The following is a 140,528-nucleotide window of genomic DNA, read 5'->3' as shown; positions in this document are numbered from 1 at the left end:
TTCTCTGCCTGATTTACCCAGTTTGTGTGATTCCGTGCTATTGTATAGTGAATACTGAATAGCATGTCATGTTCTGCCATTTAGGTGAGAATTGTAAAACTAATTATGCCCAAGATATCAAAACAGCTGTACATATATTCAGGTCATATGTGAAATAGTCATTTATCTAAAGCATAACTAGTACATCTGCTCTATGTCATTGATGTCATTTATGAAGTATGGCAGCATAAAGATGAACATTGAACATGTACAAGCACTTCTTTTTCTGTCCTCTTCATGTGCATTATATATCTTGTACCATATTTGCAATTTAACTAGATGATTTTATTGTTCTTTTGTACCCACGCGAGTCAGTATCAATGGTCCAGTAAGGACATACTAAACAGAATTTTGAATTGGTTTTCAAATTGTTATAAGTAAATGTTTGTAGTTGTATTTGATTGGCGCTTTAAATCTAATCTCACAAAAACGTGAAAGTGTTTTTGAGCCATCTATATTAGCTAAACCATCAACTCATCTGTCTGTTGAATAGTGTGACATTTAGATCAGACCAGGGTCTTTAATTGTTGTCTGGCAAAGTCTAGTACATGACAGCTAGTAAAATAAAAAAAATTAATTTAAACTTCTATCATAATTCAATTCAAAAAAATTAAGCTGGCACTGAGGTACTATGGCTATGGTGGACCATTGTTGTAGTAATCAAATAATGGGATAGAAACTTCTCGACATTAATCTTAACATATATATAAAGTTGTTAAAAACTAGTTGAACCTTTTTTTTTAGTAGTACTTTGTTTGGGTTTCATATTTGAAAACGAGGCTACTTCGAATGTTGCAAAAAGTGCATAAAACAATGTGTGCCTAAGTTATACATTGATAGTAGCAAATAAGAAAGAAGAAGAGGAGCTTTGGTTGTTGGGTCACGAGTGAGTTTAGGGTAAAGGGTCAACTGCACGTACCCGTTACGCTGTTTCTGCACAAAGATTCCAATTACTAAAAAATTCTCTCTGTTGTCTACTTTAGACTTTGTACACACCTCACAACGAAGAATGATTAATATGAGTATTTTATCATACTATTTATATTAGTTGATGTGTAGCGTTAAATCTTAGAAATGCTTTGGAGTATACGTGATTAATATTGAGAGTAAAGAAAAAAAAAACTATTTTTTGAAATATTGAACTGTGGTCTTTTACTACTACATATGAGTACTACATTTCCACAAACCCCAATAACAATTAACGCAAAAGTACATATATATTATATTCTGTTAATATATCGGACAATGTTTTGGTATCTTCATGTCGAGGAGTTGCATTATATTCCAAATTTATCGCTTCAAAGTATAGTGAGAATCAAAGACTAGTCGATATTAGTGAACTGTAAATCATAACGATTAATTAACATATTTCTTTTTTTTTTTTAATTTCAAATTCATGATCATTTATTTTATATATCCAATAATTCAAAGTATGAGTTTTGTTTCTTATATATCGAAGTATTCTTTAATCTTATAGTCTTAAACATGTTATATTGAAAATTATAAGTAAAAAGGTTGTCAAAAAAAGAAAAAGAGATTTTTTTTTTCTTGAAAAAATTGTAACGGAGAAAGTAACTAAACATTTTCATTCAATAGTTATTTCAAGTCCATTAACTATCTCTACTTGTGCAGTATAATTATATATTTGAAGCATTCACAATAGGGTAGCTCAAGGCTTGAGACACAATATTTTAAATTCGACAAATTTTTAATAATTCTTTCCTTTTAAATGAAAATTTGCTGGAAATAGAAGTTTCTGTATTGATTTTTTTCCTTCTTTAATATTTTAAAAGTTGATTATCTTTGTTAGTTCTTACTAATAAAGAAAACAAAATTGTCAAACAAATACAGTAGAGAAACTTTTATGGACCAACAAGAAAAAAATTTAGAAATATAGTATATAGTCAAAGAAAAGATGGAAGATTAATGAAGATAAAAAGGAAAATAAGATGTGTAATGTAAGTGTAAAGCGATGCATAAATACTATAGCACACATCCAATCTATCATAAATGGTTTCCCTTGATACGATTGATGTCTTTCACTTTTCTTTTCCTTTTCTATCTATCCATCTGTCAACTTATTAAATATTTTTATTTTAAAAATAATATATATTCCAATTCACATTCACAAAAGAAAAAGAATGGAAAAGAAATTAGTTGTTGGACAGTGGTAGAATTGTTTTATTCTTAATTTAAGGTTTCAAGTTTGAACCGTGGATATGCGGAAAAAATTCAATTAGAAACGCCACCCCAAAATAAGTTCTATCGTGCATAATTTGAATTTAATCGAGACTCTAATGTGGACTCTGAAGATCGAATAAAAAAAAGAAAGGAAAAGTCAGTGAATCACGTGAATCAATGCACTATCATCATCCATTTATATACCAAATATGAATTTAATATCTATATGAATCAAACTTAAACAGTAGTTTCTTTAATTGATACTATCGTATATTTAATCTGTTATGTTGTAATAGTAGCTAGGTTACCTATCTTATTTATTCCATCTTTAATGAACAAATGGAGTAATATTTTTCTGTTTTTTAGATGGTTATAAATGTATGGTTATTAATGTAGACTATCTTTTGCTTTGAACAACTCTTTTTTTGGTATATGAATAAAAGTTGAACCCTATGCACACTCGAGTATCTTAGTAATCAACAAAATTATTAAGTTAGTACTCTAACCTTAATAAGAAATTTCTAATTTGAATTTGTGAAAATGATTTTTTATTATTAATTAAAAACACTAGCCCCAAAAATGAACCCTACCTTACGCAAATCTAAATTCTATAGGATTTTAATACAAATATGGACTAACACTAATTAGCGAGAAAAAAAATAGAGTACCATGAATTCTCAGCTTCAAAATCCATCGAGGTAAAATAATAAAAAATAAAAATTCCAGGCACAACATTATCCAGCTGTATCGTGTTGATAACATTAACAAATATATTCAGTTTATTTCATAAGTAAAATTTCGAAAATGATGGGCAAATAAACGGTACGCCTAATAAATATATCAAATAAAATTAATCGAGGTATACATAAATCAACTCATAGATATACTTACACTTGTATGTAAAGTTATATATATATAATCGCCCGTGTTTGTCGCGTGCACTGCAGAAACATCTTTTGGTGTGTGTGTGTCTGACCATAAAACAATGCACTACTACTAATATAGTGCAGAGTTTAGGGTTTTCTTGTCAGTAGTCAACAAACTTGAGTTCATTACTTTATTGTTTTTAATAATATATCAAAAAAATTAAATTTTATTTTCAACAATAATTACTTATTTGATTATTTCCTGAATTATTTTTCCTCAATTAATATGAATTTGAAATAAAAGTAAATGAAATAAGTGAGTACAATATTCAGAAGTGAATCTAAAATTTCGAATAGTGTAGTATGAAAAAGTAGGTTTATTTGAACCCAAAATTATAAACCTAAACCCACTAAAATTGCTTAGGGGATCTCCAATCCTACACTCTACTTTACTCTCCAAATATAATTTTTTTTATTTTTTTCGACAATCAACTCCAACTCAATTCTTTATTTTACTCTCTAAAATACAATCTTCTTCTCTCTCCTTAATATTATATTATTATTTCTATTTCATTTTTGTTTTCTTATTCCATAATCTTTTTTTTCGAATAATCATCCTATATAATTTCATGTAATATAAAATATTAATTTTTTGAAAATATTAAATTATATTTTATTCTAAATTTCTAAAGAACAACTATGAATAATTGAAAAAATAAATCAACTAGCACAACCACAACTTCTCTAAATCATACACTAATTCCTTTTTGGAATATCGTTAAATCTAGAAACGACCTACCGGATTACTAAATTATTGTTGTGAATTTTAAAATTATTATGTTATGCATTGTATTGTATTGTTATCTTGTATTTAAATTATTATGTTATGTATTACATTTGTAGATTAAAATTTTTATCTTATCATTTAAATTTTGTGCATTCTTCATAGTGAAAATTAATAATAACATCAAATTGTATCACAAAGTGACGAAAAAAAATATATATTATTAATTCGAGATGAAAGTAGTATATATAAAATAAAATATTTTTTAAAAAAAGTTATATTACATTTAAAAAGAATGGCAAATATTAGAGATTTAATTAATAGCCTTATATGAAAAATAATATGTTAATTAGAAAATAGTAGAAATAATAATATAATATTCAAAAAGTGAAATAGAGAGTATGAATTTGGAGAATTACTATTCAACTCTCTATAATTGGAGAGTAAAGGGTAAAATAGAGAGTGGCTGGAGATGACATTCTCTATTTTACTCTCAAATTATAGAGAATAAAGAATAAAATAAAGTAGGGTTGGAGATGGTCTAAGAATATAGCACTATGAGCCCAAAACTCAAAGAAAGGTGATGGGTTTAGTGATTAGAATTTGATTCTTGAAATCATTAAATTCAATGTTTTGAAAAATGCAATAGAGAAATGACTATAATAAATAATAAGAATATATTAGAAATTAAGTGTAAAATTATACATTAATTTTATAAAGTAGACAAGTATTATCAGACGTCCAAAATAATATAGTGAACAACACTGTTGCTAAACGGCGAAAGTAATTGCTCTATCTTCAAGACCCTAAAAAGTTTGCATATATTGTTTTAATTTAACTCTTTTTAGTTTCCATCCATTAATTAAAAGGAGTATTCCAGTTCTACAGTGCAGCTATATATATATATATATATATAGCCATTCAGCATCTTTTCAAAATGAAGGATTGGTATTTATAATTAGCTAAAGTTTAAAACACCTCTTAAAATAGAATAAACACATCTTACATTTGTACTTACGATTGTATACTCCCTCCGTCCCAAATTAAATGTCATGCCTTTTTTAAGGAAAAAAAAGTTAAATTGATTCGAAAGTTTTACAGTTAAGTTGTGACTTTTCATGTTATTTTAATTCCCTATAAAAGAATATTATTCAAATTTCATACAATTTAACTTGCAAAAAATAAAATATGATAATTAATATAGAACGAAGAAAGTACCTTATTTCTCTGTAAAAGTGTTTTCTTCATTATAATGCAAACTAACAAAACCAGTTATTACTACACACACCAAACGATGAATATTAGTACTCCCTCTGTCCCATTTTATGTGGCAACATTTGACCGGGCACGGAGTTTAAGAAATAAATGAAGACTTTGAAATGTTTACCAAATTGCCCTTTTAAAAAGTAGACTCAATTTCTCTCTCCTCATAAATGTATTGGAGTATTATTTTAAGATTAAGTGAGACCAACAAGGATAAAAAAGGAATTATACCTTTAAATACTTTCCTTATAAGGAAATGTGACATTCTTTTTGGGACTGACCAAAAAGGAAATGTTGCCACATAAAATGGGACGGAGGGAATACTTCTTTTGTTTTAATTTATTGTGATAGATGTATAGTTTAATTAAGCATGTAGTTTTTAAAAATTGGAGACTTCAGAAAGTTGTAAATTTATAGTTTATTTTTAAGTTCACTTTTACAAATAAAATTATAGTCCTAGTTAATATTTTAATGTCTAAATCAAATTAAGTACTCCACTTAACTAGGATGGTTCACTAATTTCAACTTGATAAGACAATCTCAAGACAATAGCCTAATCATCATCAATTATATTTCAAATCCCTCTTTTTGATAAGACAATCTCAGAGACACTTGGCATTTTACAAAAAACAGCTTAATCAATGTATGGTTAATTATACACTTAAGGGGTTGTTTGGTTGCAGATCAATTTCATTCTCAAACTTTTTTAAAATTTTGAACTGAAAAAGATGTCACTTAACTTTGGATACAGGAAGTAGTAGGCATCTAGATAGACCTATATATTCAACGTCATGTAGACAAATATTTTTTTATCACTTATTTAGAAGGGCTATCAAGTTGTTAAATCGTACTATAAAAGTTCGAGAAAGAATGAAAATGAAGGTGATGAAGAGTTACGGCGTTCAACTACGAAAATCATTCATTTTATAAGCAAATTATAGTATAAGAAAAGGAAAATAGACTTATATGTGATGTTCATCAACCAAACAAACATATGATAAAATTTTGTGAGTTCTATAAAGATGTTCGGAGGTTAGAGGTGTACAATGTACCATATAGTACACTAGGACAGTTAAGGATATATATGGAGACTCGAGTAAATACAATGTGTGGAGACTCGGAGCATTTTTCAAATTATCATGAGGTTGCAATTTCAAGGATTAATTTTCAATGCACTTTTATTTATCTTGATGATAAATATATTAACACGATAAATTTAATGTAAAATGCCATATAATTAGTGTGTTATCTCCAAATGACATAGTTCAATTGAGTAAGATCAAAACTAAATATTTAGAGCGCAAATTCAATAACAAAATGCTTGAGGTTGGCGTGAAGATTTCAAGTAATTCCACAATGAGAATCTCTTTGTCATAAAGTAAAAAGGAATTAATCTTATTCTTTTAAAATTATTTTTATTGCAATAAATGAAGTTTTATATCATTAAAAATCACTTATTCCTTCAAGATATTTAATTAAAAAAAATTACTTATTTTAAAAAGAATCTAAAAAAGTTAGTACTGGAATAAAGAGAAGTGTAAAAGATGTAAAAATAGAGAAAAAAATTGCAAACTTTAGGGGGAGGGAAAGAGCACCCTTCCCATTTCCCAAAACAAAAGAAAGAATTAGTAGTGTACTTATTAAGAGCACAAAGTCCAAAGTTTGCCAAAACACCTTGAGAATTGAGTTTACATCAAAAACTTGGCAACCATCAATCCCAAGATTATCTTCTTCACCAACAAACAAAAATGAAACATATCCTCACAATATTAAAAATAATTTTTAACGACAATTAATTCATTATATCACCACTAAATATATAATTTTACCGATAATTATCATCCTTAGTAAATGTCTTGACTCTTGAATTCTATAGTGATATTAACTAATACTCCCTATGTCCCTAATTACTTGTCCATTTTTCTTTTTTTAATTGTTCCTAATTACTTGTCCATTTTAACAAATCAAGAAAGGACAATTTTTTTTATCTATTATACCCTCAATTAATTACTTTGAAAAAGTTAAAACTTCTTGAAAATTTTAAGTTTTTAATTCATCAAATTCATAATTAATAGGGGTAAAATAGTAAACTCACTATGTTAATTATTGTTTTCTTAATAAGTATGTCAATTTAAAAGAAAATAAGTAATTAGAAACAGAGAAATTTAAAACTATTTTTATTACACACATAATAAAGAATCATATTATCAATTGGAAAAATCTTTTTGGCCAGAATGATTCATTCATCTCTCAATATAATATAGGCCCCAAAAACTCCATCATTTAGAGTTAGACAAGTGAAAAAGTAAAGAGAGCACAAGTACACAATATAAGCAATAGAGATGGAAAACAACAAACAGAAAGATTCATTCATCTCTCAATAAAAAATAATATAGGTAGCTAGTAGGTGTAAATAGTAAAAAAATGAGTAATTTTCTTTACTGATTATTAATACTAATAATAAATATTCTTTTCAATTCACTCACTCACTCACTCACTCTCACCCCCTGTTGTTGTTGGTGTCACAGTGATTTGGACGTGAAAGCGCCCATCTTTTCATGTCTATTTGACATTGATAGTTGATATGTCACTTGCCTTGTTCATGTCCTCTTTGACCCTTAATTACTTCTACTAGTACTACTACTACCTCACCCCCCCACTCCCACCCCCACCCCCCCTTTTTTTCTTTTAAATCTTTTTTCTTTCATCAACATTTTTAAGTTCTTCAACTTTATTAATTTAAGAAGACAGAGCAAAAAAATAAAATAAAAATGGGATCTTTAGGTGGTGAAGTATCAGTATCAGTATCATTACAGATGAAGAAGCCAATGTGGTTATATCCAAAGGTGATGGGTGTTCATCCTTCTGAGAGATGGGGTCATTCTTCTTGTAACTCTAACGGATTTGTCTATGTTTTTGGGGTAAGTTTAAACTATTCAGAAATATTGTTGTATATTTATTTTTTCCTATTCAAGAAATGGGAGTTTCATGTTACTGTGTAGTTATATTTTTGGTTATTAGAAACTACTCTTTCTGAAGTTGTACTTTTGTTTTCCTAATGTATCTATTTGTTTCTTCTTGTTTATATATATAAATAAGCAACTATATATGTGTGAATGCTGAGTGATGCATTAAAAGGAAGAAAAAAAATGAAGTGAAGGAGAAATGAATATTTTGCTTTAGGTTATGTCTGTTCTGCTTTTTTTTTTTTTTTATATTTAGAGAAAATGATTTGTTGATGTTCCTGACAATTCAAGGACAAATAAGCTTTTGCATCTCAGTTTAGTTTTTCATGACCAAACATGTACTAAGGCCATTTTTATGAAGTTATTTTAAAGATGTAAAAATTCAAGCAAAAATTTCATTGTTTGGTGGGGATCATGCTGTTTGTTCTTCTTTTTTTTCCACTGTTCTTGAATAGTTTTTTGGGACTTAAATGTTGCCTAAAACAAAACAATTTATGTTAAGGCGAAACTTAATCTGTTAATATTCATCAAAAAGACTGCTTTCCATTAGTAGTCTGAGAGCTCTTGGTGCAGTGTTAATATGTTTAGACAAATTTATGTGTGAAATGGTTGATATATTCTACTCCAGTTAAATATACCTTAATTAAATTGCATTTCTCTGTTTCAGGGATGTCGCGGGGGCTTACATTTTAGTGATGTACTTGTACTAAATCTTGAGGCAATGGCTTGGAGCATTCTTGTGACAACAGGGCAAGGACCGGGGCCACGAGATAGCCACAGTGCTGTTCTTGTTGGTCACAGGATGGTGGTATTTGGGGGTACAAATGGCTCAAGGAAGGTCAATGATATTCATGTATTGGATGTCAGGAGCCAAGAATGGACTCAACTCGAATGTCAAGGCAATCCACCTTCACCTCGTGAAAGTCACACGGCTACTCTCGTTGGTGGTGATAAATTAGTGATCTTTGGTGGTAGTGGTGAAGGCGAGGCAAACTATTTGAATGATTTACATGTTTTGGACCTCAAAACTATGAGGTGGTCGTCTCCTGAAGTGAGGGGTGAAATGCCTGTTCCTAGGGATAGTCACAGTGCTGTTGCGATTGGTAATAGGCTTTTTATATATGGCGGAGATTGTGGTGACCGATATCAAGGTGATGTTGATGTGCTTGATATGGATACACTAATGTGGTCAAAGGTACTAGCTTCAGTTTTCTTATTGATTCACAGTCTAGATGTAGAGTAAATATTGTTGTCTAAAAATTATGTTAGATGACAATTGGTTCTCTTTCTTACCAGCTGGATGTTCTTGGACCATCACCTGGTGCTCGAGCCGGTCATGCCTCAGTGTATTTTGGGTCAAAGGCAAGTAACTGATGCTTTAGCCTTTGAGTAATTAGGCTCTTTATTTTTAGCATATGTAATGCAAATGGAGTAAAGCGTTATTTTTCATTGAGCAATCCTCTGGAGAATGATGTTGAAATTCGATGTTCTACAGGTATATGTGATTGGTGGAGTTGGAGACAAGAAATACTACAATGATGTTTGGGTTCTTGATGTGATAAATTCTTCATGGACTCAGCTTGATGTAATGGGCCAAAAAACCCAGGGGCGATTTTCTCATACTGCTGCTTCCCGGAACACGGATATTGTAATCTATGGAGGGTGAGTTTTTTTATATCAGTTGTGGTCCATTTTTTCCTGCCTAATCCCAGTAGCTTTAAATTTTGTTTCTTCAACCTTGCAGGTGCGGCGAGGATGAGCGACCACTCAATGAGTTACTTATTTTGCAGTTTGGAGTAGAATATCCTAATGGGACTAGCAGCTTATCTGGTGGCAGGGTTTCTGGAAATACAAGTCATTATGATAAGAAAAGATTTCTGAGAGAAAGAGACAATAGCTCGGTATAATAGACCGAAACCTTGATTCCTTTCTCATAAATTTAAACAATTTAAGATTACTTTTCTGATTCGTATAAATTGATTTGGCAGGAGGCTATATGTAGGGGAAAGAAGGAAGATATACAAATGACGGGATCTCAAGAACATGAGTTCGTATCAAAAGCAGCTTTTCGATTTAGTTCTGGTAGGTTATGAAATGATTTTGTCATGTTAGCAGCCAGTAGTTTCAATAAATGAAGTAAGCATGACTAACTTATAACTCTCATGTATTTTGGAAGACACATTGCATCCAAAGAGGAGAAGAATGAGTCACAATTCACACATATTTAATCTGGAGTCAGATCAAGAAGAAGATCAGTCTCCTTCTCTATCTCAACGTTGTTCTCCTCAGTCCCAATCCGATGTAGAAATGAGTACTATTAAGCCAGTCTCTGGTTCTGGAACTGCATCAGATCGGTTTCCTTTCGCAAGGCAGCAACATTTGATCCCAAACAACTGCCAACCAAACCCGAGGAATGTCATAGCAAGGAATCCTCATGATTTGCAATTATTTCGAGAACAACCAAATCCGTCAAACTCATCAGGACATGTACCTGCCGTTCTTATGGATAAGCAGGAAGTGCAATGCCAATCCTTAGAGCCTGGACGATTCCACAACTTGGTACGCCATTCAAGTTAGCAAAATTTTGTTAAGTCATTTACTGTTCATTGTATCATTTTCCAACTTTTATGTTGAATAAGAACCTAATGTACTCTATATATATAATGTACTACTCAGATTGGAGCTGAGATCCGGGGAAAAGTCGATGGAGCATTTGACTCTGGTTATCTAATGACTGCCATTGTTAATGGAAAGATCTTTCGAGGTGTTCTGTTTGCTCCGGTAAGCTCATATACCATTCAATTTAACCAAATTGTCAATTTGTACCTCAAACTCATCATCCATTCGATTCTTCTTATAAAAAAGGCACCTGATCTAGTACCACGAGGACCCGTCCTTGGTCAGAATCCTTCACCCTCTCCGGGACATATTGGTGTCAACTATGCAAACATACACACGAATCATATAAATCTGGGTTGTCGAAGGCAGCCTCAGCAGTTGGTGCAAATGCAAACTCCAGAACTCGGACGACAGAGCATAGGGAAAGTACCAATTAGAAGATCAACATCATCAGTGATGAGATCATCTCATCAACTAGAGAAGGATACACAGAAAAGAAGTGAACTTGAAGGAGTGGTGCTCACACTAGGAGGTCCAGGATGTGGCAATGCAAAAACTTAAAATAATGATATAATAATAGACAATTAGAAAAGTTTCATGAGTGTGTATTTTTGTACATGCTAATTAAGGTAGATATAATATTGGATCCATTTTCTATGTTATTAGTTTAGTCTAGTAGTACTTCCTTTCATCTAAAGCAGACATGTATCCTCTCTTTCTGTAATTTCAAGCAAAGTTATGCAAGGTGAATATTTCTTTTTTACCAAGAACATGCATGTGAAAATACAAAAATATTTTAATATAGCAATTATTAGACAAGTTTTTTTCTTATCTTACATAAATTATGGTCACAGACGTGTATCCAGGAGGGGGTCACCCAGTTCATCTGAACGCATGCTTCCCTTTCGAAATCATATATAGTAGTATCATATTCTTTTAAAAAATATTTAAATATAGATGTGTGAACCCACAGTCGAAGTATCATAAAATATCGTGCGATGATGATTGGTTGCACCTATCTAAGTGAGGTTAGAAATATGAATCTTTTATCTATCTTGTTTTATTTTTTTTAAAAAAAATTGGGTGACACCTATCTGAGTGGTTTTAATAGATACAAAATAATTTTGGACCTATAATTTTAGAATTTTAATGATTTCAGTGAAAGAACCTAAATGTCAAATCAATCAAAATTTATATTTTAAATCCACATTTTTGTAATAGTGCGTTCATCATCTCATAATCCTAGATACGTCTCTGCTTATGGACTCTCATACTACAATTTATAACTAATGTAAGATATAAATAATAATAGTAGTATATTTTGAGGTGATATTTGAAAAAAATAAATTTTGAGAATCAATAAGTAATGTAAGATTTAAAAAAAAAGAAAACCTAGGGATGGAGGTGATATTTTATATAAGTATTCAAGTACAACTTTGCCTAGACGCAAACATTTACAATTAAAAGCCAAATGATTCGAACTCATCACTTATAGGTCATATGGAGATGACCGATGAGTGTCTACTCAATATCAAAGCCAAGTGAAAGGAAAAAACGAATAGTAATTCAACGTAAAACTGTGAAGAAGTCAAAAGACCTCTCAAATCTTAACCGTACTACTTGCATGTGGCATGTAAAAACATGAAAAAACAAAAAATATATTTATTTTTTTAAAAATAGAATACTTTAAAATATTTATTTTATCAAATAATTTAAATCCATATAAATATTCATGACTCATTTTAAAATATAAATTATACTAATTTTTTTTAAAAATTGATGATATCAGATAAATTGAAACGAAGAGAATACGGAAACACTGCTTTTTTAACTCACTCTCACAGAGACATGTCCCATCTCTCTCTCTCTCTTACTAATAAAGCTCCCGTGCCTCCCGCGGGATTTTGCTAAAATATCAGTCATTCTCAGCCGTCTGATCCTTTTTCCAACGTCATCTTACCACCGCCAGATTTTACTCTTTGATTTCAAGTACATTAACTCAAATGTCTTTTCAACATGACATGGTACTTGACTGATTTTTTTATTTTTTAAATTACGTCATTTTAGGTACTTTTTTCCCCTTTGTGACTCATTTAATACCAAATAAAGGAAAAGGAGAAAAGATTCTTTTGCTTTATGGGCCCCATGAATTATCTTATGATTGGGCCGGTTACCCATCCCCCCGGATGAAAAGGGATCTGTATCCATTAGAAGCAAACAAAGGCCCTTTGGTATTAAATGGGCCCACTCTCATCATTGATGTGGGCCTTATGATACATGATGGGCCATTTTAGTTAAAGCCCAAATTATTTGGTGCTTGGCCCGTAATTCGTTAATGCTTTAAATATGTTCCCCCGAGCCTGTAAATGAGTTGGTTATCTATTCTTTTTCAACCAAAAAATGTTTATAAAAAATTGGGGGTAAATTCTTAATCAAGTTTTTGCATAAAATGTATAATAGAAAAGGAAATAAAAAGAAAAGAAAAGAAAGAATTGCATCCTTTGATGTTGAAGGTAGAAATGCCACCAGGTATCAAACACCACAATTTAAAAAGTTATATAAAAAAATAATTCTACTGATATAAGTTCATTTAAATTATACCAATCTGTAAGAATATTTTAAAATCTAATCAAACCTTCAGATTGAATGTATTAATGTTGCAACAACTTTTTCTTTATGAAGGTTCGTTTTGTCTACATTTAACTTCATACAGGAAGATCTGATGGTTGGTTTTAAAAAATATTCTTCATGTGTTTACTTTACTAAATCAAAAAAACATTAATTAAATTATTTCTATATTATTCTTACAATTTATTCTTTTTTAAAGTGCTTACATTTATTTGTAAAATTTCTATAAGATTTTTAAAGCGTGAATTGATAAAATTATCTACTTATTTATAAATTTCTTTAATACGTATGATGAAAACAAAATAAGAAAGTGATTAAAAGGAAAGATCCGAGAAAAAACAAATGTAGTACAAACATTGAACATTTTGTACTACTCTAAATTAACGTCCATCTTCTTCCATGGCAGCCGGTTCTACTGAGTCGAGTCAACTCTTGATTTATCCAAAACCCCACTAACACACACACAAAATCTTCCATTTCCACCAAAATGGAGCAACCCCTGTTCCTAACACTCTTCTTATTATTCTCAATTGGGATCCAATTTGTCTCTTCCCATCAAGAATCCGGCAACTGGCATTGCGAAACCGACGAAGAATCCCGTATTTCTGCGGAGTTCATGCCTGGAGTCGTAACCCTTGATGGACACGCGGATGACTGGGACAATATTGAAGGATTTGAGTTTTCTCTCCTTCCTGCTCTTGACCCAGATCATGACCATGAATATAAAGGGGGAAAGATGACCGTTAAGGTAATGGGTTTGTTTTCTTTTGTTTTGTTTTCTTGGTTTGCTTACTTGATTTTAGTGGGTTTCTTGATTAGGCTTTGCACGATGGCAAAGATGTCTACTTTTTGTTGAAAGTAGATGGAGAATATGTGTACAAGAAAGGGTGAGTAACTGCTATCAATAATTACTTATCATTATGTTACTTGTGGGATTTAATTAGTGACCACTGTATGATTCTTGTGCTGGAACTATTCCTGTTTTTAGACTGTTGCTTATTGGAAAATTGATTATTAACTACGTGCATACCTTATTCCTGTTTTTCGTTTCTTTCTTTAAGATGCTAAATCCTAAAGGGATTTCATGCTTCTTTAGAAACTTGAAGTCACCTTTCTTTTGATGTCGGTGGATCTATGCAATGCTACTCCTTAGGTTGAGAGACTTCCCGATATAGATTTTTTTGCTGAGAGACACTTGAAAAACAAATTTGTGTAATTTATTCTAATGGATTTCTTCTAAAGAAAGGGTACTAAGAAGAATATAAATATCCTATATCTGATATCTTACATTTATTCTGGGGGCAAGTGTAATAGAGATCTTTTACTGCAAATAGAGGCATTTGCAATGCATATTATGAATTTTATGCAACTTTCATTTCAAAGATTCCAGCTTTAGCAGTGTGATAACCTATCATTGCAAATATGAGACAGATGAAGGAACAATTTCCAAGGTGCAAATGATTGGTGGTTCAGTTGAAAGTGAATTCTCATGTATCCTCTCATACTTTAGGAAATTTAAGTAGGAGTGCGGGAGGAAGACATCTACTTCAATTCATCTCAAAGACTAGTATATCATGGGAAGACCAAGAAAAATCTAGAGTGTTGTGTTAATAAAGCAAACATAAAAATAAAAATAGCTCGACTTTAAAACTCGATAGCGAACGGGTAAACTCCATAATTAGAAGTTTAATGATTTTAATATATCTTGTAGCTTGCTCTATTTTTAGGAAAAAAGATGTACTATGATTTCTTTTTGTTCAACGAACTCCTTAAAAATAAATTAAACTCAATGAAATTGTAAATCAATTAGGAAACAGATAAACGAAAATTGTCAAAGTCAAACTAATTAGGAATAAGAGCAAAACATATTTGCATCTGTACGGCTGTAGAAATGATATTGCATGAACAGGGTGCCTCCCTCCTCCTTTCCCTATTCATGCATCATAAAGATGTCATATGATCGTTCCCTTACTTCCTCCTTCACCTCTATTACATTGTCCCACACTGATTGAGGGAATAAGTTCTTGTCTCCTTATACAGTCTTGGGCAATCCTCACCTCATGAGCTATATCCTTTGTTTTGTCTCTGAAAAAAATGCAGGATCTTCCAGGTTTACGTTGTTTTCTACCTAAATTTTGAGGGTTATTCAATATTGACATGTAAGGCTTTGTTTGCAAGGATGTGCACTATTCCCTAGTTATGGTTGGGAAGAAGGGAAGCCGGATTTGGGAGTTAGAGATGAACTTTTAAAATAATAAAAAAAGAAAAGGAGGTCACACTGGATTAAGCTTAAGTGCCTCAATACTTTAGTGGGGAAGATTTTCTTAGGTCTAGTAAAGTTTGAAATGAACTAAAACGAATGGAAAAAGACTAGTGTATTAGCATGAGGGAATGTTTAGGATAAAGACAAGAGAACAAGATGAGAGAGACAAAGAGTTGACAGTGCTTGACATTTTCCCAAATAAATTCAAGGTAGCATTCAAGTGGTATTAGTAAGTAGACATAAGGAGCATCATTCTCAGTAATATTTGTACCATGTAACAAAATAAGATTCCCTGAAAACTGTGGTCCAAAGTGGAAGGTTGTAAGATGAGGTGATGCATGGAAAATGTGCTTTATTTACTTCTAAAAACGATTTGACTAATATTAACTTACATAGGCTAAAAATCTAGGTATACTATACTACCTTTCAAGGTTGGGGTGGGGGAAACATTATGATTTCTGTAACATTGTCGGAAGAGCCTTCCATCACGGTCAGTCGACAATTACTGCAAGCATGTGCCCTAGCAGATCATTTCTATCTGCGCTAGTATACTTTTATCACATAATCGTTGTCTCAAATAATGTTATGGATATTGCTATATAGAGTTGGAGGACTGTAGAATAAAGACTATTGGTATGTTTTGTACAAAAAGGAAAAGTGTGCATGATCTTTTTCTCCTTTTTTGGTATAAAGACTCATGCATTTTCTCAATAAGTCATTATGTGCTCATACCTAATCATCCTGAAGTCATTACTCATGGCTACTATCTTCTGTAACTGTTGTTATGAAATATGATGGTGAATTATTCAATCTTTTGATTTGTCACAAATGCAAGAGATGGCTTTTGTATCAGAATTCTCACTCACTGGATTACTTCATTATCCAAAAAAGAACTACTGGAAAATTGATGTCTGAGGGCATGTTGGGATTTTTTCTTTTTTTTACATCCGACATTTATGGTTTTCATTGATGTTAGGAAGTTGAATCACTATTTTTTGTTTTCAGTCCTTAAAGAATTTTTCATGTTACGTTGCTCCCTTTTTTTAGGACCTTTTACGAAACTTTTGGGGCATAAAAAAGATATAAATAGCCCTCCCTCTTTATAGGAATTCTATAGATATAAATATAAAATTAATGACAAACTTCTTCCCTATTTCACATGGATCATTGAACTTGCCCAACCACCCGTTCCAATCTTACTTGACTTGGGTGTGGGTGTAGGTGTAGGTGTTGGTATGGTATGCATACCGGATTCGTCTAGTTCACATGGGATGTATGGACTACAAATATGGCCGACAACAATAGTTTGACTAGGTTTTAAGTTTCGATTTTGAAGTTTGTACACACACCAAAAATATTATACATCTATTAACCACATATTGACACCTGTGCCCATACTACTTACCATATTCCTGAATCATGAGATCTATGTGACAATGAATCCTACTTATCTAAAAGAAAAGTGATGATGAATCCAACTGCTAAATCCATACATAGACCTCTTCTAGGTCTCATAAACTCAAATACTCGAATCTTCTCCTCTTTTTGGCGGTTGTTTTTAGTTCATGCTTATAGCCTATAATTAGTGACACATTAAATATGTACAATACGTCATTCTAAGTATGTAAATATGGGCAGTTACCTGATCAGTTTAAGCTCGGCTTCTTCTTTCCTTGCTCAAGTCCTCCTAATTTTCATGTTAACCTAATCTTCCTTACACCTTTTAACAATCGTTTTAATAATACTTTCAGCCAACTCAAATATTGCAGAACCTTCATGAGTACTTTCTTTCCTTATCTTTCGTCAAGCCTGGTCAATCACATCTTAAAACTATGTGCACACGGTATATACTTTTTGATTCTTAAGGGGAAGGTTTTGTTTTTTATTGAATAACTTTCTTCTTTGTGGGATGAAGTGCATGTAGTTAGGCCAAGGTAATTGAAACTTGTAAAACTGCTTAAAGAGGTGTCTACATAGAAATAATAGATATTCTATCTTATTTGTGTGTACAACATACAATAGAAGTTTTGAAATGTAATGCATGGAAAATATCATCCTACATAAATTATTCGACCAAAAAGCATGCACCTTTAATTTCTTCCTCTCTATTAAACTGAGGTCTCAGATATGCACATCCTGGGGATTGAAACTGCTCTGACTTGTTTCATACTTTCATCACAAGTTCCGCTGTGTTACATGAGTGGGTAACTCTCTATATTTTATGTCTGAGTTACTGACTTACTTCATATTTTTTATATGGTACTTGTACAACAGATGTAACATGTTATTAACTTAATTATGGTATATTGTTTATTTCATGCCACCATACTTAGGATTTCTTTTTAATGATGCAGAAATGACAAGAATTGCCCATCTGTAGCACTGATGTTTCAAGTTGGTGAGAGTGCCACATATCATAGTGTAAGTTGTACTCGTTTATTTACGGGTTATGCTAACTGCAGTAAATGTCTATCCAGAAAAGGAAAATACAGCTTTAATTTCTTGTGTCTGTTTGGTATCTTTTATTGCCTAAAATGTGGATTATATTTGTCGGAATAGATGGGTGGGTGTAAGCAATCACCTGATGCATGCAACAAAAAAACTTGTCGTGGGCACGAAGTTGATATCATGCACTTCTCAATTGGAAATGCTATCCCTGGCAGATTGTATGGTGGAAACCCAGTCGACAACAGAGATGGTAATGGGGGAGACAGGTAAATTTGGATACACTATTATCTTGTTTCATAAACACTTACAGAATTCTCCAACTTATCTTTACTATGTTCACATTGTCAACAGATTTGGTCATCTAGTCGATTTATATGCTTGGAGCCCACACTGTATGAATTTGGATGGGGTTAGTTCTACAGGTAAGAATGCCATTCGAGTTATTGGCACTCAAACTCTGGAACGTGTAATAGAGTATTATACTGATCACTTATCAATTAATACTTGGATCTTGATTGTCCTTCGTAAATGGGGATAGAAGCAAATGGAAAAAAGGAATAGAAAGAAAAATTTGACTGATGCAAGTAACAAAATTTACAGCTGACCTTAATTCATGTGGTTCATTTTTGCGGATCTATAACAGTAACCATTTAGGTTGTTTCTTGGCTGTTGTTTTGTTCTCTTTTATTTCATTGACACTTACCATGCACCTTAAGACTTGGTGTCTGTTCTGTGAGATGCAACTAAAAAAGAAATTATATTTTAATGAATTACATATATAGCATATAATTTGAACGATAGAAACAATTATCAGATCGTATTTCTAAATTTGGTTGCTACCCTGGTGGAAATGTAATATCACGGTCTACCTTGTTGTTACCATGGTGGAAATGTAATATCAGATGGATGATCAAATAGACATATTAGGTCTAAGCGAGGTTGAAGGAAGAGAACCTTGAATTCATCCTAGCCCCTGCTTGTTGACTCAGAAGTGGTCTCTTAAGAAAGAGGACTTTAACACACACATGTTTGGCATCATGTCTTCTTCGACTATGATATGTATGCACTTCATTCTTGTGATTTTGGTGATCTTGTTTCTGCTATATTCTATAAGCAGGACACAACATTCTTGACATGCGACTTTTGACTCGAGTCTGTTTGTACTTACCCTTATTTTTTTGTTCTTAGGAAATGATACATCTGCCCAGAATGACTGGAGGGGTGCATGGTGGCATAGCAGTTTCAGTACCCATTCAGGTAACATCTTCACCCTTGTCAAATCAGCTTGGGTTTCTTCAGTGCTCCTTCTTGATGATGCTGTAAAGTTGGTTCTTCTTCCGGCCTCTTCATTTCTCAAATGAACTTGTGTTGACAGGTTATTCTGAGGAAGACAGTCCTTATTCAACAAAGGGTCAGAAGGGAACATTCTATTTTGAATTTTCTAGGGCTTTGAGAACCATGGATCGTCTTCAGCAGGTAGTCTATCATCCTGATGTCTTTCGTCTCTTTGAGGCTTATGTTATTGATTGTCTTAATGCAATTTTGTCATACATTAGAAACCTCAGCATTGAATATAAACACCAAAAAAGTCCCACGTGTATGTAAACATCGTCAATAAGACACAAGGATATAAAAATTTCAATTCCACATTGTCAATAGTCACTTATTAAAAACATCCGTTGGCATGCTGTTTCATGCTTTACCCCCCTTTATTAGCAGCTGAAAAGGAAATACTATACGTGTTTAAAAGGGCTGCATTAATTAAGTTTGCTGGCGGGATGTAGGATGTGCAATTCACTATCGGTCAGCCAAGCAAGTTTTCAGCTGCATTTTGGTATCCGGAGGATGGAAATCCATGGCACGGATCAGGACATTACACGATTGGTTGTGACTGGGTACCTCTAGATGTTCCTCCTGGTTCATCTGCAGGCATCAAAGTGGTATCAAGAAGCTCTTGGGATGCTGCCAATGGTTTTGCTTTTCTGTTATCTGTTGTTTCATTTGGTGTATCCTTTTTTGTTGCTTATTGGGTTCACAAGAAAAATGCCATCTCTTTTCAACCCATTGATCTTTAGTCTTCTCTTTACCTTTTTATTATATTTTTATAGAGAGGGATGGCCATGGAATATTCTTTTGTAATAAGTGCATATCTTATACTCATTGAGTGACAGAATTAGTGAATTTGCAATTTCAATAGGAGATAAATCAATTTTGTTTTACTCTTAGAAGTTGGCATACTGAAAAAATTTGAACTTTTATAGATGAGAAGATTAACACACTTCGACATGTGATTTCATAATCAGCCTCATCCTAATTCTTGATTTACCTGATGTTGGCCCCTTATATTATGTTGTACTCGAATTCTCCTACATCAATAAGATGTGGAAGATTGATCTTATATAATCATAGACAATTTTTATCTCATGAGCTAAATTTTTAATTAAGTTGCACAATCTTTTAATAAGAAATTCATTACCGATGTACTTATTGTTTTCCTTCATCAATATGTGAAGGGTCAAACTATTACCCATTTTCTCCCTTCAAAAGCATATTACAGACTCTGTTCCCTTTCCATCAAAATTAGTTTTATCTTTACAACTTGGATGTTACAACTGGACTACATATTCTACATGCTTACTTTTTTGTTTCTGAAATAACTTTCATCAACTAGCACCAGTTTGATGTAGACCTTTAGAAGTAATTTGTCAAATCTATATAATTCAGGGGAATAAAAGAGCGACATGATATATTAATCGGAAGGAACACTTCTTTTCACATAGATATCATCAGCCCAAATTTTGATGGGCTGAAATAAGTAGGTCAGAGCCAATAAATGGATGGATCAATACTCAAAAAAATTTGAACAAGTTATAATTTCATGTGCTAGTTTTGTCCCATCTAGTACCACATATTTCCAACTCAAGCATATAGAATAGTGTGTCAAGAAAATGTGCATGTTCATTAATTCATCAAACATTGCAAGCTATAGGTTATAGTGTATATATTCTCCTTTTGTTTCAATTTATTAGAGCATGTTAGGTATGCAGTTTTATCTGCACTGAAAATGGGCGAGAAATATTAGTGAGCTGACATAACTCTCTTGGTAAATCAGTATAGTTCTTCAATAATGTAAAGTACGAAGAGCATTAAAAATAGCAACATGGAAGTGTAGAGCGAGATCGACAGATTCCATACCACTTGAACTGGGTTGAGAAACTTTGAGCAATGAGCCTCTCATGTTTTCCTCAAGACCATGAAGGTGTTCATAGTTCCACTTCAGAGGCTGCAGAGTTTGGGCGTAGAAGAGAGTCATAAACACTGGAATCGAGGCGATTAATCTTCTTCATAATCTCGCAGAACTTCTCAACTCTAACAGGGTCATTATTGTCCTCAAAATAAGCTAGAAACATCTTGATGGATTCATCCTTAGGAAACCAAACTTTTTTCTTAGGATTTGCCTTGCTGGCACCCATCTCCAAATACTTCAGAGCAAAGTCTATCTGCGAATTTTTTATATAGAAATTTGTGAATGCATCGTAAGTCCTTAAGTTGGGTTCAACGCCTTGTTTCAACACATTCTGATAAAGCAAATTTGCTTCTTCGATCATATTTCTGTCAAGATAGGACTCCATCATCACATTTGAAACTCTGATGTCATAGAATTTACAACCTGACTCCCATTCTCTAAAACGTTTCTCAAGGGTTTCCGAGTCCCCCAGTTTGGATAGAGCCAAAAGCACGATGAGATAGCTAAACTTGCTGGGAGTTGGGAAAACTGACTTTAGTAATTCCCATGAGCGATTGACTCCTGATGGATTAGATGTTTTCTGATATAATGTGATTAAGGTATGGAAAGCTTCACGGTCATGCATATCTTTCATTTTCTCCATCTTTTGGAGAATATCATTCGCCTTATCAAGGTAGCCAGTATTGATATATATCCCAGCTAGGTTTCCATATGTGAGCCAGTCAAACTTTACCTGATGCTTTTCCATCTTTTCAAGAACAGCCTCAACTGATACTATATCCTTCACTAAAGCATAACTGTTCATCAACTGATTATAGGTGAACATATCAACTGCAATATTTCTCTGCTCCATTTCTTGAACCAGTGCAGAGACTTTTTCAGGCTGGCCATTTCTTAAATGAAGAGATATCACATTGTTATAATTTAAAGTAGATGTAAAATTAAGCTCCTTCATCTTCTCAAAAAGCTTTGACACTTTATCAAACATTTTCTGCCTGCAATAAGAGCTGAGAAGTGCTCCATAGGTCTTACTAGTTTTTTCAGATTCTTGCAGGCTGTCAAAATACATTTTGGCTGAATCTGTTCCCTTTGTGTTGGCAAGAAGGTGTATCCGTATTGCCCGATCACCATTGCTGATCATAATTTTGCTGCTTTCCATCCATTCAGACAGCTGCATTAGGAAGTTCATTGATTAAGACAATATGTCCAAAACAAAAACAGCAGCTAATGTAATTGAAGGGGAAAAGAAAAGGAGATCAACTTCGATAAGACTATTATATGATTCATGAAACAAGAATAGTTTGAATAGCAGCAGTCACTGTAATATAGCCAATTCAAACAAGGGTCATTGAATTGAATTGGCTAGAGTCATTGAATACAGCAGACAGTCTAAAAAATTGGACTAAAGCCAATACAAACAAATCTTCTGTTGTGATTATGAAACAACTATTTGCCCAATCATAGCATATTCATTCATTATTAACTTGTCAAGACCAAGACACTAAATAAAAAACACGATAATACGAGCAAAAAATTTGTATGTCAACTCAAGTTCAGATTATGACACATAAACGATATAGCTTAAACTATCAGTATTCTTAATTGCCCCTGAACTTGGCTATTTGATAGTCTTTACCCCTAGATGTTGATGTGGCAAAGAGAACGACTATTCTCTTTTAGGTGAGTCGGGATTGAAACACTCAAGCTCTTCAAAGTCTACTTGTGGGATTACACTAAGTGTGTTGTTGTTCTTTGTCAATGACTTTCCTTTTCCATTCTGATCAAATCGAGGTTCAATTCCACAATAGTTCTCACAAATGCATTGACACTATGCAAGTCATAGAATATTCCCCAATTTCCACTTTTAGTTGGAGTACAAGTTTGTACTCCTAGTTGACTAGGCACAATAGTTTATGAGCGAAATTAACTTGATTTATATCTTGCTAATGAGAGATTTATAGCAGGTTAAGGAATTACTATCTGAAGCAAAAATGTTATATTGGAGACAATAAGTCAACAAGCATATTTATTTGAGACTCCAACTATTGTTAGTGTAATGAATGTTTGACAAAACCACTCTGAATCGCAAACAAAGAGAAAAGCAATGAAGAACTAGAAAAAACTTACAAATTTGTAACACTAAATGTTTCAAGGAAAACTCAATTGGAAAACACTAAATGACTTGTGGAAGTCATTTTTTCTTTGTATTCTTAGTATGCTTCACCAATCCGATCAACACTTCGACATTACAATCCATCTTAAATAATCATAATAAACATTTTTCAGAAAATATTTTCCATTCAACAAACAAACAGTGGAAATGAAAAAAGAAATTGCAGGAAAAACATCTCCATGGAAAATGTAAACTTTATCATGGTAAATACTTAATTGAGTTACTTAGAGAGAAAAAAAAAACATGCTCAGAGATGAAAGATAGATACCTGAAGGGCAAGATCAAACCTATCGGTTCTACGGAGATTGTTGATACAGCCAATAATGTCTAGCTTTTGTATGGATTCCCCTTCGTTATCCAATTTGTTTAAAGCATCTTTGAAGTTAGATTCAGAGTCTGCTCTATTGATAAGGTCCGACAATTTCCGGCGACCGTCGCTTATTCGTTTTCTTTGGCTGATGGACGGCGTTGATACGGTCTCCGCCACCGCCGTTTCTGTTGAGAAACATCGGCGATAAGTTGTTGATCGGAGAAGCTTCAAACAGATAGCTTTGCTCACCATTTCTTTTGTGGTGAAGTAAGATGGATGAAGAAGAAAGGGTTTAACTAGGGTTTATAACTAAGAAGAAATGTTTCACTTTCACGGCTACAAAAATTGAAAAAGAATAATACAAAAATTAACCAATACATTTGTGGAAAATAAGAGACCAATATGAATTTTAAAAACTTTCAATTAGGTTGAAGATTATTTGACTTTTTCAAAAGATACGAGAGAGATTTGATAAGAATTTCAAAGAAAAATTCAGTGTTAAAATATATTACTACTATTTTTCGAAAGTTAATTTGAATAATTTTTAAAGTTAAAGTATATTACATTATATAATATTTTAAACAAGAAATTTATATATTAAAAAACTATACGAAAAGTTTTTAAGCATCTCAATACATCCTCAATCTTAAATTTAAGGAGACATTGTAAATTTTAATCACATGAAAAAAAAATATATCTCAATAAATATTCAATCTTTTGAAATTCATTCAAAAATGGTAAAAATATAGGATAGTAAAAAAAAACATTTATGCAATACCCATTGATTCAAATTCAACCACATTCGTACTTTTACTTCAAAACTTACATTTTCTAAAATCTTATAATCCTAATTCCTATGGCAGAATCCTATACAAGATTTATGTGTCAATACAAATTTTTGAAAACTCCTAATGCATTGTTATTGTGTTATTATTGTCATCTCTATCATAGCATGTGGCCATTGTCTATTTATCATTGTAATTTGAAATTATTATTGTATTCTATGAGCGTATAATATGCTCAAATGAAATGATACAAATCAATAATTATATAAAAAAATTCATTAAATATTGAGAAAATACATAAAAATCCTCCTAAACTTGGCAGCACAACTTACTTTAGCACTTAAATTATACGGGCATTTAAATACCTCCCTTAACATCTTTCAAGTAATTAAAACACCCCCTAAGGGATGATGTGGCAGAGAGAGTGAGTGTACTCTCCTAAAAGTGCGTGAAAAAAAAGCTGAATTTTTAAATCCCTACATGTGACCTTTTTTTATTGGCCATTATATAACAAATTATTTAAATAGTTTTTTTTATATATTAAATCTTTAAAATATGCAAATTTTCTTATTAAGAGGTAAATGAAATTAGTGGGTCCCCTTTTTAATTTCTTTAAAAAAAAAAAACTTTTCATTTTGTTGTCTTCCTCAATACACATCTTTCTCCATTGAAACATCTCCTCCTCCATCTTCATCCCCATCTCTATCCACTATTTTGATTTCACTAGTCTTTTACTAATCCATAAAATTCAATACCAATGTCATTTTATTGACATCAATTTCACTCTATAATTGGTGTCGATTTGGCAAATGTAAATTTTCTTAAATTTTGAGTGACCCATTTTGATTTCTAGATCATTCAAACATTTCTCATAAAATTTATATTTTTTTGGATCAACTTTTTTATGCAATCTTCATTTCTTATTTGAGTTGTCAAGAAAAAACTGACTTTCAAAAAAATCCATTCTCCAAGAGGGTAAATTCGTTGGGAGGGTTCGAAGAAGATAATGTGAATTTTCTTCTTTAAAGTCACTTAAAAAAATTATTGAATAGTGAAGAAGAAAAGAAAGTATTGAAGATTGGACTAATGGTAAACAACAAGGAAGAAGAAAGAAGGGGAGCGGGGGGGGGGGGGGAGTATGCATTTATAAATTAATCAATTGATATAATTAATTTTAAAAAGTGTTTAAGAAAAAATAGTGAATAAGTAAAAAAGATATACAAATTAATGACATGGTGTCTACGTGGTTATGATGTGGCGCTTACATGGCTATTATGTGACGGGTGATAGTGGTGTTATAGTCTCAGGGTGAAAAAAAAATCACTTCAAAGATGTTAATCAATTGATATAATTAATTTTAAAAAGTGTTTAAGAAAAAATAGTGAATAAGTAAAAAAGAAATAAAAATTAATGACATGGTGCCTACGTGGTTATGATATGGCGCTTACGTGGCTATGATGTGGCGGGTGATAATGGTGTTATAGTCTCAGAGTGGAAAAAAATCACTTCAAAGATGTTAAGGGGGGTATTTAAACGCCCGTGTAGTTTAAGTACTAAAGTAAGTTATCCGACCAAGTTCAGGGTTTTTTTTTATGTATTTTTCTCTTAAATATTTTATAAAATATGTGATTGTTAGTTTATTTATTATTATATGTAAAACTGTCAAAAAGGGTCGGCACAGCTCCACCCGCCCCAAGCCTTGCGGGCCAAGGAATTTGAAGGGCTAGGGCGGGCTAGCCCTTTTTTTTATTTTTATTTTTATTTTTTTTCTTTTCAAACTTGTAATTCTATAACATAAAAAAAATGAGAAGATTTTCAAATCAATTATGACAAACAATGGTGTTGTTTCAATAACATTAGCAAAAAATTTGTGTAATTAACATGTATCTCGCATACCAGATATGCGAGTGAGATAAGAGAGTGACAAGCAAGATGGGAGGGAGGCGAGGGTGCGAGATTTGTCTATGTATCCTAGATACATGCGAATCTACTTTGATAGATTGTATCTAGAACAAATTAACCTAATTTTGAGTCCATATATTTTGAGATACATGCATCTGGGTACGAAGATTCATAATATTACAACATAACGTGTATTCAAATTATTAGATTATATACTAGTGAAATTATTGTAAATTACTCTTGAATAAAAAGTTTTGGCCCATGGGCTGACCCCGGTTCAACCCCAATCAAGCCTCAAGAGACAAGGGCTTATAAGCCTTAATTTTAAATGGGCTTGAAAAATCCTATCCCAACCGTACCCCAATAATGTGTAGGATTGGGCCGTCCCCATGGGCTAAGCCCATTTTGACGGGTCTAATTATATGTTAACTTGATATCACAAGTCTTGCTCTACTAGTAATAGATTATAATTATATAGTTCGCCCATATATCCCTAGTAATTGGGGTTGTTTATGGTATAGTTTGATTGGTTATTTTATAGAAATAATTATATTGATTTTTGATTATTTTATTTCGTTCAATCAAATTAGACATTACAAAATCGTCTTATCATATTGATTTATTTTTATATTGGTACAATCTGATTATTTTTCAATATGTTTTTTATAAATATCATGTAAGAGTCACAAGTAGAAGTTAGAACACAAAACCTTGCATACTTTCACAAGACTTTGACAAAACTCTCTAAATATTTTTATTGTTTAAAAATTGACGAATAAAGAAAACATGAATTATAACATTAATAGAGATTCATCTCACTATTTTACAGGTATATATATATATATATATATATATATATATATAAATCAAATTTAAATAAAGACAAAAAATCTAGATCATATGAGTGAAAATAAATTAATCAAAATATGATTACTAAGCTTAAGTGTTTAATACTAGAAATTAATTCATAAAGGATAAATATTTAACACTTTATAACTTGTTATTCATGAATAGTGCAATGCATCGTAACTTACTAGTCAACACTAATAATTGATAAATGAATCCCGATTCTAAGGACATGTTAAGAGTCGTTTGGTAGAGTATATTAGCAAAAAATGATGCATGTGTTAACTTTATGTACTAGTATGTCCTTTGTTTGGTATGTTTTTTTCATTCTATGTATGTAGCATTAATTATATACTTTATTGTATAAAGACTCAATTACCCTTCAAAAGTACTTTTACATCTGTTCCACCATAATCCTGGAGGACATTTTAGTAAATAAATATTTGTATATAGTGCATATTATTTTTAATACACCAAGCCAAACAATGCATAAAAAATAATGGCATAATACATATATTGGACCCTAAACTTGGCTTCAAATTTTAACTTTGACCTCCAACTTTCATAGTGCACAAATAGGCACTTTAGGTATCCCACCTTTAAATAAATAAAAACACAATTTTCGAAGCCAAAGAGCGGGAAATGCAAACGCTCCCACGCGTATTAGTGAGCCACTCAATGGCTGCCAACTAATTAAATATTTTACACGTCCATTTTAGAACTAAAAAATAATTAAAATTAATTTCAATTAATATACAAAGGTTAAAACATTTCATCAGTTCATTTCACCCGATTGTGAATCAAAATCATCTCAAACCTAGGTTATCAGGGGAATCAAAATCTGGAATCAAAGGGGAAAATCGTTCAAGATTTTTGTTGAAGCTGATGTTCAACTGTTCATCTTCCTCGGTTTAGTTCAGGTATGCCTCGATTTTTCCCTTTTGAAAGTTTATCTTTGATACAAAGTAGAATCTTTTTGTCACAATGAGTGTAAAATCGTTATTTTCTTACAGCTTTATACAAATAGGTCATATTATAGCTATTTTTCACCATGGAGGTCATTTTTATAAAGGTCAATATATGTCGAAATTAGGAAACATCGTATTTAGCATAGATAAGGACCACTTCTCTTTGACCGAACTGAAATCGTATGCAAAAGACATTGGGTATGATGAAGTTGATGTTTTTTTTACAGAAGACCCTATTACCCATAATTTTGTCAAGTTAGAAAGTGACAACCAACTATATAACTTTGTTAAATATTTGTGGAGTGGGTCATCTTTTAAGTTGTTTTTGAAGCATATGACTGTTAAAGATGGGGGGTCCACTGCTACAACTACTTTAAGACCATTTTTTGTTGAAAAAAATAATCAACAATTGGAAAATTGCTCTAGGGTTTCACACACTGAGCATGATATAAATGGGGTAGGTGAAGTTGAACAACCATTAGAGGAAAAAAATGGTGATTCTTTTGACTTTGAAGAGAATGACTTAGATGATGTTCCAGATAAGGATGATAGTGAAGTTGATGAAGAACTGAGAGCTTTTAGAGAAAAACTTAGGGAAGACAAAAAAATGAAGCTGCAAAGCAAAAAAAAAAAACTAAAAAACCCTCAAAGGATCAAGGTGTTGAGCTTGGAGAAGTTGACATAGATAAGGGATTTGAGAATATCTTCACTAATAAGACAGCCAAATATAATGGGAAATTGGGAGGTGATGAAGTGTTTATTGATTCATCAGATGAACCAAGTGAAGATAGTGATGAGAAGCTAGATGTTTTAGCACAACCAGGTGTTAATTTACCTTCAAGAAGAAAAAGCAACAAATTGAGGTATGATTCTTCTTCTTCTAATTCTTTCTTTGAGTTGGGTATGATATTTGAGAGTGCAACTCAATTTAGAAAGGTTGTTACTGATTATACTATTCAAAACAAGATTCAGTTAAGGCCTAAACCCAATGAACCTCATAGAATTAGGGTAAAATGTGAAGGAAAATGTAAATGGGAAATCTTTGCAAGCTTAGATAAAGATTTTGGAATTTTTTTGTAAAGAAATACTATCTTGCTCATAGATGTATTTCAAAGAATAGGAACAGGTTGTGCACAACCAAATATTTGGAAATAAAGATAAGGGATATAATAATATCTCAGCCTGATATGAGACTTCATAAGCTTCAAGAGACACTAAGAAAAGAATGGGGTTAAAAGTGGGAAGATCAATATGTTACAGGGCAAAAATGAATGTTATTGCCAAGTTCTTGGGTGATTGGAAGCTTGAGTTTTCAAGGTTGTTAGACTATGCTGATATGATTAAGAGTACAAATCCTAGGAGTTCTTGTTGGATTAGAACTGATAATGAAACAGTCCCTAACTTACACTTGTTCAAATATTTCTATGTTTACTTTGCTGCATTGAAAAATGGATGGCTGGAAGGTTGTAGGAAGATTATAGGATTGGATGAATGCTTTCTGAAGGGTGCTTATAGATGAGAATTATTAGTGGTTGTTGGAAAAAATGGAAATAATCAAATGTATCCAATAGCTTGGGCAATAGTTGATCAAGAAACTAAACACTCTTGAAGTTGGTTCTTAAGCTATCTCATTGAAGACTTGCAACTTGGTGATGGAAGTAGCATAACAGTCATGTCTGACATGCAAAAGGTATTTATTTTGCTTTTGTTTATTTATGTTAGTTACTGCGATGTGTTACTGTCTTTTGGGTATTTACTGTTGTTGAAATTTGTGGATATTGTTAGTGTGTGAAGTAACAACAAGATCCTAAGAAATATTAGATCATTTATACTTATGTTAAAGATTTCTTTGTTTATTTCTGTTAGTTATTGTCACTGCCTGTTGTTAGTGTGTGAAGTAACTGTCAAGTTTCATTTAGTGTGTGAAGTAATTGTCAAGTTTCATTTAGTGTGTGAAGTAAGTGAAGGGTGCTAATAAATGCCTTAAATTTTTTATTTTTGTTAGTTATTGCCACTGTTTGTTGATGTTGTTAGTATGTAAAGTAAGTGATATTGTTAGTGTGTGAAGTAAGTGAAGTTAGTTACTGTCTTTGTTTATTTCTCTTAGTTACTGACAATGCCTGTGGGTGTTGTTAGTGTGTGAAGTAAGTGTTGTTAGTGTGTCTTAAAGTTATTGATTTAATATTTCTTAGGATCTTGAGGTAGCAGTTGAAGTCTTACTTTTTAATGCTAAAAGAAGAATGTGTGCAAGACATATTTGGGCAAACTGATAAAAAAGATGGAGAGGTGAGGAAATGAGAAAAGCATTTTGGAGGTGTGTCAAAGCTAGTTTTAAGGTTAAATTGAGAGATGAATTTGAATATATGGGAAAATTGGGTGATAGAATAAGTGAGGCATTGCTTGGATAGAACAAAATATACTGGTGTAGAGCTTTATTTAGTGAAAGATCAAAGTGTGATGTAGTGAAAAATAATGTGTAAAACATTTAATTCATGGATTGTTGGTCTTAGACATAAATCTGTGATTAGTATGCTTGAATATATTAGACATAAAATGATGGATAGGCATGAAGATATGATTAAGTTTGCAGATACTTGGATCAGTGATATTTCACTTATGGCAAAACTGATTTTCGAAGAAAACAAAGAGATTGGCAGGACACTAAGGGTGAATTGGAATTATGACATTGGATTTGAAATTCAAGAAGAAGAGTATATACACATAATTGATATGACTAGAAAGACATGTAGCTGTAGGCTGTGGCAGTTGAGGGGAATACCTTGCCAACATGTAGTTTGTGCCTTATATCACATTGGGTAAGAACCAGAAGATTATGTGGAATATTGGTACAGAAGAGATACATTCCTAAGTGCTTATAAGTATTTTTTACAACTCATCTCCAATATGGTAATGTGGCCTGACACCAATAACCCACCAGTTGAGCCTCCTGAAGTAAAGCCAATGCCTGGAAGACCAAGTAGATGTAGAAGAAAAGATAAAAATGAACCAAGAAAAAAGAAATGAGGGAAAATATCAAAGAATGGAGTGAAGATGTCATGTTCCAAATGCCATCAAGTTAGGCATAACAAAATAACTTGTATATCAGTGGTAAGCATTTTTGTCTTTCTTTTAAGTTTTACTCAGTTTTATACTTCTAATTTTGTGTCTTTACAACCCTCTCAACAGCCTACACAACAGCCTGCAAGGCCCTTTCAGCAACCACTAGTGAGGCAGCCTTCACAACCACCAGTGAGGCAACCTAGCACTGAAAATGCCTCATCTATATGTGCAGATACTTCAAAGGTTAAAGGAAGGAAAAAGAAGCAACCAACTGCATGGGCAACATCTTCTTCAACTGCATGGACATTATCTTTTTCAGTTGGAATGTCACCACCTTCTTCAATTGGAATGCCACCAACTTCTTCAGTTGGAAGAAAAAAAACAAGAGATATGGGATTTGGTGTTTACACATATATACAAACTGGAAGGCAAGTGATTAACCTATATATATTGCCTTCTTTAATTGATTTTCTTACATCTTTTCTTTATTTAGGTATACTAAATAATTCCCTATGGATTATGCAGCTAGGAAGATCAAGTGAAAGGGTTATCTCAAGTGGGTCTGGGGTAGCATTTAAAAATGCATCACAGACAAATGTTGATCTTGGATTCAAGCAACCTGATTTGAAATGGAAAGAAAAATATGCAATGACTGGAAATCAACTTCAACAATTGTTAAAGAAAAAGGTGCAAAGCAAATCCAAGGGCAAGTGAGTTCCATAAGAGTTTAAATTGTTAGTGATGTGGATAAGTGCTGATCAAGGAGGTCTTTGTTTTTGTTTATTTTGATAACTGTTTGCAAAGGCATACTCCAATTACTGATCATTTTGATGTATGTTGCATAGACAAATCTTTAGAGGTTATTTAGTTGTCCTAGTTTAATGGATGTTAAGTTGTGTTTTGTGAAGTCTTTTGGTGTTTGTTATGATTGATGTTAGGTGTTTATTATGTATGAAAGTGTGTGAATCATGCTAGTATATTGAAGTAATGTCCTTGTAAGTTGTAAAAGTGATGAATATTGAAGCCAATGTTGAGAGACAAATTGTTGCCAACTTTAAAATAGTGCATTTCAATCCATTACTTTGATTGCTTACAATAGATATTGGCAGCCACTAACCCATAAAGAAAACTATATTACGAACAAAATGATGTAGGCATAACTTTGTCAACCAATCTACATAACATTTACTACATAAAGAACTCTCTATAAATCCAAGATAGTATCACAATGATCAGCAAAACTCGATATTTCCTCCTAATCTTTTCCTTTTCTCCATCATGTAATCTCGAAATAACTATTCTAGCGTGTTCAGTATAATCAAGTTCACACCACCTAAAAAACTTGCATCCAACCTGTTTAAGAAGAACAAATTCACTATCAAAATTGAATCTTGAGAACTAAAATTTAAACAAAAAAAAGATGTTTTAAATGGAACCATATCCGACCATTTTCACATCCAAGAAACCAACGACCTGAATTGTTTGCAGACCAAAAAAACTTCATTATAACTCTTTTTCCACAATGACAAAAAAAATTAGAAGCCATTTGCACTAAATATGAGCACAAATCTTTTTAAAGAGAGGAAAAAATCTTGGTTTGAAAGAGGAGGAAAGAGAAATGAGATTTTGATTTGGAAATATAAAGATAGATATAAAAGAGATTCATTAAGGGTAAAATTGTCATTTCGGTATTTTTTTACCGTTGTGTGCTTCGAAAATTACTCCTAACTCGGGCAAAATACGTGCACATCACGCGTTTTGTCAGGTAGGACTCCCGTGTTTATTTATTAAAATGTTGGATAATTAAAGTGCATGTTTGTGCACTATGAAAGTTGGAGGTCAAAGTTAAAATTTGAAGCCAAGTTTAGGGTCCAATATATGTATTATGCCAAAAATAATCTATGCATAACTAATGCAAACATTACTAATGCAACTATTACTAATACACTCTATTGAACATTATTTTTATACATTCTACCAAACAACCCCTTAAAGGCTTACTAATAATGGATATATGAATTCCTCTAGTACTCGAAGTTTCTAAATAAAGAATTTTAAAATTACTCCCTCTATCCATTTTAATTGTCATAATTTTCTTTTTTAGAGTCAAACTATAAGAACTTTGCCTACAATTTATGATGAATTTTTTCAACATATTGATATGCAAAAAATTGCAATTTATAGTACTTTTCATATAACTTTTGAATATAATTTTTTTTTTGCTTAAAATATCGATATAATTTAATTTAATTTAACTTTAAAAAGTAGTCAAATTGACTTTCGAAAAACACAACATGACAATTAAAAATGGACGGAGAGAGTATATATCAACCTTCTCAAATATGACTAAGTCTTTCTATGAATAGTAGATTTAACTAGTTTTAAAGGTATCCCACCTTTTATATAAGATGAATCATGTACACACTTCTTTATATATTGACTTAAAAGTTGGCCAGACCTATTTTCAAATTATTTTTAACTTTTGAAAGTGTTTGACAAGGTTAAAAATAGGTATAATACATCAACTTAACTTGACTTCAGTGGACAACTATGCCCTCCAACTTTGAACGTGCACAAGTAAATACTTAAACTTGTATAACATTGAATAAGTAGACACACATGTTCTACATGACATATTATATGTAGGATGCCACGTAGGACACAAAATTGCCATGTAGGACGAATGTGTTCATTTGTTCAATTTTATACAAGTTTAAGTGTCTACTTGTGCAAACCCAAAGTTAAAGGTCATAGTTGCCAGCTGATGTCAAGTTAAGGGTCATGCTTATGTATTGTGCCTTAAAAATAACTTAAAATGACTTAAAAAAAATTAAAAACTAAAAGTAGGTCTTCCCCTACTTTTTATTTTTAAAGTAAAAGTTATTTTTTTTTTTTTTTTTAAGTCATTCCAAACGGACTCTAATAAATTTGTCCCTTTCTAAAGCACATTTACCTCATTTTCATAAAACACTCTCAAAGTCCTTGTATTGAATTATATTTATTTTAGCAAGAATTACAGAAATCCCACATTTTAGTTTACTTATTACCATTATCCCTTATAAGTTTTATAAATTTTCAAAATCCGTCATTTTCGCACATTAGATTAGTGTATCTCGCGCATCAGATTAATGTATTAATGCTTATATTATTGTATTTCGCGCATCAGATTAGTGTATCATGTATAAAATGTAGAAGATTAGTGTATCATGTATAAAATGTAATGTATCTTACTTAACGATTAATGTATCAACGCTTATATTATTGTATCCGTTTGAGGAATTTCTGTAATTATAAACTTTTAAGGGATAAATTGTAATTTTAACTTAAAAGTATGTGATTTCTGTAATTTGTCCTTTATTTTATGTTAATAATAATAATAAAAGATCAGGTAAATCCACATATGAATACTACATATACTGTTAATTGAGCCCAGCCCACATAATCTCGAATAGCCCAAAAGATGGGCCTACTCAATGTAGCCCAAACTCTATTTCTTTCAACAGCCCAAGCCTTATTTCCCTTTCCCTTTTTTTTTTTTCTACTTAAAACCACTATAAACCTCTTATAAACCCTAACCCTAGTCGTGTTCTCTTCCGCTACACTAGAGCAAACATCGGGAGAGATTGAGAAGTGAAATTCCATGGCACTGTATCTATTGTATGAGTCGGCGTCTGGGTACGGTTTGTTTTTGGCTCACGGGATTGATGAGATAGGGCAGAACACGGAGGCGGTTCGGAACTCAATCACTGACCTCAATCGCTTTGGGAAAGTCGTAAAGCTTGAAGCTTTTAACCCTTTTGAGTCTGCCCTTGATGCCCTAAATCAATGCAATGCTGTTTCTGAAGGTCAGCTAGTGTAAATTTTGCTGATGGAATTTGTTTACTTTATTCTTTTTTGGTGTGTATAAGTTATTATGGATATGAGGTCTGCATGCGCGGTTTTAGCGATTTCATTTTAATGCACTCAGTTTGTTATAGTTTTGGCTGAGTTAGTGACATATGAGGTCTGCATGTGCGGTCTGTGGTTTCTTTCAAGTAATTTTTTCCCCTTGTTCCAAGATTTCCTAGATTTTCAGGCTGTCAAACAATTTTACTTTTGATTGAAGATTATTTCAATTGGTTGTCTTTTTGTAAGTATTTATGCTAATAAACCTATTTAAAAAATTTAGAAGATTAAATATATATGATTTACTTTTTATACATCGACAATGTATTTTTGGTGCTCGAAGTATTAATCATACTTTATTCTCCAGGTAACCAGTCCACATTTACTGTTGGTTCTTGTTTTTAAGTAACTTGATAAGTGTTAAAATGCTGAGAAATGTGGTTGCAGCAATGATCTGTCAGGGCGAACTATTTTTCATTTTTTGTGTTGTTTTAGTTTGTTGTTCTGAATGGATTTTTGGAATTGGGGTTACAGGTCAAATGACTGAGGAGCTACAGAACTTCTTGGAGCGTAGTCTCCCAAAAGTTAAGGAGGGTAAGAAAGCTAAGTTCAGCTTAGGATTGGCAGAGCCTAAGCTTGGGTCACATATCCATGAAGTAACTAAGATTCCTTGCCAAAGTAACGAGTTTGTTCTTGAGATTTTGCGTGGAGTACGATTGCATTTTGAGAAGTTCATTGAAAACCTAAAGGTTTGTTCCTTCATTCACTTATCTAACAGTTTATCTTTGCGATATTCCGCATTTTGTATTTTCTTTCATATGTTTGTGTCTGTGGGCCCTTCAATCGATGTTGGCATTTGTTTGGGATAAATGAAGGAACAAATTTTTTCTTTTCACTGATCAACTGCATAAAATGTAAAGACAGGGAATGCACTTCAGCCTGATAAAATTTGGGAATCAGTTACTATTCTTTGTTGCATGATTATTTTACATGTGGCAGTCAGATTTATGTATCTGAAAAGTTTGAAAACATTTTCAGATAGTTGAATTTTTACTCGATTCTTTTGAACTTCTTGTAGCATGGTGATTTGGAGAAAGCCCAACTTGGTCTGAGTCACAGTTACAGCAGAGCAAAGGTCAAGTTCAATGTCAATCGTGTTGACAATATGGTTACTCAGGCAATTGTCCTACTTGATACTCTTGATAAAGATATAAATACCTTTGCCATGAGAGTCAGGTATGTTTACTCTTTGCCTTATCTAGATCCATGTGTTGTTAGTTTTAACATGACACAGTCATAGTGCCATACCATAATCAGTTTGGTATTATATGAAGTTACATTTTTGATGTTTGGTTTGTAGTTTTCAAGTCACATGAATATATGTTTATTCACCTTAGAAGAGAATATGACACATGCTTGTAATTGCATGGACAGTCTGATGCATGATTCTAACGTCCTGGCCATTTCTCTATCAGTTCAATTTATCTCTGTAACTGATATAGTCATGTATCCGATCCAATGTCCTTACATCTGGATGTCTTTCTGCAATATAGATGAAGTATATGTTTGTTTTGAATGCTGCCCTCCATTTCAGTCCATTGATTCCTGTATTGAATGCTTATTGATGCAGAGAGTGGTACTCTTGGCATTTCCCAGAGTTGGTCAAGATTGTCAATGACAATTATCTATATGCCAAGGTTGCAAAATTCGTTGATGACAAATCCCAATTGTCTGAAGACAAAATTTCAGCATTAACTGAAATAGTCGGAGATGAAGATAAAGCAAAAGAAATCGTAGAAGCTGCAAAAGCTTCCATGGGTATGATATTATCCTTTCTCAAGTCATTGAAAGGGTGCTCATTCCTTTTGCTAACGTTTTTGGTTATAATTCCCAGGCCAGGATTTGTCACCAGTTGACCTGATTAATGTCAAGCTATTTGCACAGAGGGTAATGGACCTTGTTGAATACAGGAAGAATCTTTATGATTATCTTGTCGCCAAAATGCACGACATAGCACCAAATTTGGCTGCTCTGATTGGTGAAGTCGTGGGTGCTCGTTTAATTTCTCATGCTGGTAGTCTCACAAATTTGGCAAAGTGCCCTTCTTCTACCCTTCAGATCCTGGGTGCTGAGAAGGCACTCTTCAGGTGATCTGCACTTATTTAATTTAGTTTGCACTTGCTCTCATTGTCTCATGTTAAGTTTTTCTGGTATATAGATTATTTCATTCAGCTAATGATCCCAACATTTTGTCTGATCCCATTCTGAGTGTCACTTTCTATAAATTTGTTTCAGGGCCTTGAAAACCAAAGGAAATACACCAAAATATGGACTCATATTCCATTCTTCTTTCATTGGCCGTGCCTCTGCTCGTAATAAAGGTCGAATGGCTCGTTATCTTGCAAACAAGTGTTCTATTGCTTCTCGTCTCGACTGTTTCTTAGGTTAGTCTCTGCAAGACTGGAGGCAAACATTTAATCATTTCATTACCCAGTGGTTTTGTGCAATATCTTATTTTTTCTTTTTCACTTTACTTCCCATATTTTATCCACAGATAAGAGTACTACTACTTTTGGAGAGAAACTCCGTGAACAAGTTGAGGAGCGTCTAGACTTCTATGACAAGGGGGTTGCACCACGAAAAAACCTAGATGTGATGAAAGCTGCTATTGAAACCGTCGAAGATAAAGGTGAGTTTTGGGATCATGAAGCTAGGTATCATATTGAGTTACAATCTAAACAAAACATAATGAAATGCTTATTTCGCAAAGTGTACTTGCATGGTGCACATTCTTGATAACTTGTTGCCAATATGATAAATGTTTTGAATGTTGTGCCATGCTGCTGTTGTACTTGTTCAGTAAGTGCTATGAATGACTGCAGATAGACTATAGGTGTGCTTATTGGCTGAACATAAATTGAAATTCATTCCTGACTTTTTTTTTGGTGGTTGTCCTTGTTTTGGTTTCTGCATTGAGGATGTATTATTTGTGTGCACTGCAGACATAGAAATGGACGTAGATGAACCTTCCACAAAGAAAAGCAAGAAAAAGAAATCCAAAGTTGATGTGGTGGAATATGCTCAACCCATGATCGAGGATAAATCACTTGAAACAAATGGTGATGCCTCTGAAGAACCCAAGTCTGAAAAGAAAAAGAAGAAGAAGGAGAAGCGGAAATCAGAACAGGAGGCAGAGCATGAAGAGGATCAGACTGTTGATAATGGTAATGGTGTGCATGAGGATGGAACAGCAAAGAAGAAGAAGAAAAAGAAGAACAAGGAGGACAATGGAGAGGAACTCCAAGCTGCTGTTGAAATTAAAAAGAAGAAAAAGAAGTCCAAAGTCCAAGATGATGAATAAATGTACAATTTTTTCTAATCTTGGTCTCTTGTTATTTTGACGGTTATTGGTCACCACCTCTTATAGTGCCTGTATGCTGCTGGGGTAGATTTTTGGCTGTCTTTCAATTTTGCGTGTATCAAACACTCATCTTATTTATTATTATCAGGATGGTCTTATCATGATTCCCTTCCTTAGGTGTGCCTTTTTTTCAGGTAGATTTTTTTAGTGTATGTCCTCTTATGTATTCCTAAAGTGTTCAGCACCAGCAGAACTATACCAGTATCTTTTGTTGCAGGGGAATCTGTTGAGATCATCTGGATTTCTGATTTTAAAAAGGTTACTTTTATGCACATTATAGTTGAAGCTCCCTTACCACGAAATCAACTTGGAGCTACCCATTCTAAAACCAAGCTGTTTCAGTAGCAGTGCAATATAAGTGTGAACTCTTTAAGTTCTCATTGTTTTCTGCTTTCCTTGCCACCATCTTCCATAGAGTGTCTTGTTTGTTGTAGTCATGTTTGCGGGTTTCCAAAAGATAGCTCGATTCTAAATCTGGGTTTTGGTAATACACATCATGTATAGAAGTCTCAAAAGTGTAGTTGTGGATTCGTGATGCGTCAATTACTTTTGAATTGGCTGTCTTTCTCCATTTTGCTAAATTTATGCAAATTGCTAGAAAGTCCAACTCAGTACAAGTCTCCAAAGTTATCTTTGGAATCATCATGCCTTACATATAAACATAATTCTTATTTTGATATGCATTTTAGTGTGTATAATGAATGGTAATTGCCGATTAGTAATAAATTTCTTAGTTATAGTCTGACATATTTCTCTTAAGTGCCTTCTCCATAAATGGCTCATGAGCAGCACGTAAGGAACGATAAGTAGGAGGAAGACGGACAGAAAAAGTATCCTTTGAACTGGCATGTACCAAATTAACATCCCAAAATGGATTGACAATATCTCTCTCTGCACTTGCATCTTCACAGTCTGGTTTCCCTAGCACTTTTGTCTCTTCAACATGCACAATTTTGATCCCAAATTCCATAACTGTGATTCCATCCCCTGCGGTAACTGTGACCTCTATAACGTCATCACTGCTCAACTGATTCTCAAGTTTCCAATGGCTTAACCACATCATCCCTTCTCTCCCTCCCGGAACTCCATAGAACAAGGGCTGGTAAGACCATATCAGACTCTGAGTTGAGTTATTAACTGTGATGCATGGACAATCAAAAGTTGATTCATATGGTTTATTTTCCACTGGCCGGTAACGAAGTGGTCTTCCTTGAGCTTTGCGTATGGCAAGAGGAGAAATTCTTGGAGGTGGAGTTAGCAGTGGGGGACGGAGAATGCTCGGTGAGAGCCCAATTGTGGAACGCTTGTACACAATGCAAAAACTCAATCCTTCAATTCTGGAATTGCAAGTAGGTACTTTGAAGGATGCACTTGATTCTTTTGTGAACTTTGAGCTAAACCAAGAAGGAACTCTTTCACCTGTAAGAAAAGTGCTAAAGATGCCTGGTTGGTACAGTCCCTGCAAAAAAAGTAACTCATAAAACTTTTATATGCTCCTGTCTTCAATTCTATTGCAAGTAGATATTTGCAGGTATAGTTAGCAGGACGTTACCTGAAGAACAACTTTCTTTGTCTTCCTTGTTGGAGTCCACCCTTTACCGTGTATTCGGTAGTAGCTCAGTATATTAGATGTAAGATTGATCATGACATTGTTCATAGGGGCCAAGTTCCACAAGCCTAGCTTGGAAAGCATCTCTGCCTCAGTATTTCTCAAGGGCTCTAACTTGAAACTTCCATCTATTTCCACTAATTCAACACAATTTGAGACCAGCAAATTCTTCAGACTAGATGATTTAGATTGATATGATATTTTCTCTAACAAGCTGCAGTTAGTAACATTGAGATGTTCTATATTGGGAAGCCCTATGAGAGATTTGAGCTTTTCACAGCCTTCCACTTCTAGCTTCTGAAGTCTAGTAAGATAACTTATGCCCTTTGGTAGACTGCAAATTTTATTTTGGCTCAAATCTAAGTTTTGCAATAACGAGAGGCTATTGAAAGCAACTGGAAAAGTATCATCGGATAGATTACATTTAGCAAGACTCAAAGTAACCAAAGAATTGGGTAAACTAATGTGTGAAACTTTAGGACATATTGTCCCCTTGCACATCCAGGACCGCAGGAATCCATACCACGGTTGGACCTCTTCTGCAGTAGAAACCATTTGATGAACTGCAATTTCATCAGCATAGAGCTCTCTCAGTGAATCTACTTTATCTAGATCCATCGGTACATATTCAAGACTTGAGCAACCAGAGATATTTAGTGTGACCAGACATTTTAGCATGCAAATGCTATCTGGAAGTCTCTGCAGATTTTTGCAATTTTTGAGGTTCAACAGAACAAGTGATTCGAGACATCCAATGGTCTCATGAAGCTCAATTAAGCTTGTACAATATCGAAGGATCAATTTCTCAAGGTTGGGTAGTCCAGAGAAATCAGGTGTTCTTAGAAGCTCGTAGGAATGGCTGAGATCGAAAATCTTCAGATATTTAAGGAACTGAATGACAAAAGATAGAAATGAACACAAAGTTAGATAAAACTAAGTTTCTGCAACACCTTAAAGAATGAAACACATTATTAGCACACCTTGACTCCATGCCAAATTTTCATCAATCTGCTACGTTGTAATTCAATCACTACAAGGCTCTCCAGAGGAAAATCAATTGGCATGCATTCTAGTTGCAGCTCTGACCAGCGCAACCATCTTAATCTCTTAGGAAAAACATCAAAAGATCCTTGAAGCTCAATGTGATCGAACTGGAGCAGTCTTAACTTTTGCATTTTTTCAAACACAACAGTTTCCAGAACCAGCTCATTTGTGACTTCTTTGGCATCTGACAAATGCCATTGACCTCTCTGAGGATTAGGATAGTTGAGAAAGTTCTTTGTTTTGTGTTTCTTGAAATCAATGGGAGAAAAGCTTGATCTAATTATGTCATTTTCCTTGAGCATATCCATGTCAAGGATAATGCCCTGAATTGTTTGAGTGGCCTGTTCAGATAGAAGACAGAAAATGATGAATAAAGGCAAAGGTACTCATCTTCAACCCATTTCATTAAACTTAATGAGAACTATGTTGACTACTGAAACAACATGAATAACTCTAATCTCAACAAAGGATAAACTATCAGCCATATGAGACAGAATTCCTTACAAGGTTCTGGATTAAGACATTATAGGAATCCTTGGAGCGCCATAGTCTAGAGCGTTTCCCAGGCTCCATTGGTGATTCTTGGCGAACAATGTCTCTTCCCATATCTCGAATCATTTGATGCATAATCAACCTGTTAGACTCACTAATTTTTACAAAATTTCTGTCAACGAGATTCTCTATTCCAATTACAGTGTAAAAGTTACACCTATTGAGAATAGCTATTATTAAATCTCTGTCCTTCCCAATGAAAAAGCAAGCTAGGTGGAGAAACAAATTTTTATCATGATCATCCTCCAGAGATTCATAACTTATTGCTAATTTCTTGAGAATTTGATGATTCGGAATTGTTTCTAATTTCTGTATTGTACTTCTCCAAATATCTATGTTTCTTCCTGCCAAAGTAGCACCAAGAACTTCAAGTGCTAATGGAAGTCCTCCACAATGGATTGCTACTTGTTCTGAACACACTTCAAAACCTTTAATAGGACAATCTTGACCAAATGCATGCCAACTTAAGAGCTCAACTGATTCATCTCTATTCAAAGCTTCAAACTCGTAAAGCTTATGCACATCAAAAGGCCTAAGCAATCTCTTGTTCCTAGTTGTCACTATGACTTTACTTCCAGGGTATAACAAGTCCTTCATTTCCAGTAGAGCATCCAATTGGTCACGACTATCAACATCATCAAGAACAAGAAGGATTCTTTTACAACTTACAGCATCTCTCATCTCAGTCATTCCCTCGTCCACAGAAAACATAGGTTTCTTCTTTCTCTTGCAAATATCAGAAAGAAATTGCCTTTGAAGAGTAACAAAACCTTATGGTGTGTTGAATTTTCTCTAATGTTGGACAAAAAGCTGCTACCATCAAACTTACTATAGTTCAAATTATACACATACTTTGCCATTGTTGTCTTGCCTATTCCACCAATGCCACAGATAACAAGAGTGTCAACATCAGTAGATCCATCCTCTAGCCATGAGTTGATCTTTTCAACACGCCGTTCTATTCCAATCAGATGAGGGCAAATATACAGGACTGGCCTGCTCAGTTTATTCTCAACCACTTTAAGGATCTTCTGTGTGAATTTTGACTCATGTCTGAAATGTTTTAACAAAATGGAAAAGTAACCAACACAAAGTTATTCTGTGAGTTCGTGGAATCGAGAACTAAAGCATGCAACATGAATACTGGGAACACACTCCTAATAGAGTGTCCAGAAATTGTTATCAGAAAGACTTGAGATAAAGACATGTTAAGTTCATAAATGAAGGCAAATTATATTTAGCAATGTTAAGTTCCTCTCTCTTTCTAATAAGGATTGCTCCCTATCAAAAACAATTTGCTCCAACTCTAACAAAGTAGATACTTTTGCTTAAAATAAACTCATAATGAAACATTTCTCAAAGTGTATTTAAAGTTAATGAACTCACCCATCAGCTTGGTTCTGTAAGACCATTCCTCCCAAATCTGCAACTTGTTTGAGTGCTTCCTTCCATTTTCTAACCTTAGCTTCTTCATGCCTATCAAATGCTTCTCCAATTCTCCCCTTTTGTTTCCTAACATCAGAAGGATCCACATGGTAAAATATTGGCAGAACTGATCTCCTTTTACTACAATTCAAGATCATTACCAACTCATCAAGACACAAACTTGAAGACACATAATCATTTGAAAAGATTATAATTGAAATCCCTGATTCTTCAACACCCTTTTGTAATTTCAATTTGATTTCTTCTCCTCCCTCGTTTCCATCGCCACCTCTTAATGTTACAAAACCTGCTCCAGCTAGAGCTTCATAGAGATGATCTGCGAAAGTATTATTGCCTTTGAAACTCAAGAACACTTGAGACTTGAATTCACTAGCCATAGAGCAAAGCTCAAGAAACTGGAATTGAGGATCTTAGGCTAGCAAAATTCACAACCAGACAAGTCAATGTTTTCAACCAAAGAAAAAAACAAGACTTGCAGAATTGCTTTGGACCTCCATTTGTTTAATAGTAGTACAATGATTGAACCTCATAGTCAAAGTAACATCGTAATTGAATTTCTTAACTTCCTATTTTTTCTCCTAAAACATGAAAATTTACAAATTGAAAAAATTATCAAAATATTCTTAATTTCTTATACAATCTAGCAAATCATATCACATGAGCATCCATAAAGCACATATCTCCGTGTTCGTTTAGTAAATAATTTTTTGCTTTTATTAAAGTAACTAGTTTCTAGTGCCTCATGTAATGCAACAATCTCAAATAAATGTTATGATAATAATTTATAGAAAATTGAATTAAATAAATACTAATAGAGAAATATAAAAAAATAAACATAGAAAAAATAATAATAACATATGCATCCTTCTTAAGACTTTAATCATAACATTATATAAATGAAAAAAGAAATACAAAATTGGTACATAATTTTCCAAGTTTTTGTCGACACCTTCTCTCATATCCAATCAAAATTCAAAAGTCTTCTCCATCGAGTCAAACTAAAGCATGAATCAATTAGAAAAATTATTTTATTTTCGTAAAGTGATAAATAATCAGACTAAGGTAGATATATCATATACTTAGATGTTGATGGCTTCACTACTTTAACAATAAAATGAAAAAGATAATTTTGGATGTGAGTTTCATGAAACAAAAAAGATGAATTTATATAGATAAAGATAGAGGAATACCAAAAGACATCATAAAATTTTAAATTAAATACTATTTGAAGGTTTCAAAGGGCCAAAATAGATAAAACAGAGCAACTTTAAGATTATTATATATATGCAACGAACCTCCATTAAAATCTGGAAAGTATCCTCCTTTGAACACATGAACTCTCCATTTACTCAATGTAATAATTGATTATCACTAATATTTAAACATGTAATTAACTAAATATTTATAATATTTTAATCTAGTATAGGGGGAAAATGATATTTCAAATTTCAACTACTTTTATTCCCACTTTTTAGTAATATATATATTTCTATCTATATAGATATGTGAAGACGACCAACGACCAGTGGCAAAAGGGATATTAAATCAAATATACAAGGGCAAATTATAACTACTATACTAAAATTTGTTGATATCCGTGCACTCATGCTCAAATCAAGGCTCTATTTTTTTTTTTGTAAAAATTAGGCAAATGACATAGTATAAGAAAGAAATTACTTCCTTTCCCTACTCTTTCATTAATTACCAAAAATCCCTCTTTTTAGTGTTTTTCGGATACATAATATAGCAGTGTGGATACTTAATATAGCAGCGCGGATACTTTAATTAATAACGGGCGGATACTTAAATTATTAAGTTGTTAGCAACACGAATACTTAATTAACGGGCGGATGCATAATATAGCAGCGCGGATACTTTAATTAATAACGGACGGATACTTAAATTATTAAGTTGTTAGCAGCACGGATACTTAATTAACGGGCGGATGCATAATATAGCAGCGCGGATACTTTAATTAATAACGGGCGGATACTTAAACTAATAAAGTATCCGGTTAAGTTGAATTGGGGGAAAATAAGGGATTTTTGTATTTTAGTAAAGGAGTAGGGAAATATTGAGAATAGGTAAAGAAGTGTTGTGTATTTAAGTAACTTTTCCTTTTTTTTAATACTCTAGAAGCATCTACATCTTTCTCCACTCTTCCAATGAAAATAAATAAATATCTCATTTGCATCAGTTTTCTTAGATTTTCAAGACTAAACGGTTGAGAGTGTTTCCAGGTATGTTTTATTCACATTTTTGCTTAAATCTCTTCGGTTAACTTTTTCAATTTTCAATTTTGAGTGATCATTTCTTTTTTCTTGCTCTTAATCAGTCCTTTTCAAATATTCAAAGATGGCTTCTGTTCACTTTCTTAATTGGATATTACAACCCTAGGTCGTTCCAAAAATATGAATTGATAAAAAAAAATCAGAACTGTGTGTTTTCTTCTATCTTCTATTTTCTTAAAATTATCTCTCTTAGATTATGGATAATTGAGATTTCTATGTTCTGTTGTGCTCGTGTTTAATGGTATAACAGAGCCTTCATCTTTAGTATTGAGACACTCATTTTTCTATTATATAGAAGGGTGAAGACGACCAGGACGACCAAGGGCAATTCTGAAAAATTTGATATAATTGAAGGGCAAAATAGTAAATGTCTGGCTATTACCGTAGAAGCATCTTTTAATTTTCAATTGTTCTTTAAAAAAGATAATAATTTCACTCCATGATATTTTCAAGTTGGAGACTGAAACTGTCTCTTTCATTCTGGGAGCTTCCAGAGTTCTTCCATTAGAGGACACACATATATACTCTATAAACGTTCGTTTCATTTTCCAATAGAAGAGAGGAGTACTATGCCAATTCTCCTTAAATAAATTTAAAGAATTTCTTGCAATTTAAGGTATGGTTTCCTCTCAATTTCCGCTCAAATCTTCTTCTCGAAATTTCTTAGTTGATGTTGTAGGTTGGAATTTTGGGTTGAGAAAACCTGAAACTGAAATTTTGGGTTGAGGAGAAGTAGGATTTTCCTTGCTATTTTCTCAGTTGTAATTGATGTTGTTTTGCTAGCAGACAAAAAAAGATTTCTTCCTAAGTTATTATAATCTCTTTCAGATTTCAAGATACTCTTTCAATTCTCTTCATCTCCGCAGTTGAATGGTACATTTTCATGTATTTTTTCTTTCAACTTTTTTCATGTTTGCAGAGAGACGATTGATTTATCCTTTTTTTTTTAATCTTCTTATATTCTAGATAATACTTTTTCAGTTCATTCAACTTCTTAGTTGGTGATCTACGAAAAAAAAAACTTCTTAGTTGGGTGTTGATTGTTTCAGTTCTACTCCTCATTCAATATTTGTCCAACTTTTATTTTATTTTTTCTGTTAATCTGTATGAGGGCTTTATTATCTTATCTAAATTGATTTTTGTAATTAGATAGAGTTAAGCATGCGATAGAAGAGGTTAGTGTGGAAGTTGGAACTTTGAATTTACATTTCCATAAATTTAGCGATAAAATAAATTACAAAGTGTCTATCTTGATTAATGAAAGAAAAATTCAAAGCAAGTACTAGCTACTAAGTAGGAGAGCATTTGCTTAAGGGCAGAACATACCATTACATTGGATGTTTATTTTTTTAATTTTTAACTTTTATATTGCATAATGAAACTAAATGAAGATTTTCCAAGCACATATGAAAATAGGTTATGATTGGATTGAATAGATCTGATCAAAGACTTAGACAACTCTAGATTATAATTTTTTTCTTAAAAAAATTTAAACAAGAAAAATAACAAGAAGGCTTCTTAATTGGTATATGTAGTTATCTTTTTCTTTTCTAATACAACAACTGATGCTCATTTAATTTGTTATGATTTGCGGAGAGTAAAGAAGTTTGAATGATCATATATTGTGATGTGGTTTGTTAAGTGATGAAAATATTATGAACTTTTTTCACTCATTACATAGTAATGAAAAATGCTATTTAATATCATATAATTTTATCGAAATGACTGGTAAAGAGAGTGCTAATAGCTTTTTATGATTAATATCATCGAGGCAGTGTTGAGATTAATATTGACATATCATAAAGATAGGTAAGAATAATGTGTGTTCAATTTGTTTTATCGTATTACTACCATAACCATTTATGAATAATATTCTCCTATTTGTATAATTTCAAACAAATCATAAAGGAGTTGCAGGGAGCTATAATGATTTCTTCAGCTTTCCAAACAATTCTTGGATACAGTGGGCTGGTGCCAGTATAACTTTGGTAAGAAATTCTTGTCCGACATTTATATGTATTCTTCTCTGTTGGCATGCTATGCTACAAATATATGCATTCATAATTATGCAACTAATATTTGAAACCTCATGGATACTTATTGAGTAATTAATTTTGTTGCTTATTTGGTCTTTACATTATGATATATTGTTTCATGGCATTATCAGCTTGATTCTCAGTTAAGACATTTCTCTTCACTCTATTATACTGATCAAATTTTACAAGTAGATATATTAGTACGATCTATGTACATTTTGTTTTTTCTGTTATATAGGTATACCCTACAGACATTCGTCAGTGCTAAAACTAGCAATATTATATGATGTTGGATTGTATTAGAGAAAATATGAATTTAGATTTAATTATATAGAATGGAGTGTTCTTTTGTGTGCTAATCATCGACAACAATAACCTGTGCACAATTCATTAGTAGAGACCTTAAATTTACGACTCTTTTTTTATTACATTGTTTCTTCTCATGGTCATCCTTCCCTACATGAAATCCTTTTGATTTCCCTTTCTGTGTTGTGGTTTTCGTTCTAACATTCTTCAAGCTCTCGCGATAAGCTGGCAATGCTTCCTTATAGCCCATGTTATGCAACAAAATTACATCGAACTCTTCCGAATGAACTGTGAATTTTGTATAAACTATAGCTTGCTTGCTATTTCTTTCTTCTTCTAAAATCCTTTTCATCTCTATGAGGATTTTTTCTCCCTCTCGGGCCTATAAGTGAAGTCTCTTCCTCATCCCTTTTCTCTATTTGAGTTGCTGTTAAACCACTTTGTCCTTTTTTTCTCCTGAGGCAGCAAGTAATTGATAACATTATTGCCCAAAAACTTATTATTATTAAGGAGGAATTCCCTTGCTTCTTCCACTCCTTCCCTAAAGTTTCAAATCGGGTGTCCATTGTTATATATATACAAAAGGGCTTACAGGGGAGTCCGAGAACCCATCGACAAGATTATTTATGCTATTCGATGAACTAATCGAGGAGTAAGTACCATTACAAACTAAAAGGCCTTGTTCATAGGAGGAATTATGATCATTGGAAATACTAACCAACTTTGGATCAATTAGGTAACCACTACTTTCAATGACAATTCAAGTAGTACATCACTCTTAGAAAATATGTTGAAGTCTTATTTTTATATTTTATAATTTTATTGTCATTAATGTCTTAGTTGCTCGGACTCTTCACGTTTAGTGTCGCACCAATGTTGAGATGATGTGGGTGATCTGGTCAATCGATTTGGGTACTTTGACCAAATTCAAGGGAGAAATTCTGGATAAATTCAAAAAAAAAATGTAATCAAAACAAAAACTAAGGTGAAAGTCTAGAGAATGAAATACCTTGTATATATAAATTTCTATTGTCACTCCCTTTCCATATAAATTTATATTATCAACCCAAGTTTTCCACATAATATCTCATAATTTAGGTTTTATTACTCTATTTGTATTATTATTAGTCAAATCTTTGCACCCGTATCCCTACATGGATCAGTATCCCTGAATCTTAAAATTTAGATCATAGAATATCCGACCTATGGATCGCACCTGTATCAAACACCCGCAATGTTCAAGCAACTTAGATTAATGTAACTAACTAAGTTGAATCAGATATATAGAAAAAAAAATTCTATCTCTTCTTATTGTTCACTTGACACTTGTGATCAATTGTAATGACCCTCTTGGTCATTTTTGTGTCTTGCCTTCTGTGTGTCGTTTAGAGCGTTCCTATAGCGACCCCAAGTCATTTACGACTTGCCGGGACTGACAGTTCGGTCACCTGGTCGTTCGTTTGGTCTTGGTGTGAGTTTTTTGTGTTTTGGAGGTTTTGAACCTTGAACGATCATTTTTGATCAAAAGTTCAAGAAGATGACATCGGAATCTAATTCTGACGATCTCATCAGCTCCGAAAGGGTCATTTTAGGCTAGTAGCACGGTCGACATGACTCCCGAGGTTTTCAGTGTGAGTCGGTGTGATTAGGCGTTTTAGCCTCTGAATTTTGGCTTAAGTTTGACTTTGGTCAACATTTTGAGTAAACGCGCTCGGATGAGAATTCCGTCAGTGCGGTTAGCTCCGGAATGTTGAGTTTGGTCTAAATTGACCCTTCTTTTGTGTCCCGAGGTTTTCGATATCTTTCCGAGCCCTTTTGTGGGTTTTGACTTAAAATGGCCTTTGGAAGTGGGACCCACTTTTTATCGAAATGACCTCTGATGGAAATTTTGACTGCGCCGTTGAGTCTGGAATATCGAATTTGGTATGATTGCATATCTCGTTTGCGTGCACGGGGTTCCGAACGAGATCGGAGTACCCCGTCGGGGTTTTTAGTTTTGGAAAAATTGCAGAAAATCTGCAATATAATGCAGATTTTCAGCAACAATTCCAAAACTTCAAACTCTCTTAACTCTCTCATTTCTCAACTGATTTGGGCGATTCAAAAGGCTAAGTTGTGAGATTTTTCGAGGGCAACGCGTTGGTGAGCTCGGATAGTGGTTTGGGGTTCCCGTTTGAGGTAATTTCGCGAAAAACCTGACTGATGTACTGTTTTCGAGTCCTTGTTTTTGGAATTTTTGTTTTGGTCATATCTCACTCATTTTAGCTCGGTTTTGGGTGCTTCAAAGTCCCACATGTTGAGAATTGTCGTGACTTCGTTGTAGAGTGTTTAAAGAGTGCTGGGCACCTTTTGATTTTCGTTTATTTCGATTTTGGACTGCTGCTGTAGGGTTTCTTTTAGTAGATTAAAGTGGGTTTTCTTGCTTGTTGGTTTTTGCTGTGTTTTGAGCCTCAGATTGTGTTCCATTTTGGAACACAAGTTTGGAGTGTTGTTTAGGGTCTCTTGACGGAGTCAAATTCGGACAGTTCGATGCGGGTCCCACGATTCCCGTTTTGACTCCAAAATTTACCCGTCTCTGTTTGTTGTGATTTTGGTGTCTAAATGACCATAGTAACGTTGTGACTCTATTTTTGATAGCGGGGCAGCGTTTTGAGACTGTTCGGAAAGGAAAAACTTCGGTAAAGTGATTTGGAGAGCGCGCGATTGGCCTTAAGGTAGGCTACGGCTTTCCTTTATTTTAGATTGAGCTTAATTGTGTAAAAACATGTCGATTGGAGTGAATTGGGGGTGGATACTAGTTTACTACCTTACTTTGATTAGATACCTTATGTTAGGATCGATTGGCCACATTTCGGGTATAGTATCATGTTATCCGGTTTAGTAGAGTTGCATGTCTATGTGCTAAACGTTATTGTATACTTGTATGCTTTGTATTGTATGCCTTAGTCTAGGTTAGGCTAGCATTGCCTTAGACTTATGACCCGTGTGGGCTGGATAGCCTTGACTTTCTGCCGATGTCGTTCGGATGACTTAGCTCCTTGTAGACTAGAATAGCAGACTTGAGTCTGATAGTTTGAGCCTTAGATTAGGCGTTATCGCTACTTGTTGCACTTCTGTATCTTCTCCCTCTTATTCTGCGGTTCCGACGCATTCTCGAAGGTTTAGTGCATCACCAGAGGTGTGGGATTGAGATAGTATAGGCTTGGAGCCTTTTCTGTGATTTCTTAGAGTGGACGGCGTTCCACGATGGTTGTTGTGGGATTGGATCCTATTGGAGATACCATCACCCTCGGGGTCGTTCTTTCTAGCTGGGCTGGGAACGTATCGTTGGCTGGGTAGACTCGGTGATATCGGCGATCGCCCCCGGGCCTCTCTTTCTAGCTGGGCTGGGAGTGTGCTGCTGGCTAGGTGTCCCCGGGTCGCTCTTTCTAGCTGGGCTGGGAGCTGACTGCACGATAGGACGACTCGCGATATCTACCTCACTCACGGGTCCCTCTTTCTAGCTGGGCTGGGAGCGGACTGTTTGGTTTGGTGCCCCCTAGGGTCACTCTTTCTAGCTGGGCTGGGAGTGCACTGGTTGGGTGGAGTCTGATGGATTATCTTAGTTACTTTGGGCTGGTAGCCTAAATTTTCTTCTTTCTCAGTAGACTTAGCTTTTCCATGTACCTGTCGAGCTTATGGGGGTTCGTTCAGGTTTTATTTAAACTTGTGCACGAGTGTACCTTCTGGGCTTATGGGGGTCCAGTTAGGTTTAGTCTAGTTGTACTTAGTTTGTTTCTGGTATGCTCGTGTGCTTTCTTTTCATATTCGCTTTGACCTCTCTGTGTCTAGATTCTATCCTTTCTTACTGTTTTTACCCTTTTTGCTCAGTCGGCCTTTGATGCCTACTGAGTACCTGTTGTGTTGGTACTCATGCTACGCTCTGCATCTATTTCGTGATGCAGGTCCCAGTACCAGTTACCAGCGGTGATTAGTTCCAGCCTCCTTTTGCAGTTGTGATTCGGAGACGAGGGCGAGCACTTGACGTTTTGGGGTTTGTTCTGTCTCCTTCTTTTGATTTAGCTAGTCTTGTTGCCTTTGAGACACGCTCTGTTGTGGTCCACTTTTGGAACTTGTACTCTTTATCAGATAGCTCTGTACTAGTGACTTCCAGGTTCTCGGAGGGATTTCTGTATATATTTATTTTGGGTTGCTTCCGCTTTGTTATCCTTGTTTAGATTATTGTTTTCGCTAGTTTCTGCCCTTTTGCTCATTGCTTAATGTTCTGGGTTTCGGGTTGGCTTACCTACTGGTAGGGTATAGTAGGTGCCATCATGACTCAAGAAATCGGGTCGTGACATCAATTTAATCCAGTATATATTCTTAGCTTGTTATTGATTATATACTTAGCTTGTTGTTGATTATTTCCTTGGAGGTATGAGTGGCTGATAGGTCTAGATGTGCTTCATGGAATTGTGTCTTGATGCATTTAATCTTATTAACATTATAGTATCTTAAATAGTCATTGATGCATTTTGATTTCGTGTTTTGCAGGTTAAATAGGATGGAATAGGACATGAGCTTGCTCTCTCATCAGTATTTGTAGTGTTGTCTGTTTATCAGCGTACAAGATTTATGAATACATACTTTTTTGTGGAAGTGATATCAAGGTAATATGCTCTGACCTTAGTCTACTATGGACTTTTATGTGTTTTTGATTGCTTGTTATAGTGGAAATTCCTTCATGTAGTTTTTGGCATTTTTTTGGGTTCTTTTCTGGTGGAGATCTTTGCCTGATACTTACTTTTACCTAATTTAGCAAGCTTATAAAATAATAGCATGTGGTTTTATATGCTTTCGCTTACTCCGTTGTCTATTACGTTCTTCATGTTTTCTATTGGATATCTATCAAGATTGCGAAACTATATATACAAGGACCATTATTAGCTAATCAATCTTAACTTTAAGTGGTTGGTCTCCTGCTAGAGAGCATCACAACAAAGGCAATCGCTTTCTTGAATAAATGTTATAATTTCTATATGGTAGGTACTAGCTGGGCTTTAAGTTATGCAAATTAAATTTCATGAAAACAAATCTGAGGTTCAATAAAATCCTATTTGCTTACCAAAATATTAATACTCCTACTTAAGCTTTAAGTAAATAGGAATATAATGTTAATATCTCAAATGCAGTGCTCTTTGTTTTTTCATCATTTTCTCGTGGTAAGAACATGGTTAATATTTTTTCTCTTACACTTTAGATTATTTATATGCTTAATTGGTAGTGTTTGGTGGAGCACTATTTGTTAAGGTGTTCATGATACTTAGTCACTTTGCCTATACATATGTGTGTCTTTGCTTATTGAATAGCATCCAAACGCTGATACGGTCTATTTTTATTTATTTTTTGGTTAGGTTAGCTAAGTGTTGTCTGATGTTATGCTACTGAATTAGGAGTTACAATTGCTTGACCTCTTCTCACTCTTGCTATATCTATTAGAATATAAAGCTTTTTGACATCTTCTTTATTACACATTTTGTGTTTTTTTTCTCAAGAAACTTGTGTTTTCTGGTGCTTTTATCCTTAAGCTTGTTCAATATGCTCAAATTAAATGCTTATTAGACACTGAAATATCAATGTTCATCCAGAAGTTGTGCATGTAATTTTTTCTCTTCTTGATCAGATTGAAGAACTGCGAGGTTTAGATTGATACTTCTCTAATTGTAAATTAATGAAAGGATTATACTATGTTGAAACCTAATCTCGCCATATAGTAACTGTATTTGGGTTCTAAGTATTTTCGAGTTTCATTAGTCACTTTACTCCTCCCGTCTGTTTGCACCATTTGATGAAGTTTTGTACCCCTTTATTTCTTTGACAGTTTAAATTCTAGCCTAAGTCTTGAGTACTTCCTGTGACAAAGAAGATGAGATTATTACTGATTCATCTTCATTCTAAGTCTAGAGTACTTCTTGTGACAAAGAAGACGAGGTTATTACCAATTCATCTTCATTTCAATTTTCATATGAACTATTTCTGGAGTGTATGTTTATGTGCTTTTTTTTGTTTTATTCCTCAGTCACCTGCACTTCTTACCTCCATAGAATTTTTTGTTGGAGTGGTGCTTTGTCTTCTTTGTTGCTTGTTGCATTTTAGATTGAAACTTGATGGAAAGATGAAATAATCTTTGTCTGAAACTATTAAATTGGCAATGCATTAACAGAAGCAGCACAGGGTAGGCTGAAGAGATGGATTGGGCTATAGTACATGCCACATGTAAACCAATGCAAGCTGAAGTATATAGAATGAACCTATCAGGTGCAGTGTATTTTATTTGGCAAGAGAGCAACTATAGAATTTTTCAGTATAAGGAGATGACCACAGAGGTGATCATCAGAAACATCATACTAGAAATTCATTATAGAGGGACTGGCTGAATTTATGCTTAGATTTAATTTTTATCTATAGTATAGTAGAATAGTGGTTATTTATTTAAGGTAGATGAGCTTTGAGATTGGGATTATGTCCATGTCTTGAGTTTCAAATCTGTACATATTGACATATCTGGTAATAAAAATTACAGTTACCAAAAAGTATTTGTCTGAATTGAACATGATATTTTTACCATTCATTGATCTTTTAAATTTGAACCTTGACTTTCTAGAATTATTGAAATTAGACATTTCATCCTCATTTCAAATGTAACAAGTGATTTTGATTAAAGACGGTCCAGAAGTAAGCTGTGACATCAAATAGTCTTCGCTATTCTTTATTTTTATGACAATTCTTCATATTTTTCTATTAAAAATTACACTATATAAATATAATTTAAAATTATTTTATGATAATTCTTCATATTTTACAATTAAAAAATTGCACTATAAAAATATAATTAAAATATTATATTATAAATATAGTGTAATTTTTATGTTTATTTATATTTTGATTTTCATAAATTCTCTTTTACTTTAACAAACTAAGATGAAAATTCTATTTTTAGGTAAATAAGAACAAGAATTTATTTTTAAATATATACGGTAGCATCATGGGAATGCGCACAAATAATTTGAAAGTTTAATTTTTAAAAATGCATAACTAATACTTGTAAAGAACATATAAAAAAAACTAAATAAAATGAATGATATTTTTTTATAAACAAATAATTTGTTCTTAAAATTTACGCAATGCATATTATTTTGTATACAATAAACCAAACAAGCAATAAGAAATAATCGCAACATAACTTATCCCATCATGATTACTCTCATTATAACTTGTATTTTTTTAAAAAAAAAAACAATCGCAACAAATAATATGTAATGGTGTTTCTATACTCTGCAATATTATGCCCCTAATAATACCAAGCGTTGGGCCCGTGATAGCACGGGCCATACTTATATAGTATATATATATATGATAACTAATAGTAATTCTTTAATATAATCTTGTTCATGTGGTACGAATAATATTTCATGCGAATATAAACTAGGGAAAAGGGTCAAAATTACCCCTTAACTTTGTTTTATTGGTTGACTTTACCCCTGCCGTTAAAAGCAAGTTATTTTTACCCCTGCCGTCAATAAACTTAACAAATATACCCCTCCTTGGATGAAAAGCCCCAAATCAATTAAATTATCCGATTTTACTTAAATTACCCACTTTTAACCCGACCCGACCCACTTAATAATATACCCGATTTTCAAAGTTAGATCTGAGGTCAAATCTACCCAAAACATGTTGACCACTTCAACCATCAATCTTATCCAGTTCTTCTCTTGATTTTCAACAAGATTGTTGTGGAGTTTGTACGAGGTTTCATTCACTTGTTCCTCGAGTTAACTTTTTCTGGGAAACACATAAGGGATTTGGTCTTACAAAGCAAGAAATTGACTCTTGATAGGGCTGTTGACTTGGACGAGGTAGAGTAGTAGGAGAGGTGGTGGTTTCGGCGATGGTGGTGAAGGAGATCTCGGAGAGGTGTTATCAACATTGCATTTTTTCCTATTTTGTGTATTAGTTATATGGAGAAGCTTTTCCCAATTTTTAGTTCTGGGTTATCGAGATATATGGCTATTTCGGTATCTACGTTATTGTTATCGTTTTTGAATTATACTGGATTAGCTATTGTGGGTTATGTTGTTGTTGTTCTTGGGATTGTATCACTTGAACCTTTCATTATAATGTCGTTTGATTGCGATTCCAAAGATTCAGCCCCATAGTGGATCAGTTGAGGGCAAAAAGCGGTGAAGAAGGATTGGAATATGTTCTTCAATTCACTGTTTTGAAATTTGAATTTTTGTTATAATGTGAGTACTTTGGTTGGTGAAGTTGAAAACCCGAAAAAAACTTTTCCTAAAGCACTTTTTTCATCAGTAATCTTAACTTGTTTTGGCTATTTAATCCCATGGCTGTTACGGAGCAGTATCCCGTTGATCAAAGGGAATGGAAAACAGGGTTTATGGCGAACGCGAAAAAAATGATTTCTTGTAAATGGTTGAAATTTTGGGTTGAAATTTCGGGTATATTATTAAGTGGGTCGGATCGGGTTAAAATTGGGTAATTTAAGTAAAATCGGATAATTTTAATTGATTTGGGGCTTTCCATCCAATGAGGGGTATATTTGTTAAGTTTATTGACGATAGGGGTAAAAATAACTTGCTTTTAACGGCAGGGGTAAAGTCAATTAATAAAACAAAATTGAGGGGTAATTTTGACCCTTTTCCCTATAAACTATTTCTTGCAAAAATTAAAATAATGAGTTCTGTTTAAACAAGAAACTCATGGATCAAACTTTTACATTTTAATTTTCTTAAAAATTATGATTTGAATTTGAAATCGTCCCAAAATATTCCCACTTAAAAGGAAAATAATACTTAAACTGAAAAAGGAGCATTTTGGTTGTGATTACCGAGCATAGACTACCTGGGGCTGGGGAGCAAGAAGGTGATTAGGAAGTCGCCACGTGGTTCTCTCAACTATACAGCAACACCGCCGGTTAACGCTCGTACCTCCGTCTCCGATGTTATTAGGGTTCTTGAGGGTTTTATCTCAAGGGTCCTGACAATACCCAGAAGGTAAAGCTTCAATCTTGGCTTTATTTTCTTGGTTCTTTGATGTATTCTCGAGGGATAACGATGATTTAGGGCGATATTTTATTATTAGTTTCCCTTTTTAAAATTAGACTTCAATTCATGGTGAAAGTTCTTGCTTTTGAGTGGAAAGAAGTTGTTCTTAGACTTGAAAGGATACTATGAAGTGTTACACTTTATCAAGAACATCTTTGCTATTTTGGCTACATTTATCTAGAGTCTGTTATTTTAATTTGGCCTAAAAAATTGGTGTTACTTCGCCAGAGTCTTCTGGCTAGCATTTTGCCTAATCTCTCTATTTCTATGGAGAACTTCAGCGGTTTTGGGTTGGGCAACACATTTAGGAAACAGAGAACTGATCTATATCGGCGGCCTCAAAAGGAGTCCCAGTTGAATCTGGATTGTCGTGATAATTCATCCATTTCGTCAACGCCACCATCTGATAGTTTGAGCAAAGCGTCTAGTTGTGATAATGCTGATTATGGTAATATTTCAAGAACATCTTATAGTTACCTCAGTGAAGCTGGGGCTGCCGGTGAGCTTGGTGTTGAAGGTGGTAACTCCGGATACTCCTGTTCCAGTGATACCGAGCAAAAGGATGGTCAGATAGATATGAGTAGATTTAGTGAAGGAGACCTAACAACATCTCGGGCAGAGGATCCCAAAAGCGGAACTGTGATGTGCAGTAACCATTCTGGACTGCCAGGAGTAGTATCAGATGGAGCTGGGAATGACACCAAAGTCAAGAAAGTGAAACTCAAAGTTGGTGGTGTTACAAGAACAATAAACATTTCTGTTGCCGGATCCTCTTCAACAAAGTCTTCGTCCTCTTCAGATGCCCCTCAAAAATGGCAACCCAAGGTCATTATTTATTTTCCTGTGTGATAGCTCCTTTATACACATTTGCTTTATGAAACTTTGGAAGTGCATCATACAGATTGGGGATGCACCTTGGTATAACGCTAAAGAAATGGTGCAGCATACAATAGGTATTACTAGATGCACTGTGACCTAACTGGTCTTTCTTATTTATGAACTTTTCCCTAAGTTGTCTTGAATGTACTTGTTATATTGAAATTTTTCTAGAGTTCCCGTTGCCTGTCCATCAGCAATTTTTTCTAGCTCCTTTAGGTAGTTTTCACTTTTTCATGGATGTAATATCCAATTTGTCAGCAATTTTTTAGATCCTTTAAGTAGTTTTCTCCTTTTCATGGCTGTAATATCCAAATTTGCATGTTATTTTTCCTTGATAAATGTCTTAACATTAAATCACCAACTAAGTCCAGAAGAATGTGACTTGTCACCTATAAGACCACTTCCTCAGCAGTCTGCAGAAAGACTTCTGTTTAGATTCCTCAAGGTACTGATGATTGATGTCTTTTGGAGGCTAATTTAGGTTTTCTTCTTCTATTCCACAGCAGAATACAGGTGGACATCATTTCTCTTATAGTGGAAAGGCAATTGGATTGCGAGGTATCCCCTGGAAGGATTTTGCTAAAATTGGTTTTGGCATTGGGAAAGTGGATTCCTCTACGGATCAGTTACCTGGGCAAATTGCCCCTTTGAAACAATTAGGAAAATACGAGGCAGCTCATAAAAGCAAGTCTCTGCTAAAAAGACATTTATCAGGTGAAACATTCGATGATGAAGACACTGAGAATGACGATGATGATGAGATCCGTTACCTGGAGAAACTCAGGTTTTCCAAATACTCTGCTGGTTATAGTGCTGGCTATGAGGATGATGATGAAGTTGGATACAGAAAAGAGCGGAAGATATCAAGGGTGTTAAGTCAAAGTAGCAATGTTTATGGTGCAGATCTGAGTGATTACAATTCGCTTAAAGCAGTTAAAGGGATTAAGAAATCCAAATCTGAAAGAGCATCCCAGGATTCAGACTATGAAGAGGCAATGGTTTCTAATACTGAGTTAGTACCCAAGAAGAAGAAACAACTAAAGGAATTAGCTGATATCTCAGTAATTGAAAGGAGAAAAATGGCCGTGACTACTCGCCAGCAAGCACTTCAAACTGGAAAAGATATTTCTTGCAGTGCAGGCTTGAGTGCAATTGAGGTTCCCCATGGACTTCCACCTGCACCACCTAAAAGTGAGTATTCTCTCCGTCTTCTATGGTTTACATATTTCAACTGAGGATCAGCTGATAAATTCAGCTTAATCTGGTTGCAGAACAAAAGGAGAAGCTCTCTGAAGTGGAACAGCAGTTGAAGAAAGCTGAGGCTGCTCAAAGACGCAGGATGCAAGCTGAAAAGGCTGCTCTAGAGTCGGAGGTTTATACACCTTACTCAAGTTTATGTGCTTATGTGTTTTCATTGTCCAAATAGTTTCATACAGCTATGTAAGTGGTTTAACCATATATAGCTTTTCGTAGGCTGAAGCAGTAAGGAAAATCCTAAGTCAAGATTCTAGTAGGAAAAAGCGAGAAGATAAAATTAAGAAGCGACAAGAGGAGTTAGCACAGGTGAGAGTACGACACAAGTAAAGAATTGAATTTTTTTAGTTTGATGTTGCCTCTCCTACTTTATAGTTTTTGGAAATTTCCCAAGCACTTGTTTTTTGGGTCGAAATCTAGCACACCTATTGTCTTCTGTTTTCTACTTTTATGTTTTTGTTTTTATGTTTCTTCTTTCTTTCTTTTTCCAGTCTTCTCCCTTCCTTCTTGACCATCTATAGGAATACTTCCTTTTTGTTCATTCAGTTAGTCCCACTTTCCTTGGGTCACCATCCCCAGCAATGGCAAAACGAGCTTCTTCCCTCCTTCTGCTCCTTACTCCTTTTGAAGAGTGTTGCATCATCTGTCTTTTAAAGTGCCTATGACATCCTTAGATGACCACTTCCAGATCATGTGTGGCCATTTACCCATTTCCATGTATTCTAAATCATCAGGGTGAAGCTGCTGCTCTTTCAAGAGAATATTTCCTGGTTGAGGAGCTAAAGGTTGCAATGTTAAATTTTCTTCTGCACTTATACTCTTTAGTTTATACGTCACAAATTTTCTTTTGTGCATATTTTTATGCATTCAGGAAAGAACTGCAACAGCTACTTCACTATCATCAAATGCTATCAAATGGGTTATGGGTCCTTCTGGTTCTGTTGTGATATTTCCCAATGAGATGGGACTCCCAAGCATATTTGAACCTAAGGCTTGCAGGTGATGATCTGTAGGACTTAATGCTTATTCTTGAAGTTTGGATGCTCGAGGACCTTTTTCTAATATTCAAATCCCCCCCCACCCCCACCCCACCTCCACCCTTCCCTCTTATTAAATTACTGATCACTAATTTATATAACCTGTTGATTTGGGTTTCATCTGGGTATTCAGCTATCCACCTCCTCGCGAGAAATGTGCCGGTCCATCTTGTATGAATACATACAAATACAGAGACTCCAAATCAAAACTGCCTCTCTGCAGTCTCCAGTGCTACAACGCAGTACGTGAGAAGATTCAACATCTAAGTGCTTGCTGAACAGAGCTCTCACAGCCCTGATACTGATGGGCACTTGGACTTTATTTGTAGAGATTCATGTGGTAACTGCAAAGAAATGGTTGTGTTCCATATCATCTTTGATTCTTCTCGCATAATCCAGCTGGCATAATCTATGGCTTCAGCTTAAATTGTTCATTGTACAGTTACCAATCCAGTTAGCATCATTGTGCCTATGCTCCATTTACCAAGATTTCTAGTATGTGGAAAGTAGCTTCATAAAGCCACTTATATATCTGATAACAGAGTCTTTTGTCCCGCTCAATTGAAAGTGGGATGAATCACACATAATCTACTTTGTGCCTTCTGAGTGGAAATGCTCTGTGAATTTGTACTTGTAATAGTGAACAAAAGTATAAGAAGAAACCTTTCTTGGTCTCCTCTAGAACCAATAAGATCAGGCTGAACATGGATGGAAGTGCTGAGGGTGAACTCGACGATCCGGTGTTTGGTGACATTGTCCATAGCAAAGGTGGCGGATGTGGGTACGTAGGGATAATTGGTATTCAGAACAGTCATGCTGCTGAGCTGTGGAACTCAAGGATGAAAGTTTTTGTCTAAAGGAATGTCTGTCTAAGCTGTAATGATGTGCTGAATATTACTCCGTTCGATATTCAATATTGTCATTCTTCAGTTCTTTTTCTTGTTCCTGGGAATATGTCAAGGCACACTCAGTATATTCCAGCTGAGAAATTGAAACCAAGAATCCCAATTCTAAAGCTGTAAACTTTGATCTTAAATTATAAATTAACATCAGTTATGGAGTTGATCTTCTGGTGTGGAAAAACCATCACTTTTATCATGTAGCATACATTAGGAGACTGAAACCAACTTATGGATGCCATCTTAAAGTTGCTGTTGTGACCTGCAAAATCAGACATTTACTGTGCTGGAGAAAATGATTTTTTATTATTTGTCCTTTATAAAGGTGGTCCAAAATCCAAATGGAGAATATCAAGTTAATACGTAATAATGTAAGCATTTGAGTTGTTTGGGACTTGGTCTAAATATGCATGGCCAACTTAATTAGTCAATCATTAGTGATAGGTGAATACTGGTGGAATGAGTGAGATTTGTGGTCCAGGGGAATTGATGAACTGAGAAGGGTCCATATTCAAGTAAATATAGTATACGTATCTTTCAATTCATCTTCTTGATATGTACCTTTTATATTATTTAATAGGGTTGGCAATGGGCAGTTGAGGCCCATTTCTAGGTTATATATCCTCCAGCTTTACTATTGTATAAAATCATTTTGATCTAGTTGTTGATTAGTCGCTAAAATTACTTACTAAGTATTAAACAATATAATTTTTCAATGAAGTGACAACTCCGCTGCTGATTTTAAGCACCATTACTACAATTGTTTAAAAACAAATGAATGAAAATTGGAACAATCACACTCACATACTATGTTTATTAAATTAAAATAAGAAGTCTCCCTCATAGCACATTGACTAGTTATTACTCTATCTAATTAATAATGTAATTTGGCTGATTGTTTTTGGAAGTGTTTTGCTAAACAAATTTATAAACAATTGTGGCATAACGTGTTATTCACACTGATGTTTACTTGAGATTGACAAAATTATTAGATAATCCATTAATCTTTTGCATGAACAACTCTGATATTTAACTATTAAGTCTTTTCATTGATTTTTCAATTAATCTTTTATTAGGTAGCAAAATCAACATTTGATGTGCTCACAAAAGAAAAACTGTTTTATATTATATTGTTTAACATTATTTTTCAATTAATCTTTTAACACTGTTTAAATTAGACACTTTTTTCTTTTCCATAATCAGTGAACTTTACGCTTAATATAAAGTAAAAAGTACATAGTTAACCTAGGTGTTTAAGTGACCATTTTGGATATAAAGGTTGTAACTAAAAATACTATTTATCTTATATACTTTTTGCAGAAAAGAAAAAGGTATGTGTAGTTGTTTTCATCTACAAAGTTATTAAACATAGTACTAACATTGATTGGATATTTCAACCAAATATATATTTTCCACCAAAAAATATAATAAAGTTAAAAAGTACTCACTCATAATTCAAAATTTTGCAGACCATCAGAATCCCTTTCCTTCAAACCTCTTTCCCACCAAGAGTGGGAATTAAGGAGGTCATTTTTTTTTAATGATATGAAATAGGTTAATTTTATTCTTTGTTATGTTTTTAGGTTAAAATATAATGTCGTCATTAGTTAATTAGCTTAATTTTTATTTTTTTTGACAATTACTTCAAAACAAGCAAAATAATCAATGTTGTTGAGCTATTAATTTGGGACAAGTTAATTACAGAGACTAAAACAAAAACTTGTGAAGATTATGATGCAAATTGTATGTAATAAAATAATTAATTATTAATATTAATTTTTTAATTAAATATTTATCACATTGTTTCTTTTTTCAAAATTATTAAACTCTCGGCTGAAATTGAATTGACTTAGAGTTATACTAAGCAATAGCTTACTAAGATGAAATTGAATTTGATTTTTTTAATTTCCTTTATTATATCAATCTTAAAGCTAGTAATATAAATTCATTATTATTAATAAAGTAAAGAGTCAAGAAATATACCTAATTTTATTTTTTTGAGTTTCATAACTAAATTATTGAAAGTGTGAGTTTCACACATAAACTATCACTTATTAATTTGGAAATCACATCTCAATGATATATGTAATACACTTTCTTTTATTTTAAAAAAAAATATGCATATGATATTCTACATGAATAAAATATTATATACTGACAGAATTAAACAAACTATTAATATTATTAAAATTATTGAAAATGTGAGTTTCACACGTAAACTATCAGGTTTGTTGGTCCAAAGAGAAGAGTCAACAAAGACCATTGGAAGCAAAAAATTTTAAAAAGGGAAGTAGTATTAAAAGTAGTTATATTTCAAAAATTTGAAAGAGAAAACTATAGAAGGGAAAGAAAAAGGGTATGTATATAGGGGGACCTGACCTGTGTTGGAAGAGGCGACAGACAGTAGAGAAAAAAAAAAGTCTCTTTTAACACAAATAAGTGACCTGACAATCACGTGATCTCTCTCTTTCTCTTCCACTCTACTACTCTACTAACCAGTCTTTGATTCTTGAAAAACCCCATGTTGTTCTTTCCTCCTTTTAAGATTTCTTCCTTAAAATCCACGCGCTTACTTTGTTATTGTCTGGTTTCTTGAAATTGATTTTTTTTCATTGTTTCTTCACTTCCCATTTGTTCTTTCTACCAAAGTTGAAACCTTTGTTGGAGTTCTTGAAACCCCTTTTCACTTCCAAGATCTCCTTCTGTAGTTGAAGGTATGCTAATTTTACTTTTTTTACTAGTTTTTGTTGTGTATATTGTCCTTGTAATTCTTCCTATTCTTGGGTTATTGCTTGTTTTTGAGTTTTGGTGTTATTTTTCTTGGGATTCTTGGGTTATTGCTTCTTTTTGATTCTTGGTGTTTTTTTTCTTGGGATTCTTGGGTTATTGCTTCTTCTTGATACTTGGTGTTATTTTTCTTGGGATTCTTGGGTTATTATTATTTTTTAAATGTTCAATTCTTGTTTTTGTAAGGATGATTAATGCTTCTCTGTCTTGTCATTAATAATCTTGGTTTTCACGCTTTTGGCCTCTGTTTATCAGAAGTTTTTTTACTTTTGTTACCGTTTCTTGTTGGTTGATCGATCTTTCTCTTTACTGCATTTTGATTTTGGCTTGAGTTTTGAGTTGGTTGTGTTGTGTATGTGGCTATTCTTCCTGTTCTTGGGTTTTTTTTTATTCTTGGTGTTATTTTTCTTGGAATTCTTGGTGTTTTTTTCTTGGGATTCTTTGGTTTTTTTCTTTTAAATGTTCAATTCTTGTTTTTGTAAGGTTGATTAATGCTTCTCTATCTTGTCAGTAAGGTTGTGTATGTATGCTATTCTTGGTTGGGTTCTTTTGTTCTACCTATTATCACTGAGAAATTTTACTTGTTTATTCTGAAAATTGAAGGAAAATGGGATTTATTTCACGGAAGTTATTCCCAGCATGTGGGAACATGTGCATTTGCTGTCCTGCTATGAGGTCTCGATCTCGACAACCCGTTAAGCGTTACAAGAAATTGCTAGCTGAAATCTTCCCCAAATCACCAGTAAGTACACTGATTTCAGTTTTCTTGAGGTCTAACTAATACTCCACTTTCACTTGTCCACTTTGAACTTTCCATGCTCATTCAGAAATAATAATTAATATGAATTGTTTACCTTAATACCCATGTTAATTGATGTATTTTCTTAGGTGATTTACGGAATTAAGTAATGCTAAGCGTAAAACACGGAAAAAGATATTTGTCTTTTCGTTGATATGTTAAAAGTGACGTGTAAAAGTGAATGGAGGGAGTAACTGCCTTGTTATGCTTGAGAAGAAAAGATATAAAGAGTAACCACAGTCAATCCATGAATCTGCTTTGTTGGTACTTGTGATAGCAACATTCAATTGCTCTGCAACTTGTGAATGCAGGATGGCTCGCCTAATGAAAGGAAAATAGTGAAATTATGTGAATATGCAGCGAAAAATCCTTTCAGAATCCCGAAGGTAGTGGCTTTCTTCACTGCCTGTGGATGTAATCCCTTTCGGTAAAATTTGCAGCCTTTACACATGCTTTTCTTGATCAGATTGCAAAGTATCTTGAAGAAAGATGCTACAAAGAGCTGCGAAGTGAGCACATCAAGTTTATCAATGTTATTGCTGAGGTGTACAATAAGATGCTTTGCATGTGCAAGGAGCAAATGTGAGTTATTATTTTTCAATAGTTATAACTATCTCGGTGAAGTATAAGAGTTTAAACCCCAAGAGTATTCTCTTGTAGTATTTTCCTGAATATGATAGAATGGAACTTAGTTTTTTCTTCTTCATCCAGCCTTAATACGTTTAAGATTTCCCACGATTATTCTTTAATTTCTTCAGGCACTTTTTCAATCTAAGTGTCAGAATTAATAATTTAAAACATCTTCAAATTACGCACAGACAGGGCATGCCATAATTTTGAGTTTGATATTAGTCATCACTAATAGAGCTGTCCTTACCATCAAGCTGCTGCATGTAATCAATGATTGCAGGTTTACATAATACATATAATTTCATTAGTCCTATATTGTTCCAACCTTCAATATGCTAGCCCTTCGTTAAGTCTGTATTGCAGTTGATATGCTTACCGGTAGGCTGATTCTGTAATATAATGCTTTAGATTCTCATTGTTGGCAAAACCTATGCTAGGTAACTCAGAGATCATTATATTTTGTAAAATGATATCAAGTTGGAGTAAGCCTCCACTTAATCTTCTAGGGATTTAATATATTACCGATTTGTGTGTCTGCAGGGCATACTTTGCTGCTAGCCTATTAGACATGGTTGTTGAACTGCTGGATGACTCTAAGAAAGATGCTGTCAGGATTACTGGTTGCCAGACCCTGACCAGGTTTATTTATAGTCAGGTGATTAATGAAAATATTGATGTATGCAGTTTTGTATAATGTCAAATTCTCTATTGGGGTATCAATTTGGGTGTGTAATGAGTAGTTTATTAATCTAAATATGTAACACAATTACAAAAATACCTTCATTGAGATGTAAAAGAAAAGTTCTTGAATGTCTAATTGCATAATCTTCACACTATGCTGTTCTGGTTGATTAAAGAATCTTTGCTGATTAATTCACCTCAAAAACTTCTTTTGGCTCCAAAAGTGGTATTCAGTATTCAATATTCATCTCTGAGCAACCTCAAATAAATATAGGGGAGTTTAAGCTAGTGTGCTTTTGTTAGATGAAGCCATACTGCAAAACTACGTTATTTTGGTAGTCAAAACTTTTGTCATTGAAGCTAAAGTGTGTTACAATATGCTTGAGTTCTTCCTCTTGTATAGATGAGCATGCCACTTTAGTTGTACAGTGTAAAGAGTCACTTCTTATCATCTTATGTATGTTATCTGAGATGACTATCTTGCCCATGTATGTTTATAGAATTTTTATTCCCCAAGAATCTTGTATGTATAATTATTGCTTCCTAGTTATGGTAAACCCAGAGTCATTCTGCACTAGCTGAAGATTGACATTAGTTTCTTTTATTTGTAAAATTACTTACCATCTTATTTTGGAAGCAGGTAGATGGAACATACACATATAACATAGAAACTTTGGTTCCCAAAGTATGTTCATTGGCACGGGAGACTGGTGAAGAACATGAAAAACGCAGCTTGAGGGCATCAAGTTTGCAATGTCTTTCTGCCATGGTATTGTGAAATTACTTTTATGGTTTGGTCAAAAGCCATTGTTTTAACAATGCTTGCTTTATATTTGGCAGCAATTCTCCTCATACAAGTTTGCTGAATGTTTAGTTGGACCTGAGTAATTGAATCCACCTTTGCAGGTTTGGTTCATGGCTGAGGTCTCTCATATATTTGTTGATTTTGATGAGGTTAGTAGAGTGATCTCTCTCTCTCTCTCTCTCGTACAAGATGTTCTAGTTCCTTAAGTTATTATTCCCTATTTTTGTAAATGTTACATACTCTTCATTTGCCAGAACATATTTCATGAGTCTTTATTGTGAGATTTGATATGAAGGTTTTCTGAAATAGACAGTGATATGTTGTGGATAGTAATGTAAATCTTGTTTCCCATCTTGGGTGAGTTCCTAAGAGTCTCTATCCTTTGATTGTTTGCATTTATTGCTAATCTAACACATCAGTTATTCATGGTCATTGGCTTTCGAGTGAAAAATTACACCAGTAAATGAACTGAAATGTTCATGAACAAACTCAGCAAAAACAAGATCTGTTTGTTTGTTAAACAAGATGAGCTCGAGCTTATTGTATAGCTCAATATTAAATGATCTGAGCTCAGTATCACCTCTTTCCTATTTTTCTTTGTGAATATGAGAGGTCTCCAATTCTTTCAGGGGCATAATCTGTTTTCTCTCCGTCTCTGCATGGGTTTTTTACTTCCCCAAGTCCAAGTGATACAATAGGAGATTAATTATTTCCTCAGTTTCAATTTGTTTGTCCTACTTTCAGTTTCAATTTGTGTGTCCTACTTTCTTTTTTAGTCCGTTTTTAAAAAAATGCCTCTTTCCTTTTTTTGGCAGCTTTTTAATTCCAACTTCCCATGGCATGTTTAAAACCACAAGATTAAAGGGCATTTTGGTACATTTGACCTATTGTTTTTATTCAAAAAATATACTAAAGAAAATGAAATTTGAACAAAACTCACAAATGACTGAATGAGCTCAATGTCTAACTAGTTTCTTCAATGAACTCAATCCAGAGCTCCGCTCAGCTATTTGTTTAGACAAGAAGAGTTGAGCTCAGCTCAAGCTTGAAGGAATTTACTGAATTTGAGTATGTGCTTGACATGTGGCACATGCTAATTGTACCAAGTATGCTGTGCTTGCAGTAGTAGTCAGACCAAGTGCAAGCATCTGGAAATCTGCTTGGGTTGGCTCATTTACAGCTCTAAGAAAAAATGCATTTTCTTGTTTTCTCATTCTAGTTGGTTATTCTAGATTTGCTGACTAGGAATTATCCGTGTATGGATGATGTCTTCTCAGAATGCTTTATATTTTGTTAACAATTGACAACAACTAGCCATCATTGAAGTTCTATATCATCTTGTGCAGATTGTTCATGTGACTCTGGATAACTATGAGCCTGAAATGCATAATGAGGACTTTGAACGAGGGGAGGCACACCACAATTGGGTGGATGAAGTTGTTAGATCTGAAGGAAGAGCTGTTGGTAGTGAATTTGGTCCTTGCCAAATTAGACCCAGACCTGATAAGAAAGATCCATCTTCATTAACAAGGTTTGTGCCGCTAAATCCACTAAAAATTTGGCTTTCTTACCAGATAATCACGACTGCTGCTAATGCATTGATATCTCTTTTAATCACTTTATCTACCTACCTTTTTATCTTTCTGTCTCAAATTGTTTCTACAGAGAAGAAATCGAAACACCAAAAGTATGGGCTCAAATTTGTCTTGAAAGGATGGCTGACCTGGCCGAAGAGAGCAGTACAATGCGTAGGGTGTTAGAGCCAATGTTTGTCCATTTTGACCATGGGAGGCAGCACTGGGTTTCTCCACATGGATTGGCTGTGATGGTTCTCTCCGATATGATCTACTTTGTTGAAAGTTCAGGTAATCTGCTAATATACTGCTTCTTGAACCTTGGTGTCATTATCCCTAGTGTACTGATGTGCCTGCATTGGACAACTTTTCCTCTATCCTTGTCTTCATAGTGGAGTTCTTGGTACATTTTGCTCATCAGTGTACAGCTGCATAACCAGATGTCACTTGTGAAGCAGGTGTTTCTTTGATGGGTTTCCCACTGCATTTCTGTTCAGTATTAATTCTTCTTCATAGATATTCCTTTTGCATGTAGAAAAAGTTACTAGACCTGCTTTTTCCGCGTTGTGTTCTGGGGAATAAGGTAAATGACAAAACACACTGTAAAGTATATTGCTTAAACTGGTGGGTCAATGACTGGTATCTGTTATATCACCATCTAACACTGTAAAGTATATTGCTTAAATACTGTTTTCCTAGAAGTCATCATAATTCTATACATTGATGGCACAAATATTTGAATAGACTTGATGACATCTAAATGTTCTTCATTCTTGTGGATTCTCAGGGAATCAACAGTTGATTTTAACCGGTGTAATTCGTCATTTAGACCACAAGAATGTGGCACATGATCCTCAAATGAAGTCTTATGTCATCCAAACTGCTACTGCTTTGACTCGACTCATTAGATTGGAAGCTAGTCTCTCAGATGTACGATTTGTCGGTGACTTGTGCAGACATTTGCGTAAGAGCCTTCAAGCAACTGTCGAATCAGTTCAAGAGCAAGAGCTTACCTTCAACCTTGCACTTCAAACATCTATCCAAGAATGCTTCCTAGAAACTGCTAAAGGGGTAATTTATGTTAGTTAATGAATGGTTTTGATAGGCTATTTCTGATATTAACAGATTTTTCCCTTAGATTGTTGATGCACGACCACTGTTTGATATGATGGCAATGATGCTGGAGAAGTTGCCCTCTCTTAAAGTGGTTGCCAGGGCTACAATGGGATCCTTGATCATTCTTGCTCATATGATCTCATTAGCATCTGTTGTTTCACGATGTCAGCAGGTAAGTGATTGCCTGCTTTGTCATCCATGTTGGGTCCTCTTACATTGCCAGCTAGCTTGTTTGCCGTAAAATATGTTTTCTCCTTTTTAGCTTTAGGCTTCTCGCACGTTTATTGTCTGTTTTGAGTCATGTCTGAGGTTAATGAATAAAATCTTCACAGAATGTTGGATGTGAATTGTTCTTTTTATGTATTCTAATGGAAATGGATATATTTTCTGCCGTACATGATTTCTTATCTTTTTATGGTAACTGGCAAGTAATATCAATGGGAACAATGAAATTTTCTTGTTGAGTTGAAGTATGTGTCTTCTATATCATTTGTGTTTCAACAAGATTATTTTATATTTCATTATCTTAAATCCTTTTAGGTGTTCCCTGAGGAGCTGTTTGTTCAGCTACTGAAAGTGACATTGCATCCAGACGTTGAAATACGGATTGGAGGACACCACATCTTTTCTGTTCTCCTAATCCCAAGTTCTAACCATATTAGACATGACATAGCCAACCACACAAGGAGATGGAATGCAAACGGCTCATCTACATTTGTGTCAATTACTTCGTTACTTGATAAGCTTCGAAAGGGAAAGGATGGAATTAAGTTGAAGGAAGGACATGTTATTCAAGATGATTTGAAGGCGAGAGACAATGTTGATGAGGAACACAAGCAGGGTTGGGCCGTAAACAATTCACCGAAGTTTCAAAAATTTAGTTCTATGATTGATTGTACAGCCGTATCAGTTGGTAGCTTGAATGAGGGTGTAAGAACATTACTGATTTAACTGATATCACTTTCTTATTCTAGTTTTTCTTTCTTTCTCTTTTTTGCATTTTCACTAATTTCTGGCTCCACTGAAGAATGCTTTTTACTTGATTCAGGAACCATACATTCTGAAGCTAAACAAGGATCAAATTGTCCAGTTGCTGTCAGCCCTCTGGCTACAAGCCAACATGCCAGATAATTTACCTGCAAATGTTGAAGCTATAGTTCAGTCATTTTGCTTGACACTTATTTCTTCACGTGTTAAGGTGAGCATTCAGGTTATTCATATTGTGATGCTAAACACCCCCCCCCCCCCCCCAAATAAAAATAAATAAAAAAACTAAACAAAAAGTCTTGAGTAAACACAATTCCATGCAAGGTTTAAGTGCTTTCTCTAAACATCTTTGTATCTAATCCATGCTCATGGTTGTCAATTTCCTGTTGTTGCAGAAAACCAACAATAACTTACTGATACGCTTTTGTCAGCTTCCTCTATCACTTATGAAGTTATCCCTAGACCCTAATAATGGTAAGGAACTGTATTTTTTGCAACTAATGAACTCATGGTTAACTGCTAAAAGTGAATTACAATTACCTTGTGTCTTCTTTCAGGATTGTTTCCTCCAGCATACCAGCGTTCGCTTCTTGTGTTATCAGCTGCCATGTTAGCATTTTTGGCGAAGATTTATCAGATAACTGACCTAAGTATTATACTTGAAACATTGCGGGATTTTGGTGTGAGTACTCCCTAGGATAAACTTTCATTGATTTCATTTCAAAGTCATGGCTACATGTTCTGTTACTAAGAATTAATGCAAACAAGGCGGTTTGATCTTGCTTTTTTCACTAAAAAGAATCTTAATTGATAAGATATTTGCAACATTATGGAAATAGAAAATACTATTTTTCTGTTGTTGAACAAGTTCTGATTGCTACATTATGGAAACAGAACTGTTTTTCTGTTGTTGGACAAGCTCTGATTGCAACATTATGGAAATGGAAGAAACTAGTTTTTCTGTTGAACAAGTTATGATTGCAATTTTATGGAAGTAAAAGTTTTTACTATTGTTGAACAAGTTAGAAACGACATTTCATCTCTACTACCATGTTTGTTTAACAAATTTGTTATGACATATTTTGTTTGCAATTGCTGTTAAAATCCCCTCCATGTTCAGGTTGATCCTTTTCTGGGTATCAATGATGGTTATCAAGTGTACCTGAAGCCTCACGTAGATGTGAGAAAATATGGTTCTGCAGCAGATAATGAAGCAGCTGTATCATCACTATCAGAATTGCGGAACAAAATTCAAGAGTGTCATGAGATAATAAAGGACATCTTAGTTAAAAGTTTGTCTAGCATTGCAGAGGTACTAGTTGTCTTGAAAATTCAATGTATACTTCGTTATTTCTTAACTTAACTCCGGCTCGCCCCTGCCGCCAAGGGCAAAAAGGAAAATAATCGCAAATGGACTTTTTTTTGTCCCTGGTCCTGCATATTCGTGCTTACTTATTCTTTTGGGGTGTGCCTTAGGTTGAGGCAGATGACATATTCAAGCAGCTGTCGGAGGATTTCACACCTGATGATACTTTCATCTTTTATCTAAAATCAATGGTTGGCATGGATCACGTCCAAATAGGATCACACTCCAGAGATTCACCTTCGTTTGATGAGGTTTGCTTTCCAAGCATTCACATGATTCTTTGTGGCATGACATAGATGCTGGTTTAGTGTTCATCATCATTTAGTATCCCCACCCCCGGTCCAATTTATGTGGCACTTTCCTTTTACTCCCTCCGTTTCATTCTACTTATCCCATGTTGACTTGACACTCCCTTTGAGAAAATATTTATTAGGGGTTTATCTTACGTAATTAATCTTATTAATTATGCTTTGGAAATCTAAATTTGACTACTAGCATTTTATGTAGTTATTTAATGATAAGGGTAATATTGGAAGAAAATGATAATTTTTTCTTGATTTGTTAAAATAGACAAGTAAAAAGAAAAAAAAATCTATTTTAGTATTAAGGGGCAAGTAATTTGAAACGGAGGGAGTGGCATGTCCTTAAAAGAGAATGCCACCTTTTGTTTTTACCCTTAGTGAGATTATTATTTATAGCCACATAAATGTCTGGCTTGTTTAAGACATGAGTTTCAGTAGTCTTTTCTTTTTTAACTATGTGCCCAGTCAACTAGGCCCTATAAAATGGGATGGAGGAAGTTCCAAGCAAATCTGTCCCTATCATTCCCTAGTTTAATGCCAGTGTCTGCTAACAGCTTCCTTATTGTTAATACATGCTCTCATATTCCTGAATCACAACATCTTTATACGTTTATTGTTTACTGGTGCAGGAATGTTATCCAAATTCGTTTGTAGAGGATGACAAAGTAAGTGAATCATCAATTGCTGACATCACCAGATTCGTTCCCAGAATTCCTATGTCTCCATCTCCTTCGATGTCTCATGTTGTGAGCATTGGACAGCTTCTTGAATCGGTAAACTTCCCCACAGGCCACAACCCCTTTTATGTGTCCATCCACATGCATGTTTTCCTTTTGTGTGCCCCTAGAGATGAGCTTGATTGTAGAAGGATAATATAGTCCAGGCAGAATAGTTCGTTAGTTATACACAAGATTTAGGGAGGTGTGACTAATAGTTGATTTTCCTGTTTGATCCGACTATTGCCACATTATTAATGAGAGTGTAAATCCTTTTAAAGAAAAGGAAACATCTTTCATGTACTCAATCACAGAGGTAACTCGCTATTTGCAACAACGTGTCACATACTACTTTAGTGGATGCTGCATGATATCACTTTTCTGCAAATAGATTTCACCTCTTGTAGCAATCTAAAGTTGTGCCTGTTTTGAATTTGTTGCTCAATATATGAAATTTGAAAAATTGTTGAATTTGTCGTTCAATATATGAATTTTTGAAAAGTTGTTGATTACTCCCATAGTTGATCCAACGTAAAAGCAAAGTTTTTCTGAGTGTCAAGTCTCTCTCATCTGAAAGTGTGTAAAATGATGAGTTAAATCTGCCAAATGAGAAAATGTGAGTTGAATCTGAAACAAAATTGTTAAATTTCTGCTTAGTTATGTACTGTCAGTTATATTTGCAAGCTGGTCCTGTCAAGTTTGTCTACAAAGTTAGCTTCATATTTGCATCTGCTGTCAAGTTATATAAATGGATTACATCATCTAATATTATTCTAGGTCCTTTGCCTACTTTTTCTCCGAAAACGGTTTTCACACGTTTTTCCTTGTTAAACAAGGGCAACTTCCGCTCCCTGATTGGTACCTTTAATCTATGACCACTACAGGTGTTTGACATGACTGTGATATAGTTAGGTTTTGTTAAAAATTGAAGCTAGAGACAGATAATACTGCACTGATTATATGAACGAAGTACACGCATTCATAGTTTTGGTTGGTCCAATGTATGAAAGCTGACAAAGCACCAACTTAATGATCTTTTATGCGATTTGAAAGAAACAAGTCAATCGAATAGCACTCTCCTTATTGTTCCTTAAGTTGGTTTCTTTTCTCAGGCACTCGAGGTAGCTGGTCAAGTAGCTGGTTCATCTGTTTCAACTTCACCACTTCCATATGACACCATCACTAGTCAATGTGAATCTCTTGGCACAGACTCGAGAAAGAAACTCTCTAATTGGTTAGCTCATGAAAATCATTGTTCAAAAGCAGCTGGTATGGTGTATCCTGCCTTCCCCGCAAATGGGCCATCTGCACTTGCTAAGGTGATCTTGTGTTAATTGTCTCCTAACTAGATCTTCATGTGTGTTCTTATTTTGAATCCCTCGATAGAGAAAGTTTGAACGCAAATGTGATCTCAGATGATTTACTTTCTCTCTGTTTCCGGTGTAGAAGTTGCTTTTGTTCTTTTTTTCGAGTCTTTAATTATGCCCCTTACTATGTCATCAGTGTACAAGTCTAGACTTGTTGCGTACTTGCATTTGATATTGATATCCATATGGTATGTTTTAACGTCTGTAACTTGTGTTTGCTGCAGATACTTCAAGAAGATGGACCTGCTAAAGGACCTCCGTTATCAAATGAATCATGGCTAGCACTGAGGCTACCTCCTGCAAGTCCTTTTGATAACTTCCTCAGAGCTGCTAGAGGTTAGATCGATGCACGCAATGCAACTGCACCTTAGTTTGTAAATGACATCACATTGAGCTAGTGATCGACTAGTAGGTTTAGCTAACCCTTTTGCTTTAATTCCAACTCTGGAGCTGTCATGCCCCAACTTATCAAGTGTTTGTATTTCTAAGGTGTGTGTTTGTTGTAGCATTGTTGTAAAGTGCAGTATTACTAAGCTGTATTTAATTCTAACTTATGTTAGTCGTCTGTATTTAGGCTTGCTTTACAACTCCAGCTCCTCTGATCATTTCAAATCTCTCTTTACAATTTGGATGGAGTTTTAATTTAAATGAAGTTGTCATATGTTTTTTTTTTTTTTTTGTTTCCCACCTGGTGTTCGGTACCTCCTACTTGGAGCCTGACTAAATTCGGATTCGCGCCGGAAAATCCCATAGGGTAACGTGTTTCCTAACTAAGGTGACTCCATATCCAAGGGGACTTGAACCTGAGACCTGTTGCACTTTCAAGTCCCATCTTCAAACCTTAATTTCATGTTCAACTAACTTTTGGTGTGATATAGCAATACTAAAGTGATTCTTACGAGATCAAATTAAAAAAAATCATTTTGATTAACTTTGTGAATTGTCACAAATAAAAATAAAATAATTTTGTGAATTTTATTTAGTGACTATATCAGAAAATAATTATAACTTCTATTTATAATGTTTGATACAGTCATATATATGTATATTGATATGTGACATTTAAATGTCATATATTACAATATGTAACATTACTCTTTGTACTTTTCTATGTTGTAAATGAAACGAAATTACTTGTTTAAATGAAAATCTCAATTGATTTTCTTATTTCATTAATTAGCTCTTATAAGGAAAAATTACAGAAATCTCACATTTTAGTTTACTTATCACCATTATCTCCTATAAGTTTTACAAATCTCCAAATTCTCTCATTTTCGTGCATCAGATTAGTGTATCTCGCTCATCAGATTAATGTATCAGCGCTTATATTATTGTATCTCGCGCATCAGATTAGTGTATCATGTATAAAATGTACATCATATTAGTGTATCATGTATAAAATGCAATGTATCTTACTTAACGATTAATGTATCTCGCGCATCAGATTAATGTATCAGCGCTTATATTTTTTTTAATATATATATATATGAATAAAATAAGCTGCCATCAGTTTCATGCCATACGCGTACTCCCAATTAATTATCAAGACACTTTTTTTTTAACTTTGACAAACAAATTCTATATATAAGTTTCCTGTTAATTGGTAAACATGTAGAATATATTTTAGGACAATCAATTCATTAATGAAAATCATGAAATCGTTCTCTCATATTTTTCTGCTATTAAGTACTTTAGTTATTTTTAGAGGTGCGAAAGCAGATCTACAACGTGAGTAGTATAATTCCGGCAGTATTTGTGTTCGGATACTGGCAACAACAACTACTTTTTGACGATAGTCAAGGGGAATATTCCACAAAATGGAAAGAACTTTATGGGAGGAAAGGCTACTGGAAGATTTTCTGATGGAAAATTCCCTCTGTTATATTACATAATTTTAATATTGAAAATCTCAGTACTTCAGTTAGTTGACTACTTAATTAAACTTAGATTCGATTTTCATATTTGATAATTATAGTGGAACAATTGAGTTGTTGCCTCCATATCTTGATCCAAAACTACAAGCTAAGGATCTCATAACAGGAGTCACATTTGCTTCATCAGGTTCAAGATATATATGATCCAAAAACTAATGTTTTATTGGTATAATTTCTTTTCTTCCCTTTTTTGTTCAATTTATTTTTTTAGTAATATATTTTTCATTATTAATAAAAAAATTTTTTAATGAAAATACAGTCAGTTCTATCAATTCCAAAACAACTAGAGTTATTCAAAGAATATATTGGAAAACTTAAAGCTATTGTTGGAGAAGCAAAAGCCTTAGAAATTGTGAGCAATAGCCTTTTTATAGTACTCTCTGGCCATAATGACATTCAATTAAATCCACCTTCTATTTTAAACCCATCATATGCTTCTAATATTGTGCAGGTACTTATTTTAATTTGCATACACTAATATATTTTTTGATTTTTTAAATTAATTATATCTAATTGTCTAATTTAATTTTGTTACTGTTTGATAGGAGTTGTACAAGTTGGGGGCACGTAAAATTGGTGTCTTTGGTGTATTACCAATAGGATGCATGCCTCTTCATAGAAATTCAATACTAGAAGAGGACTTCGAAAAAATTGCGTAGATTCTCTTAATGAAAAAGCATACTCGTTCAACAATAAGCTCTCTATTGAGATAAACTCCCTTTCTAACAAATTTCCTGACGCTAAAATGGTCTATATTGACTTTTATGATTTCACGTTTGATCTAATCAATAACCCTACGAAATATGATAAGTATTGTTGTTCATATGATATACTTACTTTAATTTACGTAATACAGTTTGACTGATTAAAATTTATTGTGACAGGATATAAGATTACGAAAAATGGATGTTGTGCTCTAGTTGGGAAAATAGAATTGTTAGCAGCTTGTCCTATTGCATGTTCAAAAGATTATGAATATGTATTTTGGGATGGTTTTCACCTTACAGAGAAAGGCTATAGACTTTTAGTCAATCAAGTTCTCCAGCAACATCTTCAAACATTCATCACACATGACCAAATGATATATTCAATATAATCAACTTATTAATCCTTTTTGAAAAAAGTAGTTCATTTTTGTATTGTATTTCCTTGTTAAAATATATAGTTTAATTTATCAAAGATCTTTGTGATTCATTTGTTCCTATAAGGGGTGAGCTTGCTTTGATTTGGGACATTTCATATAATAAGTTTGTATGGTTTCGAAAAGTATAGTTTAATTAAACAGTTTTTTATATTATTTATCTATGAAATAAATAATTATATATTCTAACTAACATCATGGAGAATACTCGCTATCCTACAGAAAAAATATATTTTAACTTGAATGATAATGTTAAAGTAATTTTATTTATTTGTCTAATAAAATCGATAAATTTGATAATTTTTTTGAGATTTTATGTTTAAAATTAATTGAAAAGAGCCAAACATATCCTTAAACTATTCAAAATATGTCAATTTTACCCCCTTATTACGAAAGAAGTATACATGATGAAGTTTATGTCGTTAACTTTAGATGAAGTTCAAATTTATGTTTAGTTTTTCCTAAAATCAATTGAAAAAATGTACTCAGCTTCACCTTTGTACATACATACTCAATATTTTATTAAAGAAAATCTCTAAATAGTTGAGTGTAATAATTTTAAAATAATTTTTTTTACATAATCTTTTCAACCATCGAAATCTACTATATAAATATTTAAAGACTTACGTATTGTTGCAAGTCAATTTACTTGATGATGCAAAAAATATATAAATTAACAACACACAAAATTTAAATTCCGAGAATGAAAGATTCATTTCCTATCCATATCCTTATTCTTTTTAGGTAATTTTGATGTTCTCGACGTGGTTAAGACATGACCAAATTAAAAATATATATATATATATATTTTTTAATTGGTTCAATCAGTTTCTTAACAAAAAAAATAGACTGAAGAATGATTCTTGCTATTATTTTTTATAATATAAGGATGTTTTTTGCTCATTTAGATATTATAAGGATGTACATTAAATTTGAGTCATAGTTAAGGGATAATTTTAGCCAAAAACTCTTTGTCATAAAGTGAAAAAAATAAGGGATAATTTCAGAGACCTCCCTTCAAGTTTCGCTCTATAACACTCACCTCCCCTGTGGACTACAATATTACGTCTACCTCCCTTATTTTCATTTTCTTGTAACCATTCTTTAAACCTATTTAAAATAAATATAAATTAATTTAGGGTGTGTTTGGTATGAAGGAAAATGTTTTCCATGGAAAATATTTTCCTAGAAAATGTTTTCCTGGAAAACAAGTTGATTTTTGACTTATTTTCTCATTTTGGTTGGTGAGTAGAAAATATTTTCCGGAAAAGATTTTTAGTGTTTGATTTATGAATGATTTTTTTTTTTGAGAAATATCTTTTATTTTTACTAGGGTAGAAAATAATTTTTGAAATTGAAAATATTTTTTAAAAACATAACTTAAATTTTTTGGGGGTGGGGTGGGGGGCTGGTAGGGCTGAAAAATAGAATTTTTGAAGTTGAAAATATTTTTTAAAAACAAACTTAAATTTTTTTTGGGGGATGGGGGCTGGGGGCTGGGGGCTGGTAGGGGGTGGGTGGGGGGTCGAGAGTTGGGGTGAAAAAATAAAATTTTGAAGTTGAATTTTTTTTTTAAAAAACAAACTTAAATTTTTTTTTGGGGCTGGTGGGGGGAGGGTGTTGGTAGGGGGTGGGTGGGGTGGGGTGGGGTGGGGTGAAAATAATGAATTTTGAAATTGAAATTATTTTTGAAAAACAAACTTAAAATAATTTTTGGGGTGGTGGTGGGGGGGGGCTGGTAGGGGGGGTCGAGGGTAGGGGTGAAAAAATGAAATTTTGAAATTGAAAATATTTTTTTAAAAACAAACTTAAATTATTATTTTTTTGGGGGTGGGGGGGTGGGCTGGTAGGGCGTGGGTGGGTGGGGGGTCGAGGGTAGGGGTGAAAAAATGAAATTTTGAAATTGAAAATATTTTTAAAAACAAACTTAAATTATTTTTTTTTGGGGGGGGGGGTCAAGGGTAGCGTGAAAAAATGAAATTTTGAAGTTGAAAATATTTTTTAAAAACAAACTTAAATTTATTTATTTTTGGGGGGGGGGGGGGCTGGTAGGGGGTGGGTGGGTGGGGGTCGAGGGTAGGGGTGAAAAAATGAAATTTTGAAATCGAAAATATTTTTAAAAACAAACTTAATTTTATTTTTTTAGGGGGTGGGGGGCTGGGTAAGAGGTGGGTGTGTGGGGGGGGGTCAAGGGTAGCATGAAAAAATGAAATTTTGAAGTTGAAAATATTTTTTAAAAACAAACTTAAAATTTTTTTGGTGGGGGGTGGTAGGGGTGGGGTGGGGGGTTGGTTGGGGGGCTGGTTTGAGGGTAGAGACAAAATAAATTGATTTTTTCAACAATTTTTTTTTTAATTGAAAGTTGGAAGAGAGTTTTGGAAAATGTTTTCCTTAAATTTTGAAAGGAAGTCATTTTCCTTAAATTTGAGGAAAATGAGTTAATTTGGAAAACATTTTCCAAAACATTTAACCCAACCAAACATGAGAAAATTGGAAAACATTTTCCGGAAAATGTTTTCCTTCATACCAAACACACCCTTAGATTTGACAATTTTACCCTTCTATATACTAATTTCTTCATATTTATAAATATTATATAAATATAAAATAACTCATTTAACAAATACTGTTATCGAATCGTTCTTATCGAATTTCTCTCTTGGGGAGTTCATTTTTATCTTCTATTTTTGAAGAAATTGTTGCCGAAAAATGATGGGTTATTGTGGGGAAACAAATCATCAGTGATTTGGTAAAGGTGAAATGGAGATGAAGAGTTAATATTTGGTGAAAATGGTGGGTCAGTTTGAATGAAGACTTGATCTTTATTTGATAAAAAAAAAAACATGTAGATAAATAATATATATATATATATATGTATTTATGATTATTTACTTTTTAAAGTATTTGTTAAATGAGTTATTTTTTTTATATAATATTTGTTAATATGAAGAAAATAATATATAGAAAGGTAAAAATGTCAAATCTAAATTAATTTATATTTATTTTAAATATGTTTAAAGAATGGTTACATGAAAATGAAAATAAGGGAGGCAAATGTAATATCGTAAATCACAGGGGAGGTTAGTGTTATAGAGCGAAACTTGGATGGAGGTCTCTGAAATTATCCCAAAAAATAAACTTAGACGTAAAATCAAGAAGAAATTTTTACAAATTCTATTTTTCTCCAAAAGATCGAGAACTTTATTAACTCCTAATTATTAAAAAAACTTTATTTAATACAAAAAAAAAACTTACGTATTATTTTTAGAAACTATAAATTTGATAAGATTCTGAAGTTGAGTTACTTTCGTTTCGTTTAATTTTTTGGATTTTTGTCCGTATAATAAATTAAAAATACTGAATAATAAGTAATTGAATAATAGAAACATCTGCTCAACATCTAATGACTATTTGGTGAGCGGCGTACGTTAATTGGATGTATGCTAAATTGCGCTGAGAGCACCGCTCTATATCTTTCCAAGCTCGTCGTTCTCGTTATTTGTTTACTCCAACACTCCACTCTTTAAATTGCCCCAAAAACCTATCTTTTCTTCTTCGTCTACTCCAAAAAAAAAAAAAACAAATCCAAGAAAAAAAAATGGCTCATTCTTGCATAGCCACAACTTCCTCTCTCACTAAATTCAATTCCTCAATTTTTCCATCTGATTCTTGCAATCTTTCTCCCATATCTCTACAATATAAACGTCTTTCCTTGAGGTACTGAAATGGGTTTGTATCTTTTTACTTGTATATGTCGCTAATACTGAGTGTTTCCCTTAAAGTTTTGATTTTTTGTGTTTTGGGTAATTACCCAGGAATGGGAAAGTGAAGAATAGGGGAAATAGCACTGTCAATGTCAAGGCTGTGTATTCTGGAGCTGACTGGGATTTAGCAAAGGCTTCACGTTCTTCAGGAATTTGGTCTATCAGGTTCTTTTTCTTTTTCTTCCCCCCACCCCCAAACCCAATCTTTAAGGGTCTTGGTTGAATTTCTTGGTAAATCTTGAAACTTTTTCCATGTTTCGTTAGCAAGAAATTGTCTAATTTAAGAGTAGGAAGGATACTTTTATTGGTTGTTATTGTTAGCAAGAAATTGTCTAAATCTTGAAACTTTTTCCATGTTTCTTATGGTTGATGAGTGGATAAGGGGGAGTTAGGCATAGAATATCTTGGGGTTAGGCCCAAATTTGGCTAACCAAGTTTAGACACTGATAAGAAGATGTTAATTTGACTTAATGGGTAGTACAATATTAGTAGTAGAACAACAACATATCCAGTGTAATCCCGGGGTCTCGTAGGGTAGTGTGTACGCTTACCTTACCCCTACCCCTACCATGGAATGTATCGAGTTTGTTTCAGATAGACCTAGTAGTACAATAGTAGTAGTAGAAAAAGGGAGCATTATTGATGTCAAAAACATCACGTAGAAGCACAAAATTGAATAGTGAAATAAATTTTGAATTCTTGAAAGTCATGAAGGTTGCTTGTTAAAAAAAAGTATATAATAGGATTGTTAGTGGTGTCAAACATTTTGCGATATCCCATATGGCAAAGTTCATATCAATTGAGACAGAGGAAGTACTACTTTAATCTGTATTTTCATTTATCTTCTTAAAAAGAATCTTGTAAGTTACCTGAAAAGTAGATAGAAGGGTGTTTTCTTAGGTCATTTTATGGGATTTTTACAAGGAGTAAATGATCCAGTGTTTTCTTAGGTCATTTTATGGGATTTTTACAAGGAGTAAATGATCCAGTTTTTATGGACTTGTGGAACACATAAGTTGTAAGAATTCATTGTTGATGACTTAGTTGCTTTGTCATCTTATCTGTTATGTCTTATGCTTTTTCCTTGTTATTGGGTTTTGCAGAGATGACGTGCAAATACCATCATCACCTTATTTTCCTACATATGCCGCCCAAGGTCAAGGACCACCGCCGATGGTACAAGAGCGATTTCAGAGTGTGATCAGCCAGCTCTTTCAATATGTAAGAATTTGTTTCTTATGGTAGATTTAACATTCATCACAAAGTCACAATGTACTTGCTAAAATTTTAATTTCTGTATTATTATTATTATTATCATCTTGTAGAGGATCATACGATGTGGTGGAGCAGTTGATGATGATATGGCTAATGTCATAGTTGCTCAGCTTCTTTATCTTGATGCTGTTGATCCCACAAAGGTATATTTTCAAGAGTGCACTTGTTTTCATCGGATAGACTTTGGTTAAAATATTAAATGTTTCAATTTCAAGGAGATTCTGCATAAGGCAGTCCTTTGGTAGTATATATCATCTTTTGTATTTGTGAATATTAATCCATCGCATTTGTTTGGCTAAATATGATCTGTCTAGTGTCTACTGCTTAATTGCTTGAGCAACTTGTGAATTTCTTTCCTCTTTTTCATAATGGAATATTTTTTTATTTTATTTTTTGATAACCGAGAAATCCGTCCGTGACCTGCCCTTTGGACCAATCACAGCCTTCTAAACTCGGTGGATAATGCCCCCCCCCCCCCTCTACCCTTCTCCACTTAAATACCGGGCTTCGCTTTGCATGGTGTGGGGCTTGAACCTGTGACCTAAGCCACAAATCCTCCACCTTTTGCCACTTGAGCTAGGCCTTGGGGGCTTCATAATGGAATTTTCAGCATGTCATGTCATGTCAATTGACATGGCAAGAATAACTTATATGCTTGAACTAGCCTACTGAGGCCGCAGTGCCCCAGTTGTGCATGAACCAAACGAGTGAAGAAAGGTAAGGCCTAGGTGGGAGACGTGTGAAAATTCAACCTTTTCCTCTCTTCTCTTGGTCTGTTCTTACAGACTGATGTAGTCGGCAATCCTTATACCATGATTGTATGAGGCTTGCCCTTTGATCAGCTTCATATTAAATGAATAAAACCTTGCTTTTTTTTTAACAAGAAAGCATACACAGATGCTGCTATGGTTTTATAATTATTATGCAGCTCTGCTTTTCTTTTGACATTTGCTTGTGACTTTTGCAGGAGCATTCCTTTTCAGTGTAGCTTTTAATTCTAAAACTGTTTTCCCTACTTTTTTTAACTACATCCTTCTATTTATATGTTTTACACAGCTTTCTTTTAATTCAACTGAACACCTCTTTAATTTACTACACAGGACATTGTTATGTATGTCAATTCTCCAGGAGGGTCAGTAACAGCAGGTACGACCAAGTGTTTCCGGTCAATCTCATTTTTCTGCTGTTTGCCATAGTTTTTTCAGCTTTTATCGTAGTGTTGAACTGTTATAATCAGATTTTATGGTCTACTTTAATGCATGGTTTCGATACCATTATTATCTCAGGAATGGCCGTTTTCGATACCATGCGACATATTCGACCTGATGTCTCAACTGTCTGTGTTGGACTCGCTGCAAGGTACCTGATTGATTACTGTGTAGCTTTGTGTTCCTCTTAGAAGATTATCTTTCATACATTGTTGCTTGTGATGCATATTTATGTGAAAAACACCTTTGCTTAACCCATGATAGGACTACATAGCTTTCCAGCGTAGGTTCTTTTATTTGCTTATTTATTTGATTAACTTTCCAATTTCTTTCATTTATTGGCATTTTTTGCAGCCTCTCCTTTCATTTAGGTACTTCACACTCCTCGATACTTCACACTTCTCTATTTTGGTGCAAAAGTTCACCAATATAAGCTTCTTTTTTACCCGGAATATAGGGGAAATATTTGAAAATGTTGGGATTGGATTTGCTGTTCCTTCTTCTCTTCCTCTCTCCTTAATTCTTCCATTCCTCCTATTGTCCCTTTTAAGCCCTGTTCCTATACTGTGCCAGTTCACTTGATCCCAATTTCCTGAGGACTTCCTTGCATTGGAGAAGTATACAATGTCGAAGAAGTTAGTCTGATATAATTTTATTATGTTTGTTTGTATAATGTGTTATTTGATACTATTTCCATGTTGATGTTACATCGCTTTTACGATCCACCTATCTTTCACGCAACTATTTCCTAACCTTCTTATAATTAGATGGGTGAGTGGTGGAACAATTTACAAGTTTATTTCAAAAAAAGTTTTTGTAATTTGAGATTTCATATTCAGTTATAGGTGGGAATATATGGAATTTGTTTTACCTTTAGTAACCTAAGGTGATTACCTTAGCCTTTTTCTTTTTTTCATGGAATAAAGAGATTATCTTGCTTAGCTAATTTATGTTTTGCGGCACTGCAGTATGGGGGCTTTTCTTCTCAGTGCTGGCACTAAAGGTAAATTGAATAGCTGATTCAAGGCTAAAGTAACTTTCTTTGTCCTATGCTTCTAGTTTTTGCTCTTAACTTTTGATGTTGTTATCACCCTGAAGGAAAGAGATATAGCTTGCCAAATTCAAGGATAATGATTCACCAGCCTCTTGGTGGTGCTCAAGGTGGTCAAACTGATATAGATATACAGGTAATAACTCACTCTATTGTATGCCACAGTTTCTTTTTTTAGGATGAAGTTGTATGCCACAGTTTCTATTTACTTATTTTCTTGCATTTGGAATTTGTACGTAAAAAATGTTATCCTTGAAAGTATTTGTATACAATATAGACAAATACTATGGGGGTGGGGGTAAGGGAATGGGGGCTACAAGGGTGGGGTGAAGATGAGGTTTGTTTTGGGGGAAGACACAATCAATGTGGAATGCCACTGGTAGAACTTGTTTTCCCTACTTCCACTAAGGAAGTCATTTTCTATACCAAACACACCCTTGGGAGTCGGTATTTGTGATATAATGGTCTTACAAAGTATGTCGTCTGATTTAAACGTTCCATTCTAGAATCCCCTAGCCATCCTAAAAAGATATGCTAGAACCCCCGTCCTGACTATTTATTTTTTTTAACATTCTACTCAATGTGCTGACAGATAAAAAGTGCATTTAACAATGCACTAAAAACCTATGAACAATTTCCAGTTTTGTGTTTCTTAGTGAATACAAGTGGTCCTTTATAAGGTAAAGGATCCATTTCTAAACTTCACAGGCCAGAACCACTGACCCTTGAAAAGCAAAAATCAGTCTGCACAAAGTGTTTATGGAGAAAAGTACCTGTGGATGACTTGTCCCAAAAAAAATGCATAGAAATAGTACCTTTGAATAATGGAAACTTCCAAGTAATTTTCCAGTTCTTTGTATATTTAGAGAATGATATAATACAATAATATGATCATCAATCCCCAAACATAGTGGGTATGATTATCAACCCCTTGGGATTATTCCCATCCAATTCCATAAAAAAGCTAATCTTTTGTAACTGTTCATTCAGAGAATGCTTCTAGTTTAGAAGATATTCCCAACTTGTTTGGGGATTGAGACAAAGTAGTAGTTGTTGTTGTAGGTAGTTTAGACAATTTTGCGATGATTTAAGTTAATTTTCCAATATTCCAGCTTAGCTTGTGTACACTAGTTAGTCAGAGCTTATAGAATTTTGTTTCTCCCATGGAATAACTCAAATGTGGAACTTCTCTTGGATAGGTTAATAATTTGAAATAGTTATGCTTAGAAGCTGAGGCACACACAAATGCATGCTTTTTCGTGTATAACTTTAGTATGCTTAGATTGGTAAGGATGAAATACTTAGAGCTAAATCAATGCTGATAATAATGTCCAGGCTAATGAGATGTTGCATCACAAAGCAAATTTGAATGGTTACCTTGCCTACCAGACTGGTCAAAGCCTTGATAGGATTAATCAGGATACTGATCGTGATTTTTTCATGAGCGCAAAGGAAGCTAAAGAGTACGGGCTAATCGATGGTGTCATCATGAATCCAATGAAAGCCCTTCAACCACTTGCAGCAGCTGCTGAACAATCATAGGAAGGTTAATTTTCTCCTTATCATTTCGCTGTCACCTGGATTATTAATACTCTCAGATTGTAATTGATTACACTAAGTTTTGGGTAGACACAATATTCCTGCTGCCAGGAGCAAATGTACGCCAATTTTTACTTGTTCATCAGAGTTACAGTTGGGAAAGAGTGTGTGTAATGTACCTGCCCGAATCTTATATAGACGTTTTCGCTTAGGTCTTGATATTTGTCTTTAAAAGTAATTTACCCCTTTTTGTTCATGTTGTTGTGTTTCTTGAAGAGCACTGATTTAGTTTGACTTGTTCATTTATCAGCAAGTGTATTAATCTACAATAATATGTTGTATGTTTATCTTAGTACGAAATGGCTAGCAAAAGTTAAAACATGTTTAGGATAAAGTTGAATGAAATGAAAAACGAGAGAATAACATAGATCCATATTTTGCGGAATGGAACCTTAATTTTCATGTAGGGTCGGTCCTTCATTTCTCTTTTTATTCAAACATCAAACATACCTACGCTGTCTTGTCCTTAAGTTTTCATGTAATCCACCCAATTTCTTGCAGGTTCTATCACCCATGAATCAAACTAAGTTTGGTACGAACGAAAATATTTTTCATGATTGATAACTAAATAGAAAATATTATTTCAAAAAAATATTTATATAAATGCAGTCAAATGCTATTAATAAAGTTTATCTTTTTCTATTTTCATAGGAAATGTCATTTTTTTTTTTTTAAGAAATTTATTTTTCTATAAAATATATTTTTCAAATTCGTAGGGAACGCTTCCTCGGGCCTTATGCGGCATGAATCGGACTTCAATGCGGGTATCAAATACAATTGGAAAAAAAAGAAAAGGAAACTAAGCAAATACTCCATTAAAGCAAAATAATTACAAACATATACTCTTTCATTTATACCCATTAAATAATTCCACTATATACCCCCAACTAATTTCGCTTAACTGATATTAAATCAATATCATATAATGTATTGATATCATTAAGGCGATAATTTCGCTTAATTGATACGAAATCAATATATATATATATATATTGTATTGGTATCATTAAGATTTCTTGTTCAGAAATTATTCATATATACTCTTATAGTATCATTGACTAATGAGTAATTTGGACAAATAAAAAGGTACAAAGGGAATACTAAATAACAATTAATATGGTAAAATTAGCATATCAGTCATTGTTTCTATCAGTTACACGTAAAATTTAAAATGGACAAGTAAAAATGACAAGGACTCAGGAGTATTAAATTTGATTAATCTTAGTACCCACACTTTAATTATGAGGAAAACACAGAAAGTAAATCAGATTCGTCCGATGTTGGGACCTAACACTAAACCAATACAGATTTTCTTTTTCAATATAAAAAAGTGTTGGGGCCTATTATCATATTGGAAGCTAGCTTGCTAGATTTATATAACTAAGGATTTATTTATTTTTAATATTAGAAATTACTGAAAGACAAATAGTTTAGTGAAAAGAACATGTGCTATCTACGAACCCAATCATTTGATAACCAAATTAACACATTCTTTGTTAGACTAAATATAAATCATTTGTTGGCTAAGTTATCAAATCATGTTTTCGGACAAAAAGGGAGGAGAATAATGACTTTCTTTAAAGTCAAAGATTTGCTTCAACTTTGGAGATCACACTTAATTAGTGCTACTTTATCTTAATTAATTGAAAAGTAGAGTTATACTATGAAATAATTAAAATGTGCGCAAGATAATACTATAAACGTCGTTATAATCCAAATAAATAATATTATATGAAGTGTATTATTGCTTGATGTTACAACTAGAGATTTAATTATTATATGGAAATTATTCATTTCTAGTTTAGTTATTATATTAATGTAGCATTTAAAACAAAAGGGGATGGGAGTTCTAACCTAAATGTAATTAACTTACATAAAAAAAACAATAGTAATAACATACTGATCAATATAGAGCTACGGTTCGGAAAGAGTGGATGTGTGCAGACCTAATTTTTATTTTTAGAAAATATATAGATAAGTTATTTTTTATAAAGCTCAGCTAAAAAAAATTATTGGATGAACAATCTTTGTTTTAACCCTTAACCATATGCTTGGCAACTTTTGATAAAGAGAGTTTCCCTTTAAACAAGACAAATTAGAATTAGTTGAATGAATGAATTTCGAATATTATACTATAAACACGTACACACAAAGCAAACAATTATTTAAGACATATTTGAACATACAATCTGGAATTATGATTTAAAGTTAAAAGTATACATTGTTTTGATATGTAATTCAATCTTTTAAATTAGTATTTTTTTTTTCTATAAATATGAAAATTCATAACTTATTAAAATTTCTCCAATTCTCATATAATTTTATTAAATGATAAAATCGTAATTCGTAAATAGATATCAAAATATCCTAAAATATTGTAATAATAAATCACATATCTTCATATTTCTTTTATACTATACGAAATGGTTTGGATAGCGAGCAAACAATCCCACTTGAAATAAATTGGTGGGGACACCCTATACCCATGGAAAGAAGTAGTAGAAGGAAAGAGAGAGAGAAGCAATAAATATAATGAGGACAATAATTCTTAACTAAAAAGATAACACATATGAATGGAGTAAATTCGTAAATAGATATCAAAATATCCTAAAATATTGTAATAATAAATCACAGATCTTCATATTTCTTTTATACTATACGAAATGGTTTGGATAGCACACGAGCGAACAATCTCACTTGAAATAAATTGGTGGGGACACCCTATACCCATGGAAATAAGTAGTAGAAGGAAAGAGAGAGAGAGAAGCAATAAATATAATGAGGACAATAATTCTTAGCTAAAAAGATAACACATATGAAGAGAGTAACTAAGGTTTTTAGGTTTTATGAAGACTAGTACTTCCAACTTGTGTTAAGTATTTTCTTTTGCAGTAATGTCTGCCTTTTGAATGACTCAACACAAGCCTTTGCTTTGGCCTTTGTGTGATCAACAATCCATCAAACAATGCAAAAAAGTGACTCACTTAATTTTACCACCTTGGCCTCAATTAACACACACACACAGCGTATTGTCACCTCACCTCACCTTCTTTTCTTTTTACCAAAACGCCTTCCCACTAATTGACAACTCATGTGTAAGAGTAGTTTCGGGTGGAAATAAATTATTTCGAAATAAGTTATTCTATCATGTATATGTGATACTTATTCCATATTCCCATTATTATGACTCAAAATGGTGAGATAAAACAATTCTACATTTTATTCTAGAATTATTATATATCTCACATCAAACAACTCTTAAGTACTATACTCAAGAGGTCATTTGGGGAATGGGGACGAGATAAGAAAGCATATTTCATGGACTTGGAACTACTATTAAGAAAATAAAATTAGTAACAGATAAAATTTCATAGCTAAACAATAAAATTTTACACTAATCTCATTTTAACTATGGAGTATAAAAAAATTCAATTAGCTAATTAGAATTATTTAGCGATAGATTAGTGAGGGACCGTTGAAACTTGATTACTCTAACTTAATTTTCTTTCAAAACTTGATCAAGCACCTCACTTTTGTCTTTCTAAAACTTACCGGTACCGATACCGTTTCAGCCTAGGACAAAGTTTAACTTGCAAAATCAATTTAATCGTAGTTGTAAAATTATAACTTGCCATATTAAATATGAATTTGAAAATTGTACAGATCCAACTAACTTGAACTCGCAATAGTAAGCTAAATAAAGGCGGTAACTAACATCTAAACTAACTACACGATTTTCAGATAAAATTTCAAAATAAAATATAAAATAATTTTATTTAATTATATATATTAGTTCAACTCAAAATTAACTTACATTACTTATAATCAAAGGCGAACCCAGGATTTGAAGATTTCAGGTGCATCAATATTATCTTATTTCAAATATGAGCTCTAAAATAAAATAATAAAATAAGCGTTATAGCTAGATTCAAACTCAGGTCTCGTGGGTGGTTCATCTAGCTTGTACTAACAGCACAATGTCAAACTTATACTCTTCATTGGTGCACGATAAATTATATCATAATTTATATCAGTTTCTTAAAATAAATATATACTTATATATTTAATTTTTTTTGAAGCTAACGAATACATGTACCTCCTCTATATTCTTATTTATCTCGTCTCTAGGTAACGTAGTGGAGTTGGAGATTAATTGAATTGGGAGAGTATAGATGCCTCACTAAAAATGAGCATAAGGTACAAGGTGTTACTGTTCGGTAGCGTGGGAGAACGTGCGCTATAAACCAAAAAAGCCTCCGATTTTATTTTATTTTTCTTTTTGATTTTTCACTACCATTTGAAATTCATATTAAATTTAAATTATACATTATAAAATTATCTATTGATGACGCTCAACAATATTTTCATATCTTCGAGGTGTCCATCCATTCCTTCCAATTGTCCTTTCCTCAAACCAACCTCATCTTCTCTAACCTTTTCTTTGTTTTGCATAATATTTCTTGCATTTCATTTTATACTACTCCCTCCGTCCCTATTTACTTGTCCATATTTCCTTTTTTAGTTGTCCCTATTTAGTTGTCCATTTTGACAAATCAAGAAAGGACAACAAATTTTTTCCTATTATACCCTTATTTACACTTCTTGAAAATTGTAAAAGTGTATGTTGTTTCCCTCCAATTTATTTCACTTTAATTCAAATAAGTGGTTGTAATTTTGAAGTGAAAAGTTGTCATAAGGGTAAAATTGTAACTTCACTGTGCTAATTATTGTTGCCTTAATCTGTGTGCCATTTCTAAAGTGGACAACTAAAAAGGGACGGAGGGAGTATATGATATCGTTTTATTAATATAATATTTTTTAAATTGACTTTTATAAAAAATTATGGTTTAAAATAATTTTGATATTTATGTGGTTTAAATTATTTTATTAAGAATAAAAAAAATTAAGTTAAAATATTTTTAATTATAGTAAAGTAACATTCTTCATTGGATGAACTAAAAAGAAAATGGTGACACATAAAATGTCAGAAAGGGAGTACATAAATACATTTTAATATGGTTTCCATTGATATTTGTGCCCTCATACGTTGAAATCAAATAAGTAGGCACACACACATCCTTTATGACATTAATTGTAATGTAGAATTAGAGTATCTCATGCAAATTATCATGTATGATGTGTATAATGTGTGTCTACTTACTCAATTTCAAAGTAGGTATAATACATAAACATGACCATTAATTTGACTTCAGCGGATAATTATGTCTTCCAACTTTGAGTGTGCACAAGTAGACACTTAAATTTGTATAAAATTGAACAGGTAGAAACACGTGTCCTACATGACATAATACACGTAGGATGTCACATAAGACACAAAACTGTCATGTAGGGTGTTATGTAGGACAAATGTGTCTATTTATTCAATTTATACAAATTTAAATATCTACTTATGCACATTTAAAGTTAAAGGTCATAGTTGTCAGCTATCACCACAAAATAATATCCTTAATCAACACCAATAACCATTAGAATTAACTATCACCATTATTAATCACTCGATAATTTTGGAAATTTTTTTATTGATATAATATTATTATTTATTTTATATAAATATTGATATCTATTAGATTACTTAATTTAAAATAAAAAACAAGAACAACATATAAATCCAACCGGGCATACCTCCTTGAATCCTTGAAACACCCCAGGGCTTCGCTCCTCTTTCCTTTTCCTTTCCCCACTAAGCACTAGTAACACTTAGTCTCGTCTGGTCGGGTCTTTATCACCTTTTTAAATTTTTAGACTAAAAATAAAATTAAAGTAGCTACCTAGCTAGGGCCTTTTTCCAGGTGTCTCTTTTTTTTTGGGTTTAAAGAAACGTACTCCATATATATACAGCCAGATTATAGCTAAGCATTTTTAATTATTACAAGTTGTTGTTCACATACTGTGTAACTGTTTGATGATGGATGAATTGAGCAAACTTCATTCTGCTATTGTATGTTCACGCAGTAGACAACAGCAACAACAGGCTGAGGCTGAGGCTGAGGCTGAGGATGAGGGTGGGACGACAATTATTAATAACACTCCTACTCATCATACTAGTTTTGCTATTCATCATTATCGTCAATTAGAAGCCGCTGATCATCAAAATAATACTAAATCCAGCACCAATATGTCAGATCTTATTAAAGCTCAGATTGCAAATCATTCTCTTTATCCTAACTTACTTTCTGCTTACCTTCAATGTCGTAAGGTTAGTGTTTAATATGTTCTATCTTTGATTATTTATTTATCATCTATATGCCCTTATTTTTCAATTTGGGCAAATTTATATCAAGGTTGGAGCACCGCAAGGAATGACATCAATTCTCGAAGAAATTAGCAAAGAGAACAACTTAATATCCAGCTCATGTCACAGTAGTGAAATTGGAGCTGATCCAGAACTTGATAAGTTTATGGTAATAAGAAAAAGAAAAAACCCACCTACACATATATCATGAGTTTTTTCTTTTCTTTTCATTATCTAAAGAGGGTTTTTGTTGTGAAGGAATCATATTGTGCGGTATTAGTGAAATACAAAGAGGAGCTTTCAAAGCCGTTTGATGAAGCTACAAGTTTCTTGAATAACATAGAGTCACAGCTCAGTTCCCTATGCAAAGATAATTTAATTACTTCAACAAGTTTCAACTTCAACAACAATTATATATCTGGTACTCTAGTAATTACTTAATTAATTAACGTGAGTCTGTGCGTGTGTGTTTGTAGTACTAGTCAGAAATACTATTCCGTTCAATTTTTGATTCGGACCCCCTATACTTTCGCTGTCCCTTTCTGTTCTGTAATCTGTATTAGGGTTGGTTGAAACCTTGGAAATTGAGGCTTTTCAGAAGCTGCATCCATGGAACTACTGTTACTGTCAGACTAATTATATTTCTTTCTTTATTATCTTTCCAATGCTTCAACAGCATATATACTTTTGCTTTATTAACATTGCTGTGGAGTGTGGACTAGCGTTTGTCCGTAGATTTTGAGAGTTTTGTTTGATCATGAAATTTGATCAGATTTACTTCAAATATTCTCAAGTTTTTCCTAAAGTTTTCGGGACTTGTGAAATGCATGTCATAACACAACTTAATCAATTTCAAAATCTATGTCTGAGAAAAGAAAGAATGTTTATAGATGAGAAAATGTGAAAATTAACTAGAGGTAGATCCTGTACTTGAAGTTTATGGATTTCTATAATATTTCTCAAGTTAATATATACTAACAATTATTGGGTACAATCAAGTGAATTTCTTAATATGTATACAAAGTTTAAATAAAAGCTATTGGTTTCCGTGAAATGAGAATAATTAAGTGTATAGAAATGTGATTTATCTCTAGGAATGGATGATATGGTTACACACTTTGAATTTTTCCCTAATTATAATTAGGGGCTTTTCTTCTTCTTCTTCTTCTTTTCTATCTGAAATTGCCTTGCACGGTGATGCTAAAAAACCTACTTGCTTGTTTGGTTCGAGTTTTTCATCAAAGAAAGTAACTTTGATTTAATGAAAACCCACATAAATGGTTTACATCTGATATAAATAACCCCCACTTGAAAAATGTGCTTTTGGTCATGGAAGTTGAAAGTTATAGATGGTTAGTGTTCTTTGTTGGTGATGATATTGAAAATATATCCGTTGTGATCAGGCATAAAATGTATAGATATAGGCACATCCAATTTAGTTGATGGTGTACTAGTTTCAAAAACTGTGAAGCATTAATCACTTTGTTTCGATGCTGACGAGCACACCTGCACATGAACTTAGCTTAAATATGGAATGTGTTTAAATTTATTTGTTTGGTATCTACATGAAGAACCAAAGCTTTTAGACATGGGCTAGGGCCTTGAAATTGTTAAGATAAACTTTTAAATCTGTCGCTTGTATAATGTATAGTCATGTCATTTTTCAGACCTTTTCTGTGCCTATTTTTGTGTCATGTCACAAATTTTGTCCTTACTCTCTTACATAGTCATGTAATTATGCTTAAATGTCTATGGATTTCTAATAACTTTGGGAACTAGTGGTATTTCCAGATGAAGGCCAATGCAATCTGCATTAATTTTTCTTAGGAGAGGATAACTTTGGGAGAGTCATGAATGGATATTTCCTACAAGATTTCATTTTTTTCTTGACTATGTGCTGCTAGACTTTGAATTAATTAAGGATTACACCAAGAGACATCAGAATACTAAGAGCAACCAAGGTTTACTACTTAAATATATAAGATCATCATCCATATGTAATTTGATGAGAATAAACTTCCAACTTTATGCAAACTTATTCTGTTTGTAAACTTTCAAAATCTCTACTTCGTACAAGTTATGATATTACATGCCCCTTTTCATGGTTCAAGAATTCATCAAACTTAATGTTTAATGTAAACTAGGATAGGATGTCTTCTTTATCACTGCTTGGGGCTCGAGCCCACTGAGCTAGTATTCTGCACTTTGTTTACCATCTCAATAGAGTACTGCGTACTTAATTTGTTTTCCCCTATTTGATATTTTCTTAGTCTAAATTATTCATTGGTGGAATCAGGTAACTACAAAGCCGGAAATTTAGTTTAGTTATTAGACCTGTGTGCAGTTTTAAAATGAAATCCATTTGAAATTGGATAAAATTTTTTTACAGAATTCCATGTGAATTGTGATGATGTAAAGCTAAAGCAAGCATCTTTATATTGTGCAAGAATTAGATTCTGTTGCTTCTTTATGGTTTCTACTGTCCTGATAGGTAATATCTCCATGTTACCATGTTCGGGAAAGTTTGAATGTATATTTTTTGCACTAGCTAGCTAGATCCTTGTACGATATCTTAATCAGTGTTATGCAGTTGTGAAAGGTTTCATAATTTTACTTGAGATATGATGTTAAAAAAAGGCTCAAATCATTGTCACTTGATTGATCTGGTCATTAATTTAGTGAACCATAGAAATCAAATTTGTTTATATTAATTCTCATATGGAGTAACTAAATGGTCGAAAGATTTTACTATTGCTCGGGGATTTAAATTATTCCATGTAATAGTGTTGTTTTTTTTAGTTTGAAACATATCATACGAAGAATGCAAAAGATGTGCTGTGCTAGGTGATGTAAGCATACGAGCCCTTTTTGATTTATGTTAGATGTCCATAACAGATGAAGCAGGTGGTACCTCAGAGGATGATCTAGGCTGTGGGGAGATGGAAGCAGCGGATAGTCAAGAATATCCTGCTAACCGTGAAGGCGATAATGAGCTAAAAGAAATGCTGATGCGCAAATATAGTGGCTATCTTAGCAGTTTGAGAAAGGAATTTCTGAAGAAGAGGAAGAAAGGCAAGTTACCTAAGGAAGCAAGAATTGTATTGCTGGACTGGTGGAAGACTCACTATCGATGGCCTTATCCCACGGTAATTTCTAGTAATTCTCTTCTCGGAGCCGTTCGTTTCATAACTATGCTTACCTAGATTGCTCTATCAGGAGAACTGGCTGAACGATCTAACATGTTGCAGCAATTAACCTGCGCTAATTTCTAGTTATCTAAACTCTTATGATGGATACCTATAGTTATATGACTTTTAGCATTGTCCAGTGTATAGAAAATAAACTCAGTTTGTTATTGCCCCCAATCTTTACATTTGCCATTCTAATATCTTTATGACCAACGATCGCGCAGAATCCAGTGTCACGAGTGGTGACATGATCTGACTGTTTTCTATTTATTTAACATGTATATGGATGCAGGAAGAAGAGAAAAATAGGCTATCAGAGATGACAGGGCTAGACCAGAAGCAGATAAACAACTGGTTCATAAACCAAAGGAAGCGACACTGGCGGCCATCGGAAGACATGAAATTTGCTCTAATGGAAGGTGTTGGTGCTGGATCGATGTATTTTGATGGATCTGGAGGCACTTGAAAATGACAACACAAAACAAAAGGAACCTCCTGCTAGCTAACACGTAGTGTATAGTATTATGATAGAAAGTATGTATTTTGAAGTTTATAAATCGACAATTGTTAAACCATCTATGTTCAAAATACAAAATTTCTGTACTTTTTCATTTTTTTAGATCTTGATATTATTGAATAAATTTTACTTCACCAAAAATAAGGAACCTACTTCTCATCCTAGTATTCATTTCATTATTGTTACTTTTTATTGTTTGGATTGGTGGATTCTAGCCTAAAATGAAAAAAAACATGATCATGCTCCTTTTGATCTTATTTCTATAATTTTTAAACTTTTATTTGTGTTCACACAATTTTTTCGACAAACAATTATACTATGCTATTCTTATATTCCACCCCCTTTATTCGCAAATTTCTGCATTTTCAACTCTCAAGTATAACACTACAAACACAAAATTAAATTATTTTATTGTAAATACGTGTCTGTCATAAGCATTTTTGAACTTTATCTGTTAGTGAATAATGACAATATTCAGCCATTTTGGTTACAACTAGGGGGTACAAAATTGAACCGAAAACCGAACCAAACCGCAAATCGAGTCAACCCGAAAAAAAAACCCAACTAGTGGTTTGGTTTGACTTGGTTTGGTATTGAAAAAAAAAACCCGACTATATTTGGGTTGGTTTGGTTTTAACTAAAAAAAACCAACCCGAGACCAAACCAACCCGACATTATATATGTAATATTAAAATTTTATTTTATACATAAAAATATTTACTTTGATATAATTTTAAAATATTTTTTATACTATTTCATAGTTTTTATCTTTTAATATATTATTTCAAGTTTAAAACTTAGAATTCGGAATGGTCCAATAGAGATTATAGTTCATAGATGTTGATAATTATAATAAAACTTAAATCAAAATCAAATTAATACTAATGCAAAAAGAAAATCAATTCAACACTAAGAATGACAATAATATTGAATATTTGTTCTTTAGTTTTACATTGGTTTAGACAATTAAAATACATAATCGAATTTTAATTTTCCTTAAATATTTAGTAATGTAACTAATACTTATTAAACTTATTTTAGCATGATTTAGTACTTTTAAATTATGATCTTTTTCATTATGACTTTGCAATATTTATTTTACATGATGATTTCATTATTATTTTTTATTGAGTATTTTTGTGTCATCAGAACTAATATCATATTTTGTGTTATTTTTTTATGAAACACCTTAGATAATTGTATTTTGGTTGGACTAAATAAATATTTGGAGCACAAGTTAATTATATGTTTGTATGCAAACTTTACCGAAAAAATCCGAGGTTTATTAGTTTGGTTTGATTTATAAATTTAAAAATTCGACACAATGGTTTGGTTTGGTATTTGAAAAACCCGAAAAAATCCAAATTTATTAGTTTGGTTTGGTTTATAAATTTAAAATTTTTACACAAATGGTTTGGTTTGATATTTGAAAAACCCGAACCAACCCGATCATGTACACCCCTAGTTACAACGAATGGCATAAGTTAAAAGTAAGGAAAAACTATCTAATTACACAATTTTTTCTACCATAAATATTAATCCATTCTATAGTTTGAAATAATTACATATTGTTTCACTAATTAATAATTTTGTAACAGATTTCAAGTCAGATACATATATCTTTGATATTAGATAAATAGGGAGAGGCGAACGAGAGAATCAGCATGCATGCATCATTTTATACTGATACATGTATCTTAAATACCGGATACATTATGAAATATATATATATATATATATGGGGAGAGATGAACGAGAAGAGGATAGAGATGAGTAAGATGGGAGATGGGCGAACGAGGGAAGAAGAGAGGTGAGCAAGAGAAGGAGAAATGCGAGCGAAATGGGATAGAGGCGATCGAGAAAGTCAATATATTCCACATATATATATATATATATAAATCACACTTGTATATAATGTATGTGAAATTAATTACTCCTAATTTGACTCACATGTATTCGAAATACATGTATCTAGCTAGAAAATTAAATGTGGTACAAAAGGTAACTTTAACAATTAAAGTGAAGATACATAATAGGCCTTTAAATTAGTGGAATTTGTGTTAGTTTGCTTTAAAGTAACCAACTATTATTCATTGAGAGAAAAATGTTAGATTTCACCTAGTTAAGGGTCAAATTGCCCGTTTGCTCTATTTTACATTACGTGTGAAGGTGATATAGTTTTCTAAAGATATAAATAGGCCACTTGAGTATAGTAAAAGATACTTTTAAAGTCGAATTCACAATTATTATTTTTTTTCATTTTTACTTGTTACTGTTTAATTTGACACACTTTTTAAGAAAACAATTAATAATATATTTTTTATGTACAATAATACTTGTCCACTATTAATTTTGCACACTTCTTAAGAAGCTATAAATAGAAGGATAATTTAGTATATCACCCTTCGAATATAATAAATATAATGTCTTGAAAAAACCTAATAGAGAAATGACTTTATTTAATGATAATGGTAGGAACTAAGCACAAAATTATTCGTTAATTTCATAAAGTGGACAAATATTGTTGGACATCTCAAAATAGTATAGTGAAAAGCAATTGTCGGACGAAAAGTATATACTTTTTGGATCTTGAAAAATGATATACATAATAGTATTTAATATAAAAGGTAAAACATGCATGGCAAGCAATATATATGAAAATAACAAGAAAATTTTAGAAATAAATGACAAGTAAAAGTGAGTAGGAAGTATTATCTTATTTTCAGTAAATTAAAAGGGTAAAGATCTTTTTCCCCTGCTCGAAATGTTAAACCATCTCCAACCCTACTCTATTTTATTCTTCATTCTCTATATTCTGGGAGTAAAATAGAGAATACCTTCTCCAAGCACTCTCTATTTTACCCTCTACTCTCCAATTATAGAAAGTTGAATAGTAATTCTCCAAATTAAATTTGGAGAACTATTATTCATACTATTTATTTCACTTTTTGAATATTATATTATTATTTTTATTATTTTGTAATTAACATATTATTTTTCATATAAGGATATTAATTAAAATTTTCTAATATTCATAATTCTTTTTTAAATATAATATACATTTAAAAAAATATATTATTTAATATATACTACTTTCATCCTGAATTAATAATATTTCAAATATTTTATTTTCAATTTTCGTCACTTCAAGTGAATCAAATTTGATATTATTATTGATTTTCACTATGATGAATGCACAAAATTTAAATGATAAAATGAAAATTTAAATTTAAAAATACAATATATAGCATAATTATTTTAAAAATTACAATAATAATTTAATAATCTGGAAGGTCCTTTCCAAATTTAACAATATTCGAAAAATTAATGTATGATCTAGAGAAGTTATGATTATGCTTGTTGATTGTTTTTTTTAATTATTCGTAATTGTGTTTTAGAAATTAAGAATAAAATATAAATCTATATTATATAAAGAATTTGAAAAAAATAAATTGAGAATTGAGTTGGAGTCGTTGGTGAGAAAACTCTAAGGTTGGAGATGCCTAAAAGGGGCAAATTAGAATTTTGATTTTGTTTTCGAGGTTAAGTTGGTAATTAGAATTTACCTGCGTATAGAATAGAGCGTAAAATCTTTCTTCAACATCACTTCGATTCGGAGTGTACCCCGACCGCCATTATCGAGCGAGTCTATTCCGAACGCCAATCTCCGGCGAGTTCGTCATCTCCGTCGACTCTAAGGTAAGTTTTCATTCGCTTAATGATTAATATTGTGTGCAATTTTATACAAGCTTGAATTCGCTGAAGCGCATAGTGTTTGATTTCAAAGAAGTCGTGATATGTTCATAAACAAATAGATTTTGTAGGCTATTCTTTTGTACGAATTTCGTTTATTGTAATTTAAGACTGTTTTGAATTGGTGATAGATTTGTACTTTTCTCATAGTCGGTATTAGGGTTCCTTTGTGGAAGGAGTAGGGTTTATATTCAAGAGAGCGAGAACTAAGGTTTGCAAATTTTTTTACCATCTTCGCAGCTCAGGAAGGTCTTCATTTTCATGATTTGCAAGCGGACGTTAATTTAACCCTAAACTATTTTCCATATGAAAATCTATTTAACTTGAGATTTTTGTACTCTTTGCAATTCTAATTTTCTGTTTTGGAGATTTTGAGGCATACATATCACAAGAGTAGTGGCGGAGACAAGATTTTCATTAAGGGGTGCAAACTATGAATAAGTAAACACATGAATAAGTCGAAGGGGGTTCAACATCTGCTATATATACATAAAAAATAAGTTTAACCATGTATAAGCAGTGTAATTTTCATCGGAAGGGATTCAGATGAACCCCTGGGCTGTTACTACCTCTTCCATGAGAGGCACCCTACCCTCTTAGTCACCTGTTAATCAATAAGAAGGCCTAGATGCTGCCTATAGTCTGTTTATATGAGCTGAGCTCCATTGTCATATTTTTGAGAGTTCTGTTCTGGTATAAAATTGAGATTTCCTTTCCTTCATCCTCTGTTATCAACCTTTGCCTGAAAGAAGACAGTTGAATGACAGATGTTGCTGCTGTGTAGGTTGAATTTGTTGCGGCTCTAGAGAAGATACTGGAATAACAATTTTTTTTTTATAGGTTATTTATCTTTTATTTTTGATAGTCATTGTCTCATTGATATCTCCTCTATAACTTGGTACAAGTTACAAATCCCACTTTACTTCTGCCAAGTACTCTACTTGATCAGTTAGGTAGATTTGATTTGGTTGTGATGCCATTTGTTCTTGAAATTTTGTGTGTGGCAGTGCCCGAAGAAACATATTATACACACACATATAATCTCGTCTAATTTATTCTCATCTTTTTCTTTTGTAATAGGGAGATCATATCACTGGGTTCAGAGGCTTGAAGCATATAAAGCGTCCACTGTTTCGTTTACATACCATTTTCTTCAAGGGGGTTCTTTCTCTTATAAAAATGTCTGTAACAGCTGGTGTAAGTGATGCAATTATTGCAATTAGGGAAAAGCTCAGGGGTAAAATTGGCCAAACAAAAGTGAAAAGATATTGGCCTGGTAAAGCTCCTGAATGGGCAGATGAACCAGAAAAAGATGAGGATATGCGGATGAACAGGGAAGCAGCACTTGAGAAAGCCTTTCCCAGCCAGGGTGGTTCAGACATTGCAAGAAAAGATGATGCAAGGCTGCGTCGACTGGCAGAGAGTAAAGTTGATAATCGTGAGGAAATCAGAGCAGATCATCGACGCATCCGGCAAGCAGAGATTGTTTCAACTATTGAAGAGGAAAATAGAAGACTAGAAAGAATGGAATTTGAGGAGGATGACGAAGATGCCTTGGATGAAAGGAGGAGGAGAATCAGGGAAAAAAATCTTCAGAGGCAACAGGAAGAAGCTCTGCCGGAGGAAGAAGAAGAGGAGGTAGAAGAAGAGGAGGAAGAGGAATCAGAATATGAAACTGAATCAGAGGAAGAGACCACAGGGATAGCAATGGTGAAACCAGTTTTTGTTCCAAAATCTGAGAGAGACACCATAGATGAGCGTGAAAAGCGCGAGGCAGAGGAACGAGCTCTCGAGGAGTTAGTGAAGAAGAGGTTAGAGGAGAGAAAACTTGAAACAAAACAAATAGTAGTTGAGAAGATACGAGAGGAAGAAATAATTCAGAAAAATTTGGAGCTGGAAGCTAATATTGCTGATGTAGATACTGATGATGAGGTGAATGAGGCTGAAGAATATGAAGCTTGGAAGTCCAGAGAAATTGCCAGGATCAAGAGGGAGAGGGAGGACAGGGAGGCTAGTAAGAAGGAGAGGGAAGAAATAGAGAGAGTAAGAAATATGACGGAAGAAGAGAGGAAGGAGTGGGAAAGGAGAAACCCAAAACCTGCCCCACCACCCAAGCAGAAGTGGAAGTTTATGCAGAAATATTACCACAAGGGTGCTTTCTTCCAGTCAGATACTGATGACATAGCTGGAACTTCTGGCGCTGATAATATATTCCACCGTGATTTCTCTGCACCAACAGGGGAGGATAAGTTGGATAAATCCATACTACCAAAAGTCATGCAGGTCAAACACTTTGGTCGCAGTGGAAGGACAAAATGGACACATCTTGTCAATGAGGACACAACTGATTGGAACAACCCGTAAGTACCTTAAACCTTCTATGTTATATGCTCATTTCTGTTCATTCAATTTGTCACGTAGATATGCTGGATTAGCAATTCTTAATAATGCATCCTTCAGTTACACCTGGTTGTTTATTTCACATTAGCATCTGGTTTATTGGTATATCAACACAGTGGTGAATATTACCTATTCTCTGACTCTGATTATCTTACCTGCTCTTTCACTTTGGTTGAAGGGATGTCACAGTTTTTACTCTTTAGCATATTGATTTTCTTGAAACTGGTGATATCTCTCAATCTTGGTCTTCCAAATTGGATTTACTGTACAGAAAGCAAAGGATAAAATTAAAGTTACATTTCATTGAATATTTGATCATACTTCAGATGTTTCACAGTAGCATCAGAACTATTAGGAGAATAATGGTTCTAAATGTGCGAACTTTGTTCTAGAGTCTTATTTGGCCTTCTATAAAGTGGGTGATTTGTATCCTGAACAATACATCTCATCACATTGACAGTTGCTCTCTGTCTGTGTCTCTCTCTTCCACTCTCTGTCTCTCTGTTTCTTTTCCTTCCTTTTTATTGGGTGACGATAAGAGGAAGGGGGTTGAGATGAGCTCATGGGTCTTGTCTATATGCTGATGGATTCCTGCAAGCTTGATTAGTTACCTACTCTTTCTATGGTTCTTTTGCTTGGAATTTTTAAATAATAATTATTTCCCTGGCCAAAGGTCTTAAGAGAGAATGATGTGCATCTCAGGGTGTAGAAAGGTTTATCTGATGTGTATGTGTATCAGTACCTAGGGCAGGATTTGGTGTGGTAGTAGAAAAATTTCGTTTGCTTGGTGGATTTCTGGGGATGTATATATGAAGAATTTGATTGCCTGTTGAGATCTTCTTGCCTGAGTGGTACTTGTAGCATTTAAACCATCAAAGTTTCCAGAAAATGAGACGATCAACAAGTGTTGGGGATCTGAAAATTTTGATTGCATATTTTTGAGTGATGGTGCTGCTACCACAGGAGCTTCCATTTTTCTCTGTTCCTGTAAAAACACACTTGCATTCTGTTTTGATGGTTGGCGAATTTTTGTCATGGCAAATGTACCTGGCCCGCTGGATAGGAAAAGAATTGAAAAGCCTTGTATAGCATAGGAAGATTATAACTGGGAGTTCAGAGTTTGGGGCCTTGAAACGACTTTTGGTTTTGGAGGTGTGGGAGTGAGTGCATTAATTATAGGTGCTTTCTCAGTGTTACTATCAAATTCCCTGCATAATTATTGACTAGTCGTGTATTAAAGTGAATTACTTTAAAAAGATTCATACATAGTGGCAGATGTACTTATTAGGATCACTTTAGAGAAACATAGAAGTTTATTACATTAGTGCGACAGAATGTTTTGCTTCCAGTTCAGTAATTTCAATTGTGGAAAGGGAATTCTCCAAAATATATAAGCCCTTTTTCACTCAATAAAATTATCTACCTTGTTAAAAAATAAATAAAAATGCTCTTCAGTTGAGTTTTTTTTTTTTTTTTTGAGAATTAGTACTGTTGTATTCTTCAGCATTCTTCAATGGAAAAAAATATCTAGCAAGATAGTTATCTAGCAACCTATCTGATAGACATATCAATGGAAAAATCCCAGAAGAAAAATTAACACTTCAGGGCACTTCAGCACTCGGAGTTGAGTATTTCTTTTAGAGCCTATAACCTATCTGAGTAGCTTAGAGCATCTGGGATTAAAGAAAGAAAATATCTAGCAACCTGGTCCCTTCATTTGATGGACTGGTTTGTGGGGCTTAGCTTGTACCCAGAGGAAGTATAGTAATATCTGGCCAAGTACCTGGTTTTCATTGAATACTTTGCCTGCTAGTATTTGTGTAATACTAAGACTGCTGCTGTGATGAGATCGCTCCCTACACTTTTGTCTTAGCCATTCGAATGTTATACTTGCTTCCTGACAGAAGGAGTACTCTATTTGACTTCCACCAGTAGGCGATGCATGTGTACATTTTTAGTTGAATCTCTTTGTGGGGACAAACTAGAAAGGGAAAAAATGCAGACTGCTTCAAAATTTAAATATATCCTTCTGTATTCTAGTTTATGGTGTATAGTTTGTGCTTTGTGGTTCAGTGTCCAGCTTTATCTATGTAATATTCTGCTAACAGCCTTTGCACTTACTGACTGACAATTGCCGTTGGAGCAGGTGGACATACAATGACTCTCTTCGGGCCAAGTATAATACAAAAATGGCTGCTGTTAATGCTCCTATTGCTAAGCCTAAGGGTAAAAAATTGAAGGATTGGGAGACCCGGTGAAGCCGTATTGTAGTCTGGTTCTTGTTTGTGCTCATAGTTCAGCCAGCTTTCAGGTTGTTTGAAGCACTGTACTGACTTTCTGTTTTGCTCTTTGCATTCAAATGTCATCTGTAGCTCTTGTGAAGTTATATGAATGGCAGAGAAGCACATTCTGGTATCAGTTTCAGAATTATCCAATTGTCTCCTTATTGTAACATTCATGCATTAGGGCATAGATTGTATTTCGCTTTTTAATTATTGAGATATTCTATACTAAAATCATGAACAGAACTTGTTCTCTGTCTCGTTCACTATGCTCAACTAAAATCATGAGTAGAACTTGTGTTCATTTCTTGCTGTCTTGTGCAGTGGGGTTCTTTTACTAAAGGGACCCCCCCTTTTTCCCTACCTTGCACCTTTTGTTATAAGCTTATATGCATTGATAGACCATCCAACATGATCGATGTAGATTGTGTGGAGTGTTGTAAAGCTGTCATCTTTTGTTTGTCAGCGAGGTCTGGGATGAAGGTGGGGGTGGGGATGGATTTAATTGTCTCTTGGTTGTTGGCTAGGGGTGGGGATTGGGGGATTATTCAGGTGCGTCATTATTTTCTGCTCATAATATTCTCTGTTTGCCTTAAAACAGATGTGGAAAGTTGTAATAGAGTGGCTACTGTGCTTTTGCTCAGTTCTACTTCTGGGCTTCTGGCCAGGCAAATTTTACCTGCCCTGAAGTGCAAGACATATCAATGGAAAAATCCCAGAAGAAAGTAATAGTTATTCAATTTTTCTCTACTCCGAGTCTCTGATCACATAAATACCATGTTAATTTTTCAAATGATCACTCAACGTAATGAATTTACCTCGTGAGCTTACAGGAACTGTTAATTGGAGTCCAGCTTCATATTAAATGTTCTTTTTGTGTATATAATCGCGGATAGATCTCATTTTACCAAGTAAACCTACCTTAGATCCGAATGTGATTTATTTTATTTTTCTTCTTCATAAATATCTTTTTAGATGGGCATGAATTTATATTTTCTATTATAATATTCATGTCCATGATTCTAGTGTCTAAAAAAAAATAGGCCAAACACATATATAGCCCCTCAAACTCACTCCAACTTAGCTTAAACTCCATTTTTATGTACCATTTAAATACTTGTTCTAATTTTTATGATTTGTTTTTATTTATGTTCTTCAATTGCAACTTCTTATTTTTAAAAAATAGACGTGTGCCTATTAATTAAAAAAATTAAACATTCACGAACGAACATAAAATTTTTCAAACAATAATTTTTTTTTTTTTTTATATTTCTCTGTATTTTTGCATGAAAATAAATTGATGAAAGTTCTTTGATTTTCTTTCTTAAACATTCAATTAAATTAAATAACACTACTTATTTATTTTTTCTTATCATCTAGGCTATCTAAATTTAACGCAAATACTCACTTTTAATTTTTAATATAAATCAATACGAATAAAAAAACCCATCTTCAAAAAGACTCGACTGACTTTGTTAATAATACTACTAAAAAAAGACTCTTGTTCATTGCTAATAACACTACTAAACAATGTTAAAATTTGACTAACTTTGTTAGATTGTCGGTGATTTTAAAGAAAGAAAATCAACACAATTTCATTGATTATTTTTCACACAAAAATACATAACACTTTTAAAAAGAAATTATTAAAATAAGTATGTTCCTGTGAACATATTCTATGCATACAAAGCGAAGATGGATTGAAAAGATGTATGCAGAAAGCTAAATGACATTAAAATATTTTTGGATATGCTGATGTTTGATTGATAAACGATAAGACATTTGTTGGCTGAAAATATGGACCATTTAAGTACACTAGCTTTTTATAGATGTGAAGGCATATATATATAGACAAAATTACATCAATTTATCATCACCTCAAGACAAATTAAAAATCAACAGATTGTAGATACACTGTTTGAATTGACTGAAGTTGTATAGTTGAAAGATATATTGTAGTCTTCTTATTATTGACTATCTTTCTTTAAATAAATTATTTTGGTTTTATCTTCAAATGGCCCCTTCACCTTTCTCTTCCACTCAACTTAAGTGATCAGATTCTTTTGTACATTTTAGAAAAGATAGTACAATATTGTTATTGAAAGGAAAATCAATAGTAAAAAAGCTCATCACAAATGAATTCTGTGTTATGACAAGTCAATGCGTTGAAAATGATTTCAGTTCAGGGGAGGAAGGGGGAATTAACTCATTTTGGCTTGCAAGCTCATTTCATCATGTGTGCGGGGCTACTCCTAGAACCCTCAACAGAAGACAATTCAATATAAGGAGAAAAAAAATTATCTTCCGAATTAATGTGGGATATTTTATCTTTCACGTAAGATAGATAAGAAAAGGATCGACAAGGAGGAGGAAGACAACTTCTTTCACTACTATAAAACGAAAAATTAGTGACAAATTTTTTTTGAAGCTAAATAGCAAAAATTTCATGTTAATCGCATTTAGTGATGGATTATAAGTAAATCCAATTAGCTAGAAGCTTTTTAGCTAGGAATAACCGATAATTTTCTAGCTAAATTTCATGTTTTCTTATAGTGATTTGAGCCATGAGGATATATCTGAAAATATGCAAAAATTGAAGCGATTTTTTTTAAAAATAAAAATTGAAGCAATAAGAAAAAGATAAAAGATGATATCACTGATGAAGTTGCAGTTGGAAGTTTTTTGTAAACTTTGTGTACATGACCGTAAGTGGAAAGTAATGTATATTGTCCTTTTTCTATAAATTTCCCCTTTCACATCATCTTCAAAATCAAAATCAAAATCGTGCAAGGTTTCAATTCCTTTTCTTTAGTCGTTAGAACCAATTTTTTTTTAAAATTATAACATCAGTTGAAAAGTGTAACAAGATATACTAAGAATACGATTGAAACAATACCAGAAGCAAATAAATACTAACTAAAGAAACTTTACCGTCAAAGTTGATTTGAATCTCCCATAGAGCAGGACGCATGATTCAATCCCTTATCTTCCTCCTCGATTCCTCCACCTTTTCAAATCCTCCAATGTAATATAAAAATAATAATAATATAAAGATAAACAAGAAAAATGAAATATTGAATAAAACAAAATTGGAAATTGAAGGAAATCAACAAATGCACAAAACATTTCAATATGGTTGATATTCATATAGATAAAATTTGTAAGATTAACAAAAGGCCTCATAGTGTCATGCCTTTTTTTTTTTTTTTTGTAGTTTGAGACACACAAATGGGACACACTGATCAAACAGTTAGGGATACAACAACAAAGTATTACTACTAATAATGAAAAATCAAAATGGAAGTACTCCACATTTATGAGGAACATAATATAATGAAAACATAGCACAAGACAAATTATAAATTCTTCAACACATAAATCTCACTCCTCAAGTGCAAATTCCTCAACCAAATTCATCTTATTGAGTGGATTGAAAGCATGAATCTCAGCACAAGCACATTTGCTAGGTAACACATAGGCACCCAATCCATCAAGTGGTTGAACACAAGGAACTGGCAATTTTCGCGCAATTATCACAGAATTAATCACCTCATCTGTAGGATGGTACACCGAAAGTACCTCAAATCCTCGTAGATCACGAGGATCGAGGACAGGGTAGAGAAAAGCGCGCGCACCATGTGCACTTCTAAGCATCAGGGTAGCCCCTGGAGACATGTATTTAGCAAGATGATCAACAACCTTAACTTTGTCCTCTTTATCCATACCAACCAACGCGGCCAGAAAGACTACATCGTAGTCTTTCAAGGCACACGTTACATCCATGATGTCGGCCGTATGAAAAGTCATACGGCTTGACAAGTCAGGATCGGCCGCCACAAGGGCGGCCGCCATGGAATTAGCATCAACATCAATGTCATAGTTGTGAAAATAAGTAGTAGTAAGATGTTTAGTAGCTAAAACAAGTGAGGTAAGTGGAAGTGGACCTGATCCAATAAAAGCAATTTTTTTGGGGATATTTGTTGTGTTTTTAGTAAAGATGTTGTACTCAAGTAAACTGAGTTTGATGTAATTGTCAAAATATGGAAAAATGTGAAGATGTTGAAGGGGGTTTTCATATGAGGCAAGAATTTTAGAAAAGTGTGACTCTAAAAGTCCTTCAGCTTGACCACATAGTTTGATGAGATGAGACCTAATTTGTTGAATTTTTTGACAGAGCTTAGAGACATCAATGGGATTAGGAGGCATGCACGTGTGGACAAGATCTGTGAACAATATGTTGACATCTTTGGAAGGGCTAAGGTTCTCCAATCTTGAAATTTGCTCATATAATTCACATACTTTTTCTACTAATGGATTGCTATTTGGGCACACCATGTCGACACTATGAGCAAATTGATATTTTTTTTCTTTTCTTGGAATTGTAAAACAAGAAATTGTTTGTAATATGTTTTTAGCACAAAATAATCTGATGCTTATGAAGACTCCACAGGTCGCTATTTATCGACGGATTTTTTTCTGGGGGGGGGGAGGGGTGGGGGTGGGGTGATTTGTTGCATCATTCATTGTTTGAGATTTTTGGATTATTAATTTATTTAAAAGAATATAATGAAATGCTATAGAATAAATTTTGTGGTGATTTCTTTAACAAATTGATAGTGTAAATAATTGTGACATATTTAACAAGTTATTTTTACGAACCTAATTTACGCTTTGTCTTTGTATGTATGGTATATGATTTTTTATTTTTTTTAAGGATACTTTCTTTGTTCTAATTTATGTGGTACATTTTTTTTAGTTAGTTTTAAAAGGTATGTCATATTTCAATAATTGGAAATAATTTAACTTTAAAATTAACGTTTTACTCCTAATGAGATGATTTGTAACTACACAAATGGTTAAAGAGTGTTTTGGATCACAAACATAAAAGAAGATTTTTTTAAAATTTCTTTAACTTTGTTTTAATTCAAATGGTATGACATAAATTGGGACAGATGGAATATTATATTAACAACGACTAGACACATACTATAGTTCTAATTAGGAATATCAAATATTTAAGTACTGCAATTAGCTACTTAATTACTCATTAAAAATATAGTAGGTTGGTTAATAAAAAAGATCAGAAATTTGAAGCATGAACTTCATTTTAAATTATTACTCCCTTCTTTTCATATTAGTTGTTCACTTTTTTCTGCACACACTTTTAATAAATCATAAATAATAAGAATATTTTTATTAATTTACCTCTTAAAAATTTGAAATAATTATTGATAATAACGTGAATAACTAATAATCTCTCTGTCCCAATTTATGTAACATTTTTCGTTTTCTGAAAGTCAAATAATTTAAATTTTACCGGGAATTTGCGCATGGAATTTTCAATTTTTTTAAATGAAATTTATATATTTATAAACTACGTAAAAAGTACTATAAGACACAATAATTGACAATTCAAATATTTAAAAGATATATGAGAAATTCACGATAAAAATAGACTTATTTAAATTTCAAAATTCAAAAAATATCTCATAAAATAGGACGGAGAGAATATGAAAGGTAGTTACTCTAAGTACTACGATACTAACTTGTTTGGAGTTTTGTTGTGTACTTGTGTTTCTATTCTAGTTTTGCATTTGTACGAAAACCCTAATATTTTACGGTTTAGTGACTTTGTTGGACCACAAAGTGAGTAGTTTTCTTGGGACTTGGGACAAATGCTCAAACTTACAATCCCAATGCCTAGGCATATCTATATTTAATATTTATTATTATTGCTCCTTCCCTTGTTATTTTAACAAACTATAGGTAAAATTTACTCGCATCAAATTACAATAATTAAAATTAATATGATATAAACACTTGATATGAAGTGTTAGTCATTGGAGCATCTGGTCCGACTCTATTCTTTTTTCTATTTTTTTTCCTTTTAAGTTCTCCACAAGAACACTTAATCATGATTTGGATTTTTTTACCTCATATGGTTACTCGTATTAAAACGGCATGAATAACAAGGTGGAGCAATGAATTAATTAATTTATAATAATTAGGAAGAAGCCTAGGAATATTGGGAAAATGGCATGGATAATGCATAAGAATCTAGTGTTAATACAACACCTAATTAAATTAGTGAAAATAGGGGAATATATAGGGAAAAAACATTGATTGTAACATCAGAATCTTAAATTTCTTATGCTTTCCCACTTAGATTGTCCACACTCCATACCACTGCATGACCAAATTTAAATGCTTTAATTCTAAGCTGTTTTTTTTTTTAAAAAAAAAACAATTCCTTTTTCTTTAATCCTTTCTATTCCAAATTGGGTTTCCTATGGGAAACACCTTGTCCTTGATGATGAAATGATCGAAGAGTTACTTGTTGCTCGTTGTTGGTCGGAAGTGACAGATACCCTGTGAAATTGGTTGAGGTGGCGATATTCCATAGAATTAAACGAGCATATACCAATATTTGAGGGAACAAAATTATGTTTTTATAGAAAAAAAGTAACAAGAAGTGGTTTCTTTATTTCTCTAAAACGTCAAGTATTTTGAAATAAACAATTTACTGAAATAACTAATATTTAGGATTATCCGACAATAATAACATTTTCAATACAGTCTTGTAAATGTAGTATGAAGAGTCTGATGTGTATGTAGATCTTATTCCTCTCTCGTGAAGTTGGAGAAATATTTTTACTTTTAAAAACAAAATGATTTTCAAAACCATTTTGGATATTGAATGGACTTCTTATATGGCATATTTTGGTTTCACACTGGTCTGGCAATTATATATGAAAATAATGTACGACCTATAGAAAATGTCAAATTTTCTAGTAACCATTTTTATTATACAAAAAATTATTTATTTATTTTTGTTGTAACCTTGCGTGCAAGCATTTGGGTCCAGTATGCCTATCTCAGCGATTTTCCACATATGCCACAATCAACAATATAGGAGTATTACGTTACTAAATTTTGGCAACACATCTTTTTATTAATTTATTTGAATTTTTCTTCTAAGTATTTATTACAAGTCACTTTCATACTTCTTTTAAATCTTATAACCTTCTTTCTCATTTTTTCATTGGGGAGAAACATCAAATCACATGACAAATTATTAATAATAATAATTACGCCTTACTAATTTCTAGAATTGCTACTTCTATTTAAAAAAATTAAAACAATAAATAAAAATTACACTGTAGATGAGCTTGTAATTAATTATATGCTGCATTATAGTTTCTCAAGTGGTCATTTAAAATACCAATTAGGTGGAATTTTAAGAAATATTATTTTGTCTTTTAAAGACAATAAGTCTATCTTTTACTATCTGAGAAATTATATACTCTACTTTTTTTAAACTATCAATAACTTTTATTAAATATTTTAATTTATCAAGTATGTTGAGTTTTAGTGTAAAATATATAATGTTTATTTCTATTTTTTTTTTAAAATGTGTGCATTCACTTTCAATTCTTAGTATTATAAATGGAAACAACCAACAAAAGGAGTAAATACTCCATGGACACACAATAGCGCATTATAGTTGATTGGAAAAAATATAGAAGGCACATTGTGAAATTATTAGGTCTTTGATCTAACATACATTAAAAAAAGTACAACTTACATAATGTCATAAGACCTAAATTACATTCTATCCCTACTCTTTTCTATTTTATAAAAAATTCTTTCAAATATCAGTCATTCGGATACATTATACAACTACTTTGTTGAGATTAAAAAGGAAATTAAATATAAAATTAAATGTCAGTTCCCCAAATCATGCAAATCAAATTGATGTCAATCTCTCCCAAATAACAGCTCCAAACAATTAAATTTCAAATTTTCTTCTCTCAAATTCTCTCCCAAATTATAACAGATTAAAAAAAAATCGACAATTTTATATAATTATGTATCATATACAAAAAAAAAACTATAAATATGATAAAACAGTGTTGCAGACACTTAACAACATGCGATACATCACAACATCATGATACATAACTATGTTATACACATAACAAAGTTATGTATCATATACATAACTATGAATATGATACAAGTATCAATAGTAATATTTGATAGTGTCTACCGATACATAGCCTTCTACTAGTTAAACAAGGCAGGGTGTACGTGTCGGTAGTTAAAAGATAACGAATTTTGTAATATTTGTGTATCCAATACATAACTATGAACATGATACATAGTAATTTGTGTTTCAATAAATTAGGGTTATGTATCACAACTAATATTTGAAAATAATATATTGTACATGATTAAATTGTAATGTATCATAAAGGTGAAACAAATGAATTATACATTAATTTAAGAATCAAAATCAACTAGATACATTAAAAGATCTGAACCCTATGTATCATAAAAAAGATGAACAACAAAAAATCGGGAAAAAAAAATCAACAATCTAATCTATTTCGACTTCTCTTTCTCAACAATCACTTTAGAAGACAAATGTACATCCACTTTTTTCTACATTTACTTTAGAAAACGAAGGTACATCCTTCTTCTCATTCTCATTCTCCTTCTCAACATTCACTCTTGTAATTTTTTTTTTACTATTAACATAGACGTCACTCATGAATCTCGATCCAAAGTCCTTACAAAAGCCACCAGTAGATCGACCTTTTTCGTCTTTTTGAGCGTTTTTTTCACAGTCTATTTAGAAGGCGAAGATGCATCCTTCTTCGACTAGTTGAGTAATACCAACACTAAAAGAACGATCCTGATCCATATGCATCAGGAAATAAAGAAGAAAAAAAATAAAATTGAAGAAGACGACTGTGGAGGAGACACAGTATATCAATTGAGTGGTTTGAATTTGATTGACCGGAGAGAGAATACTTTTGAGAATAAAATTGATATGAAAATTCTAACGGATAAGATTGTAGAGAATTCTTTTTAAAATCAAATTGATATGAAAATTGTAACTGATAAGATTGTAGAGTAAATTATGGAGAGAATAAAGGAGTGAAAAAAAAAAGGAAATCATGTGTTAAGGATGGGATACTTATGTATCCGGTTGACTTGAAAATTTGGAAAAAATAAGGAATTTTGGAAATATTTTGAAATAGTAGGGAATGATGAAAATTATGAAAAATAAAGATGTGTATATAGGTAATTTATCCTTAAAAGGATTGTTCAAGTTTTATAGTGTAACTTATAAGGAGTACATTTATTATAACCCTTCCCATTTTCATGCTCGGGGCAGTACATATTTTTTATTTGAAATTTCACTATTCGATTTGATATGTACACATTCATGAATGCCCATCATGCTCGAATCTCTACATATTCTTTATCCGGTGTTCTATTGTCCGATGTAGTGCGTGTACATTCATGGATTGGGTGATAATTTTCACCTTTTGCAATTGTTCAATTTTATGGGGTACACATTAGGTTTGACTTCGATATTATATCAAATTAGATTTTAGCCTAATTTACACCTCCATAAGGATTGCTCTAACCTTATAAAGAGTCCAAAATTCTATTCATTCACCAAGGTAAGCATTCCATTCCCAAAAAAGGAAAGAAGAACAGTTGGACATAGCACATAGCTAGTGTTTTTTCGACATTGATGTACTTTAGTGAAAAGTTTATCAATATTTTAATGTATCACTCCATGTGACGAACAGCTTTAGCCCCTCTTAGTGCCAGATGAAATTACCACCACTATGCCATTTCTAGAGTCATTATGACAACACCTCCTAACATATACAATTCACTCACGGTAAAAACATATTCTAATCGACTAATAAATCAAATATATATATATATATATATATATATCTTTGATTTCTGTTACAATAAGGTCTCCGTTATATTCTATCCTTCTCATACTTCACTTGTGAAATTATACGGAGTAAGTTGTTGTTGTATATTTTTCAAGCTGTTTCTAGAACAATATAATGTAAAAAGGAAGAGAAAAGAAAATGTTTAGTGTGAGAAACAAATGAGAATTGTTCTAAAAAAAAATAAAATCCTCTCCTTATTCTTAGTGTTGTTGAAAAATCTATCACATATATATTTGGTCAAATGATGTCTTGTACGGATTAGGCTTTCGTTATCCTTTTTAAGTATTTAATACAGCTACTATTTTAAAAATTGGGATTGTTGTGTTGACTTCTTGTATTTTATTTGATGGTCGACCTACGACTTTGTTTGTTAGTTGTATTAGACAAGTTGTTCGGATAATAAACACCTTTCATTTTTAATTCTAAAGTTGTGAGTTTTGTTAGTCGTACTAATTATTACATTAATAGAATTAGTAATATGAAGAAGAAGAAGAAAAAAAACCACGGTTAAGTTATATTCCAATTGTATAAATATTCATTTATACTAAATTTCACCGGATATAAGTTAATTCCCTTTTCAAATTTGGTATAATCTTCGCTAACGCAACCTAGCTAGTGATAGAATAACGTTTAAGTTGACAAGTAATTAAATTATGTATGTAAGAATAATAAATCACACGTAGAATGTTCGATAAACACAAGAAAATGGAATAAGAATACCGTAAGAAAGAAGCAGAAATAGATATTATTAACAAATTTAATTACTATATATCTTCTGAATTATGACCTTAATAATATTTTTATAGCAAAACTAACGCATCTTATCCTATCATTGATTAATAATTAGTGTCATTTCATCGCACAAGAAATAGTAACATTCCAAAAATACCAAAGAAGATAAAAACAAAAGGATAGATTGTTACGTACTGATGTAAAAAAAAAGGCCCCATTTGGACTTTAAACAATTCGTTAAACATGTTGCAAAAGACATTTAAGAGATATGATTGAATGTTTAATTACGATTCGTCCGATTATGATTTAAATTTGGGATCTAAAATATTAGAATAACGCTTAACGTCCTCATCAGTAACTGAATTTTAATTTGTAAATTTTTGTACATATATTTAGTAAGTTTCTAAATACAAATATAGATTTAAACTAAAATTACTGGGTTCAATTAAATTCGTATCTAACCTTCTAGTTCGCCTCCTCCATCCGCCTTTAATTAGATATTTTATGTTTAAGCCATGAGGATATAATTCTTTAGTAAGGACACTAATTTGATGGACTTATTCAAGGTGAATTCAAATCAATTGAACCAAATAAATTTTAGATATAAGATGTCAAAAGAATAAAGTATTAAAGGATGACACAATAGATGTGAGAAAAACATTTTACCATATTGATATGAAGAAAAATTAAATATCTAAATTTTAATGTTAAAAGATTGAATTAGTCTAATCTAGTTTAACTCCAAAAGTTAATCAGATTAATTTTTGAGAGGCAAAAATGTGACAATTATTTAGAGACAGAGGAATTGAAGTATTATTTTATAGGAGTAATTTCTTTAAGCTAATGGTATGTGGAAAAAAAAGAAGTGCCCTTTATGGAGTTTGAATGGCCACACCCTTTGGCAAATACTACATACTAGAAAACTATAATGTTGACATTTCATGTCATTAAAACTATTTATTACTTATTAATCCAACTTCCTTATGATGTGATGGTGCTTTTTTGTGTCTCCATCTTTTACTATTCCATTGGCTTTTTCCCCCTCAACTTCAATGGCCAAAAAAAGATGTTGCCATTCACTTTTAGCCTTTCTGTTAGTGCCCACTCTCCATTGGTTGCTTTGATTAAGTTGGGAATTAACCTTTTTATTTATTTATTATGGATAGACATTTTAATTATTATTTTTTTAAAAAAAAAAACAAGTTGGTTTCACTGTTTTTTTAACTCTATGTAAAAATATTGCAAAAGGAAAAGAAAGAATTTGAGTATTGAATGCTCATGAGTTTGGAGTTTGGACTTACATTTTTAAAATGTAAGCAATAATTTTGGTATACATTTTATATAGCCAATTGTTCACTCTAATTTGAAGTTGAGGGATCTGATTACTTTTTTCAGGTAGAAAAAAGAAACGTTTCCATCACAAAACTCTTATTCGTGTCTTTTTAGTAAAATGTGTGTTCAAATATAAATTCAATTTTCAAATATTATTTTTTTTTAAAAAAAAATGAAGGTAGGGGTAGAGAAAATTAGGAGGAAATTATAAGGAGGGAATCAAATACTCACCAACAAGGTTAGTTCACGTAGTCAACTACTACTATAAAAATCACCAGTTTCCCAATGAATTTCTCAATAAAAAATATCCAGTGGCAATTGCAAAGATATTTTGATTGATATCCATGTGAAAAGAAAATAATATTAGTAATTGTTTCATATGAAAAAAATTAAGAAATTTCTCACCATTTCAATACAACTTGACTTCATTTTTTTCAAAAATAAAATAAAATCACCAAGTTCATGTTCAAACACCTATTAATTAAAACTCTCATTTAAAGAAAGACTTCGAAGTTCAATCATATAATATTCGAAGAACAAGAAAGGATATATGTATATTAAAACAACAAGTTGTGATATATTTTGAAGAAATCAACATAAACATATTATGGTGTTATAATGGTCAAGTTGGAATATAAGGAAAAATAGTTATATGATTGGCCTATATGTGTCCTCCTAAAAATGTAGGGACTATATATAATGCGACTACTCGACATTGATTTTTATTTCACTTTTTATCTTTCTCTTTTTATAAGAGACTTTAATTTTGGAGATCACTTGTCTCATTCCCTTTAGAAAAAAAAATTCTTCTTCTTTTCTGTTTTTTTCTTTAAAATTCTTTGGTAACAACAAAAAGAGAGGGGGGTCTGGTATTTGAAACCCCATACCTAAATAAATGAAGTTGACTTTAACCATTCATGTAATTTAATTTAATTGCCACATGTAATTTATCATTCATTTTAAATTATCAATTATTAATATTAAATATAGTTATTTGAAATTACTTTTATAATAACCTATGATTTTATACAAAAAAATAAAAATAATAAAATAATAAAAATAATAATAATAATAATAATAATAATAATAATAATAATAATAATCAGTATATAGGATTTGGACCCATAAAATAATGTCCTAATTAAATCTACTCACTCTGTCTGTCTCTTCTTTTTCCTCCCTTCAATGAACTCTAATTGTAAGTAATATATACCGTTACTATAAGTAATATTCCATCAGGTCATCCTTTCATGTAGGAGTGGATCTAGAGGTTTAGGTTTTTTTTTTTTTTTTTTTGTCTATATCTTATATATATGTTAAGAAATTTATTAAATATTTGATTGTAAACCTGATTATATAATATTGACTTAAACTCGTTATCAGAATTCATTAATTTTAAATTCCTGATCCATCTATGTTTACATACTATAACAAATAACATATCTTATTTTCAAGATTTCAAATCCTACCCTTTATGAAAACATACATGTAAATATACTTCCTATTGCAAATAAATTAAAATTTTAAAAATGCAAAACTTAAACACTATAATTTTCTCCATTGACTTGTTGTACAAAATCTCGGGTAGCTAGGAAGACAAGAAGTAGATAGATAAATAAATAAAAATGTAGTTAGTACTCTGCTCTCCACCTTAACTTGGCCACCCACATTCATTTTGGCATAGTATATAAGTGTGTACTACAAGTAGATATACATGTCCTACGTAACATATTTATAGAGATATGTTCAACCGTACCGCACGTGAATTACTACGTAGAATATGTGTGTCTATTTGTTCAACTTTATACAAGTTTAAGTGTTTATTTGTACAGTACACCCAAAGTTGAAGGACATAAATATAGTAGTTGATATCAAGTTTAAAGACACGTTTATATATTTTTTCTTTTTTATATTTATTTTGTTTCCAATTGATTGTATAAGGAGAGTTTGTTGAGTTGAAGCAATGTCTATATTCTACGCAAGTTTGGCATAAAAATCGAATAAATGATAGAAAAAGAATGTGTATATCCAAAACTGCATGATTGAAAAGTGAAGCATTATAAACCAGAAAAATAAGAAGAAATGAAGAATATTATTTATGGAGGTCAATTAATTATTGTAGCATGCATGTTCTTGGGCTGCAATCAAAGTCAAAATTATAGATAGGATCCGTGGCAACCACAAGCCATCGTGTGTCAGATTATGTAATGTCTATTTCTGATTTTGACATTTTAATGTTCTCTACCTCATAGCACAATTGAATTATTTCTTCTCATTTTAGAATTTGGATCAAATCGAGTGGAGTATATATTCTAGAAAATTAAGCTATATATTTCAGAATACGATAGCCACGATTAGCCGGACCTTGGCCTGTCAATTTATAATAATTTATTTTGTTGCACACCCTTAACCACGATCTCAGGTTCGAGGCCAACTAGGTAAGAAGTCATCTTTTGGGGAGCGCTTTAGCACCTGAAATCTCCGGAGAGAATTCTAATTTAATTAGGTCTCAATATATATAAGTATCAAACGTTAGGTGAAAATTAAAACAAAAAACTTTTATGCACAAATATTATAACTTTTTTATACCATAAAGTTAAGTTGATCTATAATAACTATATACCTAGTGAATATCTTAATTTGTTAATTGACATAGAGAATCGACTATCTAACCTATTATAACCAATTAGAATGTATTGATGAGTAAAAAATTGATCCAACATGACATGACACGTATTGTTTACATTGGCTGATTTCATGAAAGTGTATGACTCATGTGAACTTGTGGTATGTTTTATAGATATCTCTTCTCTTTCTTTAGAAGTTTGTCAGCCTAGCTAGGGTCCTAAAAACAGAGGCATGCGAGAAGCTAACAACCGGATTTGTTGCGATCACCTAAGGATCACCATACAACTCTTTCGCTCACGATAAGGATCAGGGCATAGCACGATTCTTCTTGGAGGAGGGTTGTTTGCATGGGTTATTGATCCTTCCTTCTCTTTGACCCGTCCTCGTCATATGTGTCACATAAAATTATTTAAGCCGTTAGTATATATAAATGAAATTCTTACACAAAAAAAATAAAAAAAATCTTAAACTATGGATGTTTCCGCATGAAGATTACATTAAGGAATTCCTACTATTGGATTGAAAAGAAAATGTAATGTATCTAGTCTAGAATATGGTGCTAGTTAAAACTTTTATTATAAGAAAAAGAAGACCAAAATATGCTTAGATTGATTAAGTTTTTTGGTGTGGCTTTTCTATTGTGATGACTGATAGGGATTGTTAGGTGCTCATTTTGGCCAAGCAATAATAATATTATTGCTCTCTTTTTTATTTATTCTTTTTAGCAAGTAGAAATAAGGATATTCTTTTGTCTTATATATTTTGTTTATCTTTTGAGAATCCGGCACTTGCGTATTCTACTGGTAATATAACTGTCAAGTTATGTATATATGTTCAAATGAGAGATGATCAAGTCATTCATTTGGTGAAGCAAGAATTTCAATAGATGGATGAAAAGAAAGTTACCTAGCTACTAGAATCTCTTTGTTTTGTTTTCGGGTGGGCCTGACGAGAGGAAGAGGTAGGTATAAGAAATTTTAGGGAGGGGTGATTAATTAGGCAGGATATGATGTATTCTCAGCGCTTACCGAAGACATGACCTTGATAGGAAGAAGTGGAGGTCAAGTATTAGGACAGAGGGTTAGTAGGTAGCGTATCTCTTTATCATATAATGAGGATTAGTATTATTTTTACGTTTCCTTATATTTTGATCTCTAGTATTACCTTATTATTTCCTTCACTTCATTTATCTTTATCTTCTTAGCTTGTTGATGTTAGTGCTAGTTATTATTGCTTCTTTTGTCTTAGAATATCTCCTTAAGAAAGGGTCTAATGGAAACAACCTCCCTAACCTGATTATAAGGTACATGGTAAAGTCTACGTGTTAAATTTGTTGTTCTTGCATTGTGAGGGATATATATATATATATATATATATATCTTTCAGGATTTTTATACTATACAGCAGCTCCACATAGCTCATAACAAAAAATTGTCTTAAACTTTTTTTACCATTTAAACTTTAGAAACAAATGTACTATATATTTTGATTTCAACTTGAAAGAGAAGTAGAAATACTGATCATTTAAAAAGCACAGTAGGAAAGAAAGTGGCAGTAATTTTCAATAATGTGCTGAACAGAATAATACAATAATATTCACATATTCTTCCTCATCTTGATATCACAAGATTCTATTTGATAATGAGTCATAGTTTATTCTTCTTAGGCATAAGTCAGATGCACAAATTTGATTGAGTAAGCTCGGCATTTTATTTTTATTTACAAAATTATGAATCACCATTGGGAGTTTATGATACATCATGATTCATGCCATATATTGATATGAATTTTTATTTATTTAGCAACACATGCAAAACACATTTATACTGATCATGATGATTTGGAGAATGATATGCAGTCATAAATTTATCGTTTTGTACTTTTTGAGGAATCACACTTAAGATTATGTTGTTGTCACTTGTCTACACACAATACACAGTAAAGTTTGTAGTCGAGGTTGAACAAATCTTGGGACGGGCAACATTCAAGTGAATCTAGATAGAGGGAGTCCCCAAATGATATTTGACCAAAACCCAATTGCTAGAGATATTGTAACATTAACAGGGGAAATTCTTGCTTTGTCATCAGAAATACATCCAAAACTACACCGAATTCATAATATGTGGCTAAGCAATTATTCTAGTGTCATTTTACAAGTCAATGAGGTAAAAGTTTCGTATAACAGAATACAATACAACCTCTCCCTGTACAAGTAGTGATTAAGCAGAGGACACATGATGTCTAATAACATCAAAAGAACCATGTATAACACAGCTTGAACGTCATCCACTCCAAAATTCTTCATGGACTTCAGGGTCCTCATAAGCAGGAGCTTCATAACTACTAGACTCTTCAGAAGTTTCAAAGCTTGTATATGTGGTTGATTCACTATCATACGAGTCCTTGGGTAACTCGGAACTTTCAGCTATAGTTTCCTTGTACAATTCATCCGACACAGTTCCATCGACTTCTATTTCCTTTAGTTGGAGAAATACAAGTAAATGATCCACTCCATTAACCAAATCATACACCATTAATCCAACCTTTCCTCCAACCCAACTGCCCAACTCGCTTCCAACCAAGTAACCAAACCTACCCATGGTCTGCTCCCCGAGATAGCCAACCCAATAGGCACCAAACAAGGTACCAGAACCCCTCAACACCCCTTCAGTTGGTGTACCTCCAAGATAAAGTGCTTCAAAGAAGTCCCATCCTGCAGAAATTATCGGACCAACAATACGCTTGGTTTTTCGCACGGCCAATTTTGCAGCTTTTGCTCCTTCTTTCTGAGCTACTTTAGCTGCTTCTTTTGCTGCGATGCCTTGTGATATGGCATCAGCCAGAGCAGTCTCGATAGCTGAGTTCCTTGCTCTCTCCACATGAGAAGATCTGATGTTATAAGTGTAAAGCTTCACACCTTCCTTGACTAAACATGCTACGCTTCCCGTACTCCCATCAAAACAGTGCAACCAAGTAAATTCCCCACTCTTCGATGCAGCCTCTTGACCAACCAACTCCCTACATTTTTCAGCTGGAAAGCAACAAGATATTAGATAATTGATTGATATTACGTATAATAAGGTGGAACGGAATAAGCAAAGCACCAAATAATGGTGAGTAGGACGGTTAACACTGAAGAAACCCCTTATCCTTAAAAGTTGTGACGCTGTCAATGATACAACTTAAAGCACAAAATACTCAAAGAAAAGTGCCTCAAAGTAGCCCCTTGATGAAACTGATGCTGGTATGGAAATACATGCAGATTATGAAGTATGAGCATAAAAGTATCCTGTAGCAATGAGTGCACAACATAATACCAAAATGGAACATTCCAAAGGTTAAAAGATTCCCAGGAAACAACACAAAGTGATTGCTAAATCAATAACATAGTAATATCCATATCAGCTCCTTCTTGAATGCATGGCACTAAAACCAGAGTCTCAGTTGAATGGTCAATGCAACAAATTTATCAAGAAATAAATGGTAGGCAGAACATATGTAAGAGGCAATTATCCAGTAGCACAGTTGATATTTTTAATTGTTGGGGGTTTTACCCTATGCGCACCTAAAGGGTAGCGGCTGTGGGTTTCCCTTGACATCAAAAAAAAAAAGTTAAAATAAAAAAAAGAAAGCTTCAATGTTGAGAAAGAGATTGAATATTAGTTCATAATTAACGCTTTGATACCTGAATTAACACTGTCTAAAGCGAGACGAAGTACTCAACCCACATAGCACCAAATTTCAGGATTTAAGCACTAAATATTTCTCTACACAATATCAGCCACAATAGGTACAAAGAAAAGACTTTAAAGAGTCAAAAACTACAAGATTATATTTAGAGGGAGCAAATAGAAGAACTGTTAAAGCAATTGACTCATCCAAGATTCTATGTCAAGCTACTTCCAGGATTATGAAAGTCATTAGCAACTACAGGTAGGGTATTGATCAGTAAATCGAACTATCTTACCATCATATACTTGAATATTCATTCGTTATTGATGCTGTTAGTCAAAATTTGCAGGATCCTCATGATAGTCATTGGGATGCAGCAGTATGTATCCATCAATATTTCAAGACCCACCCAGGACAAAGCGTTCAATATGAAGACTGAATGAATACTTATATTACAGGAAATGCATATACAGGTTGGCTGAGTCATCTAGATAGTCCATATTCAAAAATTGTGTTTGATACACGGAAACTTGCAAGTGAAAAAGTAAGAAGCAAGGTAGACTGTTCAAATTGACCTGCAAGCAAAATGCATATTACACATAACTGCAGGTAAATTTGTACACTCTACCAAATGACTCCTAAGATAGTAAGGTAGACTTTTGAATTTTGTGGTCTTAAGTCTTGACCCAAAGATGTGTATAATGCACCAAAATGGCCTTCGAATCTTATGGTCTTAAACATGTTGTGGGGATGTTGGAATTAAAGAGTTACTAAACATAGAAGGTGTCATTCTCTTTGAAACATACTAAAAAGGGAAGTACGACACATAAATTGGAACAGAGGGAACAATACATTTGCATAAGCAGTATAATCTTTCATTCTTGTCACTTCCAAGAATGTCGAGAGCACGCTTATACTGTGGGATGATTGTGCTTCATCTAGACCACAATATTCAAAAGCCTTCAATATGAAGACTGAATGAACACTTATATCACAGGAGACGCATATACAGTTTGGCTGAGTCATCTAGATAGTCCATATTCAAACATTGTGTTTGATAAACGGAAACTTGCAAGTGAAAAAGTAAGAAGTAAGGTAGACTGTACAAATTAACCTGCAAGCAAAATGCACATTACACATTACTGCAGGTCAATTTGTACACTCTACCAAAAGAACCCTAAGGTAGTAAGGTGGACTTTTGAATACTGTGGTCTTAACCCAAAGATGTGTATAATGCACCAAAATGACCTTCGAATCTTATGGTCTTAAACATGTTGTGAGATGTTGGATTTAAAGAGTTACTAAATATAGAAGGTATCATTCCTTTTTAAACTAAAAAGGAAAGTACGACACATAAATTGAAACAAAGGAAGCAATACATTTGCATAAGCAGTATTATATTTCATTCTTGTCACTTCCAAGAATGTCGAGAGCATGCTTATACTGTGGGATGATTGTGCTTCATCTGGACGTAGCGGACTTAACAAGAAAACTGTTAATCTCAAGAAGATAAACGAGATGTTTCTACTTAGAAATGGCCTCCTAAATACTGTCTGTAATAGCTATGTTGTCAACATAAACACCAAATGAAATATAGACACTGAGCAAAGTGCCTATAAAACACTGAATGATCAGCTTATAGATGTATTCACCAATTCTCTAATCGCTGCTGAATGTTACATATGTAAAGCGCTTGGTAAACACAGCTTGTATTGACCAACTTTTGGAGGCATGTCAAATGGCTCAGTGTAGATAGTTAAACATAAATGGTTAAATGTGTAGTATCTTATTAGTGCCCTACATCAGAAATACAGATATATTCATTGTAAATTATGCCTATAAAAGGAACCAAGTACAAGACATAAGTCACCCTTATGCATTTTTTGAATCATGTGAAAATAACAAACAAAAGGATGTTTCTGGAAGGGTTGAAAAGATAATATAGAGAATCATGAGTGCCCATTTAGTTTACTAACATATTTACTTACGTATAGCTCACTGCACATTTTAATTTTATTTTATTACATTAGAGAAGGGGGAGGGGTGGTAAAGGGATTGCTACGCTATTAATAGGGTCTTCAATCTCTACCTCAACAGTGGACGGCACGTAGCTCTCAAGTAAGCTTGCCCTCAACTCCTCATTGCACTTTTTTGGAAGCTAAACACAAAACATCTTATATTTTGGTAAAAGAGGAAGTACAGGTGAGTGTGTATATATATATACTTTGGACAACTTGTTTGTCAATTGTGATTGAGCCATTCACTTGTATACAACTTTTTACCACTGAGGGTACTGAATAAATGAAAATTATTAAAATTACCAAAAAAATTACAAAACTGTGTGTAATTGTTTTGACACCATCTTGGTGCGTAGTTAATAAAACAATTATTTGATTTATCAAAGAAGAAAAAGTGCAAGACATTATCTTCATCAAAAAAGTGCAAGACATTACGTTTCCTACATCCTCCATCTTTCTCTTTTTTCTCACAGTGTATTAGAGAAGAGTCCCTTTCTACTAACTCAGCCCAAATATAATTTCCTTATTTTGTACCTTAAAGAGAGAAATTCTACAAGGGGAATGGGGAGTTAAACAAAGCATTTGACTAAAAGAATGTAGCATGGTTTCAAGTTGCCATCACTACTATAAAAACTTAAAACATAGTATGACACAGATAAGGAAAACTAAGTCTTTTCCACAATTCTGTCATTGAAAAAAAAGAGAGGAGTCTTTTCCACATTTCTGAGCATGGACTAAGCCTAGATGTTCCTTCACTTGCCAAATTTATTTCAATTTTGACAGTATACGCAGCTTTCTACATTCATATCTGCTAAAGAGCCCTAGATCTAACATTTTACACAGAAAACTACTACCCTCTTCCACTTCAATTCTTTTTTTGTAATTAAATCTACATAAAATATAAAATCATGTTATATTATATGGAGTAGTATTTACCCAAGTCTACTCTCTTCAACCCAGAGATTAAAAGAGTTTCCAAATCCACATTATTGAATTCTCCTTATGCATAAGTTAATCACCCAAACTATACTCTCCTTATCATAAGTTAATCACCCCCACTATATAAGGAGTACTTTTAATTTCCCATTGTCCCTGCACTGTACAGTATCTTTTTGATGACATTAACACTATACTATCAACTGCAATGCAGTCTCAAACAAGTTAGGGTAGGCTATATGAATCCTCATTGACCATGTTCACCATTTAAATTCATCAAACGCCAACTATAATGAGAATTCAATATTGAATTTATGATGGTCATCAACCTACAGCAACCTTCCGTAAACCTAAAGAAAAATGTAATTTTACTTCACAACAAGACAATAGAACACTACGAAATCATTTGTCACCCGGACAGTCAGTCAACATTCTTGCGGCATACTAAACCCCAAAATACCGCAGTGGATCATAACAAACTATAGCTTCAAACCAAAAATATAAAACTCCGACTTCGTTAGATCCCAAACCAACAATCTTAGTCAATTTCAAGATTTGGTCAATATACTCTGCCATTTACCTTCAACTTGAACAAATACTTCCAAAATCAATAGCAATTAAACCCTATTTAGACGAAAGAACAAGACCTAAATTGAATCAATCATGGAAAACGTCGAAAATTGGATTGCTTACCGGTGATGCTGAGAATTAGTAGGCCAACGAGAAAGAGAAGAACTTGAACCCTCTTTTTCTCAATCATTGAACTCAAAAATTACTACACCCAAACCCTAAGTATGAAAGCAAATCTAAGAAGTTGGATCTGCAGCAGTTGACTCAGTAGACGTCGGGATAAATGAATTTATTTATTTATGCAGTTCGTTAATTAAGCGGGAGAGTAAATTGCACTCTATAAGATATTATGCTCTCCCGTGTCATATCAGTGTATTCACTTTCTGCACCATGAAAAAATAAATAAAAAAGATCTACTGTATTAATTTATTCCTTACGAAATTATTTTAAAATTTTATAAATTCTTTTACACTTTCAAAAAATATTAGCAGTGGAAAGTTTAATACTGCAAACTAAATGATGTAGTGTTTATATAAAATTTAAAAATCAAATATTGTATTCGTTAATGTAGAATTGAGTCAGAGCCTATTTGAATTGGCTTGTTTAAGCTGCTTTTAAGCCAGAATTGCGAGTTTTTTTGCCTGTAGGCAACGGAAAGACAAAAATTTTGGTATGACAAATTTGTGCAATTTACTGTATGATCTATAATCTGTTCATTATAGAGTTACCTTTCCATTTTCTGTAAAGAAAAGAAGTTGAACCTTTAAAATGAGGCCACTAGTTTTCTCAAATGTGTAGTTCTCTTTGCAAAACGTTTAATTCTTACTAGCTTTAAAATGAGGCTAATATACTCTTTCCTGTCATATCTACTCTTTGTTTCCAGCTCAACAAATAGAATTCGCATTGGCTTTTATCATTGCCGGTTGACTATTGAAGATGCTAAAGTACTCCCGAATATACAAAGACATAAGGGAGTATATAACACTCAATGGCCAACGGTCCACATTAGCTTAAACGTGAATGTTACATGTATATATATGCTTGATATAAGCAATAATCTGAGTAAATAACAAGAATCAGTTTCCTCCAGATAAAGTTCTCTACAACAATGGAAATAATGTCATAGCAGATTAACCAGAAGTAGTCCGGAACTTCTGTGAATTACTACTTAGTATAAACTTTGTACATAGTTGATGCTATATTCTACTTTATGCAGGAAAAAGTTCAATATAATCATTGATTTTCTAGATTGATTGATCAGACAAGAAATATCTGAAATTCAATCAAAGAATTTGAACACAAAAACTATCAAAATCCTAACTTCAGAAACAGTCTCTCTACCTCCACGAGGTAGTGGTAACGTCTAAGTACATTCTACCCTCACTTGTGGGATTTCACTGTATGTTGTTATTGTTGTCACAATAGTAAATAGCACTAGAGAAGGAATGCCCTGTGGAATTCGGGCACAAGTTAAATACTACTGCTTTGGCCTCAGCAATTCTGTCTGAGGGTTCTGTCACCAATGAGTGTATCTCTATGTGAAGAGCACTCGGACTCAAAACACAGGTTACTCCTACTTTGAGACAAACTTGACAAGGAAAAGTTCATCTAGTTCAATGTAATCCATCCCATATATTTTGGATGTTGCAGCACCAGTTATCTAGCTACATTCTATTACAGTTGACACCATTTGGAGGAAGCTTTCCTGATAAAAAGGGAAATGACACCGGCCTCAACCCCTCTTGGAACTTATGCAAGCTTTGCTGCACTTATTGAACCTACGGATTACCTAAACCAAAAGGCACTAGAAGGACTGAGGGCAAGCAAAATAATCATCCGTGCTACCAAGAAGGACATTGACAGCAGTGACAATACAACAATACCAACTACTACTGCTCTTCAAAAACCAAACAGTTGCCATTCTCAATAATGGATAAAGGAGGACTTTGCGACCAATGCAAAACTAGTCAATTCATGATAGCTTTCACTATGATCATTACCTAAATTCTCAATATCAGCCATGACATGACACATCAGTTATTCCTCATTGTAAATCATCATTGTAAACATGACAAACTACTACTGCTCTTCAAAATCCAAACAGTTGCCGTTCTCAATAATGGATAAAGGAGGACTTTGTGACCAATGTAAAACTAGTCAATTCATGATAGCTTTCACTACGATCATAACCTGAATTCTCAATAACAGCCATGGCATAACAAATCAATTATCCCTCATTGTAAATATCATCGTAAACAAAGACCAGACGGTAAGATACAAACATCTGATTCAACAACTCCAAGCTAATTCTTGGTATTTACATGGTTAAAAGAGTAAGCAGACACAGCATACACTAAAACATAACCAGCAAAGGCATAACTAACATGACATTACCATCCAAGGAAACTCTACTAAAATATGGACTAATGGAAGCAAAGCTATCCAAACAAGCCACAACGACGATTAAAATTTAAACAATCCTGAAGAAGCAATAGGCTGCATTGGACAAGGATTCTGCAACGGCTTCAACAAAGGATCAGCAACACCAGCAGCCAAACCAGTACTGTCAATAACATCATTTAAATACCTGAGCCTATCAGTCAATTCCATTGCCTGTGCCCTCAACACATTGTTCTGTGCAGCACAAATTGCATATCTTTCTGTTGTCTCGTCAATCTTAGACACAATATTCTTATTTGCAGACTGTAATTTGCTCACTTCCCCTGTCAAATCTTGCAGAAGCTTCTGCTTCTTCATCCTCGATCGCCTCGCAGATTCCCTGTTGGAAATCATCCTTTTCCTCTTCTTCTCATCCATTCCTGCATACCTTTGATCATCATCTGATGCAGATGAACTAGCACTCTGCCTTAAAGGTGACATTTTTTTTTCTCCAATATAAATCAACAGTACCCCAAATCTATGATTTCAAGAATGCCAATACAAATCAAAAAAGTCTGTTCTTCAACAAATTTTTTTATTTAAAAAAGTACTTTTTAGTGGGTATTTCTATTCATGAAAAATCATAAAAATGGTAGAGAAACAATACAGAGAAAGATTGACGAAAACAATCGCCTAAAAAAGTGATGGAAATGGCAGAGATCATAGATTGATTCCTAACTAAAGAAACCCCAAATTCATTGTCATTGAAAAAATCAAAATCAGCAACAACCCCAGAAAATAAATTACCCACCTTGAAATTTCTCAAAATAAATAGTACAAACAACAACTTTAGAAATGTGATATTGAGATTATGGGGTTGTCGCAAAAAAGGCAATCTTTTTTGAGACAATGAACAAAGGTGGATTGAAAGAAAGGGGGAAAAAGAATTAACAAAAAGGAATCAAGAAAATAAGGAGAAATAAGAAGGTGAAAAGACAAAAATGGTAGGTAGAGATGATTAAGGAAGAGATTAATATGGGGAAACCAGAAAGTTTATTTATTGATTTGGAGGCGGAGAAGAGGATTACGTTACTCAACCTTTGAAAGGTGTTTTTAGAGTGATATAGATAGTTTGAAGGCGAGAAGGATGTTCATGATGACAAATGTAATGCACACCTCTAGAAAATACAAAATATTCACTGGACACATACTTTCCATGTTCGGGTCAGTTTTCGAGCATTTGGACTGATTTTATGGATATTAGTGACCTTTTATCAGTAATTAGAGTTGTCAAAAAGAATCGGTCCAAGCCAAGGAATTTGATGGCTAGGGCGGACTAGTCATTCACTTGAAATGGTCTGAAAATGCTCAACCTAAAGGGTTGCGGACGGGGGCAGACTAGCTCCTCATTTTTCTTTTCTTTTTTCAACTTAAAATTCTATAACATAAAAATTAAAAAATTCAAATCATATGTGGCAAAGATTTTCACAAAATTCAAAAATCTTAATTTATTTTTTAAAACTTGCGTTCAGTCAAATTACAAGCAAATTAAACGAAATATTCTGTAAGTTGTAACCGAACTCATCACTAATCAAAATACTTTTGAAGTTCCAAAGCATATACTGAGAATTTGAAACATTGAATAAAGAGAAGGAAACATAAATTTCAAGAGTTGACAATTTTTCCTTAATTTTGTTTTAAAGGAAAGGAAGAATGCATACTTGAGCAAATAAAAAACATACTTATACCATATTCAAAATGTCTAATTTTTTTCAATCTTTCTAGGTGATTAAACTCGTGATTAATGAGTCGAAATAATTTATTTTTTTAATAAAATGATAGTGGCAGTTGCAGTTATGGATTAATTGATTCCAATCTAATCTCAAAAGCATTTCACTTAGAAATTCAAAATAATACCCAATCGAAGAATAATACTTTATAATATTTTAAATAATGTCAAAGTTGGTTGAATTGGATAAGTGTGGCAACGGATGAATGGCGCGAAAAGATAGATTAGGATGTGACTGAATTTTATTACTAATTTATTTGATATTTGATTTGGACGTAATAATTCTTAATTGTTTAAGGCTCAGATTAAATGAATCTTGAGTTTGTTACTTTCTGTTAATTTTAGTTCATACTTAAATATTATTTAACAATAATAAAAATTTAATTCTAAATGAAAAGCGCTTTATTTCCAAAATATTTTTTTTTAGGTGTATTCGAATTAAACGGATAATATCAAATGTTGGGTGAGAGAAAAAGGTAATACCAAATGTCAAATAAATGAGTTCTCTTATTATAATTAAAAAAAAGTCATATGATTTAGGTTCAATATTTACTTTGAAAAAGACAAATTTTGATGCGTGCATGGAACTGCTAAAAAAGAAGAGCTGCCCTATCTGTAGAAAAGGCTTCTAGAAACAATTTTTTTCATACACATACGTTGATTAAGAAATTGTAATCTAAATATAATGAGTGATGTGTCGTTTATTAAATTATTCATATTTAATAAATGACTCTTTAAAATTGAACATTATTAAATAGTAAGAGAATAAATGTATAGCTGAAAACACATAAGTATTATTTTTGTTCTAAATTTTTAAGGTGACACTTATTTTAAGACAAATAAAAATAATAATTATTCGACTAATTTAAATTAAACAATAATTTTGCAAAGTTCTATTGACAAATACAACAGTTCCTTCTACAATCAAACGATGTGAATGGACCAAGTCAAAGTGTATTACTAGAAAAGAAAAAAATGAATTATATTTATGAAGTATTCGATTTGTCTTAAATTTACTCTCCGTTTTTTTTTTGGTCTGACATTGTTAATTTCTTCCTATAATTTCATTGACGATTGGTCAGTTTTGACTCTTAATATTTGTTACAGTGAAATTACATAAACAAAAAATTTAAATATAACTGAAAACTTTCAAATATATTCTTAAACAATTGAAAAGGTCCAACTATATACTCTTATGAAGTAGAAAGGATTGTTTTACGTTGAAAACGTTAATGGGAGAAGCATAATTGAGATGCAAGGTAGCGGTAGAGTCTCCTATGAACGAAAAATTACATAAATTATATATACGACAACGTTAAAGGTATAATTAAACATTTTCCCCTATAATAAGATATTAAAATGGTTAATTCCAAAACTTATGACCTTCCAGGGTTACCCCAACTACAACCTCAAAAGTTAACTTAAGAGGTGAAGATTATTCAGGCCATATTAAAGAGGTGATAATGTTTGGTCAGTATTTCTTTGTAATTTTTAATCAAATTACATCATGTATGATGTATTGGATCCTTCTATCATAAAGTAACTGGAATTCTCATATACATTAGTACAGTACCAAACAGATTGCCTGGAAAAAAATTGAGGATTCTATTCCTGTGAACAGATTTCATGTTACACTGAGCACATCAGAGAAATTATATACTATTTGCAAAAAAAAAAAAAAAAAAAACTCCTAATCCTGCATTTTCTTTGCAAAGAACAACTCCTCCAATATCCCCTTCCCCCTACTTCAGTCTCACAATTCTCTTCAAGACTGCTCTTTAATATATCTCTCATCAAAACCTCAGTGATAGTGATTTTCCCCAAAACCCGATCAGATCAAAACGTCTCACCAGGTATTATAATTGCTAAGGGGTTCAACGCAAGAACTCCCAACCAGACAAGCATTCTCTTGGTAGGTCACTCACCTTAAATCACATTGTGGAAGGTGGTCAACAAGCCAAGGATCCGCCAGCAAACTTTGAACTCTGGAAACAACAGCCACAGATTCATCTTTCATGAAATGTCTGAGCCACGCAAACTCATGATATATATGTCAGAGTAAAAATGTAAACTCGGGCATAGAACCCAAAATATCCAAACATACTTTAAATGTAAACATCAAAGCAACAGCAACAAACTATGATTTTCCCACGGACAAGCTAGAATACAGTAAAGAGAAGATCAATGACGATATCAGAAAAGGGTTACATCAGAACTTTTAAGAAAGGTCTATTATAACTTCTTAAGTTTATTTTAAGGACGAGATTTCTCAATTGAAGAAAAAAAAAAAGGAATAAATAGATGAAAACAAGACATCCGATCTATAAGAAATGCCAAGACATACTAAACCGAGAAAAACTAGATCAAAAGTCGTATTCCAACACTCACCGCCATAAACCCTGAAAGTATAACTCTTGGATTGAAGAGACTGAATGAGCAGGGAACACCAGCTTCTTCTAAATTAAATCATCTACAAACTGGAAATCCACTTAGTAAGATGAAGATATAATAGGTCAATAGGCTTAATGGTTGGGTTATTATTCCCTTTTTTTGCATTTATATGCAGTTGCTTCATTCTGTCATCTGTTGTATCCCCAATTAAAATGTAAGTTGCAATCAACCATTGCACAATGTTGTTTTTGTATAATTTCCTTTTATGAAGATGCAGTAGATGTTTTTATACAAGTCGTTATATACTTATATTGATGTAAAGAGTCCATTTCACCAAGCAGACTTGTGTTGCAGTCTGGACTTTAAGGGAAGTGACGGTACATTTTGTGGAAGTATGAATGGAGGCAATTTGGCAAATGAACAGACTAATTTGTTTAGAAGAGAAAATAGGTCCACCACAGAATCTGTACCATCAGCAAAGTAGTGAATTACCAAATCATTTACTCCCTCTTTCCTAATTTATGTGACACCGCTTGACTAGGCATGAAGTTTAAGAACGAAAGGAAGACTTTTTTTAAATTTGTGGCCTAAAATAAACCTTAGATAGATAATTTTGTAGCTATAAATCATTTTACTAAGGGTATAAAGGGAATTTTAAAGTAAAGTTATTTCTAGATATAGAAAAGGTGACATTCTGTATGGGACAAACTAAAAGGAATGTGTGCCACATAAATTGGGACGGAGGGAGTAGTAGTATTTCATCTTTGAATTATTCTCATCCTTGGACCGTTTGGAGAAAGCGAAACTCTCAAGTGTTCTAAAGATACAGGAAACTCTATTCAGAAGATTGAGATGAATTATTCACTTGTATTTCATTTTGGGTGTATACAAAATTTTGTAACCGAAGCTGAATCAGTGATAGAACTCATAGAATCCACTTAAGGATGGGAAGGGATATTCTGTTGGTACATTGTAAATATTTTTGACAGCACCACCTTGGTGTCATACTAATAATACACTTATCTCCCACGAACACAGAGGATTGCAATAAGAAAAATGAAAAAAACAAGAATTAAAGAAGGCGTCATGCAATTTAACCTTCTGTTTCAGTTGAAACTATGTCTGATCACAGAAGATTATCATTCATGGGGAAGCAGAAAAGTCCTCAGCTGAATTGCACCCATGAACAGGTATTAATATAATTATCAAACTCTTGATCTACACAAAGAAAAATTTACGAAAATGTGATTAACCTCCATAAACCTCGTACATTTAACTACTGTAAACCAAAACCGAAAGCAAGAGAAGAGGATTAAAGCACATACATGTCTTGCAATGTAATCATGAGCCACAAAGACTTCTGCTTTTGTCCCTCCAGAAGAACAAAGTACATTTAGACCACTCTCAAACTTCTCCACCATAATTAACAATTGACAGTATCCTTGTAGAGGTGTCCATCTATGTCAGGGACAAATCCCTTGTCTATCATTTCTTCTCTGATAATGTCATAGGTAATTCTATTGGGTACCAATCCTTTTTCCAACATCTCGTTCAAAAGAGCATTTGCTTCTTCCAGCTTATCTTTCTGACAGAAACCTTTAATCAACACGTTGTAAGTGACAATATTTGGTTGCTTTCCTTCCTTCTCCATTCTTTTCCTAATAGTAACAGCTGCCTTTGGGTTACCATCTTGGCAATATCCAGCCATCAAAATGTTGTATGTCACGTGACTTGGGACCAACCTTTTCTCAGACATCTCATCCAGAAGTCTCACTGCCTTTCTTGATTCTCCTCTTTTGCACATTGCATCTATTCGAATATTGTAAGTTACTAGATCTGTCATCACACTCTTCTTCTCCATTTCCTCCAGTAGCTCTTTTGCAGCTCCAACATTTCCATCTCGATAATAACCACCTAATAAGCAATTATATGTTGAAATGGTAGGACAAATCAGTTTGCTCAACATTAATTCACGAAGAGCGACTGCTTCTTCCATTTTTCCAGCCTTACTATGAGCATCAATAACTGTGTTAAAAGTTAGTACATTTAGATCTAACCCTTGCTTCATAACATCATCAAACAACTCTTTAGCCTCTCTGAACATCTTCAGTTTTTGAAAACCCATTTATCATTACATTATAAGTCCGAATATTAGGCTCCAACCCCAAACATATCATTTCTGCACGTAAACCAAGAGCCTCATCAACTTTCCCATCACCAAATAACCCATCAATTAACGAATTAAAGGTCACAATGTCCGGTCTCATCCCTTGAAGCTGCATTTCTTTAAAAAGCTTTATGGCTGCCCCAACATTATCATCCTTGCAAAACCCATCAATAAGAGTATTATAAGTTCTCTCATTTGGACTCACCCCCTGCTCCATCATTTCTCTCAAAAGTGCATCCGCTTTATACATCTTCCCGTCTCCACCCCTCTTGCAATACCCATCAATCAATGTATTGTAAGTAACCTCATTAGGCATTATCCCTCTAACCTTCATATCTTCCATCACATCCCTAGCCTTATTTAACTTCCCCGCCTTACATAACCCATTAATTACAATATTAAACGTGTACAAGTCAACCTCAATCCTCCTCCTAATCATCTCCTTATACACAAGCTCTCCTACCTCAAACTTCCCCTCTTTCACCACCCTTTTAAGCATTGGTTTACACGAAAATACAGATAACTTAAACCCATAATCCCCAGCTCTTCTAAAAGCCTCCAGAGCTAAATCAAGTTTACCATTATTAACATATGATAATACCAACATGTCAACAATAATAGAATTACCACACACATTATCACTACATGTCAACAGTGTATGAAAAACAGAAGAAACCGTATAAGTCTTCCCATTTTTAACAAAATCGTGCAATAAAGATCGAACCTTTGGGTATTTTTTATCATTAACTAACAATACAAGAACTCTGCATAAATGCTCAAGAGGGTGGTGATAAACCTGATAAAATTGAGACCACCTGAAGAAACCCAAGATGGAGGAAGAATCAAACCCAGAATCCAAAAGTTGTTCAAGAAACGAAGTTGGGTTAAAGGGTTTAATTAGGTCCTTCAGCTGAGACCAGTGCTGGTTTGAAATCAATTCTGAAACTTTAGATTTGAAAAGTGGGTCTGAAAACAAATTGGGTGTTGAGGTTGAGGTTGAGGTTGGCTCTGAATTTGCTGTGTGGAGGCAACGGAGGGGTAAACGAGAGTAGTGAAGACGCCGGAAATATGTTATCGACATGGATATCGACGATGGAACTATAGAAGAAGTCTTGATTAGGAACAGGGAAACATAGAGGCGACGAACAGAAACTGGAGTCTGGAGCTCACAATTTTTTTATGGTAATATAATTACACTGTATGTAGCTTTAATTATTGGACAAATTTAACTACACTCCTTTACTTATCTTAATAGAGAAAAGGGTCAAAAATACCCCTCAATTTTGGTTTATTGTTTGACTATGCCCTCGCCGTTAAAATAAAATTATTTTTACCCCTTCCATTACTAATTTCACCAAATTTACCCCTCAATTGGATGGAAATCCCCAAATTGACTCAGTTTAACCCAAATTTTAAAAAAAGACCCATTCCCCATTTTAAACCCAATGCCCGATCCGTCCAAAGTTGATGGGTATTTTTGACCCTTTGCCCTCAATTGGATGAAAATTCCAAATCAACTAAAATTACCCAATTTCAAGTAAATGACCCGATTTTCTCTTTTAATCCAAACCCGACCCATTTATATCAAATTAGAACCCTAAACCCATCTCTCTAATCTTCTCCATCTCCTTCTTCCATTGAAACACATACTACTAAAATTGACAACAAATATTCTGTAGTTAAATTCATGCATATTTGTCCTTCCTACTAAAATTGCACCACTGTTTCAGTGTGGTCGGAGCTTGGAGCTCGTTCAATCATCGAATTTTGCTTTCCTGCAGGCAAATCTGAAACTATGATATTGCTTGCTTGTTGAGCCTAGCCAGATATGAAGTTGTGGCTGTTGTTTTCGAGCCTTGATTCTCGCCTGATTGTGTTGTTGGTTTGATCTGTTAGCGGTGCTTCAGTTGTTTTCCGATGGGGTTTTGGTTGGGGTTTTGTTGGTTGGTTGTTTGGAGGTCGGAGAACTAGTGGTCTGGTGGTCATTTGCTGGTTGTTTTAGCTTGGGTGATTGAGGTCTGGGTTCTGGTGGGCTGAAGTGTGGTTTTACCACTGGATTTTGGCGTGGAGAGGGTGGTGTTTGAGAGTTGTTTCAGGTTGGTTTTCACGGCTGTTTGAATGATTCCGACGGTGGGTGGTTTGCTTAATGTTGTTCCAGCTTGGAACTGGCAGGAAATGGAGAAGAAAGATCTTGTTGTCGTCACTGGAGAGTAGAGGAAAATGGGTTTGTTGTTAATGTTTTCTGCTTGATGTCGTTTCTGATTTTTGGGAGTTTTGAGTGGTGGTTTCAGGTGGTCGTTTGGAGGTTGTTTTGGTGGTGTTTCGCCGGAAAACGGAGAAAATGAATGGGGATTGTCGGAGCTTGATTTGGGGTTTTAATTTGGTATAAATGGGTCGGGTTCGGATTAAAAAGAGAAAAAATTGAGTTATTTAATTGAAATTGGGTAATTTTAATTGATTTGGGTTTTCCATCCAATTGAGGGGTAAATTTAGTGAAATTAGTAACGGGAGGGGTAAAAATAACTTCATTTTAACGGCGAGGGCATAGTCAAACAATAAACCAAAGTTGAGGGGTATTTTTTACCCTTTTCCCATTTTAATATTCATTTATCCCTACTTATTTTTAAAATTTCAAAAATCCCTTATTTACCTATGTATCCCGCATGTATTCTGTGCACAACGTTATGTATCCCGCTATGTGGAATGTATCAAACGTTATGTATCCCGTGCACAATGCTATGTATCCCGCATGTATCCTGTGCACAACGCTATGTATCCCGCTATGTGAAATGTATCAAACCTAATGTATCTCGTACATAACGCTATGTATCCCACAAACGTCATTTTTAAGAGATTTTTGGTAAATAGAAAACTAGAAGGGATATGATGTTATTTAGTACTTATAATATGTGGTTCCTATAATTTATACATTATTACCTAAGAATTTTTTCATAGGACTCGAACCTAAACATCCATTGGGCTCCCAGACTTAATAACATCCCACTTATTAATTCAGGTTCGGCTAATTACTATATTATAGAAGACTCTAGGAATGACTACCATTGTGTCAATAAGATCACTACTAATGTTCAATATATTTATAAAATATATAAGTGGGCTCCATCACCTTCCACTTAAATACTACATATTATATATTATTAATTACTATACTATAAATCACTACTAATATCCAATATATTTATCAAACTATATAAGTGGGCCCCACCACCTTCCACTTAAATACTACATATGATATATTAATTACTATACTATAAATGACTTAAATACTCCATATTATCTATTACAATAATTAACAATTATTTGACACTTTAAATTATATCAATGCCATATAAATTAGGATAAAAAACCTAAGATATAATATTTAAATATATTTACAAATAATATAAGTAATACTATACATTACAATAATCAACATCTTAATTATTTAAAATTTATATAAAAAATTTAATTGACTCTCTAAATTCTATTGGTACCACATAAAATGGATTATATAATAAACATATATTGTTTGAAATTGACGAAAAAGAAACAATAAATTACAATAATTAATAAAAAATAAGTCCACTCCAAAAAATCTATCAGTTAACAACATATATTGTTTGAAATTGACGAAAAAGAAACTATAAATTACAATAATTAACAAAATAAATTTCTCGACTCCAACAAATCTATCAATTAATGCCACATAAATTGGGACATGAACCAATAACATATATTATTAAAAAATTAGGTTCAAAATGTACTAAAAAATACAATAATTAACAACTTAATATATTAAAGAGAGATATAAAAAAGGGTTAATATTTCAAATTCTGCATCTGCTACATAAATTAGAACAAAGAGAGTAATAAAAATTATTTTCAAAATTATGTTAAAAAAAAGTACTACAAATCACAATAGCTAACAATTTAAAATATTTTTAAAATCATATAAAAATTTCAATAACTTCTCAAATTCCATAATATGACATAAATTAAAAAACAATTGTTATAAATCATAATAAATAGTACAATATTTAAACTACTTTAAAAGCATTATAAATTGTAATAAATAATACAACAATTTAAATTACTTAAAATTTAACGACTTAAAAATATTTTTTTAAATGTATTAAAATTTTGCTTAATTGTCAAAACTTTACATGTGCCACATAAATTGGGACATGGAGAGTCACACATATTTTTTTAAAAAAAAAATACATTAAAAGTATTCTATCAATTAACAACATATATTGTTTGTAATTGACGGAAAAAAAAACTATAAATTACAATAATTAACAAAATAAATTTCTCGACTCCAACAAATCTATCAATTAATGCCACATAAATTGGGACATGGCAAATAACATATATTATTAAAAAATTAGGTTCAAAATGTACTATAAAATACAATAATTAACAACTTAATATATTAAAGAGACATATAAAAAAGGGTTAATATTTGAAATTTTGCATGTGCCACATAAATTAGAACAAACAGAGTAATAAATATTATTTTCAAAATTATGTTAAAAAAAAGTACTACAAATCACAATAGCTAAAAATTTAAAATATTTTTAAAATCATATAGAAATTTCAATAACTTTTCAAATTCCATAATATGACATAAATTAAAATAAAAAAAATATATATATTGGGCCCCGTGCTGGCACGGGGTCCTATATCTAGTGTTTACATAAAAGACAAAATGACACAGCATAACACCCTATATATTAAATTAGCAAGAAATAGCCCACTTTTATTTTTTTAGCAAGAAAAATATTTTGTTTTATTTATTTGGCATTGAATAGTTGTTTTTCTTTTTCTTTTTTAAATGTATTTTTGTTCTCCTTATTTTTCTCAAACACGCGTTCTAAAAAAATATTGTTTTATTATCCCTATTTTATCTCTTTTTTTTATTATTTTGTCAACACTTTTAAAATAGAGTTCTTCTCTTTTTTGTCTCCTTTTTCTCTTTCCATAATTATTTTCATACGTAATTCTCTCCCTAATTTCAATTCTTCTCCTTAATTCAATATGTTTATGAAAATCAGATATAACAATATGTTTTTTTCATGGATATTTCTAAAAATCATCTTTATATATAATCTTGTTCTTGTCAAATTAATTGTTGAATTTCATGATTTGTAGAATTGAAGTTCTTTCAATTTTGTTTTTGCGAAAATTTAGGTTATTCAACCTTCTTTTGTTTTCTTTCTAAAATCCTTTTCATATGTATATTTGCTTCTCTTCTAAAATTTCTCTTATTCTCCTTAATTTACTCTGTCTATGCAAATCAGATATAACTGTATGTTTATTGATTGATCCTTCCAATAATTTCTTTTAATATATAATTATGTAGCATTTCTCGTCCCATTAGTTTTGAAAATTTGTGATTTGTGGAACTAAAGTTTTTAAAACTTTTTTGGCGAAAATTCAGGTAATAGTTTTTTGAAATTTTTGTTCTCAATTTCATGGGTAAGAAAGATCTTCGTAAAAAATCAGAATGTTGATTTTGATGAATACAACCCAATGTATAGCA

At 32.9% G+C, this 140,528-nt stretch overlaps 14 protein-coding genes, 1 long non-coding RNA gene and 1 pseudogene across 16 annotated transcripts; 10 read left to right on the top strand and 6 right to left on the bottom strand.

Moving 5' to 3' along the window:
* The first annotated feature begins 7,873 nt into the window (after positions 1-7,873).
* Positions 7,874-11,283, top strand: LOC125816436 (tip elongation aberrant protein 1-like). Its single transcript, XM_049496041.1, has 9 exons — positions 7,874-8,054; positions 8,767-9,294; positions 9,396-9,461; positions 9,595-9,761; positions 9,844-10,000; positions 10,088-10,181; positions 10,276-10,658; positions 10,776-10,880; positions 10,965-11,283. The coding sequence occupies exons 1-9, from the start codon at positions 7,905-7,907 to the stop codon at positions 11,277-11,279; spliced, it is 1,965 nt and encodes a 654-aa protein (XP_049351998.1). The 5' UTR covers positions 7,874-7,904; the 3' UTR covers positions 11,280-11,283.
* A 2,414-nt stretch (positions 11,284-13,697) lies between these two features.
* LOC125815960 (uncharacterized) lies at positions 13,698-20,262 on the top strand. Its single transcript, XM_049495539.1, has 8 exons — positions 13,698-14,094; positions 14,166-14,233; positions 17,964-18,030; positions 18,169-18,323; positions 18,409-18,479; positions 19,246-19,314; positions 19,433-19,533; positions 19,842-20,262. Exons 1-8 carry the CDS (start codon positions 13,834-13,836, stop codon positions 20,130-20,132), a joined length of 1,083 nt encoding a protein of 360 aa, XP_049351496.1. The 5' UTR covers positions 13,698-13,833; the 3' UTR covers positions 20,133-20,262.
* An 860-nt stretch (positions 20,263-21,122) lies between these two features.
* On the bottom strand, positions 21,123-24,044 carry LOC125816212 (pentatricopeptide repeat-containing protein At4g01990, mitochondrial-like). Its single transcript, XM_049495797.1, has 2 exons — positions 23,746-24,044; positions 21,123-22,475 (listed from the first exon to the last, which is right to left on the bottom strand). The coding sequence occupies exons 1-2, from the start codon at positions 24,037-24,039 to the stop codon at positions 21,321-21,323; spliced, it is 1,449 nt and encodes a 482-aa protein (XP_049351754.1). The 5' UTR covers positions 24,040-24,044; the 3' UTR covers positions 21,123-21,320.
* Positions 24,045-34,913: 10,869 nt separating this feature from the next.
* On the top strand, positions 34,914-38,758 carry LOC125815468 (nucleolar protein 56-like). Its single transcript, XM_049494944.1, has 8 exons — positions 34,914-35,193; positions 35,768-35,982; positions 36,312-36,469; positions 36,864-37,051; positions 37,128-37,380; positions 37,529-37,677; positions 37,788-37,922; positions 38,236-38,758. Exons 1-8 carry the CDS (start codon positions 34,989-34,991, stop codon positions 38,592-38,594), a joined length of 1,662 nt encoding a protein of 553 aa, XP_049350901.1. The 5' UTR covers positions 34,914-34,988; the 3' UTR covers positions 38,595-38,758.
* A 614-nt stretch (positions 38,759-39,372) lies between these two features.
* Positions 39,373-43,735, bottom strand: LOC125816770 (disease resistance protein RPV1-like). The gene is given in 6 exon segments (XM_049496389.1): positions 39,373-40,113; positions 40,207-41,154; positions 41,244-41,648; positions 41,812-42,546; positions 42,549-42,912; positions 43,246-43,735. Coding segments are annotated over 6 exon segments (3,618 nt in total). The 5' UTR covers positions 43,683-43,735; the 3' UTR covers positions 39,373-39,384.
* Positions 43,736-46,042: 2,307 nt separating this feature from the next.
* Positions 46,043-54,510, top strand: LOC125816120 (uncharacterized). Its single transcript, XR_007442207.1, has 4 exons — positions 46,043-46,212; positions 47,505-47,584; positions 52,472-52,587; positions 54,141-54,510. It is a non-coding gene; the product is annotated as an uncharacterized LOC125816120 (long non-coding RNA).
* Positions 54,511-57,304: 2,794 nt separating this feature from the next.
* Positions 57,305-60,591, top strand: LOC125815611 (uncharacterized). 2 transcript variants are annotated; one of them, XM_049495123.1, is made up of 6 exons: positions 57,305-57,867; positions 58,425-59,112; positions 59,193-59,293; positions 59,395-59,484; positions 60,047-60,174; positions 60,346-60,591. In XM_049495123.1, the coding sequence occupies exons 1-6, from the start codon at positions 57,310-57,312 to the stop codon at positions 60,488-60,490; spliced, it is 1,710 nt and encodes a 569-aa protein (XP_049351080.1). In that variant the 5' UTR covers positions 57,305-57,309; the 3' UTR covers positions 60,491-60,591. The 2 variants fall into 2 exon arrangements, with proteins under 2 accessions (XP_049351080.1, XP_049351081.1); XM_049495124.1 differs by having other exon boundaries at positions 58,428-59,112; positions 60,346-60,585.
* Positions 60,592-64,491: 3,900 nt separating this feature from the next.
* Positions 64,492-74,860, top strand: LOC125815459 (protein SEMI-ROLLED LEAF 2). Its single transcript, XM_049494934.1, has 19 exons — positions 64,492-64,640; positions 65,009-65,083; positions 65,164-65,279; positions 65,868-65,982; positions 66,649-66,777; positions 66,915-66,962; positions 68,160-68,344; positions 68,479-68,678; positions 69,175-69,458; positions 69,526-69,675; positions 70,044-70,433; positions 70,552-70,701; positions 70,886-70,964; positions 71,048-71,172; positions 71,611-71,802; positions 71,967-72,107; positions 72,788-72,931; positions 73,987-74,193; positions 74,466-74,860. The coding sequence occupies exons 1-19, from the start codon at positions 64,506-64,508 to the stop codon at positions 74,580-74,582; spliced, it is 2,982 nt and encodes a 993-aa protein (XP_049350891.1). The 5' UTR covers positions 64,492-64,505; the 3' UTR covers positions 74,583-74,860.
* A 1,212-nt stretch (positions 74,861-76,072) lies between these two features.
* Positions 76,073-77,271, top strand: LOC125816769 (GDSL esterase/lipase At5g42170-like; annotated as a pseudogene).
* Positions 77,272-80,821: 3,550 nt separating this feature from the next.
* Positions 80,822-86,409, top strand: LOC125815923 (ATP-dependent Clp protease proteolytic subunit 5, chloroplastic). Its single transcript, XM_049495497.1, has 9 exons — positions 80,822-81,033; positions 81,132-81,245; positions 82,184-82,301; positions 82,406-82,498; positions 83,456-83,501; positions 83,642-83,714; positions 84,532-84,566; positions 84,662-84,750; positions 85,950-86,409. Exons 1-9 carry the CDS (start codon positions 80,915-80,917, stop codon positions 86,154-86,156), a joined length of 894 nt encoding a protein of 297 aa, XP_049351454.1. The 5' UTR covers positions 80,822-80,914; the 3' UTR covers positions 86,157-86,409.
* Positions 86,410-92,013: 5,604 nt separating this feature from the next.
* On the top strand, positions 92,014-96,264 carry LOC125815734 (homeobox protein knotted-1-like 1). Its single transcript, XM_049495280.1, has 5 exons — positions 92,014-92,430; positions 92,516-92,635; positions 92,725-92,887; positions 95,362-95,612; positions 95,947-96,264. Exons 1-5 carry the CDS (start codon positions 92,137-92,139, stop codon positions 96,118-96,120), a joined length of 1,002 nt encoding a protein of 333 aa, XP_049351237.1. The 5' UTR covers positions 92,014-92,136; the 3' UTR covers positions 96,121-96,264.
* A 4,719-nt stretch (positions 96,265-100,983) lies between these two features.
* Positions 100,984-104,770, top strand: LOC125815555 (uncharacterized). Its single transcript, XM_049495051.1, has 2 exons — positions 100,984-102,284; positions 104,471-104,770. The coding sequence occupies exons 1-2, from the start codon at positions 101,104-101,106 to the stop codon at positions 104,580-104,582; spliced, it is 1,293 nt and encodes a 430-aa protein (XP_049351008.1). The 5' UTR covers positions 100,984-101,103; the 3' UTR covers positions 104,583-104,770.
* A 2,961-nt stretch (positions 104,771-107,731) lies between these two features.
* LOC125816370 (nicotianamine synthase) lies at positions 107,732-109,031 on the bottom strand. The gene has a single exon (XM_049495967.1). It carries the CDS (start codon positions 108,939-108,941, stop codon positions 107,988-107,990), a length of 954 nt encoding a protein of 317 aa, XP_049351924.1. The 5' UTR covers positions 108,942-109,031; the 3' UTR covers positions 107,732-107,987.
* Positions 109,032-121,160: 12,129 nt separating this feature from the next.
* LOC125816366 (uncharacterized) lies at positions 121,161-126,586 on the bottom strand. The gene is made up of 2 exons (XM_049495963.1): positions 126,385-126,586; positions 121,161-122,096 (listed from the first exon to the last, which is right to left on the bottom strand). Exons 1-2 carry the CDS (start codon positions 126,449-126,451, stop codon positions 121,348-121,350), a joined length of 816 nt encoding a protein of 271 aa, XP_049351920.1. The 5' UTR covers positions 126,452-126,586; the 3' UTR covers positions 121,161-121,347.
* Positions 126,587-128,531: 1,945 nt separating this feature from the next.
* Positions 128,532-129,857, bottom strand: LOC125816434 (bZIP transcription factor 53-like). The gene has a single exon (XM_049496038.1). The coding sequence runs from the start codon at positions 129,139-129,141 to the stop codon at positions 128,725-128,727; it is 417 nt and encodes a 138-aa protein (XP_049351995.1). The 5' UTR covers positions 129,142-129,857; the 3' UTR covers positions 128,532-128,724.
* A 4,362-nt stretch (positions 129,858-134,219) lies between these two features.
* Positions 134,220-136,068, bottom strand: LOC125816119 (pentatricopeptide repeat-containing protein At1g09820-like). Its single transcript, XM_049495712.1, is given in 2 exon segments — positions 134,220-134,933; positions 134,935-136,068. Coding segments are annotated over 2 exon segments (1,824 nt in total). The 3' UTR covers positions 134,220-134,243.
* Between the last annotated feature and the right edge of the window lie 4,460 nt (positions 136,069-140,528).

This window comes from Solanum verrucosum, unplaced genomic scaffold (genome assembly GCF_900185275.1).
Source record: "Solanum verrucosum unplaced genomic scaffold, falcon-dt-bn FXZP01000261.1, whole genome shotgun sequence".
NCBI lineage: Eukaryota > Viridiplantae > Streptophyta > Magnoliopsida > Solanales > Solanaceae > Solanum > Solanum verrucosum.
The sequence above is the reverse complement of the archived record's forward strand: the minus strand, read 5'-3'. Positions and strand labels throughout refer to the sequence as shown.

Excerpts from the sequence above, each read along its gene's own strand:
- LOC125816370 (XM_049495967.1), bottom strand. The coding sequence starts at position 108,941 with ATGGTGTGCCCAAATAGCAATCCATTAGTAGAAAAAGTATGTGAATTA.
- LOC125815960 (XM_049495539.1), top strand. The coding sequence starts at position 13,834 with ATGGAGCAACCCCTGTTCCTAACACTCTTCTTATTATTCTCAATTGGG. Across the intron at positions 14,234-17,963 it reads GAATATGTGTACAAGAAAGG|AAATGACAAGAATTGCCCAT; the intron begins GTGAGTAACTGC and ends TTAATGATGCAG. Across the intron at positions 18,324-18,408 it reads GATGGTAATGGGGGAGACAG|ATTTGGTCATCTAGTCGATT; the intron begins GTAAATTTGGAT and ends CATTGTCAACAG.
- LOC125815468 (XM_049494944.1), top strand. The coding sequence starts at position 34,989 with ATGGCACTGTATCTATTGTATGAGTCGGCGTCTGGGTACGGTTTGTTT. Across the intron at positions 36,470-36,863 it reads ACCTTTGCCATGAGAGTCAG|AGAGTGGTACTCTTGGCATT; the intron begins GTATGTTTACTC and ends TTATTGATGCAG. Across the intron at positions 37,923-38,235 it reads TGAAACCGTCGAAGATAAAG|ACATAGAAATGGACGTAGAT; the intron begins GTGAGTTTTGGG and ends TGTGCACTGCAG.
- LOC125816436 (XM_049496041.1), top strand. The coding sequence starts at position 7,905 with ATGGGATCTTTAGGTGGTGAAGTATCAGTATCAGTATCATTACAGATG. Across the intron at positions 9,462-9,594 it reads CAGTGTATTTTGGGTCAAAG|GTATATGTGATTGGTGGAGT; the intron begins GCAAGTAACTGA and ends GATGTTCTACAG. Across the intron at positions 10,182-10,275 it reads AGCTTTTCGATTTAGTTCTG|ACACATTGCATCCAAAGAGG; the intron begins GTAGGTTATGAA and ends GTATTTTGGAAG.
- LOC125816212 (XM_049495797.1), bottom strand. The coding sequence starts at position 24,039 with ATGGTGAGCAAAGCTATCTGTTTGAAGCTTCTCCGATCAACAACTTAT. Across the intron at positions 22,476-23,745 it reads GGTTTGATCTTGCCCTTCAG|CTGTCTGAATGGATGGAAAG; the intron begins GTATCTATCTTT and ends TTCCTAATGCAG.
- LOC125815734 (XM_049495280.1), top strand. The coding sequence starts at position 92,137 with ATGATGGATGAATTGAGCAAACTTCATTCTGCTATTGTATGTTCACGC. Across the intron at positions 92,431-92,515 it reads CTTACCTTCAATGTCGTAAG|GTTGGAGCACCGCAAGGAAT; the intron begins GTTAGTGTTTAA and ends ATTTATATCAAG. Across the intron at positions 92,888-95,361 it reads CAACAACAATTATATATCTG|ATGAAGCAGGTGGTACCTCA; the intron begins GTACTCTAGTAA and ends TGTCCATAACAG.
- LOC125816366 (XM_049495963.1), bottom strand. The coding sequence starts at position 126,451 with ATGATTGAGAAAAAGAGGGTTCAAGTTCTTCTCTTTCTCGTTGGCCTA. Across the intron at positions 122,097-126,384 it reads ACTAATTCTCAGCATCACCG|CTGAAAAATGTAGGGAGTTG; the intron begins GTAAGCAATCCA and ends GTTGCTTTCCAG.
- LOC125815611 (XM_049495123.1), top strand. The coding sequence starts at position 57,310 with ATGGAGAACTTCAGCGGTTTTGGGTTGGGCAACACATTTAGGAAACAG. Across the intron at positions 59,294-59,394 it reads AGGCTGCTCTAGAGTCGGAG|GCTGAAGCAGTAAGGAAAAT; the intron begins GTTTATACACCT and ends AGCTTTTCGTAG. Across the intron at positions 59,485-60,046 it reads GACAAGAGGAGTTAGCACAG|GAAAGAACTGCAACAGCTAC; the intron begins GTGAGAGTACGA and ends TTATGCATTCAG.
- LOC125815923 (XM_049495497.1), top strand. The coding sequence starts at position 80,915 with ATGGCTCATTCTTGCATAGCCACAACTTCCTCTCTCACTAAATTCAAT. Across the intron at positions 81,246-82,183 it reads TCAGGAATTTGGTCTATCAG|AGATGACGTGCAAATACCAT; the intron begins GTTCTTTTTCTT and ends TGGGTTTTGCAG. Across the intron at positions 84,751-85,949 it reads AAACTGATATAGATATACAG|GCTAATGAGATGTTGCATCA; the intron begins GTAATAACTCAC and ends AATAATGTCCAG.
- LOC125815459 (XM_049494934.1), top strand. The coding sequence starts at position 64,506 with ATGGGATTTATTTCACGGAAGTTATTCCCAGCATGTGGGAACATGTGC. Across the intron at positions 64,641-65,008 it reads AAATCTTCCCCAAATCACCA|GATGGCTCGCCTAATGAAAG; the intron begins GTAAGTACACTG and ends TTGTGAATGCAG. Across the intron at positions 71,803-71,966 it reads GTTTGTCTAGCATTGCAGAG|GTTGAGGCAGATGACATATT; the intron begins GTACTAGTTGTC and ends GGTGTGCCTTAG.
- LOC125815555 (XM_049495051.1), top strand. The coding sequence starts at position 101,104 with ATGTCTGTAACAGCTGGTGTAAGTGATGCAATTATTGCAATTAGGGAA. Across the intron at positions 102,285-104,470 it reads ACAACTGATTGGAACAACCC|GTGGACATACAATGACTCTC; the intron begins GTAAGTACCTTA and ends CCGTTGGAGCAG.
- LOC125816434 (XM_049496038.1), bottom strand. The coding sequence starts at position 129,141 with ATGTCACCTTTAAGGCAGAGTGCTAGTTCATCTGCATCAGATGATGAT.